Source organism: Arachis hypogaea, chromosome 1 (genome assembly GCF_003086295.3).
Source record: "Arachis hypogaea cultivar Tifrunner chromosome 1, arahy.Tifrunner.gnm2.J5K5, whole genome shotgun sequence".
In the NCBI taxonomy this organism is placed as follows: Eukaryota; Viridiplantae; Streptophyta; class Magnoliopsida; order Fabales; family Fabaceae; genus Arachis; species Arachis hypogaea.
The window spans coordinates 12,304,825-12,447,440 of record NC_092036.1 but is presented as its reverse complement, the minus strand read 5'-3'; the positions used below and the strand labels follow the sequence as shown (position 1 = coordinate 12,447,440).

At 32.7% G+C, this 142,616-nt stretch overlaps 13 protein-coding genes and 1 pseudogene across 26 annotated transcripts in view; 5 read left to right on the top strand and 9 right to left on the bottom strand.

Moving 5' to 3' along the window:
* LOC112797462 (uncharacterized) overlaps nt 1-3,598 on the bottom strand; it is a 4,568-nt gene extending 970 nt beyond the window's left edge. The window contains exons 1-7 of one of the 2 annotated variants that reach the window (XR_003199794.3): nt 3,395-3,566; nt 1,671-2,437; nt 1,366-1,607; nt 1,059-1,265; nt 886-978; nt 704-805; nt 1-85 (exon numbers count right to left, since the gene is read on the bottom strand). The exon at nt 1-85 is cut by the window's left edge and continues 333 nt beyond it. Coding sequence is in view for 1 of the 2 variants with exons in the window: in XM_025840418.3 (XP_025696203.1) it covers nt 1-15; nt 704-805; nt 886-978; nt 1,059-1,265; nt 1,366-1,607; nt 1,671-2,430 (1,419 nt within the window). In the remaining variant the exon portion in view is untranslated. Of the gene's footprint in view, nt 86-703; nt 806-885; nt 979-1,058; nt 1,266-1,365; nt 1,608-1,670; nt 2,438-3,394 lie in introns of both variants that reach the window. The other variant, XM_025840418.3, reaches the window with a different exon arrangement.
* A 1,272-nt stretch (nt 3,599-4,870) lies between these two features.
* Nucleotides 4,871-9,553, bottom strand: LOC112797439 (uncharacterized). 8 transcript variants are annotated; one of them, XM_025840397.3, is made up of 8 exons: nt 9,346-9,553; nt 7,646-8,552; nt 7,339-7,580; nt 7,038-7,244; nt 6,862-6,951; nt 6,684-6,785; nt 5,603-5,920; nt 4,871-5,206 (listed from the first exon to the last, which is right to left on the bottom strand). In XM_025840397.3, exons 2-8 carry the CDS (start codon nt 8,541-8,543, stop codon nt 5,156-5,158), a joined length of 1,908 nt encoding a protein of 635 aa, XP_025696182.1. In that variant the 5' UTR covers nt 8,544-8,552; nt 9,346-9,553; the 3' UTR covers nt 4,871-5,155. The 8 variants fall into 8 exon arrangements, with proteins under 8 accessions (XP_025696182.1, XP_025696166.1, XP_072089940.1 ...); XM_025840381.3 differs by having other exon boundaries at nt 5,603-5,923; nt 9,346-9,511; XM_072233839.1 differs by having other exon boundaries at nt 5,603-5,923; nt 7,646-8,544; nt 9,346-9,511.
* Nucleotides 9,554-10,643: 1,090 nt separating this feature from the next.
* LOC112797434 (uncharacterized) lies at nt 10,644-14,247 on the top strand. Its single transcript, XM_025840354.2, has 6 exons — nt 10,644-10,866; nt 11,596-11,656; nt 11,750-11,885; nt 12,308-12,635; nt 12,888-13,016; nt 13,132-14,247. Exons 1-6 carry the CDS (start codon nt 10,779-10,781, stop codon nt 13,569-13,571), a joined length of 1,182 nt encoding a protein of 393 aa, XP_025696139.1. The 5' UTR covers nt 10,644-10,778; the 3' UTR covers nt 13,572-14,247.
* A 2,305-nt stretch (nt 14,248-16,552) lies between these two features.
* On the bottom strand, nt 16,553-17,709 carry LOC112797425 (RING-H2 finger protein ATL8). Its single transcript, XM_025840342.3, has one exon. The coding sequence runs from the start codon at nt 17,594-17,596 to the stop codon at nt 16,928-16,930; it is 669 nt and encodes a 222-aa protein (XP_025696127.1). The 5' UTR covers nt 17,597-17,709; the 3' UTR covers nt 16,553-16,927.
* A 13,596-nt stretch (nt 17,710-31,305) lies between these two features.
* On the bottom strand, nt 31,306-37,382 carry LOC112797415 (MLO-like protein 10). The gene is made up of 15 exons (XM_025840333.3): nt 36,713-37,382; nt 36,319-36,376; nt 35,949-36,142; nt 35,435-35,551; nt 35,156-35,216; nt 34,924-35,012; nt 34,574-34,648; nt 34,121-34,209; nt 33,983-34,032; nt 33,844-33,884; nt 33,587-33,760; nt 33,184-33,219; nt 33,018-33,085; nt 32,706-32,766; nt 31,306-32,041 (listed from the first exon to the last, which is right to left on the bottom strand). Exons 1-15 carry the CDS (start codon nt 36,914-36,916, stop codon nt 31,649-31,651), a joined length of 1,710 nt encoding a protein of 569 aa, XP_025696118.1. The 5' UTR covers nt 36,917-37,382; the 3' UTR covers nt 31,306-31,648.
* A 13,352-nt stretch (nt 37,383-50,734) lies between these two features.
* Nucleotides 50,735-55,797, top strand: LOC112730661 (protein PIN-LIKES 7-like). Its single transcript, XM_025780834.1, has 10 exons — nt 50,735-50,872; nt 51,535-51,614; nt 52,321-52,445; nt 52,797-52,918; nt 53,333-53,521; nt 53,725-53,820; nt 54,409-54,509; nt 54,634-54,686; nt 55,181-55,366; nt 55,673-55,797. The coding sequence occupies exons 1-10, from the start codon at nt 50,735-50,737 to the stop codon at nt 55,795-55,797; spliced, it is 1,215 nt and encodes a 404-aa protein (XP_025636619.1).
* Nucleotides 55,798-56,200: 403 nt separating this feature from the next.
* Nucleotides 56,201-64,676, bottom strand: LOC112797407 (exosome complex exonuclease RRP44 homolog A). Its single transcript, XM_025840323.2, has 24 exons — nt 64,385-64,676; nt 64,144-64,281; nt 63,630-63,787; nt 63,383-63,438; nt 63,116-63,238; nt 62,814-62,944; nt 62,482-62,722; nt 61,969-62,125; nt 61,497-61,737; nt 60,831-60,987; nt 60,533-60,601; nt 59,831-59,956; nt 59,667-59,719; nt 59,154-59,260; nt 58,764-58,818; nt 58,559-58,658; nt 58,106-58,217; nt 57,782-57,902; nt 57,536-57,595; nt 57,355-57,460; nt 57,178-57,273; nt 56,995-57,076; nt 56,837-56,902; nt 56,201-56,687 (listed from the first exon to the last, which is right to left on the bottom strand). The coding sequence occupies exons 1-24, from the start codon at nt 64,436-64,438 to the stop codon at nt 56,489-56,491; spliced, it is 2,808 nt and encodes a 935-aa protein (XP_025696108.1). The 5' UTR covers nt 64,439-64,676; the 3' UTR covers nt 56,201-56,488.
* Nucleotides 64,677-66,152: 1,476 nt separating this feature from the next.
* LOC112797394 (serine/threonine-protein kinase/endoribonuclease IRE1a) lies at nt 66,153-71,614 on the top strand. Of its 2 annotated transcripts, none has more exons than XM_025840316.3 (7): nt 66,153-66,706; nt 67,494-67,729; nt 67,976-69,372; nt 69,788-69,960; nt 70,279-70,525; nt 70,614-70,917; nt 71,209-71,614. In XM_025840316.3, exons 2-7 carry the CDS (start codon nt 67,694-67,696, stop codon nt 71,350-71,352), a joined length of 2,301 nt encoding a protein of 766 aa, XP_025696101.1. In that variant the 5' UTR covers nt 66,153-66,706; nt 67,494-67,693; the 3' UTR covers nt 71,353-71,614. The 2 variants fall into 2 exon arrangements, with proteins under 2 accessions (XP_025696101.1, XP_025696093.1); XM_025840308.3 differs by having other exon boundaries at nt 67,494-67,737.
* Nucleotides 71,615-71,639: 25 nt separating this feature from the next.
* Nucleotides 71,640-77,000, bottom strand: LOC112797377 (glutamate receptor 3.6). 2 transcript variants are annotated; one of them, XM_025840284.3, is made up of 9 exons: nt 76,692-77,000; nt 76,423-76,475; nt 76,267-76,306; nt 75,356-75,699; nt 73,788-75,124; nt 73,425-73,702; nt 73,160-73,191; nt 72,662-73,068; nt 71,640-72,551 (listed from the first exon to the last, which is right to left on the bottom strand). In XM_025840284.3, the coding sequence occupies exons 4-9, from the start codon at nt 75,657-75,659 to the stop codon at nt 72,075-72,077; spliced, it is 2,835 nt and encodes a 944-aa protein (XP_025696069.1). In that variant the 5' UTR covers nt 75,660-75,699; nt 76,267-76,306; nt 76,423-76,475; nt 76,692-77,000; the 3' UTR covers nt 71,640-72,074. The 2 variants fall into 2 exon arrangements, with proteins under 2 accessions (XP_025696069.1, XP_025696077.1); XM_025840292.3 differs by having other exon boundaries at nt 76,697-76,896.
* A 2,753-nt stretch (nt 77,001-79,753) lies between these two features.
* LOC112797360 (kinetochore protein NDC80 homolog) lies at nt 79,754-89,906 on the top strand. 4 transcript variants are annotated; one of them, XR_003199740.3, is made up of 5 exons: nt 79,788-80,559; nt 80,638-80,999; nt 81,159-81,404; nt 82,101-82,293; nt 82,381-82,823. XR_003199740.3 is itself a non-coding variant. In XM_072235134.1 (5 exons), exons 3-5 carry the CDS (start codon nt 81,330-81,332, stop codon nt 89,764-89,766), a joined length of 486 nt encoding a protein of 161 aa, XP_072091235.1. In that variant the 5' UTR covers nt 79,815-80,559; nt 80,638-80,999; nt 81,159-81,329; the 3' UTR covers nt 89,767-89,906. The 4 variants fall into 4 exon arrangements, 1 of the variants encoding a protein (XP_072091235.1); XM_072235134.1 differs by lacking the exons at nt 82,101-82,293; nt 82,381-82,823 and adding exons at nt 88,840-88,986; nt 89,503-89,906 and having other exon boundaries at nt 79,815-80,559; XR_011881009.1 differs by having other exon boundaries at nt 79,754-80,559; nt 81,159-82,293.
* LOC112797354 (ferredoxin--NADP reductase, root isozyme, chloroplastic-like) lies at nt 87,739-88,461 on the bottom strand. Its single transcript, XM_072235032.1, has one exon. It carries the CDS (start codon nt 88,459-88,461, stop codon nt 87,802-87,804), a length of 660 nt encoding a protein of 219 aa, XP_072091133.1. The 3' UTR covers nt 87,739-87,801.
* A 2,127-nt stretch (nt 89,907-92,033) lies between the features above and the next one.
* On the top strand, nt 92,034-93,498 carry LOC112797345 (6-phosphogluconate dehydrogenase, decarboxylating 2-like; annotated as a pseudogene).
* A 6,518-nt stretch (nt 93,499-100,016) lies between these two features.
* Nucleotides 100,017-109,745, bottom strand: LOC112797337 (glutamate receptor 3.6-like). Its single transcript, XM_029288840.2, has 7 exons — nt 109,366-109,745; nt 106,043-107,427; nt 105,084-105,361; nt 104,947-104,978; nt 104,303-104,709; nt 102,750-103,688; nt 100,017-102,594 (listed from the first exon to the last, which is right to left on the bottom strand). The coding sequence occupies exons 1-6, from the start codon at nt 109,634-109,636 to the stop codon at nt 103,341-103,343; spliced, it is 2,721 nt and encodes a 906-aa protein (XP_029144673.2). The 5' UTR covers nt 109,637-109,745; the 3' UTR covers nt 100,017-102,594; nt 102,750-103,340.
* A 1,089-nt stretch (nt 109,746-110,834) lies between these two features.
* Nucleotides 110,835-116,162, bottom strand: LOC114927434 (glutamate receptor 3.3-like). Its single transcript, XM_072235058.1, has 4 exons — nt 116,038-116,162; nt 115,664-115,944; nt 114,658-114,945; nt 110,835-111,001 (listed from the first exon to the last, which is right to left on the bottom strand). Exons 2-4 carry the CDS (start codon nt 115,935-115,937, stop codon nt 110,970-110,972), a joined length of 594 nt encoding a protein of 197 aa, XP_072091159.1. The 5' UTR covers nt 115,938-115,944; nt 116,038-116,162; the 3' UTR covers nt 110,835-110,969.
* Between the last annotated feature and the right edge of the window lie 26,454 nt (nt 116,163-142,616).

Genomic DNA, 142,616 nt, shown 5'->3' with positions numbered 1-142,616 from the left:
ACGAGTAATTTCGTCCTATTGTCAACATCCCAGCATTAGTGTTGGGGAAGAGACTGACCAAAAGAATGGAAATGAAATGCGCAAACTGTAAACAGTGGACATTGTTCAACAGGTTAACGTTGCACTGTAATTCTTACAATTTGTAAAAAGTGTTAAAGCTTAGCAAAGAAGCACGCAAACCCAATTTTCTCATTCCAACAATTATTATTGGGCAGAGACAGTAATAGAACGCTGATGCTATGACTATCAAATCCCATATGCACTCCAAATATTTAAAGGCTATAATTAATCATATGATTAACTAAACTACATAGTTTGTAATAATAATAATAATAATAATAATAATAATAATAATAATAATAATAAACTAAAAAAAATTAAACCCAAACTAAAGAGGTGCTTTCAAAATTATAATTTCCTTTATACAAAGCTCCAATTGTTCATTTAGAAGAGAGATTAATCAACAGTTAGAGGACAATTACGAACACCGACCGAGATTATCCCCCATTGCCTCACAAAAACTCAACTAAACTGTAGTCAATTTTTTCCTCAATATTCCCTCCCACTTTAGAAGTAACTTTACTCAAGCATACCTTTTGGGCCAATGCTAAAGAGAGTGGAAAGATATCAAAGTCTAAAATTAAAACCGTGTCTCCTAGAAAAAATGATAAAACAAATTTAAAATTTCTGCAAGAAATCTTACACAGATAGCTCGGATTGCATCATTTGGATATGATCCATCAGGTCTAGTATGCATGGCAATAAAAACTTTCCCCCTACTAACCGGTTCTCCATTCTCAACTTCCTACACATTTTCAAAACATTCATTAGAACTAATAAGCATTGGAACAACGAAAAATAAATATCGGCCAGTCATACAATCACCATCTCATGCCGTTTCCTTGCTAAGCTCTTGGACCCTAAACGATGCACAACTGATAGTTTCTCCCGACTTTCAGCATTTTTTCTGCACATCTCCTGCAATGTACGTACATTAGAGAGGGGGGGATCAATGTGAAATAACTGTATCGTAAAAATCATATACTTGATCTACTGACCACAGTGTTTGGATCCAAACGATAATCAATAAATTCAATCCAGTGATCTCGATTTATCTCAGGAGGGTGATTAGCATAGTTCTCTTCTTTACTGAGTTCTGGATCATAATATTTATGAAAAACTTCAGATCGATTCTCCTTCCACTTTTCCCCAATCCTTTGGATTATAATCTTCTTCACTAGATCATCATTTATAATGAACTTATCCTTTCAATGCAAAGAAAAACGATCAATAAATTAGTTACAAGTTGTATGAAGTTTAAAATAAGAAACCTTTGAGATAATTGTTACTTAAACTAAGTTTTACCTTTATCTTGCTATCAAAAATCTCCTCCTTAAGATTTTTAGGAACTTTAGGCCAAGACTTATAGCAAATAGGAAGAGCAGCAAAATTGGCACCCAATTGTCCAAGAGCTTGTCCTAAGAGGCCAGCTGCCTCACCAACTGGTTGTTTCCAATCATTAAGTGGCAACACCACTTTGGTGCCACTGGGAAGGTTCCAAAGATCCTTCAATTTCAAATATGCTACTTTTGTAACTCCAGAAGCATCTGTGAGTTACATTTGTCAGAAAATCAAATTAGGAAAGAACACAAGACATACCCACAAATTACCTTTTACATCAACAGTCCAAAATTTGCGGTTTTCACGGGTCCGACGTTGAGTTTGGTCGGCAGATGGATCCTGTGAAGGAACTTCTGAGGATGGTGAGACATCAATTGATGCTAGTGTGGCATGAGAAGTTGGTGGTGGAGCATCAAATGAAGGTATTAGGGCCTCGGGAAATGATGGGGCCTCAGAAGATGATGAGGCCTCGGAGGATGATGGAGCATCAGCTGAAGATGCCGGTACTTGAGTAGATAGCGCAGCATGAATTGATGGTTGTTGAGCTTGTGAAGGAGCTTCCTCCCATGGGTAGTGCCTTAGTTGAGTTTGGGTGGCAAGTGGGGCTTGTGAAGGAGCCACTGTGGATGGTGTTGATGAGGCTTGTGCTGATGGTGGAGCATTAATCAATGGTTTCTGGGCTTGAAAAGTTGGTGGTGGAGTTTGAGTAGATGGTGGAGCATTAACTGAAAGTGGTAGGGCTTGCAAAGGAGCTTTTGTGCGTTGCCGACGCCTAGGCCAAGATTGGGTGGCTGATAGGGGTTGAGGAGGTTCTTCAGATAGTGTGGCATCAATCCACACTAATGGGGTTTGATTAGGTAGTGGAGCATCATTCAATGGTGGTGGAACTTGAGCAACTGGTGTAGCAGTAGTTGATGGTGGTGGGGCATTAGCAGTTGCTGGATTGTTAGTTGATAGTGGAGGGGATTGAGTTGGAGCTTTATTTCCTCCTTTTCTAGGTGGAACACCGAAACGTGAAACCCTAGGCATAGTACAACTTTGTAAAGAAATTAGTCATGTTGTTTAATCACAATAACTTATGAGAATGAGAAAATAATTACTAATCTAGTTAATAGTTATTCTGATATAACATACACATAACAACTAGAAAGAAACAAGTTTATCATTCTTGACTAAAGTACAACTGAAGCAGCAGCAGCAACAATAATAACAACAAAGCCTTGTACCATTAGGTTGGGTTAGCTATATGGATCAGTTAAGGTTAAAGTAACTTGCTATAAACTTGTCCAAAAAAAAAAAAAAAAAAACTTGCTATGCAGCATATCTGTTCTAGACTCCAGAGACAATAATCAAACCTTGTAACACTGGTTTTTCTTATTTTCTTTTTCCCTACTAGCCATTGTATTATTACAGTTCCATCTACTTTCTTTTTTGCAGCTTGTATAGGTCTTCTTCAATCTGCACGGATAACTAAATCGTCTAAAGTAGAAACCCTCCACAAAACTTCCTACCTTATTTTCTCCTTAATGCATCCATTCCTAACCATATTTTTTCGAAATTATTCACCCATGAAAATCCACATTCAACAGCTACCACATTAAGTTAAAATATATTCTTAAAAAATAAACTTAAGCAAGATGAGGAAAACCTGAATTCTCCAATAGTATAATACAGAAATAACCCTTTCTAACAATGCAATATAATAGTACTATCTAGTTCTACATATACACATTAATTGCACCTGAGAACGAGAAATAATCAGTTTTATACCTCCGAAGCACAATATCACATTGATCAAGAGCTTCAAAGATCTACAAATTAACTTAATTTCACACTTTTTACCCGAATGCGAAAATTTGAAAGCTTTGAAATCTATTAATCTGAAATTCTGAATATAAACACTATGATATATCTATGAACCCTAAATCCACATTCAAAACGTGTAGAAGCAAAGAAAACAACAAAATTTACAAAACAAAGAATGGAATCTCACAGTGTGGAGCTACAATTGACGAACAACAGCAGAACAGAGATCGAAGCGTAGCGTATCAGTGGAGTTACGAGCTCCACAGTGTGGCAGCTTCGCAGCTTTCAGCGTTTGCTTTTGCTTTTGCCAACGCTTGTGTTCCGTGTGATTAAATTGGAAATGAGGTGTTGTAAATTACCACTTTGTTATGTGGTGAGTTTGCAAATCCATAACAAAGCAAGCCTCATTCTGCTATTTTTAGTAAGTTTCTTATTTTATTAATAGGTTTAATTACTCTGATGATACTTATAGTTTTATCAAATTTGCAATTAGATTTTTATATTTTTTTTTTAATTGAGTCTCTACACTACTTTTAATTTTGTAATTAGGTCATTTTTAGTGCAAAAAATATTAGAATTAACTAAATATTTATCCTCAAATTGAAGATATACACAATTAATAACTTAATTAGATATGAGAAAGACTAGGAGGCCAGCAGATTTTATGGTTTTTAGCCATCAATTAGCCATGTTTTTAATGGCGTGAGATTGTATTTAATGGTGTAGAATCATTCAATTTCCTTTTGATGGTTAAGTACTGGCCAAAATTCAACAAAAATGCTGTCCTGGCATTCCTCATTAGATATTTGACTATATATTTTTTGAGAAAAATATTTCGTTAATTTTAACGTTTTTGACATAAAAATGACCTAATTATAAAATTAAAAATAGTATAAAAGCTTAATTACAAATTTGATAAAATTATAAGAACTAACAGAATAATTAAACCTTATTAATATTAAAGAAGCTAAATAAAAACAAGAAAATATTTTTTTTAAACCAATTCCAATTTTTATTGAAGGTGGGCGGTAGCATAAAGTAGGATTTTTCATAAATATAAACATTTCAAAATATAAATTATTAGTGAAAATAAGTATCATGGAGGAGGCAATTTACGTGTAGAATAGTTTTATTTTGTTTCATTTATTTTAGGTATTCTTTTCCTTTCTTTTTATTACCTATTAATTTACTTTTTTATAAATTAAATGTGAATAATAGTAATGAATTTTATTTTAACTAAGATAGTAACTATATAATATACTAAAACTAAAAGATTATGAATTTAACAAGTTAACAAATTTTCTTTTATAAATTATATATAATATAGCCAACATTTTAGAAAGAAAATTTGTACACCAACTTTTCTTTCTATATATCCATTATATATATAGTAGGGAAGAATCGAAGATACATAAAACCAAGTGGAGGTTTGTTAAAAATTGTAAACAACGGGTATATGATTGTAAACAAACAATGGGGTCTTACATATAGGAAAAATCTCTTCACTTACATAAAAATGATTAAAAACAATTAACACAATCATAATTATTCTTCTAATTTTCCAATTCTACTCGATCGTTTAGAAACTTTATATTCCAGTAACAGTGCAATCTGAGTCTTCATTCGTAGTTACTTCATACTTTAGCTTTATACAACAATACAATTCACCAAGTAAATTCTTTCAAAGTAAATCATCAATTTTCTTGGTCATATGATAAGAGGCCATAATATTGTTTTCAAGTTCTTTTTCCCCCTTCACATTTTACACTTAGCTTCTCATCATGAAAATTGAACATGCACAAATTGTTTTGCAGTTGGTTTCTCTTACACACTAGCTTCATTTCTCATATTTTACATTAACAAACAGCTTTCCAATTGGTCCAGTTCTGCCCTTCACCTACCATAAATAATCATACAAATCAAGTTCCATGAGAAGAACTTCCATTGCTTAGCCAACATTCCCAGCATTATCACATGTAGCTTGAAGAGCACGTGTAAGCTGAAAAAGATACTATCATGTAAGAAAATAGGAGAAAAAGACGTAAACAATAAAAATAGCAAATTAGCAACCACATAGATGCTACAGTACTATATCAAATTAAAACAAATTTGACTTTCTATTGCTAATTTGCATTTATCCAATTGCAAACATGATTCTTATAATATGTGGATCATACATAATAATAGCTTCAAAGCAGCATTTGCAATGTTGCTAAATATCTTAGCACGACTAAAATGCAAAATCTGGGGATTTTAGTTTTGGTTGATTAGGCAAATCTTACATATGTAATTTTTCTACAGTGCAAAATCTGTGGATTTTAGTTTGGTTGATTAGGCAAATCTGTGGATCATAGATTTACAAAAAATCTTAGTGAGGAAGAGGGAAGAGGATTACCAATGGCGTAAGGAGTGCAGCAAGCTCTGGAGTCATGACTGGGGTGGCAACATTTTGGAGGATTAGAGCCACAGTTTTCTGAAATTCAATTCTACCTTTAATCTCTTTTTCCAATTGTGCTCGCAGATCTAGAATTTCCTGCTGCATCTTAGCAAAGACGTCACTGTTTAAGCAACAACCCTCTTTGGTTCTAACTACTTGGGTTGGGCAGGGTCCAAAACCCAAACCTTCGACTCTTCCTAGAGGCTCCTTTCCGAGGGAATCATCCAGAGGAATTGCTCGTGGACAGCTCCCTTCATTCTCAATATGAAGAACTTTCTCCTATTGTCAACATTAGTGTGTTAGTGCTTGATATCAAGCAAAGCGAGATATTAATAATTAATAATAAAAAATAAAACCAACTCCAACTCAAATGGGAAAAAAAAGTACATGATTCAACGTGTTAAAATTACACAATAATCCCACATGTAAAAGCAATAAAAATTAATATAAAAGCACAAAGACCCAACAGCATGTGTTGGCTGCAAAATCTTGTATAAAACTAAAAGTATTTAAATCTTTCTTATAACTCAAAACAGTATAAAACCAGTCAGTATATAAGCTAAAAGCAAATAGGAGAAATCAAGCCAAGTTAAACAGAGACTACTCGATGACCATGTTTCCTTTTATGTACAAGTTTCAATTTCTCCATCTAGATAAGAGAGGAATCAATTTTCGAACAAAATTATAAACAAAGAAATGATTTCCCATGCTACCCAGAAAAACTCAACAACTGATCCGTTGTCAAGCTTTTCCTCAGTACAGTCTCTTGTCCACATAGGTTGAAATGATGTGTACAAAAGCACACTATGGCATTGGGTAATCCCTGAGGCCGACTCCTCCTAGTGAGATAGTTTGTTGTTGTTAAATTGTCACTTTTCATTTCGACAAGTAGAATTACTTGGTATTCACTTCAGAAACTTTGCTTATGCTATTACCAGTGCGAGAGAGTCTGAAGACATTCTCATAATAGTAAAATACAAACTATATCTCCTAGAGAAACAGATATTGCCAGTTTATAAACTTCTGCAAGAAATCTTACATGAATAAATTTTGCGGCGTCATCTGCATATGATCCATCACCATTAGCATGCGTGGCAACAAAAACTTTTTCCCTACCAACAGGCTCTTCACTCTCAACTTCCTGCACATTTTCAACATGCTCATTATAGCTAATGGAATTTAAAATGACTGAAAAAATAAACCAATTAAACTACCACCATCTCAGATCGTTTCCTAGCTAACGTCTTATGTCCTCCAGGCACTATTGATGATCTTCCTCGAATTTCTGCATTTCGTTTGCACATTTTCTGCAATGTGATAAACAAAAATGAAAACTCAATGAGATTAGTGTGAAATAATTGTACTGCATAAATCATATGATTGATTTACTTACATCAGTATTCGGATCCAAACGATAATCAATAAACCAAATCCATTGAGCCCGGGTTATATTCGGAGGATGATTAAGGTAGTTTTGTTCTCTGCTGAGTTTTGGATCATAATACCTACGAAAAACTTTAGTTCGATTGGCCCTCCACTTGTCCCCAATCCTGCTTATGATTATCTTCTTTGCTATGTTGCTATTTATAATGAACTTTTCCTTCAAATGCACAAGAAAAAAATTGTGAAATAGTTGCATATTGCAAATCTCATTGAAAAGCTTAGAGAAAAATCTCATTGAAACTTGGTTGAACCTTTATTTTGCTATTGTAAATCTCCTCTTTGTAATGTTTAGGAACTTTTATCCAAGACTTGTAACAAATAGGAAGAGCAGTAAAATCTGCTCCCAATTTTGCAATAGCAAATGCTAAGAGGCCACCCGTCTCACCAACTGGTTGTTTACAATCATCAAGTGGTACAACCACTTTGGTTCCATCAGGAAGATCCCAAAGATCCTTCAATTTCAAATGTACAACTTTTGTAGCTCCTGAAGCATCTGTGATTAACATTTGTTAGAACATCAAATATGGAAAGAAAAAAGATTATATGCACCCAAATTACCTCTTACATCAACTGTCCAGCGTCTATTGCTTTCACGGCGCCGAGGCTGAATTCGGGTGGCTAGGGGAGCATGTGCTGGACTTTCCGGGGATGATGTGGCATCAACCGATGCTGATGAGGCAGGAGTAAGTGGTGATGCATCAAATGATGGTGGTGGAACTTGAGAAGATGATGGAGCATCAAGTGGGGATTGAATAGGTTGCATAATATTAGTTGATGGTGGTGGGGCTTGAATAGATGGTGGAGCATCAGTTGATGGTGTCGGGGCTTGAATAGATGGTGGAGCTTCAGTTGACGGTGGTAGGGTCTGGGAAGAAATTTCCATATATTGGCGGCGTTGTAGCCGAGTTCTAAAGGGTAGTTGAAATTGAGAAGGCGTTTCCAAGGATGGTGTAGCATCAGTTGATGGTGGTGAGGCCTGTGTCGATGGTGGAGCATTAGTTGAATGTGGTCGGGCCTGTGAAGGAGCTTCCTTGTATTGGCGGCTCCGAACCCGTGCTTGGGTGGCAGGTGGGCCATTTGAAGGCGCTTCCATTGGTGTTGTCAAGTCATTCAATGTTGATGTGGTTTGAGTAAATGTTCTAGCATTATTCGATGGTGGTGGGACCTGAGAAGAAGATGGAGCTCTGAACGATGATGGTGGGACTTCAGAAAAAGCGTCTAAGTATTGGCGGAGCCGGAGCCATGAATGGGTGGCCGGTGGGGCTTGTAGAAGAGCCTCTGCAGATGATGTGGCATCAAGCCATGTAGATGGAGGCAAAGAGGAAGATGAGGCATCGATAGTTGGTGGTGGGTCTTGAGTAGATGGTGGAGAATCAATCAACGGTGAAGGTTCTTGCATAGAAGATTTATTTCCACCTCTTTTTCTTGGACGACCAAAGCGTGCAACTCGAGGCATGCTGCAAATCTGGGCAGAAATTAATCGTGAAGTTTTCTCACAAAAGCTTGAGAATGATACAATAACTACTAGTCCAATTGTTTAGCTATAACATATAGTAAATACAGTACCTATGAAGGAAAACTTTTCATTCTTAAGTAGTGTACACTAACGCAACCAATGAATCAATGAACAGCATCCCTTTCTAGTAAACCATGTCTATATACAAATCATTAGAATTCAAATATTTTGGAATGGTTTTATCAGCAAATGGTTGACTCCCTTAACATGTTGCATTGCCATTTTGCTTTCCACTAGGGGAAAATGAATTTATCAAAATCCTAAATAGAATGCTATTCTCAATCCAGCTCCTATTTGTCATCCAAAATATGCAAAAATGCAAACCATCATTCCCAACATTTGAATGAATAAATAGACCACATGCTCTTCAAGGAACCATTACTAGGCTCATTGAATGGATAAATTTCAGTAATTGGCTTTTAGTAACAACTAACATGTTTTTCAAAGCGACGGATTGTAATGTAACTTTCAGTTGTGCCCTAATTTAATGTATAACTAGCATCGCAATTCAAGCTTTCAGAAACACATTTCTCTTCTAGAAATGCTTCTGACCCTACCTAACAGCAAATTAAAATTTTTGATAAGTAGCTTGAACTTTATTCTCACTGCATGCACTATCACAAATCACAGTGATTCATATACACAGCTGAAAACACAAATCAACAAAGTAAAAGAACGAAATTTCCCACAATCAGAACCTAAAGAAAGAGAAAGAACACGACAATGGTAGATCAAAACTCACGTGACGGAAAATCGACGAGCAGATAGCTGGTGAAAGCGTTGCGAGCTCTGCGAAAAAAGTGAGATTTGCGAAGCTTTCACTTACCTACGCTTTTTAGGGTTCCGCTAACGTTACCTGTGTGTGTGGGGTTTAAAAAAACTAAAAAGTGTTGTCGTAATTTTCCAACGTTTTAGGGGTCAGTTTGCAAATCCTTAACAAAGGAAACCTCACTAATAATCTCATTTTAGTCTTTCAAATTTGAGTTAAATCTCAATTTAGTCCCTAAAATTTAGTTTGATATTTAAAATGACCTCCACAATTTTGTTGTCTCAGTTAAAACCCCCAAATTTGTAATTGTGGCTTTAACTTGCCCTTGTGATCATTTCCGTCACGAAAACGATGTGCCGTCGTTTAAGTAGTGTTTACCATATCATGCGATTGCGCTATATCAACATTCTGATGACAGAGATGATCGCAGGGATAAGATGGAGCCACAATTGTAAATTTTAAAATTTTAATTGGGGTTAACGAAATTATGGGAGTCATTCTGAATATCAGGCCAAATTAAAATTTAACTCCTCAAATTTAATTGATTAATCAATTTAATCTGAGTTTTTAACATTACTAACTTAATGAGTCCGTCACTTATGAAAACACAAACTTCCTAATCTATCAATGTTAATGCAATACTAATATAAATGGTTAAATATCATTAATTAATATGATATACGAAATTACTTCATATAATTTAATTAATCTATACTAATGTTAAGATAATTCAATTCTATAAATTACTTTTGAATATTATTGATCACAATTCAAAAATATCAACTTGAAGTTGTTGTTATAGTACCACAATAGTACTTATAGTATTCAAAAATATAATATTTAGTTGTAAAATGAAATTAACTATTGCAATTATGTCTTTTGAAGTTGTCTAAATTATACTCTATGGTTAACTTAATCTATTTTTATTTTGATTAAACGATTTTTTTTAATATGTAATTACTCTATTAATTTTTATAATTTTATTAAATTTGTAATTATATATATTTTTAATTGAATTTTTATATTATTTTTAGTTTTATAATTAATTTTTATTAATATAAAAAATATTAAAATTAATAAAATATTTTTTTGTAAATTAAAGATACTAATAATTAAAAAATTAATTAAATTTGATCATATGTTTTTTAAAAAAATTAATTTTAGTGTTTTTAATATAAAATAATTTAATTATAAAATAAAAAATCGTATAAAAACCTAATTAAAAGAAAATATACATAAATTTAGTTATAAATTTAGTGAATAGTGAACTAGGATAGGATTAGGATAATTATTTTTTTTTAATTAAACCTTAGCTGCTTTACAGGTTCATTTTCTTCTTAGTTCTTAGTCTTACCCATCTCTGCGAGAGTGAGAGCAGCCAAATCGAAGTTTCGGAGCTCAAAAAAATGGAATCGCCGATTGCTTCTCTGGAGAACCGACCCGCCATATTCGTCATTGGATCCTCCAACGTCGGCAAACGAACCATCCTTTCACGTATCTTTCTCTTTCCCTTTCTTCTTCTCGTTTGTTTTTAATTAAAAAAAAAAATATCTTTGGTTTACCAATTTTATTTGTAATTGGATTATTAACTTTGGTTTGCTCTAATTTTAGTGCTTGATATTCATATAGATATTGTTTTGAAGTAACACTTTTTAGCATAATTCTTGCTTAGATACTATCGTTCGTTTTTTACTTAAAAGTGATTGGATCAAACCTAGATGCTGTAGTAGTAGTAGTAGTTATGACTTATGAAGTTCAATTGGTGTGCAAATGCAATAAGGTTTAATGATTAATTTTGAATGCTGTATGTATACTCTTAAGTATTACACTTAATGTGATTTATTTAAGCTAATTAGAGATATTAGTTAGCTAATTAGAGATATTACTTTACTTGTAAGCAAATACCAGTAATGGATTCACAATTCTTCCCCACTTTACACCCCAATATTAAGTATTAATGTAAAGTTTATTATGCTGTCATTAGATTATATTGTATCAAATGTGTGTGTGATTGCCGAGTCATGGATTCTAATAGTAGAACCTTCTTGATGAGTTATGCTTAATTTAGTTGGATAGTAACTACATCAAAATATTTTCTTAATCAGTTGGAAAACATATCATTGGTACGCTATGTCCACACTGCAGTTATTTCTTAATTTAGTTGTTCTAATATATTTTTACATGAAGTAATGTGGATTTGGTTGTATTTGATTTCAATTTTAGGGTTGCTCTCTGTTGATAGTGAAGATGCTTTTGATTCAGCTTCTGAAGTAAATGTACATGGGTACGTTGACTTTGAGTAGCTTTTATTTTATCGAACTTATTCGAAGCATAATTTTAAATGTTATTGGGTGTGTGTTTGACTGGGATTGAACAGATGGACTATCAACACTAAGTACTATACTGCTGATGTTTCTGTGTGGATGGCTCATCTTCGTGATGATTTTTCTGTCCGGAACCTGCCCGTGTTTCAACAGGCAGCAGCACTGGTGATGGTTTTTGACATGAATAATGTTAGTTCCTTCACTTGACTACTCTTCAATTTGTTCTTTTGGTCAACGATCATTTATTCCATGAAAAAATCTTGGTTACTTTCATTGTTTTAGTGTGTCTTGTTTTTGGTCATGAGGAATCTCAAACAATGGTTTGAAGCAAGCAGACCAAGTTTCAACTAATTTCGGCCTGTTTAACATTATGTTTGAGCTATATTTTAACATGGTTTTTAACCATGTGCTATAGTTTGGACAGAAGTATAAAAAGTTTATTTTTTTTTGTTAGACTGAACCTTGGTTTGCAAACTATAAACAAAACACATCAATATTCATGTGAACTATTCTTCGGTTACTTTTTTTTATTCTGCCTGCCTTAAGCTTGCATTTACAGTGACATATTCATATAATGTAAACTTAATTTTCATTTTTCTTGTTATATGCAGCCATCTTCTCTAACTGCTCTCCAAGATTGGGTATCTGGCACTGATATTCAAAACTTTGAGATATTATTATGCATTGGAAACAAAGTGGACCTCCTTCCAGGTCATCCAGTTCATGCTGAATACAGAAGACGGTTACTGAAACTTGAAGACTCTGCTATTGATCCTTATTCGGAGCTCCCTAGATATGGAATATCTGAATCTGAAGGAACTAGTTTACTGGGAGATGAAGAACCATCATGGGATATCAGAAGGTCCTGCTTGGAATGGTGCACCGAACACAATATTGAATTCATTGAGGCTTGTGCTTCTAATGCTGATTTTGACAAATGTAAAATTCTCCTCCCTGTTTTAAAGCCAACACAATCCATTGAACAGTAGTCTGCTTTTTGCTATGGCAGATGCTGATTGATGGGTCATTTAAGATTGATGATTAATAGATCATGTTCATGTAGGAATGCCATTATTCATGACCAAACTTTCCTGCCGAATAACATTGACTTATGTTGGAATTTTTTTTTCCAAATTATATGATTTACATACATTTATTCCATTTCTGAGAGAAAAGAACTGCTGTTTACAGGTTTGTCTATAGATGGTGATTTACAAGGAGTTGAACGTCTCTATGGTGCTCTTTCTGCTCATATGTGGCCTGGAATGGTATTGAAATCTGGTGATAGGATAAGTCAACCATCATTTCCTACAAAAGAGGGTATTTTTCTTCTCTCACATTTCTTAAAGTGTGATGTATGGCACTTTTATTGATGTCGAATATATGCCAGGCAGTGCAATACAAGCACTAATTTTGGTTCTCTGTTTTTCTTCAGAGTTATCATCAGAAGAATCTGATTATGAACAAGAATATGAAGTTCTGTCGGCTGGTTCAGCTGATCCTTGGGATGGAATTGAACAAGCATGGGTATCCGCGACTTCTTTGGATGCTGGGGGATTGGTTCCTCAAAACAATACAAATACAGATTGTGAATACAAGAATGAAATTAAATCTGATAAAGATGTCCCACCCACAACATCAAGTACTGGGTCTGAAGGCGAGGATAACAAGAACTTCTCACACAATATCATGCATTCTGAAGATGAGAATAAATGTCTTGAGTTAGACGATTTGGAACAGTTGATGTCCGAGATTGGGAACATGCGTGCAGGTTTAAGGTTGATGCCTGATTTCCAAAGGAGAGACATGGCTGCCAAGCTTGCTATGAAAATGGCTTCCTTATTCGGGGGTGAGAGTGATGAAGAGGAAACTTAGTTCATATTAGATGTTGACTCTACATAATTCAGTTATAAGTTTAACAGAACCATCAATGCATGTCTTTCATGGTACTTATTTTGAGCATTACTCGGAAGATATGCTACCTCTCAAACCTCTTCCACAAGGATTGGGTCCTTCTTCATGCTACTCTTGGTAGCTCCTGCACATGGTTAAAATATTATGATGTGGCCATGTTCATGGTACTTAACATGAATATAGTGTTGTGTGGATAGCTTGAGCACATTCTGCAGTTCTGTAAGCTGAAGAGTTGATTGAAAAATACTCACTAGTCAAAATGCTTTCACCTTAGAAGGACCGAAAAATTGACATAGTCAAACGAGGTGATTAGTTGTTTTTCAAAAACTAGAATGAGTTTCTTTACCTCTCTTTATGACTCTTTCTTTTTTTAACATATGAACTGTGCTGCATTACTGCATAGATTACCTCATTTCTTTCAGAAACAATTGTCACATAGATGGCAGCATATTTTAGTGGTTGGAAGAAGTTATGGTGGTTAAAAAGAAAAAATTGCTCCTATCATAATTGGTCACATATTCTAGTATTTTTTTTTTTTTTTGTAGTGAAGTATTTTTCTTATATTAAACAAAGTATTTGATGTATATAAAACAGAACCCCAGTTAGAGGGTAGAAGTAAAAGAATAAGTTACTATCATTTCATGTGCTTTGTGTGTGTTTCTTAATTTGCTAACAAAGCCTTACCTGTAAGCAGTGGTAGGTATGATAAAACAGCTATTATTAATTTAGGTAACAATCAAGTTTCGATACAATGGATGATGGCCAAAGCATAAGGTATCTCAAAAATTTGACCAGCACTTATTTGAGGAGTCACAAGAGGGGGGAAAAAGAGTAGGTAGTATGCAAAGCTAACAACTTGCCTACGGAGTTGTCATCATCTGATAAGTCAGATACTAAGGAAAAGGTAAGGAAAAAAGTATGAAGAAAAAGAAAGTAGGCAAAGTAGCAATAGATTGATGACTCCCCCAACTCAACTAGGATAAAAACAAAAAAGTAAAGAAAAAATGGTGTGAAAATAAATCTAATTAAACATGGGTGTTCCATGATTCGATTAACGAAGTATGATTTGGAGTTTAGAATTTAAAACTAAGATACTCTTAAAATCGAATTAGTAGAACTTTTATAACAGTAGTTAGTTACATATGACAAGAAAAAAAGGAAAGGAAAAAAAAAGGGGAAAATGGATGTAATATTTTGGCAATCATGGTGCTTCCTAATAATGTATCTAGAGAATCTGAGGGAAATATGGATATTGCTTTTTCGAGTCTCAACTTTCAACTTTGCTAGTGAGTTGTTCTCACTAAAGCTTCACATGAGAGGGGGGAATAGAAGATAACCTAGGAAGATAAATGGTGGGTGGGGCCACACAAAAACATACATTATATTATTATTATTCTACTAAACAACAGTGTAGAAAGATGCCATCAAAGTATTACTTTTTCTACACAATTAGGCATCAACGGTGTTGAAACTCTTATTTATAGACCTCCCATTAAGAAAGATAGTTAATGGGAATTTGGATAGATGCAAGAAGAGGACCATCACCATATTGTAGGTACCCAAAAGGCATCACCACCTTTATTTAATAACTCTCTATTATTGTTATTATTTCTTTAACTCCATAAAATAAACACTTGCACTACCTTTATGTTCCCTCTTTTGTCTTATCTTCACTTTAACCTTTATTTTAATTTGTCTTGGTCCCTATTTCTGGGTATTTCTTTTTTCAAAATAGATTAGTTAAATACTAAAAAAAGAAATAAAAGGATCAACACTACACCTAGTGGAAATCAAGCTTCTAGTAGAAGCTTAGGTTACTTATATTCTAACTAGTGATGGTTTAGCATTGAGCATTAACATTATGAAAATTTCTTGATACCCTTTTACTCAAAATAATACTTCTTCTCATTAGTATGACTGACCTAATTGATGCACAAATATGCACAATTATGACTACATGCTTGGTAATAATTGGTACAAACTACAAAGTGCTTGGTAATGGTAGTTCCCCTTTTTTCTTGGTCAGAGAATGCTTGGTAATAATTGGTACCCAACAAAAGTGCATTTAGAAAAAGAAAAGAAAAGCTGAAACCAGTTTTTCATGCTGCATAAACTCAAAACAAAAAGTAGAACATAAACTGAGTATAGACACACAGGAAGTTTCAAAACCACAGCGCTTCTTGTTTGGACTATATAACATTTCAAGACCTTACATATTATGTAAACAATTTATCATTAAATAAAATATGAATTTTATTTAGACTATAGGAGTTGGTAACTAATACGATTTTTGATCTATTTACATATTACATTCTTCTATGCAGATTGCAGAGTATATATATCATGCATGCCATACCATGCCATGCCATAACATGTTTTTTTTTAATTATTATTATTATTTTTAATCCATAATCTATAATAATCCAACTTTCCAACTAGCTAGATGATCACGCATGCAGTTTTAGTTACATGTCATTGCTTTAATGTCTACTATAAGTGAGACATAGCATGTCTATTGCTATAACAAAATGCTAATGCATGATTTTGATGTTAAAAAAATACAAACAAAAGAAAATAAAGAGGAAAATACAGTAACATTTTCCATACTAGAGGCATTATTATTGGGTTGTCCTTTTCCAAAAACTACTTCTGTACTTGGCTTGAAAACTTAATTTAAGAGTTCCATAATTAACTTTTTATTTCTTATAACTAGAATTATATATTCTCCCCCTCAATTCACTGCTACACTAATTTTATATATTAAAAAAATCCAAATCTTTTATTACAGCATGTTAGTTTCTACAGAGAAATGAAAATAATTGCAAATTTTACTCATCCTCGTTGATCATCTTGTGCTATTCTAAAACAATGGAGACCATGTCCCTTGAGACAAAAAAGTAAAAGAGAAAAATTGTAGCACAGTAAAATTATGACTAAGATTATTGAATAATAAAGTTATATATACAATTAGATTATAGAGTACATACACTTCCTTTGTAAAAGAAAAAAAAAAGATTAAACAAAACAAATTAAAGAGGGTAATAACTACTTCAAGTAGGGAAGGGTGTTAACAAGAGAAAAATCGCCCAAATAATCAATCTCTTCAGATCAACTTAAAGGACTAAAACAAAAACTAGCAATAAAAAAATAACAAAAATTAAGAAGAAGCCTCTAAAAATATACATAGAAATACATCTTTGGTTTTTAATTATGATCCGCAACCGTGCCTGTGGCAGCAATAATACTCTTATCTGGTATAATTGCAACTAATTACACCTTTGTGGTAATTTTTCGAATTTTCTTTAGAAATATAACTTTTAAGGCAAGAAATCATTGCTAGCATGCCGGCTATTACTTCCGGCGTTACCATTGCTGTTGCCGACGACAGATTTTAATTCTGTTTCGCCGGCAATTGCTACTACGGTAGCACCGTTTGGAACGGCCGGAAACTGGCCGCATTTTTGGCATCTCCCAACGGCCAGGACGGCGCGGCAGGACGGGCAGGAGGAGTGTGATCCCAGCCACGTGTCAATACATGCCACGTGGAAGCCATGGCCACACTGCGGAAGCACCCTGACCTCGTCGCCGGCGGCGAATTCCGCCAGACAAATTGAGCATTCCGATGAGGCTGTCCACTTCCTCCGGACGCCGGCGTCAGCACCGTTACCGGCACCGGCGCCGTCGCCGTCGACGTAGGTGAATTTTGGTAACGAGTTGAGTACCTTCTTCTTGAGTCCACGGTTGGCGAGTGCCTGATGTGGAGATGCTCCGGTGCCTGCGACGGGGACGCGGCGGAGCCAGGCGCATCGTGCGACGGCGATGAGGCCGACGACGCAGATGAGTGCGCAGAGCAGCGCAGCGAGGATGACGACGAAGTCGGACTCGACTGAGGCTGCCTCGGCCGGTGGCACGGCAGCAGCTATGGCGGTGGTAGTGGTGGCGTTGTTGGCGGTGGTGGATTGGAGGATTCTTAGCATGCGAGTCATGTTTAGTGAATTGAAGTTAAGAAACTGGAAAAGTGTTTGTTTTTTTAAGAGAGAAAGAGAGTGAGAAGAGAAGTGTTTGCGGTTTGTGTTATGGTTATGGAAAGGTGAATGGTTGTGGTAGCTACTTATATAGTTGAGGGAGAGGATTTATCTTTAGCCGTAATCTTTTCGGTTTTAAATATTTTTTCAGCTAATCTTAAGTTTAGTAATGGTTAAGCAATGCTTCGTTTTTTAAAGGAAAAGTATTGGTAGATAATAAAAATATTAAATAATATGAATAACAGATATATCTGATATTTAATTTATTATTTTAATATTAAAATTTAGTTTATTTGAATAATTTAGAATATAGTGTATTTTTATTTTATTGGACTAATTTTAAAATTTATTATTCACATTATTCATAAAAGTCATTAGTCTATCGAATTAAAAAATATTATAAAAAAGATTACTTATAATCTTTGAATATAGAGACGATTTTGTTTGAATTAATAAATTATTATAGAATTAATTACCAATACTATATTGAATTATTATATTTTCAAGATGGATATTTTAAACATGATATATATGTCATTTGTGTTCAACTATATTTTAGTAGAAAGATGTGCTTAATTTTATTTTTGCCTTATATTCTTGAACTGGATTAAAATATAGTATCTATTAGTAGTTATTAATATAAAAAATTATCTAAAATTATTTAATATGAACAAAAATTAGAAAAATAATTTGTTATTTAATATTAATAAAATATTAAAATATTATAATTTATCTATATATTATTATAATTTATAAAATTCTCTATATTTTATAAATATATTGTATTCCAAATTCTAACAAAAACTTTTAAAAAATTAGTATGTTTCACTTATCAGTTATCATGTCAACGTGTGTGGCCAGTAGAGTTAAGTTTGCAAGGTAAAATTTAAGAATTAACAAAAAAAACAGTGATTTAAAGAAAGAGTAGAATGATAAATAATTTTTTAAAAATTTATATTTCGAACATATTAATTTTTTTAAAAAAATACTAACAAATTTTTTATGATAATAAATATAGTGAACATATTATCTTCAGATTAATCTTATAATTAGAGTATAAAATCTTAATTTAAATATATTTGTCTACATTTATTATTATAAAAAATTTTATAAATATATTTTTTTAAAATTAATCTATTTAAAATATAAATCTTAAATAGTTTATTTGTCACTTTATTCGTACAGAAATTTTAGTTTGTGGAAAATTAGGGTTCACTTTCAATAGGGGTATTATTTGCTTAACGAAGATACGGATCAATGTGAGAAGAGAAGACATTGACCAAAGGAGAGTATTGAGAGGGATAGAGATATTGAAGGGAGGAAAAGTAGCTTGAAATAGTTCTCTATTAATAACATAACACACTCTCATTTTCACTGTGTCTGGTAGGTTAAAAGAGTGTGGGGAGCACTTGCTATTAATAAGGGAAATTGTAGGTAGAGGAAAGGGACACTGATTAATACCCCATTCTTACTACTTAAGCTATTCTATTCCATTCATGTTTTATCATATTAATACCCCATTTTTATTAATTAATTTTATGTGAAATTAATAATTAAAAATTATTAGATAATAAATTAATTAAATTATTAAATTATTTAAAAAATTTTAATTATTAACTTTACATTAAGTGAAGTTAAGTGCATCTGAGTTTTCTATCATGCACATATTAACATAATATATTAATATGTATGTATGTTAAATATTTTGACATCAATGTATTGTTGATTGATTATTTTCTTTCTTATAACTAATATTCTAAAATTATATACATGAACAATTTTTTACTAAATAAATAAAGAATATTTAGTAGTTGTTTGTGTACAAAAAGGAAATAGTTTATATATATCCAATAGTTGTTTCATTTATAAATTGTAAATATAAATAATACCTAATTAAGATGAAATATGAAAAAAATAGCCAAATACAGTTAAATAATAATGATACATAAATTTAACATAATACTAATAGATGCACCTTTTAAGTACTATACATATATCATAACTAAAATATAAATTAATACACACCCCCCTCATATAATTTAGTATTTTCTGTGTGTCCTTAATTTAAGCTCTGGTTTTTTTATTTATTTTTAAATAAAAGTATATATATATATATAGTTAACTACTTGAAAGAGAAAAATTATTAGTAGTCAGAGAACATTTTAGTGGATAGTCAAGAATACTAGAAAGCATATAGGAGTTGTTGGAAGAGTAGTAGAATATTGACTACGGTTTTTTCTTTTTATCTTTATTATTGTTGTTAAGATTAGAAGGAAAAAAAAAAGAAAAAAAAGAAAAAAAAGTAGGTTTATATAGTTAAGAATATGGAGTGAAGAAACGTATCATGCATGTTGAAAGGCTGGCATAAATTCCTACGGTTTTTTTTTCTTTCTCTTTCTCTTTTAATCCGTTCAATACAATAAATAATTGCATTGTGTATAATATAATATATATCACTAAATTAAATAAACTATATACAAGTACACCGTTAAAAGCCAAAAAATAATGCGTTTTTCAAAACCCACACACTTCACTAAATCGAATGTGAATCTAAACTTTTCGGCTGGTAAATAATTTTAAATTTCTTTAGAGAAAAGAGACAAGGACAAGAACTATATTTATTATTTAACATCAGTTTAATATAGTACCTGGCACCTGCCACTAATGTTAAAGTTTAGTGTTTAATTTGTTTTAGTATCTTACCAATCTTAATTATATTATAATAAAGTTTTTCAGGCGTTCTAAATCTACACTTATCTAATTATCTTTGTTGATAATATAAAAGAATAGCAAGTGGTGGCCTTATTTTTTCGGTTTCTTGGATGAAAACAAAATGTAACTGAATTCTTTTTTTCAATTTCACTCGAGTGATAAATGTTATTTGAAATCTACTATAGGATATGATAAAATCGTGATCGGATCTAATTTTATTGAAGAAATTAAGATTGAGATAGAAGAATACTTAAAAAAAGTAAATTTGTTATATGAACAAATACAAAATTTAAAATTGAAAAAAAAATTACAGAGTATATATTGATATTCAATATTTATAGCTATTAAAAAATTAACCTTACCAATACCTAATTCAATATGGTAAATAAATTAACGATAGTTATGAGGTAATTATTATTGCTAACTTTAACTTCTAATCAAAATAAATTTTTTTATCATTTTAACTAAAGTTACAAAAATAAATACTATCAAAAAATTATTCAATCATAATCAATTACAGTTTGTTTTTGTGAGCCATTAGATACCAGCTTAATATCATCTCCAATATCCTCCCTCAACTTGAAATGGATTGAATTAGTTGCAAGTTCAGCAACATTATTATCATCCTTCCTTGAATTAAGACTTGTTGAAACCTTTAACCTTTTATCATCCATAGAATATCCTCCTTCAAGTGGGGGCATGTAAGTCAAGCGTGCCCAACTTGAAAAGTAAAGGTTCAAAAACAGCCGGTGATAACGCTTTAGTAACTAAATCAGCCGTTTGATGAGCTGATTTAATAGGTAGCAATTTCAGCACCCTTATTTAAGACTTTTCACGAACAATGTGACAATCTACTTCAATGTGATTAGTTCTTTTGTAAAAGACCGGATTAGTTGCAATATACAGTGCAAATTGATTGTCACAATAGAGATTGATTGGCTAAGGATGAGATACATAGCAGTCATTAAGAAGATAAAGAAGTCATTGACCTTCCCGAGTTACTTCTGCCATGGCACGATATTCAGCTTTTGAGGAAGAACATGCTACAGTTGTTTGCTTCTTACTCTTCCAAGACACTAATGAAGAACCTAGGAAAAAATAATACCCAGTTATTGATCAACGAGTATCGGAACAAGTTGCCAATCCGAATCAACATAATCAGTCAATTTGAGATCATTATTTGAAGAGAAGAAAAGACCCTTAAAAGGAGATTTCTTGCTGTATCAAAGAACATGTAGTGCTGCCTTGTAATGGTAATCAGTTGCACAATCTAAAAATTGGCTGAGCTTCCCAACTGCAAAAACAATGTCCGAACTAGTATTGGTGAGATATAGGAGTCGTTCGAGCAGTCTTCTATATTGTAATGGATCTGGTAATCTTGTGCCACTCTCCTTAGGAAGTTTCTCATTATACAGCATAGGAACTGAAGCAGGTTTAGCTTCCAACATACTATATTCCTCAAGCAAATCAAGAGTGTACTTACGTTGATACAAAGTAATTCCTTTGGAACTATGAGAAACTTCCATTTCAAGAAAGTATTTCAACCGACTTAAGTTCTTAATACTAAATTCAGCATCAAGAGCCCTTTAATAGCTTCGATTTCAAATAGATTATCTCCGGATAAAACAAGATCATCAACATAAATAATAATAATAGCCAAGTCAAGTTTAGTGTGCTTGATGAACAAAGAATGATCATGAAGAGAATTGATAAAATCATGTTGTTGAAGAAAATCACTTAATCTTAAATTCCAATGACGACTTGCCTGTTTCAATCCATATAAAGAACGATTCAACTTATAAACAACATCATTTGGAACATTGAGACCTTGGAAATGTTTCATATAAATCTCTTCTTGCAACTCACCATACAAGAATGTTGTATTAACGTCTAATTGGTGAAGTTTCCAGCCATGGACAGTAGCAAGAGTAAGAATCAGTCGTAAAGTGGTGATTTTTACAACTGGATTGAATGTATCAAAGTAATTATAACCAACTCATTGACGAAAACCTTGAGCCACCAAACGTGCTTTGTGGCGTTCAACACTACCATCTGGATCAAACTTCACTTTAAAAATTCACTTGCATCCAATGATGCGCTTTCCAATAGGCAAAGAAGTAATAGACCAAGTCTTATTCTTCTCGAGAGCGAGCAATTCCGCACTAATTGTATTTCTCCAGCATTCGTGCCGCACAACTTGTTCATAAGTCTTTGGCTCAACTGTTGTGGTTATTGCTAGGGAAAAGGCTCTATGGATAGAGGATGGCTTCCCATAATCCACCATATGAGAAAGACCGTATCGCTTGGAACACGAGTGGTTACTAGAGCTTCCTATTCTAAGTAACATAAAATGATAATCTTGAAGATAAGAAGGTGGTTTATCTGTACGAGTTGATCGTCTAAAATCGTGATTATGCATGTTATCATTTGAATGAGAATTAGATGATACACTATTTGGTAGACTAGTAGAAGTTACATGTGAATCAGTAAGTGATATATGGTCACTAGACTCATGAAAAGAATCAATAGTTGCATGAGATGGATGAAATGCATTTAAGAAATCATAAGTAAAAAGATCAAATCCATTAAAATTAGAATCAGCAATAAGTAGAGAAGAGGCATTTATGGATTTTGTGAGCATGTCATCATGAAAAGATTTATAAAGAAAATAATGTTCATAAAAATTCACATTTTGAGACAAAAATAATTTTCTAGTGTGAATATCAAACAAAATATATTTTTTTGTGTCAGCTGGGTAGCCAAGAAAAATACTCTTTCTTACTCTTATATTAAATTTTTTTCTTCTATGAGCAAACATTGAAGCAAAAGCCAAGCATCCAAACACTTTAAGGTAACTAATGTCCGCATCCTTACCAAATAAGATAGTATAAGGAGTTTTATTTTTTAAAACTGGAGTTGGAAGTCTATTAATTAAATGAACAGCTAAACCAATAAAAAAATTCCAAAAAAATTTTTGCAAGGACGATTGAAACATTAATGCTCTTGCAATGTTAAGAATATATTGGTGTTTCCACTCAACAATACCATTTTGTTGAGGTGTTTCAACACATGATGTTTGATGCATTATACTCTGTGAATTATAAAAAAATCAAGTTTAAATTCAAGACCATTGTCAGTTCGATTAATCTTTACTTGAGAATTAAAATGTGTTTTTACATAGACAATAAAATTCTGGACCACTGCTGACTTCTGACTTTAATTTCATGAAATAAACCATACAAATATGGTTTTATCATCTACTACAGTTAAAAAATATTTATAACCTTATAGAAAAATAAATGACATTGACCCCAGATATCAATATGTATTAAATCAAAATTGTATAAACTTGTTGTTTCACTAAGGGTATATGGTAACTATTTTTGCTTCGCATTAATGGAAAAAATCACATGGTTTAGAGCAAGTAGATACAGAAAACTGCACACAAGGATATATTTGTTTAATAATGTCAAATTTACATTGGGGTACATGACCCGATCTAAAATGCCATAAATTCTTAATAGAAAAATTTGAAGTTTGTGTAACTAAATTTGCTGTCCTAAGATTAGAAGAAAGTAAAATCTTGTCACTATGACTTTGCATCTCTATAATCCTAGTACTCCTATTATATGTTGTATTTTCTGTACTGCCTTTACGTGCTAACTCTAATGCAGTTTGTATAATTCATGTTTTGCTCTAGTTGTGTCAATCATCTTTAAAGAGGTCTGATTCTGTATCTCACAAAGTTTGTTCAGTAAAAACACATTTGCAATGCATGCCTTCTGTAAGTTTGGAAATAGATAAAAGATTGAAGTTAAAACTTGATATGTACAGCACATCTGTGAGATAGAATGTAGATGAAAATACCACAGTTCCACTTATAGTTGCACCTGTGTATGTTCCATTTGGTAATTTTACCAGAATTGGTATAATATGTCTAAACTTTGTAAAAAAGTGCAATTAGTGTGATACATGATCAGTAACTCCTGTATCAAGCACCCAAGACTTTGAGAAAAAACTTTTTACTGACAAATATCATGCAATATGAGAGCTCATGCAAAGGTTATAAGTCTCTAAAGGTATACCTCAACTCCCTGCATTTGATTGACTGACATCTCTCATATTTGCTCCTTGAAAAAGCTCAAACTCTGATTGAATTGGGATTGACCATCAGCTTCTTTGTCCTGCTTGATATTGTGGGTGTTGTTCTCTTCAATTTCAGTAATATGATTAGCCATAACTCCGTTGCTAGTCTCTCGTGGTCATTTTGTAGATGAGGTGAAAATTCATGTTTGTGGTAATAAGTATCCACAAGATGCCCTGCCTTGTGACAATAAGAACAGGTCTAGGTGTTGAATTCCTTCCACCTCTACTTCCACAAGTTTCTCGTCCTCTTTTTCTAGAAATACGACTTGAATTATTGTTGAGATTATGAACTTAATTGCCCAAAGTTGGGTGTAGGAAGTAAACATTTGTTGGATCTGCAAGTAAATTGCTAATTGATTGTAGTTGCAAACTCGATAGTTGGCTTATAATGCGAGATAGATTTCGAAGCTGAAAGCTCTCATGTGAACCGTCTCTCGACACTAGGTGAGAAGGAATGTTGGCCATTGATGCTAATTCAATGCTCTATTTGAATCCAAAATCTTCGCCTCTTTTACGATTCTCCATGTTCACCGCACCACGATAAAATCGTGATTTGGATATAATTTTATTGAAGAAAATAAGATTGAAGGTGGAAGAAGAAGACTCAGAGAAAGTGAATTTGTCATATGAACAAATACAAAACCTAAAATTGAAAGAAAAAATCAAAGAGTACATCAGAGTACATATTGTTATCCACTATTTGTAGCTATTAGAAAATTAACCTTACTAAAACCTAACTCAATATGGTAAATAAATTAACTATGATTATGAGGTAATTACTGTTGCAAGCTTTAACCTCTAATCAAAACAAACTTTTTTATCATCATTCTAACTAAAGTTACAAAAACAAATATTATCAAAAAATTATTCAACTATAATTAGTTACAACTTATTTCTGTAAGTCATTAGATACCAGCTTAATATCATCTCTAACAGAATATAATATATATGTGTTACATATATACTAAAAATAACCAATATATATACGTATTTGATATTTCATAAAAAATTATTATACTATTATTGTAAATAAATTAAGTTTGATCGTTATTTATTCATTACAAATTTAATTATTTAACATATAATAATAGTTTTGATTATTTTTAATGATTAATTATTTAATTAAACTATTTATAAATTAACATGTATATAAATATTAACATATATATTACTTAAGTTTGTGGTTGCTTTTTAGTATATATGAAAATTTTTTATATGCATATATATGTTTGTTGGCTTTTAATTTTTTGTGTCAATATGTTTGTTGGTTTAATTAAGGTAAACATAGGGTTCGGTGCGCGTTTGATAATTAATTATTTTTTATAATATATGAATTGATATGTAATTTCTTTTTAGTTTGTTTTACCCTTTTATTTTGAACAAATATACAGCTAAACATGTGTTAATACTTTAATATGACATCTAACGATATTTAATTAATAGTAAAAAATAAATTAAATATTAAAAGATAACCACTCATATCAAAATTTAAGGATGATGGAATCCATACAAATTAAAGTACAAGCAAGACGTGCTTTAATTTAAGTATTCCCAAAAAAAAATTACTTGGATAGTTGGATTATATTTAATTGATTCATGTATAAATGGACAACAGTACGTCAAATGTTGTACGTGCAAATTAAATTAAAAAGAAAAAGTTATCTTTCTCATATATTTATAAGGTTTGGTTAATTAGGGTTATAGTCTTGTCCATTTTCAGATATCTCACTATTCTAATTTTTTTTTTTTAATTGGAACAGACATACATATGATGCTGAAAATGAACCAATGGAACAAAATAGTAATTTAGTTTTCTTTTTTAGAGAGAATCATATGGATATTTTATTTTATTTTATTTATTATTTTAATTCAGCTTGGTAGATAGTGTTAGTTGCTATACTTTATGAAAAAGCTTAATTATGTAATGTGTAATAATAATCCTCATCACTTTAAACAACAGTTTCTTCTTTGAGCCACTAGATGTCAACATCTTAAGAGTCTTGCACTTGCTCAATTTTTTGTGCTAAATTCGATCTTCTAATCCAAATTAAAGTATGCTCTTTTTTATTTTAATTTTATTAATTTTTTTTCTCTTCTTGTTGTGCAAGAAAAGCAAAGCAAAACATTGATGTTTGATGATGGTGGGAATTAATTGATGAAAAGGCTAATCTTTGCGCAATAGTAGTTAGGATTCTGTTTGCATAAAACAATCTCTTTTTTTATTCGTGAAAATGAAATTTCATGTATCGGAAAAGATTGATCACTTTAATTTAATTAATTAATTTGTTAGGTTAAATAATAATTAAAGAAGATATATAGTAACTCTCTTATAATTAAAAGTAACTGTTTATTTTGTTTTACTTGCGCACATAAACTAGAGAAAATGAAAAAAAAAAATAGAGCAACTTATTAGCTATATTTGTGTATGTGATTATATATGAAAATATTTAATGAATATATATTATCTAATTTTTTCCCTCCTTGAATAATTACTTGTGAAAAAAATTCTCCAAATTAATTTAAACAACTATTTTCAACTAGAAATAATAATATGCTTTAAGAATGAAAATTAAACTATATAGTTTACATAAATTAAAAACAAAAATATTGAGAACTAATCTAACTTGGGAAAAATCCATGTATGCGAATGAATAAAAGCTTCATATAAATTTAAAAAAAAAATAATAATACGTCAACTCATATCTAGAATTAGATAAGTGTGTAATAATTAGTTGGATACAGGAGGATAAAGTTTGAAACATGCATAGCTGCACTAAGTATGAGAACCATGGATTATATATATATAGAAGCTACCATGGTATTGTATGTGAAAGCATTAGGTTTTTCCCACTTTTGATGTGTGAGGCACACATATACACACTGATGAGCTTTATTGAACATGTTGTTTGAAAATAAAACTTTTATATGCTTTTCCCACTTTCATATGGAAGAACCACTACTTAGCCTCATATTCAACATGTGCTATTGTCTAGCATTGTAGGGTCCTTCATTTCTTTTCACTTATTGTTATCAAGCAAATAAACAATAGGATAAACTATAAGAAAGTTTTTAAGTATATAGGTAATTTTTAATTATTAATTTTAATTATATATATTATATATATTTTTTATAATTAAAATTAACGGTTAAAAATTATTAAAACATCGATATATTAATATACTTAAAAGTTTTTTATATAAGTATATTTTTTTATATCTTTTGTTTTTAAATTTTATTTTGTTTTAATTTTATTTTTAAAATTATTTATTTACATTAAATATAGCTTTGATAGCTAAATTTTTAAAAATTTTAGGATTAATCCAATAATAATACGTAACAATTATATCTGATTTACTTGTATTGAAAGTTGTTCTTGTGAAATTGTAAATGAATTGATTCTAATTTTTTTAAAAAAATTAGCTGTCAAAGATATATTTATATTTGATGTAAATCGAAAACTTTAAGACAAAATTAAAACAAAATAAAATTTTAAGATTACTTTTAAAACTTTTAACAAATTTTAAAAACAAAAAATTTATACTTTACCCTAAACAATATTATTATTGTTAATTGTATTATTATGTTCCCATCTCAAAATTAATGAGTGACAGAGATTAAAGCCAAACCTTCCAAATCAATACTTAAATATGTCTGGTGAACGTGGTTACATATATATGGTTGCCATTATTATAGGGTTTTGATTAATTAGTTATATTATTATTAATTATGTCTCAATAATATAATTTTTTGTTTTTAATTAGTAAAAATTAATAATAATTAAATACGTTGCATGATTGATTGAGAGAGAATTTTCTTGTACTAAAATTTTTCATTCTTTTTCATGCCTAGAAATATCAACAGAATGTATCTTATAAGTGTTTTAAGATAAAATAAAGATGAGACAAAAATATTATTGGATTTCTGTTCCTGATGCATTTGTTCTTTAATTTGGTTTTTAGAGTAGTGTTTTTAAGTTGTCCTGATGGGACACAAATATAGTTAGTTAATTAGAATGGGACAATTTTTACTCATTTTTAAAAAGTAAAAAATATATATATATAGATTTTTTGTTTTTATCATCATGATACAAAAACTTTTTGGCTTCTCTATGTAATTATGTATATCACGGGTAAACAAACAAGTTTATCTATTATTACCTTCCTTTTTATTTAATTTATACATTAAAACTTAAAACCAACTTCCAAACACTCCATTTAAAAGAAAACGAAGAAATATTATTTTAAGATAGAATATTATATATTTTTGTTTCTATTCATCTCTCTATATATATATATTTTTGAAGTAAATTACATATTTATATCCTAAAATAATTTTCAAATGTCACATAAATAATCATATCCTCCTTCTAGCAAGCATTAGAAAGTGATACTAATTAATAGGGTGTTTGCATACTACATAGCATGTATCCCTTTCAAGCCAAATAGCACCAAAAAAAAAAAAAACCCTCTCTCTATATATGCTCTTTTATTATTAGAGAAAATAACACATTAAATAGTTCCTACACTTTTTATCTAACTAATTAAAATATAAAAATATTTTTTATTTTTGAAAACACGACATTTAAATCTCTTCAGAGGACCTATTTATTCTTATATATTTTGGACGAAAATTAAAGACTTAGATGTCTTGTATTTTAAAAAATAAAAAATATTTTTGTATTTTTAATTAGTCAATAACTTATATATCTTCGAATTATAAAATTCAAGATTTATTTATTTTTTTATTATTATTAAAAGATAATATAGCTTCCTTCTTGTTCATATATATAGTAGTGTGCATTTATATTTGCTTTCTGTTATTTCTTTGTTTGTTTGTGTTATTCAATCAAATTATTATTGCAAACTAATAAATTCAAGGGAACTTGCATAAAATCAGACTAGAATATATGTATCCTTTTCAGCTGAGTCAAAAGGATGCAAAACCTATAACATCTTGAGATGTAAATAACTAAATATACGTGTTATGATTTAAGGTGGTCCTTCTTAATTCATACGTAAAAAGAAAAAGAAACAATAAAACAAATTAAAGAATTCAAAAGGGAAAAAATGGTCCTGCTTGCAAAGTGATAATAAGTTTTGGTACATTAACAATAGAAAAATTTGATCTTAAATTTCATATATTTGACCTAGTTTTATACGCTGAGTAATACTTAGGAGTATTAATTATTCACCCTCTTAATTACTTTTTAAATATTTAAGTGAGTAAAAGTTTATATATATATGTCATGGTTCTGAAAACCGGACCGGACCGGCCGGTTCAACCGGAAAAACCGGGAACCGGTCAGTTAACCGGTCCGGGTAAGCACAAAAACCGGCTAGCAAAAAACCGGTAAAAAACCGGTCGAATCGGCTGGTTAACCGGTAAACCAGTCAAACCGGCCGGTTTTTTAACGGTTTTTTATTAAATTAATATATTTAAAATTATTTTTAGGTTTTTTAATAATTTTATTTAATATTTAATTAAACCGGTTGAATCTCAGTTGAATCCCGGTCGAACCATTAAACCATTAAACCAGTAACCTCACCGGTTCATTGACCGGTCCGGTTCTCGCAACCTTGATATATGTTACTTTTAAAAATATTAAAAAGATAAAAAATTAAAAGAATAATTAAGAAAATGATATATATATATATATATATATATATATATATATTCAAAGTTATATGTATTTTCCTTGTCTTTTGTTTTGTATTCTACAAGTAGTTTTATATGAAATTTTTGTTCAATTCAATCGCTAAGTATATTTAATGTGTGTGTTGTTTATCCATAAATGTAATAATGTAGACATCTTGGTATTTATTTATAAAAGTAACCATAGGAATAATTTTAAGAAATTGAGAGTTCAAATTTCATTTTAAGCTTAAAAAGAAAAAAAAACACTTATTTAAAGATTTTGGAATTTAAGTATTGAAATTAAAATAACTTTTTTCTTAAAAATTTTTTACTCCTTTATTGAGATTTCACTTCTTCGGTTGAGGAGAATCTTTTAGATTTCAGATAATGAGAGTTGAGATTTAGATGGCAGTAATTTAATATAAAAATAATAAAAAATTTGCAAAAGCATTATTCCTAGGTACTTTGAACACTAAAAGTTTCTTACGTGTCATGGTTTTGATTTTTATTTTTATATTTTTAAGGATGATTAGTTCATTTTAATCAAACCCAACGTCATTATCTTCAAACACAAATATCTCATGTCCTCTTAACAACAAAAACAAATATCTAATGTCACCAATCCTCCAAAAAAAAAAAAGAAGAAAAGAATATAAAAAGAAAATATCTCATGTCAATTCACCTTTTAATTCTAACATATATAGACCTAGGTGATATTTTCATCATGAAAAGTTCCCTCCTTGTTCACTTTTCATTACTGTTTCATTGGAACAGATTCATAAGATATCCATAGATGAGCACAAGAGCATTATTATTATTATTATTTGTTTATAATATTATATAACAATTTATGAATATTATAATAAAAATTTATTTGACTGACAAAAAGATGAAAATTCATGTACAGTTATTTTCATATAAAATCGCTAGTTAAAAATTGTTAAATGATTTGATATGTTTGACTAAATTATTATCTTACCATTCTCAAGTAGCAACTTCACAAAAAGTCAACTACACGTGAATTTTCACGGACAAAAAATCAAACGCTACTTTAATGTGATGACCAAAGATACATAACAGCAAAGGTTAACATACATTGATGCCTAAGTGGATGTGTATTTAAGATAGTAACTGGGATTTTAATAAATCATTTATAGAAGATAATTATAATAGTTGGATATGTAAATGACTGGTTCTTTGATTTTTAACTATTTCACTGTGAAGGATAGATTATTTCACATTTTGATGTTCTATCCACAAATTCAAAAGACTAATATATATTACAATATACAAAAGTGAATTATATATTCCTATCTACAAAGAGATATATAAGGTGAAGACTCACGTATAGTTGTTTTCACGTGAAGTTGATAGTTGAGAGTGGTTAAATAATAATTTAGTCAAACATGTCAAATCATCTAACAGTTCTCAACTAACTTCGCATCAAGACAACTGTACAGAGTTTTCGCCGATGTATAAATACGTTTAAAAAAATTAAAGGAGGGATGGGAGATTAATAGATTAACCTCCAAAACCATTATTGGTTTGTTCTCCAACAGTGGGGTGCCTATTTTCTCTTGCTATTTCTTCTTGCTGGTCACCATTATCCACTCTCACTATCAAGCTTGATCTTGGAGTAATGGGAGACAATTCAGTCTCAGATTGATAATCTTCGTCATCATCATGGTCCTCATAGGATGAAGTGTGCCGTGTCGAGTGGCCGGTGGTTTTGAAGCGGTGTAGCATTGGTCCTGAAGAATGCACCGTCGAACCAATGGTGCTTCCTTCGTCCAAGGTTCGTGCCTTGGACTTCCCTAGCCTCTCTCCATGCTTCTTTTTCACAGCCATGTGCCATTTCTTCAGCGCCTTAGATGTTTGTTCATCAAATATTGATCTTTTCATTGTTGAGCCCATCTACAAGTGGCAGTGACAAATAAAACGAAACAAATGAAATAGAAATCTAAATAGTAGTATGAATTTGATTTTGATGCACGCCTAGTGTAAAGTAGTTTTACACGTGCATCCAATTACATAATGTCACATCAGAAAAAATAGGTGGAAACTCAGGTGTAGTCAACTTCACATGAAGTTGATAACTGAGACCCGTTAGATGAAGTCAAATCAGTCAAATCATTTAACGGTTCTCAACTATCAACTTCACGGAAGTTGACTGCACCTGAGTTTTCACCGTAAAGATAACTACCTTTCACATTGACCACGTGAATGTCATCCAAACGAATGGATGTGATTGCACGACTGTGTAAAGCGCTTTACACCTTTACACTGTCAGTGCATTAAAATTAAACTCTAATAGTATTGACTCATTCTAAATTGAAAAATCTAAATAGTAACTTACAAAGAATAAAAAACAACTAGTGTTTATCATGATTATGGCATTAGGAATCAAATTGGAACTAAGTCATTTTATCAATAAGAAATTTTCCCATCCACACCCATATAAGTTTGTTTCGGACAAACAAAATGTATGCATCGTCGATCTTGACCCCGGAAAATCTTGCATGAGTGTGTTTCTATTAGATAAAACAGTAGAAAATCATCAAGCAGAAGCATGTAATACCTGAGTAACGAGAGCGTATAATGGAAGCGTGATATAACTGCATAGGCATAGCACTCCAAGCCTTCAAGCCACACAAGAATTCATGGAATTAGTTAATGTTATGAAATGCAACTTTGATGCATATGATGCATTTTTTTATGTCAATATCTTAGATGCACAAGGTTCAACTTTGGGAGCCAAGGTAATTCATTAGTAGACTTGAATTATACACCAAATTTGAACCATTGCAATTCTTTGATACATGATACATAGCATAATCATGTTGATTTGCTACTTTACTGCGAAAAGAGAAATTTAGGTGTTAACACTTACCCTAAAACTACTTTAAGTATTGCAAGCTTGAAGTCAGCATGAAAACAGTTTCTAAACCCAAAAGTGTACTGCAAACAAAGCAAGAATCATCGATTACTCGACCGTTTTAACATAATATTGAAGAATTATTATTCAAGGTTAAGGCGTAAGGAGGTAGGTTCAATACCCATATCCACAAGAAATATGTTATTTGGAATGCATTCTGCAAGTGAAGTGAAATAAAATCAGTTAGTTATTGATAAACAGATTGAAAATTCCAAAGCATCCTAAAACAAATATCTATATTGTTCTTGCTAGTATAAATGGTAATATCTTAATCCATTCAATAAGTTAAACAGCATGAAAACTCGAATTCGAAGTTACAACGGAAATTATTTGTTCTGCAGGTGTATATCAAGATTCAAAAGAACAAAATCTGCATGCTTACACTCAAGATTTTTCAAGGTAACACACATAATCTTCCTTATCTTTGAAACTTCCAACTTCAAGTCTTAATAATTTATACATGACTTTTTTGGATATGCAAAATATTAGTTCTGGATTGTACAAAAAGGGAACCAATGAAATACCTGGAACAAAGCAAAGTGAATAAGATGAAGAACTAACTGAGGCCGACCGAACCAAAAATATTGGTCAGAGCCCTGAACAAGAGGAATCCCTTGGACAACAGCATGCTTTTCTGTGATTTCTATAGCCATATTTGCTAATGTGGCTTGAAGTTTTGTTCCAACAGCCAAAATTATCTGCAACAAATTAAATATTTATTTGTATATCTCAACAAAACTATGATTGTGCATACTATATATATAAAAAACAAAATACTCACGACGACAGGAATTAAGGATGCCCAAAACATAGCATGCCATCCTGCAAATAATATAAAAATTACCTTTAGTTTGTCAGTCGAATTATCGACAGCAAAACTGTAGATACTAAAAGACTCCAATAAGAAAATAACTTCTCACCATTAATATTTAGTAGTAGAAAAATGACAAACGACGCCCAGAGGACAGGACTGTCATTAATAAAATAAACAAGTTATGATGGTTTAAAAACCGTACAGAATATACTCGCATGAATGCTTTTGTAAGAGAATATATTACCTGACTCCAACAACTATCTTGAAGTCATCCTCCAAGGATCTTTTGATATACTTTTGGAAGTCAAATTTACTTCCAGGAGCCATATGGACCTACACATAATGCACAGTCAAACAGCGAAGGTGAATTCGATATTAAGGTTGTGATGCTAGTTGGGATCTTAGAGGGAAAGGGAATGAATGAGTAAAGTGGAATCTAATTTACTTTCCAAGAGTAATATATTATCTCTCTCTCTCTTTCTTCTAGTTACTCTATTATTTCCACGAATAACCATGAATCTTAACATCTTGTGAGGAGGAAAATGGTATCCACGAATGGATAGGAATCGATGCAGTGTGAACCGTGTATTCTAACTCAGTTGTGATCTTTGTAATTTGCTTACCCATCTTGGGTTTAAGCCAGTTTTAATTGGGGAAAAATAATATCATAAAAGAGCATATCTTATCAAGGACTCACACTGATAAAACCATTGCGAAGAGCTAGGTAGTCAGCTTTACCCACAGACCTATAAAACTGCCGAAAGAAGCAACCCTGAAATTGGCAAAACAAAAGAAACGGTACACAACATCAATTTAAAAAGAGCACAAGAAAATGAAGCAATGAAATAATTAATATTCAAGTCATTTGAGCTATGACTCAAGTATGCCCTCGTTTACTTCTAATAATTTGCATAGGATGGGTCCAACAAGTACCGGGTGTTGACATGCCTCTATCTTGTTCATAAAATCATATCCTCTATCTCAAGAAGAGAAAAAAAGAAAAAGAAACCAGAAAATGTGGAAGATTAGCTAAAGAAAAGATCTTACAATATAGAAGAAGATGGGATTTCTAGTCCAAAAAGTTGCATGGGCTTTCACAAATGATGTTTCATGAGTTAGCCGGAATCTCGAAGCATCTAGACACAAATGTGCAACATATGAATGAGATTGCATGCAGCACAATTTCAAAGTAAAATTCATAAACTTAGAAGCCTAAGAATTTGTCACTTTTTGCAATGCAAAAAAAGATAAATACTTAGTGCATCATTATCCACCATACCAGTAGCAAACTCATAGCCATGAGATGAAGTCTCTGCCTCCCATGCCTTCCACCCGCGTATCTGCAGAAAAGAAATTTTTTACTACTTGCAACTGACATCTTAGGATAGGGATTTAGGACAAAATATCTAAGAGTTAAACTAGATCTACTAATTTCCTCCTATTCTTTCAAAGCACAACGAAAATTTTATACTTACGAGCATCGATTTAATATGCTTAGAATGGATATATATGGAAAAATAACTTTTTTAAGTATTCAATGAAAAAGGGAAATGCAGACCTTCAGTCTCCCAAGAAGCATTGTGACAGCACTGTAAAGCACATGAAGAACTGCCAAGAAGAATATGAGGATGTGTAACTGGTGCAACCCATTGCTTGATATAAGCGGCGCGTATCCCTATAATTAGCAATTAGTAGATAATGTTAAAATTACTATAGGTAAGTAAGTAACAGCAACCTTTGACCGTGTTTCCGAAAACAGTAAGAGGTTGATAGCAAAGAGTTGTTTTGATGAAAGCATATCAACCAAAAATCAAAACTTGAAACCCCCCATAATAGAGGGAAAAATCGCTTTGGCAAATGGCAATCAACAGATAAAGATGGCACTTTGAAAGAGTAAATATCCAAGTATGTCACACACTGTGCCATCATTTTATTTTTCTCTTTTCAAATACAAAATTGCAAAAGGTTTGGAAATTATCATGGTCAAAAGATATAACTTTAGCTGCAAGAAAAACCTTTAAGATCCTCTTGACAAAAGAACATGGAAATTTAAGCATAGAAACATTAGTTACCTCCTTGCATTTATAAACTCCATCTTCTGATAGAAGTTTCCTATGAATTTGATCTTTGCCGCTACTCTCATCGCCGCTACCTGCATATTTACATGGCAACAGTTTGTCCGCGGCACTGCCAGGAATACAAATTCTAACAATGTAACTCTGCCCGAATGTCAAAAGCAGAGAAATGAAGCCTAGAACCATCAACTCTGCAAAAAAACAGAGATTTAAAACAGAAGAAAACATGTGGTAATTATTTATTAAACATTAATATCAACATGTACTAAAAGTAAGTCAAGAATATTCAAACTGATTTTCCAAGTTACAGTGATAAGTATCATAATTCAGAAGTTCATAAGAAATCATTGCTTGGAAAAATTCTTACCAGCTTTGACTTTCTCAAGAGCTTCAAGCAGAGCCCTCTTGTGCCTATCATTTAGCCACTGGAAAATTTCAGCCAGTTAGGGACACAGTACACAAGAAAATCACAAATATCTTTTACAAAATTTGGAAGAAACAAAAATGAAAATTACACTAATGACACATTGTCCTTGGTCAAACAGTCTCACATTGAAACTAACAACCAGAAAATTAAGATCAACTAACACAATTCTTCATTTTCCTCAGCAACAAAATTGAAAGTACAAACAATGTTACATTATCATGACAAAATTTTCCAGCTACAAAAACATAATAATTGATCATATTTCAAAATTTTGAGAAATTAAATCAAATTAAAGAAATAAAAAGGTTTGAATTTGATGGTGAGAAATTAGTACCGTTCCAACTTTGTGAAGACCCTTCTCAAGAACAATGGAAATTAAGATGAAGACAGTGCAGACACCAGCCACAGCCCAAGTTGGTGTTTGATCAAGTTCACTCCCAGTCCCACTGCTATCACTTGACGCCATTACACCATTCCATAACAAGCTACACGCTATGCTGATCATAAAAAACTGCATTTTGCACTTTGAGGCATGCATTTATGACAAATTACAGAAGCAGTTACAATTCTCCCGGAAAGAAAGGAGCACTGAGAAAAGAAGAATAACAGGTTGACCAAGGTTGAGAAAAATTATGTTGGGGTTTTGTGGAAAAGGAAAAAGATTGCAACTTTAATAAATAGTGTGATTGGTTTCTTCAGAAATGGAAGGTGAAGAAAGATTACAAGAAGCACCAATGTTCAGACTTCAGAATCAAAAGCGCGTTCATTTACTGGTAGCTGGAGAGAGAGAGAGAGAGAGAGAGAGAGAGAGAGAGAGAGAGAAGCAATGTGTAACTATGGCTTCTGATTGTGCCCAGCAAGTTGCTGGCATTGAAAGGAGCTCATGGATTGAATTGAAGCACCATTTTTTTTGTTAAGAGTTGAAAAAAAAATTATTTTATATATTTTCTGAAGTTCTATTCTGCCTCTTGTCATGGTTTATGACATTCATTATCTTATATATTAATATTTTTAATCCATTTAGGTTGACTAATAAGTGCTCACGTTTTAAATTTTATTTTGGGTAGATAATAATTTATTGACCAATAAATTTTTATATAAAGTTTGAATGTATATTTAGTAAATTTTTTATTTTTAAAAATAATTTAAGAAAAGTTATTTTTTAAAAGAATTTTTTAAAAATTATTGTAGTATCTGTATTTAATAAAATTAAATTAAAAATAATTTTTAATAAGTATAATTATTATAATTGTATTTAAAAAAATAATTTTTTAAATTAAAAAAATCATAATAAACATAAATATAAAAATTAAATTTAAAATTTAATTGATATATGAATTATATTATACTTTTTAAAATTTTAATAAGTACAAATTAATTTTAAAAAATTTTATTTTATATAATTTCAAAAAATTCTTCTGTTGTAAAATTTATAAGTATAAGCGCGTAATTTTTTTGATCAAATACAAAATAAAAAATTTATACTTTAAAACAATACAAATATTTTTTCAAAAATTTTATCGAATCAAGTGAAAATAATCTACTGAATAGGAAAATCCTATTGAAAAGAATATAATCAATGTATTAACATTTATATCATTAATATTATTATATTATAACGTAATGTTTTTTCTCCTTATTTATTTATGCCTATGGAGTTATTTATTCATTGAGCTAGATTCTCTCTGATTCACTGGCATGGTTGTAACAGAAGAATTTGGTTGCCATTTCTTTAAGAGAATGCCAATTAAGAGATTAAATTAATCACTTGTTCTCTTTTTTATTCAATTACTTATTTCATAAAAAAATACAACATGAATAATCAGTAATATTGAGAAAATAAAAAAATTAGAACTTGTCTTATTTAATATTTATTAGTTACTATAATAATTAATATAAATACTAAATAAAATAAATTTTGACAGATTTTAACTAATTTTTTTATTATTAAATATTTTCGATAAATAATCTCTATTTGCAATAGATAGTAGATACTCTAGATAAAAATAATAGGTTATTGTGATTATATTTGCATTTTGCAATTAAGGAAAGTAATAATTACCTAAGATTATGCTAGCTTTTGTTCACATTAGATACTTCATTAAAAAACATAAGTTCTGAGATTGCAGTCCAATGTGGTCACTATCAGACTTAAATTCAAAGAATTCATGATCAAATGCAAATTTATACGGTTACATTCTCTTTTTGCTACTTGTTTAGGTGCACTTAATTTTGTTCCCAATTTATAGTATTAACTATTAACATACACTTTTGGCACTTTATTTGTCACTTTTTGCTATCATCAATTGTATTTCTAAAATTATACGAGTGAATTTGAATTACTTTGGCCATTAAATTCAAATTGATGAGTATATTAGTTGTTATTTATCAAATAATATGATATGGTAACAAATATATCTTATATATGCGCAATCATATTATAAAAATTATTTAAGTTATTATATTTATAATCACCTTATATTAAAAGTTAATGCCATTAATCCTAAAATAAAATATTAAATTAGTAGAAATTAGAACTAATTACTAATTAGTAGTAAGTAGTAGCTAGAAACTAATATTTTCTGATTGTAGCAATTTGACCTCAAATTTGTGCGCAAAGGAAGCAATAATATTCAATCAATCTCTTTTTTTCTGTCTCTGGTTTTATTATTATTTATTTATTTTAATAATGATTGATAATTCAGGCTTGATTCCCGGTTAGTGGTTGGTTTCCTACTTCCTTAATTCTTTCCCATTTCCCATTAATTGGACCCACCTTCCTTTTTCTTTTTTTCTCTCAATGTATCCTCAATCTGCCATAACAAATATTAATTCCTCGCAGATTTAATTTTTATTTAAAAATTTATTTTTAGTTAATGAATTATTATATACATAAAAATGTAAAATTCAATGTTGAGTTGAGTGTTGACATTTGACCATACACTTGGGTTAATAAAATTATAAATATGTTTTATTTCCACAAAACATCACCCTCAATAGCCATTTTAAATTTTAGGTCATAAATAAATTAATCATTTAAGTGGTGTACTTTGCTTTCAGTCCAAAAATCTTAATCCAATTCAACTTATATAATCTAATTGCAATTCAATATTTTATAAACCATTAAATCTAAAACACCAAAACATAGGCTAAAAATCTAAATTTAATCCAAACACACATCCAAAATACAAAATGTAATAAGTTTTAAATATATTGCATTTGTTTAGTATATAACTATATATACTCTAGAGAAAAAATAACTAAGACAATGAAAAAGAAAAAAAAAATCGAAACGACCCACCTCTAAATGAAAATGAACCATGACTCTGTTGACTATAAAAGTCAAACAAGTGGAGCTAAAATCAATCTAATAATGCATCAAGACATGTTCAAACACAATAAAAATCCACGTCTAAAGGAGAAAAAAAAAAACAAAAAGACACAAAAATTCCTACACATAATGCTACAAACAATTTAATAGGTGGAATCACTCAAACACAATGATCATATTATCATAATTTGAAATCAAGTTGGGTTGGTCGAGTGGTCAGCTCACTCGTCCACTTAAGTAAGTGTTGGAAGTTCGAATTCCGTCTTGTGTATGCAGCAACTCATTGGCCAGCGACAAACTCTTAAATGGAGCTCACATCCACGACAAATTAGTCCTTGACCTCTCGAATTAGAGAATACCGTGGAAAAAAAATATTATCATAATTCAAGTTTTATTAAAAAAGTAAGAAAAAATCATTTTTATTGATAAGTATTCAAATTACTAATAAAATTATTCACGAAAAAATAAAACTAAACTATAATAAAATATATATATTTAACAAAAATATCTAAATCTTATATTTTAATTAATTCTATTAAAAAATAATCCAAAATTCTTATACTATTATCATCGTCTCTCACTACTATCTTCATCACACTTTCTTTTCTCCCCCAACCATTCATTTTACCATCTCCATCGTCAAGGTCGTTATCTTCATTATCAAATATTATCCCTAACCAAGAAATCAAATTCCTTTAATTTGGAGAAAGGACTCCTTAATTAAAATTTTGATCTAATTATAAAATTTGTATATTAATTAAATATTTTATTGAATCCTTTTGCAAAGTGGGATACCACAAGGAGCAAGAGTAAAATTTAAGAAAACAATCAATTATTTTTAAATAGATATAATTATAGAGGCCTCTTTCTCTCTAGCTAACACACACAAACAAGTTCTTTTCTCTTTTTCACTTGTGATTTGATTTGCATGTCACATCGTTTTTCATGTATGTTCTAATCTTTGATTATATATATATATATTTCATTTATGTTCTAATCTTTTTAGATAATTTTGATATAATTAGTCATTTTAATAATATTAATTAGCTCCTATTCCTGTTCTTTAGGATTAATTTTCCCTCAATAATACATATGTAATATTAGAAAAATAAAGTAATTATAAAAAAAATTATGTATGCATAAAAAAATCATATAAAAAAGTTAACATGTAAATTTGGGTAATTTACTTAAAAAAAATCAAATAAAAATAAAAACTATCAGATTATTCTAAATAAGAAAATATAACATTTTATTCTTGTTTTTATATTAATTTAAAAAAAAAACATAAAACCTGAATAGAAACAATGATTCATAGTTAAATTCTAAATCGTAGTAAAAAAAGCGAAAAGAAATCTTGTCGACAAAATGAATATAAATCGTGAATAGAAAATGGTTTTAAGCATAAAAAAATAAAACAATATGATAGTTTTTACTTTTATTCTGCTTTTTTAAGTAAAAATAATCTTGGAAATTCCATATAGAAAAAAAAGGAAGAAAAAGAGGGTAAAGACAAATTAAAGAACGCGCAGGACATAGAAGTTGGAACCAATTAATTATGTATCACCGACTTGTAGGTCCAAAGTGTTGTCGATATCTTTGAAGCATTCTTATTATAATTATTAATCAATAAGACAAATTTTCTTCTAGGACCATCATAGATATTCATATTCACAATCTCAGGTTGTGTTCACTTTCATATAATAGAGTTTGTATTGAATACGTAAACAATACTAATAACCATGCATGCTAATTAAACGGGAGCTGAGGCCATGTGATTATGTGAATCCAATTTTTTACATTTGATAAATTTGAAAAAATTAAAGCCAATAAATTTGAGAAAGCGTATATATATATATATATATATATATATATATATATATATCTTTTATTTGGTTTAAGTTTTTAGAATAAGAATTTTTATATATATAATATTAAAATTTTTATGATTAAAAAATTTGTGTGATTTTTGTTATTCTAAAAGAATTAAGTAAAAAGCACACTAAACAAGTAAAAAATACATAGTAGTAAAATCTTAGCTCGTTGGGATTATGATTCTCATCAACAACTTGCATGTTTGCATAATGAGTTATCATGACTTGGGACCCACCCATGCATGTATGTGGTCACCTAATAAATGATGGTACCTTATATTTTTGATACAAATAGTATTTTTATTATAAAAATAAATTATAATTCAAATAACATAATTTTTTATTTTTATTGTATCCTATATTATTGTTGTACATAGACAAAAAAAATTTCAACCCTATCTATCTATAACGTGTAAATTCAACAACAACATATATAGTATGTTAATTAAGGGCCATCTAGTGTACAGATGTGCCTGTACAGATTTTTGTTCTTTTGTGGCTGAAAAAACGTGTCATTAAAAATGTTATTTAAAGAGAAAGTGTTACCCTTAATCATTAACTTGGCTCTGATACCAAATTTTAACCAACTCTTCATATTTTTGTTTCGAATTTGTATAAATTTGGTTGGTGGTACTTTATAATTTGTAATTTCATAATCAAAAGTATTGAGCATTTCTACTATTACTAATTCTGATTTCATTTTTATAGTTTTTCAATCTTGTTTTAGTTTATAATATTGATTATTATATATAAAATCTTTTATCTGTTTGTTTTTTTCTTTAATATAATTTTTCAATTCCTCCAAAACTTCTTTTATTTCTACACTTTCTGTTGTTTCTAGATGTCTTTTTAATTTTTCAACTTCATTCTCCATTTTTTCTCTCAACAGCTTTAATTCTTTTAAGTCATAATATGGTGTTCCGGACATTTATAAATTTTTTAAGTTTAACTCCAACTTGTTTATATTTGCTCTTATTTCTATCCTTTTTATTATAAGGTCATTAATTTCGAACTGAAGATTATTTAATTCTCTTTTATACTCCTTTATTTTACTTTTTAATTTTTTCGCCCTTTTTTTTATTTTGTTTTCTGGTCTTTCAATCTTTGTATACTTCATTATTTATCTTAGAATTTCTGCAAATTCTATCATCGATTCATCACTATTTTCTAGAGATTTTATTAATTTTTCTAACTCTTTTACTTCTCCTTTCAATTTGTCATAGATTATTTTTAGAGCTTCAAATGCTCTTTGATTTATTTCAGAAAACTGTAAATAATTCAACCGATTTTCTCTTTCAAAGAGCTCTTGTTTCTTGTCTTGATAGGTTACATATATTTTTTCTTTATTTATTGTCATAACTTAGTGTTTAGGGTTTCATTTAATTTTTCGACCTTTTTTGTTAATTCTTTTATTTCAGAATTTTCTTCTTTAATCTTTAACTTAGATAAACTTAAAGGGCTATTAATTTTGGATTCTCTTATTTGAAAATTTGATGAAACTAATTTTCCTGATGGTTCTTTTAGTAAAAGAACTGGGTTTTCAATAGCTTTATATTTTGGTATTTCTGTTTTTACAATTTTCTGAAATAATTCATCGACATAAATTCTTTCTCTGTTTTTAAATATTATACTATGATGGCTATTTGTTAAAGCATAATTTATTGCATATGTAATTGAAAATGGTTCATCGTCTTGTTCCATTAGATTCTTTCTGTGAAATTTATAAGCCAAACTTATAGATCTTCCAAGATTTTCAGTTGATAAAGGTATAGCATATCCAAGATGGGCATTGAATTTAACATTTACGTTTGCCAAGTTTCCATGAACAATTCCAATTATTTGATCTATTGGGTCATCAGTAATTCTTTTGTCACAGATTGCTAAGCTTATTGGTGAATTAATTCCTTTCATATATGTAGATTTGATTAAGACTTGTATAGTACTAATATGAATCCATCCAATTTTAGATCTTTTTGTTGATCCTTAATTTTCTCAATCTGTTTACTCAATTCTTCATTATTTATCAAAGCTATTTCAAGTTCTCCATTAGCAGATTTTATCTTTATAGGGGCTTCAAGTTGAATTTTTCCATAGTATATTATATTTTTTCTATTAAAAACTTCTTTTAAAAGATTTTGTTTATTAAAGTTTTCGTTTGATTTGAGATTTAATTCTGTTTTTAGAACAGCCTATTTTTCATTATCTAATAAGGCAGATAATCTATAATAATCAGATTCTTTCGTTAATTCTAAACTTTCTAAATAATTCATAACTATGAGATTAAGATAAAGGCGTACCTTTCTGGAGAAAAACTTCCTTTATTTAGAATATTTTACATAAGATGTTTTTATCTCCAGAGGGGAGATTGTAGATACTAACTCCAAAAGGGAGTTTAGAATTGGTTTTTCCTAAGGGAATTCTTCTTCAAACTATAGAATCGCCTCGGCAGCTTCCTCCTTGCTCTCCTAGCATATGAGTACTCTTAGCCTCCTGCTTTCTATGGTTTGATGCCTTCTACAATTGCCTAAGCAATCTATTTATAATGGTTGGGTTTGATGGACAATTCCCATCCTTACCCTTCTTATGACGTCATTGCTTACGTCATTGTTTATTATCTTGCACCAGCTACATTGTTGGTGCTCTATGACCTAAGCGCTTACGTCATTATGCAATAATGTCGAGAGATGCTTCGGATGCGCTGTCCTTTTCTTTTATGTGGGTGGATGAGCTGTCTTCTTTTATCATGTGGGTGGATCCCATTTCATTATTACTTTCTTCAGATATTTCTGAGACACACAGCTGGCACTTGTGGTCTTCTCTGTCTTTTATCAAATAGCAGAGATTCCTTTTTATCCCTTCGGGGAGCTTTTCTAAGAGTCCGGATAAGTTGTAGAATGCTGATTCAAATTCTACTAAGAGTCTCATCTCTCTTTCTTCAATTTCATTTCTTTTACTGGACACAAGCAGAGTATTTCTGCTTTTATAATTGATTCTTGTGTGAGATTCTCTTGTTATCTTTTGAGTTCTTTCGAAGACCCTTGCTAGTGTGCTGGCTAGCCTACCTTCATGACTGTAGATTGTTAAATGTTGAACTTGATCAATTGGTTGAAAATTTCCTGGGAAAACGGACATGAATACTACTTAATGTGCTGGAACCAAGCATTCTTCTTCTTCATTAAAAATAGGTTGACTATTCGTAAATTTTAGGGATATATCCCTTGGATTTACATTGTCAATCATATTTTTAAATCTCTTTACTGCATCAACGAATCCTGCAGGAAACTCACTAATAATTTTTAGATCATTAAAAATTAAAATTGTATCAATTAATCCATACTGGAAAAACTGATAGGTGTCAGATGGGAAAGCTTCTGGAAATATAACCAGCTTTGTTAACTGTTCTTTGGTAATAGAATAATATCCCAAGATTGCCCTTTTTTCTTCGGTCCAATTCAGGACTATGTTAAGGGTTTCTCTGAGATTTGATCTACAGACCCTTTTCTTTTCCTTGATTTCAGCCCTTGTAGGAATGTTTCTTATTATCCCTGTTCTCTAGGTTTGAATTGGAGCTTTATCTGCTCTTTTTAGGGTTTGTTCTGGATGAAGAGCTTCATATTCCCTGAAGGATTCCTTTGCTTCTTCCAGTGTTAGAAACCCTCCTTTATGAATTATCTTTGATTGATGTGTGAATGGTGCTGCTTTCTCCCAGGCATCATATACTCCTTTCATGGGGCCAATATAGATTACATAATATTTTTTATCTTGGTTAGATTTTTTGATAATTTCAGCAATTGTTTTATTTTCTGGAATTTTTTCTTCACCTGATTTGTCCACCACGCTTAGCTGGCCGAACTCTGATGGTTTTGGTTGTTGTGTTGATTTCATTGCTTCGATGGCCTTCTTGAGGGATTGGATCTGTGTCCTTATTTGCTGACAATGCTTGCATTTTTCGTGTTCTTGTTCGTATTTCTGAATTTCTTGATCTAATGCGTTGTAGACGAACTCCATTCTCTTGTTAATGTATCTGCAATAACATTTTTGTCACCCTTAATATATTCAATTTTTATTGGATATTGTAACAAAAATAATTGCCATCTTACCAATCGTCCATGATTATAATCAACTTTTAAATTATATCGTATGAAACCTGTTAGATAAATTGAATCTGTCCTTAATGTAAATTCTCTGGGTAGTAAATCAATTTTCCATTTCTTAAGAGATTTAATTGCTGCTAGAGTTTCCTTTTCATGAGTGGTATATCTCCGTTCTGTTGGAGTAAAAGTCCCTGAAATATACCTGCAAAGTAATTCCTTTGGGGAATGTTTAGAATCTAGTGATTCTTTTTCTTGTTCTAAACTTTTTATAGTTTTCTTAGCTTTTAGACATCCTGACCAGGTTATGTCTGAAGCATCTGTTTCTACTATTAAGTAGTCATTTTCTTCTGGAATATAAAGTTCTGGAAGTTTTTCACATAATTCTTTAATCCTTTGAATTTGCATACTGTCTTTTTCATTCCATTTCCATTCTTTTTTAGTACTTATTTTTGGAAATAAGCTTTTAGTGTATTCTGTTATATTCTTTAAAAATCCTTGATCAGAAATATAATTTATACATCCTAAAAATCTTTGTAATTGTTTTCTATCTTCTATTTTATTAGGAAATAAATTTACCTTTTCTAGGACATTTGGCTGAAGTTTTAGCTTTCCTTGAGTGGATAGAATTAATCCAAGAAACTCTATTTCTTGTTTTGCTATTTTTGCTTTCTTTTTGCTAAGAACTAAACCTTTTTCTTTACATCTTTCTAAAACTATTAATAATTTTTGAAGATGATCTCCTTTATCCTGTTTTGTAAAAATTAGTATATCATCAATGTACACTAAGACAAATTCATTTAACTCTTTTAGATTTTCTTCCATAAATCTTTGATAAATACCTGGAGCTTGTTTTAATCCGAATGGTAATACATTCCATTCATAGAGTAACACACTTGTTGATTCTTTTGTTGGGCAAGTAAAAGCAGTTAATTTCTTTGTTTCTTCGTTTAAACGAAGTTGCCAATATCCTGATTTTGCATCAAGAGATGAAAACCAAGTTGCTCCTTTTATTTTTTCTAAAATAGAATCTTTTCTTGGAAGTTTATGAGCATCACCAATAGTTGCTTCATTCATCTTCTTATAGTTAATAACCATTCTTCGTTTTCCCCTTTTAATTTCATTATTATTTTCAACATAAAAGGCTGGAGCCGCATGAGAACTTTTACTTAATCTTATAATTCCTTTTTCCAAAAGATCTCTACATTCTAAAGAGAACTCTTCTCTATCTCTTGCGGAATAAGGAATTTTATTTGGGACATTTATCTCTTTTGTAGGATCTTTTAATTTAATGCTTACTAATTCGTTATTTGTATTTTTAATATCTAAAGGATTTTCATCACAAATTTCATCCAAAAGTTCCTCTATCTTTATTTCAAGATTATTTTTTGGAATGTTTATCAGAAAGTATAAATTTAAATAACATGTTTCTAATATAGAAAATATTTTAAATTTTAAGATCTTATCTATAGTAGTAGTTGGTATTTTTATACGTTTTGATTTTTGATTTATTGAAGAATCATATGGAGCTTTTAAAACTATATATGTTAATTCTTGAATGAATGGATGATATAGTTTTAAAAAGTTATTTCCTATGATAAAATCCATTCCAGAATCTAACATATATATAGATGGAACAATGAACCTATAATTTTGAATAAAAATTTCAGTCATCTCTGTTTTTTGGTCAATTTTATGTATTGATTTGTCAGCTATTCTAACTCTTAATGGTTTCTTTAATTTTTTCCAATCAAATTTTATATTTGAACTAGCAAAGCATTGTGTTGCTCCAGAATCTATAAAAGCATTTATAAATTTTTCTGTTATTTTTATAGTAATAAATGTGGCATTATTACTCAGTCTCTGAGTCTGTTTCCGAGACATATTCAAAAATATAGTCTAGGTTATCATCAGATTCCTCTAAAGGTTCCATAAAACAAGACTTAGCAATTTCTATTTGTTTAGTAAGATCTTTTTTATCATTCTTTTTCGGACATTCATTTGCATAGTGTCCTTCTTCTTGACAATACCAACACTTACAGTTTTCTTTTTTATTTGGGCAATAGTCACTTTTTTGCCTTTTGTTTTTATTGTTATTTCTTGTTCTAAAATACCTCTTTTTTCTCCAGTTTGGATAGTATTTTCTTTTTCTAAATTGATATTTTCTTTTTCTCTGAAAATTTTTATTAAGCCCATATTTTTGGGGTATCTCTTCATTATCCTGACAGCAGATTCTAATTATATTTGCAAATCTTTTTTGAGTTGCTTCTTGCATACAACGTTCTTTTATTTCCTCTCTTATTGCAGCGGTTGCTCCACCAAAATTATTTTCAATTGTTCCTCTATTTATTTCTCTTATAAATCTTCCCATTATAAATTCGTTAGCAGGATATGGAAGTTTTGTTATATACATGGTAAGATAATGATTTTTATCTTCTTCTTTTAATTTGTAATAATGTATTCTATATTCACATATATAAGATTCCACATTACATAGATCATATATCTGGATATTAGCTAAATGGTTTTTTGCTTCTTGATATTCTTTATTATAGACTTCTTGTTTATGATCTATAATATTTTTTCCAAAAAATTCTTTATATAGAATCATCATTATATATAATATCTTATCATAAGCTGTTATTTTTGTTGCTAAATCTTCTATTATTTGGTTTTCTATTGATGTCATATAATCTCTTATAGTTCCTTTAGTATGAAATCCTATGTAATTCCAAATATCTCTTCCAGACAATTCACTAAGCTTTGGATTAGTAAAAGCTTCTAATAAAAAGGAATTCAACCAATTTTCGAAAATTTCTTTTTCATTCTTTTTACAGTCTAAATCAAGCATTCTTTCTCCTTCCATTTCCTGGATTTTAGGAACGTACTTTGATGGTATTTTTGTATATTTTGAATCTTTATTTATAAACCCTTTTTTAAAAGCATAATTATCAAAACTTGTTTCTCATTTATATTGAGATTGGTTATCTTTAGATGTTCCAGCTTCATTTTTTACTTGTATTGGAATTGCTGGTTCTTCGTCACTTGAATAATCTAGGATGTGTTCTTCATTTTCTATATTTTTAGAATTTACTAATTCTTCTTCTATCTGAAATCCTTGTTCCATAATATTATTTTCTTGAGCCATTTTTAATTATTTAAAAAGCATTGTAACTTCTTCTAATTTTTCTTCAATATTCATAATTTTAGTGGTGGTTTTACTTTTAGATCTGTTATGTTAATTATATTTTGAAATTTTTCTTCTTTGGGATTCTCTTTTTCTTTATTTCTTTGAAATTTTATGGATACTAATATTTCTTCAAGCATATCTACTATAGAATTTAATTGTGGGTTAAAAGTATGATAAAGATGTGGGGAATCATTTCCATGGTAACATTTCTTAGAAATTCCGTGTGAAAAATAAGTTTTTTCAGGTTTTTGAAGTCCTTCAATAAAACTTATAGTAAAATAAAGATTTTGAGAAAAATCATTTTGTATTGATTTTAAGAATTCGGTGTCATTACAGTTAACATTAGTTAAAATCATTAATTTTTGATCTATTAATTTTGATAACTTGATTATTTCTTCTCTTAAATCTTCTAATTTACTTTTTTCCATTAGGTGACGCTTTTCTTTATGAAGAGTTACAGTTTAAAGTATGACTTTAAAAAGTGTGGTGTAGACAAATCTTTAAATCTGTACCACTTTTGCTCTGTATACTAAAATTCTCCGTTAATTAATTGGGAGGATATAATACTTAAATAATTAGGATTGAAATTTTGAACACGGTTGTATTTTTTCTTTCAAATATTATTAAATTAATTAAAGAATAATTCTCTTTATTTTTACCTTCAAATTTTATTAAATTAAAGAACACCTCCTTCTCTCTCTCTCTCTCTATATATATATATAGGATTTTTTTTAAAACTTTTTAGAATATATATATATAATATAGGATTTTTTTTTTAAACGTTTTAGAACACTTGCATGCTTTCAAGCTCAACGAATTGTGTGTGTGTGTGTTTTTTTTTTGTATATCAATGAATAGTGTTTACTCTTTAAGAGTAGCATTTTGTCTCTCCAACATCATGAATGGTGTTTTGAGATCGACTAATTTAAAAAAAAAAAGAAAAAAAAAGAAGAGAGTACGTTAGCTACTATAAAAGATAAACTAATACTTTTTTTAATTTTAATTCTTTTTATAAATTCAAAACAAAATATTTACAAATAAAACACACAAATAAACAGTGCTGATAAGTGATATCTTCACTAAAAATATGAGCAATACATTAATTCCTTGATTTCTTACTAAAAAATTATAATATTAATTATTTGGGTACCTTTTTTGTTTACTAATCATATACAAATTAAATTAAAATATACTAATTTACTAAGCATCTTTTAAAAATCGTAGTTTTAAGTGAGTATAAGAAAACTATGCCATTTGAGTTATAATTTATTAGTCAATTATTAATATATATATATATATATATATATATATATATATATACTAAAAATAAATTAAATATTTAAATTATATATATAATTTTAATAATTAAGTTTAATGTATAAAAAATATTTTTATAAGTAAATTATAAAGAAAAGAAAAGAAAAGAAAAATATAGGCGTAAACTGAGTCCATGAGTTTAACGCGAAAATAGTGATGCATCTAACTACTCACCATTGTAAACAATTGAATTCGTTACATGAATCGTAAAACACTCTTCTCTCTTTCAACCTTGAATTTCAGGTTTCATACAATTATACACCCTTTTCTGAATTAATTTCTGATGGTTTTTCAAAAAAAAAAAAAAAAACCAGCAATCCTACTTTATTATTTTTTGTTGGCAATTTTTAATTGATTTTTTGAAATTTTTATCTTAGATTTATAATTTTCACATATCATCACTAACTCTCTTTTCACATTATTATTTTTCAGTGTGCATGAAGATCAGAAACTGCAACTGTGACATTATTATAATTGAAGGAGATCATTCTCATCATCATCAGCACAAAAAAGAAGAAGCAAATAAATAATTAATAATTTTTTTTATATATAGAAAATGGGTTTTTGGGAACTATTGGCGGTGGCATGTAATCCAATTATTCAAGTCCTACTTGTGAGTGCAGTGGGAGTTTATATGGCATCTGATAAATTTGATAATTTTCTCTCAGAAAATTTTCGAAGATCCTTGAACAAGGTACGAGAGAACATGCTATCTGGATTTAATTTTCAAAGCCATTAGGGTTTCAATTTTAAATTTAACTTAAGTTTAATTATTCTTTAGTCCTATAAAATTTTAATTAGATCTTTATATTTTTTAATAATTAAATCTGTACTTTTAATTTTATAATTAGATTATTTTTATGTTAAAAACGTTACAATTAATAGAATATTTCTTCTAAAATATATGTGGTCAAAAATCTAATTAGGTTTTTAATTATAAGTACTTTTAATTTGTAAAAAAATATTTAGTTAATTCTAATATTATTTATATTATTAAAAAACTAATTATAAAATTAAAAATAATATAAGAATCTAATTAAAAAAATTATAAAAAATAACAGAATAATTAAATTTTTAATTTATAATAAATGGTTTGATTTTAATGCACTTAAAATGCTAAAAAAAAACACTGAGATTCAATTTAACTATATTTTTTTTCCTGTTTGGATTATCCTTCAAATTAAAGAGACAAAATAGTAATGTATGTAACGCATGATCAAATAGATGTATCAATCATAGATAATAAATACTCGTTTAATTTATTGAATAATTTTTTATTATAAAGAAAAAGATGTATTTTTTTCTTCTTTTTATCATTGATTTTCGTTTACATTATTTTGCTTGACCCTTTTGCAGCTTGTGTTCATTGCATTCACTCCATCACTTATATTTGCAAGTTTTGCAAGGAGTGTTTCTCTTGATGATATGATATCATGGTATGCATTGATTGTTAGCTCTTAAGGATGAACATGAATATGAACATAAATGTAGTGTAATATAAATTTGTATGATTCAAATAAGTAACAAGAATAGGTGAATATATAAGTTGGAACCATATCTATTGTTAAAAATTTGATGAAATCTTATTTAAGTGGTTTAAATAAGCGAGAAGAAGATAGTTATTATCTAATCAAACGAGATATAGTTTAATATTTAGACATAGAGAAAAAGCTACATACTTTATATAAGGTAATAAGAAAAAATCTGAGTTAAATCGAACCAAGTTCAAATATGATTTATAACAGGATACAACGAGTTATTTAATTCATATAGTAGTTGATTTAATCAGAGAGACAAAGTTTTGTTGTTGTAAAATTCCAATCCCTAAAAAGAATTATATATTTTACCATTGATTAGAATTACTTAAAAAAATTTGTTGTATCAATTATTATTACGAGTTTAATTTTAATGTACTGACAGTGTAAAGTATTTTAGTGTTTTACACAATTGTGCAATTACATTTATTTTTTTAGATGACTATTTACGTGATCAATGTAAAAGGTAGTTATTTTTACTTATGTGTAGCGTTACATGAGTGTAAAACTATTTTATACTAATAGTGAATCAAAATTTAATTCTTATTATTATTATGGTAAAATTTATGTATGTAAAACTTATATTTGTTTATTGATGAAAATGCAGGTGGTTTATGCCGGTTAACATTGGATGTACCTTTGTAATTGGAGGGTTTCTTGGGTGGTTAATTGTAAAATTACTAAAGCCAAGCTTGAAAGTTGAAGGCCTTATTATTGCTGCTTGTTCAACAGGTAGCATTGCATCAAAGTTATATATTATGGTATGCTTTGGCATTTGTATTTTTTTTTTCATTTGTATTTGTATGTTTTCATTTTCATCACATACATACACTTCAATCTGAAAACCTTTCATTTATATATGTTCCTAAAGTATATTTTAAAAAATAAAGATCTATCTAATGTATACATACATTGATACACATATATATAATGAGTTTTATTTACTAAAGGCATGGATTAAAGAATAACAAATTGAAAATGTTTTATGAAAAACTAAAAGAATATAAAGTTTTAATGAATCAAATAATTAACAAAATAATTTAAATAATTAACAAAATATTGATATAATTCATGGTTCATCAGGTAATATGGGTAATCTTCCAGTTGTAATAATCCCAGCAATATGTTATGAAAAAGGAGGTCCATTTGGTGAAAGAGAAAAATGCAGAGTCAGAGCACTTGCATATGCTTCCTTCTCTTTGGCGGTAATTCCTTCATTTTTTAAACTAATTATTCATTTTTTTAAAATTATGTGAAAACTCAGATGAACAGTTAACTTCATGTAAAATTAATAATTAAGAGTCGATAAATAATTTAATAGATTTTGTTAAATTGTCATATAACGACTCTCAGTTATCAACTTCACATGAAGTAGTTAATTGGAATAAATATAACTAAAATAGAGAACGGATATAAAATGGATAATGTATTAAAAGGTAATAATAATAAATCGATAATAACTTTTTAACTTAATATTCATAACTTATACATGTAACATATATAATTATATATTTATTTATATTTAATATTATCTAATTATTTTAACAGTAATTAAGAAAAACAAAATAAAGTAACTTTAGATTTTTCTTTGTTCATGTATGTGTAATTATTATTTGTAGGTTGGTGGCATATTCATTTGGACCTTTACTTACCAATTAGTAAGAGACAGAGCCATGAAATATAAGGCATGGGAAGCTGCTCAAATCTTGAAGATTCCCAACAAAAACTATGATGATGCTAACACACAAACAAGCCTTCTCAAAGGGAATCAAAATCAAAACACAAACAGAGACACTGAGAACCAAATTGTAATAATGCATAGCTTATTAATTTTTTTATTTTATTTTATACTTACATGCATAATGCATAACTAGTAGTATATATATATATATATATATATATATATATATATATATATATATATATATATATATATATATATATATATATATATATTTCAAAAGCTTATTAATTTCTACATTATAAAATGAATCTAAATCTAAATGTGTAGATTCTAGACCAAGTTCCACAATCGTGTTGGCAAGGATTGGTTGAAACTGTGAGCCAAATAGTGTCAGAACTATTGTCACCCCCAACAATTGCTACAGTGAGTTCCTTCTTCTATTTTAATAATAATAGTCCTAGTATTTTAAAAATATAATTAAATACATGTGGAACTAGTTTAGTTTATAAAAGTTAAAGTTTGGCTAAAAGAAAATATAAAAATTCAAATGAAAGTTGTTAAAAATGTATGCTAGGAATTATTTTGATCAATATTTATAATTCACTAGTATACTAATTTAATTATTGAGTATATACTTAAATAAGTTTCTAATAAATTGTGTCCAACGTTTTTATCTTCAAGAAAATTTTATTACATTGAGATTTTTGAATTTTATAAAAATAAGATATATAAGTCTTTATTATAGTTGAGTTCATTTTTTTATTTGAATAAGTAGGTCTTCAAAAATAAGATAAAAGGACCGATATATCTTATTTTTATAAAATTTAGAGACTTTAACCTAATAACATTTTTTTGAAAACGAAAATGTTCGATGTGAAATTTTTTAGGACGAAGTTGGTATATACTCTTAATTATTTGAGGGTTTACTCTATTTTAATTGTGTAGTGATTAATGAATTAGATATGATCCTGAGATATTTTTTATTTTTTACCCTTTTAAATATATGATCAGTTTTTAGGTTTCATCTTTGGTGGGGTTGACTGGCTCAGGAGCCTAATAATTGGAGAAGATGCTCCATTGAGAGTGATCCAAGAGACCATTCAGTTGCTAGGGTTTGTATTTTGCATTATATTTTCTCATAAAATTAAACCAATTATTATTTCTCAATAATATTATTGTCTATTATTATTGCTTTTAATTTGTAGCATACACTTATATTATACCTATAATTCTCAGGGAAGGGACAATTCCTTGCATCACCATTTTGCTTGGTGGCAACCTTACTCAAGGTACTGGATATTATTCATCACCACAAGAAAAATGCTCAAAATAGGTTTCTATTAAAAAACAGAGAAAAAATAAATACGTCCTTAATTTTTTAATTCGAAAACACATAAATTTTTGACTAATTGAAAATAAGACATTTTAAATACAAAATATTTAAGTTTCTCCTTCTAAAATATGAAGACAAATCGATCACTGAAAAGACTTAAATATCTCGCGTTTTAGAAGGTGAGCGACGTTTTTGTTTTTTTAATTAGTCAATATCTTATTTGTCTTGAAAATAAAAAGTCAGATACCTATTTATTATTTTCTCTAAAAAATTATATATAACATCTAATAAGATATCCCATGCATAATGATTTATTAGGTGAATATATATTTGTAGTTTCTACTCTATTATTTACCTTATTATCAATCATGAAACTAAATTAATATATTCAACAAAATTAATATATTTCCTTTCTAATATTTTGGTATGTAACATAATTAATTATTGCAGGCATGAAATCATCCACTATAGAACCACTGACACTGATTAGTGTGGTCTTAGTTAGACTTTTCTTATTACCTTCAATTGGACTTTACATTGTGAGAGGAGCTGCAAGTTTAGGGTTTCTTCCATTAGATCCTTTGTTTCAGTATGTCCTTGTCATGCAGTATGCCATGCCACCCGCAATGAATATTTGTAAGTTTCTTCATGCATTCAGATATTCCTTTTCATATAACTTCCTATAAAATGTCAATTCTATTAATCTATATTATGATAGTATAAAGAGTTTTACACAATTATTTAATTAAATTTATAGTTTAAATAATTTTTGAAATAATAAATGTAAAAATTAGCTATTTTCAATGATATAACAATATACAATTGAATTATTCTTATAGTGTGAGATTATTAGAATTAAATTCATATATTATTGATGTTTAATTTTATAAAAAATAAGCAACATAAAAAATAACTATGGATGGTGGGTATAAAATTGTGCAGGTACCATGACTCAGCTATTTGATGCAGGCACTGAGGAGGCCTCAGTTATTACCTTGTGGACATATTGTGCTGCAACTATATCCCTCACACTCTGGTCAACCACCCTTTTATATGTATTAACTTAAGGAGGAGAAATTTTTGTATACTTTTTAAGCACACAAGCATTTGTTTTTATTTATAATTGTTAGAATGTATGTAGAAAAAAATTTAAGAATGAATAGTTATGATTGATCTTGAATCATGTATTTGATGTTATTAAGAGAAAACATCGAAATTTCAAGATATTTAGCATAGAAATATAATGAAAAATACGTTAAAAATGACATTGACATTTTGCACAATTATTTAAGATGACGTTTTGCTCAATTATTTAGGACAAATAACTCTTTAACCTAATAGATAACTTAAATGACACGTAGTTTAGTGTAACAAAATGAAAAGAAAGAGATGCTTACAGCTCAATTTCCTCTCTCTGAACAATTTGTAATGAAAAATATTAAAGAAAGGAATCATAAAAAATATACAAGGTTTGGAGCAAGGGTGTGACACATTTTGATCTTGAAATATATAACATGCACAAACTGATCACATACAATTTGCCACCACTATTCCTGAGAGATAATTCTAAAGATATGCATATAACATTCTGAGTTCAACCATTTTGTATAATTTTATAACCTCCTCTGGAATATATTGGATAAGTTACATGTTTCCTACGGATTGTAACAACACTAAAATTCTATCCCACACAAACATGGCACAAAAATTCATTTCCAATATGTTGCTCTGTTGATGTGTTCATCAAATAATGTATTTTCATAAAAGAGTAAGCTGAAGTTTTGGTCGATTAGGCTGCGGCTCCACGACCTCCATATGAATTTGGACGGTCTGCAAAATGCTGTATGAAATGCTACCATCCATCTTTTTTATTTTCTGTTGTTGCTCGTCGACATACCATTCTCCACTTCCCTTCTCACCTTTTTGCGTCAAATATATAGGCCCTTCTATGCCAAATCTGTGGATCGGAGGGGGAAAAGGCGAAACTTAAAATCATAAATGACTCGACTCACTGACAATACAACAAAATTAAATGCTGCTTTATAGCTTTAAAACCATTGTTTCATGGACTATGTATGAGAAAGCAAAAGAGATAAGAAACTTTACTTGGGAACAAACACAAAGAATCCATTTGATCTCATTTTCACCACCCTAGCTTCTGTATCAGTCGGTCTGCGTGAGCAAAGACAGGTAAAGTCAAGAATAAGTTGCAACTAGATAGTAACCGTAGCAGCCTAGCACGGAGGGAAAGCAATGTCACTTACCTATTCCGGAAGTAAATTAGGGTATGGAGCTCTACAGAGGCTCGCCCAGCCATCTGTGCATTCCTATGCCGATAATTTAAATCTAAACCAGACATTCATTAATATGTATCGAATATAGTTATGCTGACAAAAATTTCAATTAAGGTGCTGAAAGAAAAAAGACAATAAAAAGAGATTTCGTACTGTCTGAAATACTAGTGAGCTGAAGCCTGTCTTGAAATACAGGTGATAACTTGGATATTCCTAAAGATGCAGCAAGTAACCTGTGCACAATGACATCTGCAAGGAAAATTGTTCAATCTCATTATATTGCACAAGGCACATGCTTGACCGAATAAACGAATTACAAGAGACACTTGCCAGCATATCTTCTTATTGGTGATGTGAAATGAGTATATAAAGGCGCTGCAAGCCCATAATGATGATATTCTGGAGGGGTAAGATCCCCACTACTGAAATAAACAGCCTACAAAAGCAAAACAAGAATTCAATCTTATGTGATCAATCCCAAAATCTGAGATCTCATAAAAATTCAATTTACCTGAGTCATGCATCTAGTTGCTAGAATGCGGATTAACTTGTTGAAGTAAGGATCATCACCCTGAAAAAGTGTTTGGATAAGAGAGAGAACACCTTAAAGATCAAATATATCAAATGCTTGAGCTAACAAAGCCAAAAAGCAATACAACTAGACATCATCATCATATATAAAAAGTGCAAACCGAAGTGTCAATGGAAAAAAAAAATGGACAAGTAGAATAAAAAATATCAAGGAAAAGCCATTTACCACAGCATGGTCAAGAGAATCAGCCAATGCTTTTGAGGACGAGACGTCCAAGTGCAGGCCAACTGCAGCAGCAGTACGTAGCAAAGGTTCAAGCATCTCTCTAGTTGGTGTTGGATGGCGCCTGAACAAGAACCAACAAACAATTAGAAGATAGCAATTAACCTTTCTTTTCATATGTAAAGTCGGTTAGCATTTCTAACCAACAGCCTCACATGCTTGTGAAAGTGATGATTCTCAATATCACATACCATGTTCTAGAGAAAGATACCAAAAGAATATTGAGATACCAAAACTTAATTTAAAAAAATCAGATCAGGAAACAACCTTAATAATGAGCATAGAGGAAAACTTTTAAGAATTTGTTCTGCAACCGAAACATTAGCAGCAAGCATAAACTCCTCCACCATTTGGTTGGCTTCCCGAATCTGGTACATACCTGCAAATAACAAATATTATTCTATTAATATCAGAAATAAAAATAAGTATGTATAAAAATCGCCAAGACCAAATTATCCCCAACTTCTACCAATCTTTCAATATCCCTAAAAAGTAGTAATTAAATCCAATTAGGACTCCAAATGATATAGAGGCTTGAGACACAAGGACATATTGGCTCTCATGCCTGGAAAACATGACAGAACTCAATATGACAGGTGCACTCATTCTGAATGAGTAATCAAAGGGCACCAGCAGAACTTCTTAACCAATTGGAAGAATACGCGACTGGCTACCTTCCATGTCCCAACAAGAAATAATAAAAGAGGCAAGAACCAATACCAATATCAAGGGGGTCATGAGTTTCTGTATCAATTTGAAATTTGACTTCAGCAGATGCAAGAGTCAAAGCTCCTCTCTCAATACGCCTTAATCTCATTTTCTGAAAGAAAATAAATACTTCTCAGAAAATTTTTTTACAGAGCATGTAAATATCATACTTATAAGTTACAAGCAAATAGTAACCTTACATAAATAAATTCCATACCTTAGCTAAACTATTCATATTCCTCAAATTTGTAGTTATTGGATCCATCAGACGACTGCAGAAAGAGCAAATAAAATATAATAACCAAGTCATAAATCAGAAATTGCACAATGAAAAAACAAAAAACAAAAAGAAGGGCAACAAAAGCAATTGTCATGAATCATATAGCACATCCAAAATTGAAAGGGAGTCATTGAAAATTACATGGTACTTTTATTTAATTTTTTCAAAAAAAAAAGGTCTCCAACTCAACCCAATTTCATGTTATGAGAATCACAATCACTCAAGTCAGTACAGTTATTTCATTAGCAATTATAACAGGCCAGGCACATTCTCAGCAGTCAGCACGCAGCAGTCACCAAACCAAGAATGTAAGAAAGAAATTCATACCTATCATCCATCCTTGCTTGAGCTTCGACATAAGACAACGCCGCAGAAGATTTAATGACACTTTTTGTGAATCTGGTGGAAACAATGTCTGCTTCAGGTGTCATTTCCTGAACATATGCATATAGGTTAAGTGCAATTCTATTTAGGGTTTAGCTAGCATGTGCCTTTTACTAATAGTAATCTTAGGCACATGTTAGCTAAACCTTTCTATTTTCTGCAATAAATTATATTATACTATGATATAAAGTGCTTGAGTTGACATCCTTCTTTGAAAGATTTAAACTATTACCATTGAATGTTTATAGATAAGTTTGATGGTGGACATCAGTCAAAGGGTTTTAGGCTTTTACCAAAGAGGTTCCAAGGATTTTGGAGATTGTGCAATAATAATCAGAATATTCTGACCAAATTATTTATAATAACTTATGTTTGTTTCTGTGTTTTTTCTCTCTCCCCCCCTCCCCCCTCTTTTTTTTTTTTTGGGCAATGGTCAAATTATGGGATTTCACATACCCATATCACAGAGAATGCAAGCCTTTCCACATCAGATCGAAGAGAACATATATCTGCAAAATGAAGGCTCTATCAACATTAGGCATAAAAAATAATATAACCACAGCAACCATTTTATTTTCAGCACAAATCAGCCAACCATTTAAAAGGTCAAATAATATCACCTTCAGTGAGAGGCTTTGGAAGCATGTCTATCCGTCTCTCAACTAGGTAGACAGATGTTCCCCTTTGTGAAGCCTCTTCATCAAGTGGAGTACCAGGATGCACAAAATTTGTCACATCGGCAATATCTGAGAGACGATCGCTAAAGATGAACTACATAGATAGACTAAATAGCGATAAAAGACGAGGACAATAAGGAGAAGGAAGAGAGAGGAAAAACTAATTATGCTGTTTAGGAGGATAACCAAACCCACAGAGGGTGCATACATAGGTATCATTAAGTAAGAAGTTAGACATGCAAGCTCTTAGGCATTTTTTTCTAACTTCTTATTCCAGTTAGGACAGGGAGATTTTATTCTGGAAAGCAAGGCCTTATAAATAACTTCCAAATATTCCAAACTTTGGGACAGCAAAACAATGTAACAATGTTATACTTCATATATCAATATAGAATGCAAGTATGCTAAACAAGCATTTCATGTTACCAGAATTTGAAGGGAGAGAGAAACACAATACCCAATCAAATATGCTAATTATAATTGTCAGTATGAGCACCAAAATGTAAGCAAATCTCAAATATGTGTATATAAATTATGGAACCATAATATCCATCAACTATAGTAATCAACAAAAGCAAATTTTGAATACTTTTTTCTTAACTTATTACATGCACCATCAGTACAAATTCTAGAGACAAAGGATACGAACTCCAACTTCAAAATTTCCATTCGGAAGAGATGTACAGTGGAGTGCATCATCAATATCCTTGCAACCTGCATGCAAGAAGCAGAGTAACTACAATGTCCTTATGCCATCTCTTCCAAATCAAATTAAAACAGATAAATTTAAATGGTTATTGATCAAATGAAGTGAAGTACCAATGACAGAAGTTGGTAAATACAACAACCTTCTTTGGGAACACGAAACATATAACTCGGGTGATACAGTTATATTTCACTCTTTGCAGGCTAATAAAGAGGGAAAATAAATAAAAAACCATACCTGGAGGGTCTACACTGAAGACACACAGTCCACGCAAATCCTGCCTGATTGGATTGGACAGATCTTCAGCAGAGACTGACCATGGCAATGGTGGCAAACATGCTAGAACTTGTGAAGAGAATGGCCTTGAATTTATGTCATTTTCTATCAAAACAACCTGTATTGTACAAAAAGAAAAGAGATTGCATATTATTAATAATTTATGTCATGCTAGATGCTACATGACCAACATAAGGAAAAACAAGAAAAACAACTAAACAAGAATGCTCTCTCCTTTTTGCGAAAGAGGGTGAGTGAAAATGGGGTTGTTGACTACAAACTGGCTGGTCATCTAGACTTCCTTTAATAATTTTACTAAAGTAATTTACAGAGACCATAGGAAAGAAGCCAGGTGCTTGAGAAGATGCTCAAATAAAAAATGATTATATTTGATTTTATCTAACCACCCGAATGTTGAATTTCACGTTGTTATGAGAAAGACAGCTGGTGCCCCATGGGTGATCACAGAACTTTTTCCTTTTTGGGGGGTAAAATCTACCTATAAATAAATATAAGCAGTAGCTTCATTAAATACCATGACACATAAGTATATATTGCCGAAGAATCATTGACTTCCTAATCTCAATAAACAGATAAATAGAAGCATGGAAATCCAATATTGCATACCTCACTTTCAGTATCTCTATCACCTATCTCTCCTATAGTTCGTACATAATGGCCTGATGGATATCGAGATTGACGATCCCACGAATCAACAGCCACAATAATCCTCTTGTCAAGAAGGTTCTCAAGCTGGCGGGTTTGTATTCGAATCTTGGGAATTCTGCGATCTTTGGAGACAAATAAGGCATGAGCAACACCACCACTTCCTGCAGGCATAGGCATTGGGTCCAAAGATCCACAATACCTGCAAAGGCAATGAAATTTACTTGTATATTAAGTTCATATCTTTATCTTGACTATTTTGACACTTCATATAATTCACACAAATATGATAGATGACAATTATAATAGAACACTAAATAAGATAAATTAATATAGAAGGAAATGATATTAGTTCCCAATTCATGGAATGCCAATTGCGAATCACAAATAACACAGACATGCTCCTATAAATTAACAATGATAGTAAACTTACGAATGCCAGTTTCTCTTGATAATGCCAACAACACGACCAGAAGGGCGACTTGGTGCGGTATTTACTTCTCCAGTAGAACCTTGCTGGGGAACAGTTCTAGGTGCATCATCAGCACTATTTGGAGCTAGGTGAACACCATCATCCTCATCCTCATCCTCTGCAAGCAAATAATATTACTCTATGGTATCCTTAAACAGAAAGCATGTTCAGAAATGAAGATACACAAATAGACCAAGTATTGTCAATCTCAAGAAGTAAGTCCAAATTAAATGCAGTTTGGAATAGAACAAATCAAAGTTATTTGTTTCTATTCTTTACTAGGGGAACTGCAATTATTAAAATATGTGAATAAGGGGAGGTAATGTAAAGCATATGTCATTCTTTATTTAATTCACTTTTTTTTGGCCTAAGTAGGAAATGAAATGCTTAAGAACTTTGCCAAGAAAAAAATTATGTTGTATGCCTGCCAAAAGGTGGAATGCAAGTGCAGAAATAGGCTAACAATTAACATACCTTCACAAGCAATAGCTAGACTCTTCTCTTCTTGCCATTGGTCCTGAGGCAGGAGTTCAACTGCCACAATATCACCATCAAAAGCTCGGTTCATGTTTGAGCGCCCATAAATAATTATTTCATCACCAATGCTCTCACTTCCAACATATGCTTCAAATGGGTTGTAACGGTTCACACGAAGTTTCCCTTGATGATATATTCCTCGATGCAATCCAGAAGTAATTTCTGACATTGGCTTATGCTGATAGTTCCAAGTGTAAATAACCCATCATGTAAATTTGACCAAATATGCAGAGACGAATTACTAGAAAGAAATGATATCAACATGATACCTCTGTATAGATGATTTTCCTCTTCGATGGTCTGAGATCTTCAACCTCTTCCATGTTTACATCTTCTGATGAAGGCCGTACAAGCAGGTCAAGTAAATCTGGTCGATCCAAAGACTTGACATACGATTCAACTGAAAACAAAAGCCTTGACAATAAGTAGGTTTTTCGGAACAATCAATTAAAGAAACTGTTAGCTTTAAATGATGCTATCATGGACACAGCTGAAGTACATTGGTGAAATGAATTTTTAACACGTACAACTCGCAACTCAGTTGCCAAAAGATGAAAGTTAGTCCATTTACCTGTTTCTGCATGAATGCCCTCTTCAGTAGCCTTCCTTTTGTTCTCTTTATCATTGGTTATAAGCAAAACCTTTACCGCACCACCAAGATGTTTCTGATACCACTGAGCAGCCACTCGGATAGCTGCATTAATACTACTTAAGTTACAACTTCAAAGAAATTCTGTCCAATAGGCACTTCATGCGAGAAAAAATGCAACGGCAGCCAAAAGTCCAAAATGCATATAACAAACAAAGGATAAAATTAAAGCTCATCCAAAAAGCAAACCTCTATCATTCCTATCATTCTTGGTTTCTCCACTCATTTCCTTAATATATGTATCCCTGAAAACACGAGAAATAAAAGATCAAATATTGGTAGCATATTGCTATCATACGAAAGGTAAAAATGTTAGCAGCATCGAATAAAAAGACTCATTCCCTTGAGGAAAACATATTAATACTCTGCTTGGAGAATAATTTCATGATAGAATGCAATACAAAAAGAGAACAAGAAAGCCAAAGATAAAATTTACCTGTGGTATTCATTGGAGAAAACAAAGAACTTCCTCATTGAATTGCTACAGATAGCTCTAACTCGATTGTAAACAGACATATTCTTGTTCTTAACCTCTTCCAGCACAACCGACAGCACCACCACATTGTCGATAGCTGGATTCTCCAGCAAATCAATCTGTCAATGAATATTTCCAATTCAATAACTTCACTAAAAGTTACAAAAATCATACCACCAATTTGACCGGTTACGGCAATTGAGTCACAAAAGAAATTACGTTCTCTCAAGGCATCCCAACGATGAACACACTATCAAATTAGTCCTTAAAAGATCATCTTACTAACAAAGTAGCTCTTAAAATGTCTTATTGTTATCTTAATTCTAACAAAGCCTATCAGCAATCACATAATCCACTACTTGTATACCCTAAACTAATAATTAACTAATTTGTAGGCGCTTTGATCTTTAAGGAGCTGAATTGTAGTTAAACCAAAGTAGGAATAAACAAATTGAGAATAAAGGAATAGGAGGACCTGGTTGAGGACGACATTGGTGTCGACGACGAGGATAGTGGAGGCGGAGGGACCCAAGCGAGCGGCGGAGGTGTCGCAGGCGGTGCAGAAGGGGGCGCCGCAGTAGATATCGTCGCGGAGGTAGTGCTCCCTCACTTGCTGCAATCAAAGCAATCAATCGCAAAGAAGGCAAACTAGTTAGAGTTAGTTAGTTAGTTAGTTAGTTACAGTTGGTTAGAGCTAGCTGATTAGTTGGTTATACCTTCATGACCTTGCCAGCTTTGGTTTTCTTAACGAAAGACTTGTTGTGAAGCATCTTTGCTGAACGGTGAACGGAACGGAACAGAGAGAAGTCGGAACTATGAAGAGAATAGTGTTGGAACTCGAAGGACTTTTTCCTTCGCCGCCGGAGTTTTCAGGTTTGTGTTCTCGACGGACCCGTGCTTCACTGAATCACCTTCCTTGCTCTCTCTGCGCTTTTTTTTTTGAAGTAGTAGTAGGTGTAGAGTGGGCTTACCTACCAAAAACTGTGAACCCTCTTGGGCTTTAAGCCCAATCTATCGCGGATCGGAACTCAGGTTCTTTTATTGTTAAACTTTTAGTACTAAAATGACCTTTTAAAAACAATGTTACCAATATTTATAAATAAACGGAAGTTCGCTTGTTATATTTTAAAAGCTTGATCTATTTAAGAAATTTATATAAAAAGGATTGGTAATTTTTTGTTAATAATGTAATTTTCATGAGTAATTATGCTAAATAACATGTTAGAAACTTAGAATGGGTCACATTCACAATGACATATTATTGTCTTTTGAAATTTGATGTTGTCTATTAGAGGTGTGTGCATGACCCGGCCTGCTCCAAAGACCTGCTCCGGCTTCAAACATTTTAGAGGTTAATTTGGTGTGATTTTACCCGGTCTAGGATCGGGTAAGGGTCCCAAAAATAGATTTAAATCCTCTAAAATTTGAATTTCACTTTAGAGAGTAAAATGTAATCTCTCACTATTGATTTTATAGGTGGGGCCAAAAATAAATATAAAAGAGAAATTATTCAAGGGTAGAAGATCACACTTTACTCTCTAAAGTGAAATTCAAACTTTAAAGGATCCAAATCCCTCAAAAATAGATCCGGTCATTATTTCAGGTCGGGTCCGAGGCATGGCTCGGGTCACCTGAAATTGGCTCGGTGGCCCAGTCATCTTACACCATTAATATTTTGTGATATTAGTGATGGATGCTGGCTTTTCTTATGTGAAATTTAAGTATTGTAAACCTTAATATTTTGTGTTATTAGTTATTATAAAACTATAAGTTAATATTTTATGTTTAAAATGCATAAGATTTTAGACCAATTAATGCATAATATTGTGTTATTTGTATTGATTTAAATATTTGGTGTTATTAGACAATATTAGTATTGATTATGGTTATGCTTTAATTTTAGAGAATAGTTAGTTCTTGTTATATTTTTCTAAGTGAATTTTACCATGTCAAATAATGGCTAGAGTCTTAGAAATTTGAATATTTTCACATGCTAACTTATAAGAAGGTAGCAAGGTAATGTAATGTTAACGGCCCGGTTTTTACTTTATTTTTGTCTGGTATAATCGTGGCCCGAAAGTGTATAAGTTTCATCGGGTCTAGAGTCGGATTCGAGTCTAATAAATAGACCCAATATATATTTTAGGCCAGATCTAAATCACATCAAACCCATTTTCACCCGACTCATACACACCCCTATTGTCCATGGTCCATTGACAATCAATCAACACTATCTAAGATAACAATTTATGACCAAAATAAAAAAAGATATCAATTTATCTTCATTATGAGTATGAGCAAAATAATAATATTAATTGGCTAAATATTAATTACTTACGCGCTAAATTCACATTTTTAGATTTTTAAACAATCATATATTAAAGATCTAAAATAAATTAACCTTAATATTTTTTTTGACATTTTGAGATTAAATCTAATATCTAATATTATTATTATAAATATAATAATAATTCATTGAAAAGAAGGCGAAATTGTTGGAAAAGTAACCTCTGCTAATTAAGAGAAAACAGAAAAGTGAGTTAGAGAGAAGTCCAAGTTTGAAGTTTGGGGATTAATGGGTTATTGTGAGAGTTGGGGGATCCCAAAACACAAAACAATGCATTAAACAGTTGCAAGGATCATATTCATACGGAACAAGCTTCGAATCTTCCCCTTTGATTCGATGCACCATAAACCCCCCTTCTCGTCAATCATACCAACCCATTAACCCTTCTTCTTCAAAAACATCATCTTTCTTCTTTTTCTTTTCTTATTGTGAAGGAAGAAGCTGTAACTAATAACATTCTCCTCATGAAACCTCTTTATCGTCACATTCTTATCGTTCTCTCTGTTCTCTGTGCTGTCGTTTTGCAATTCTTCGTGACCCTCTTCAGCTCCAATGATGTATCATCACAGCCACTGCCACCGATCTCACGAATCCCTCTTCTCAAACTCCATCATCATCTACCTCAACAGCAGCAACAACTCAAGGCTCTCCCTTCACCATCATCTTCACGATCCCTTCTCTCTCTTTCTCCGTGAGTTCATTCCCACCACTGCATCACGTTTTTCTTTCGCAAGTTTACTTCTTTTTTCATCTGGGTATATTGTTTTGTATAGTTTCCTATGAAATTCGGTCTGTGATTGGTTGGTGTGATTAAGCTAGATGACAATTTTTGCTTTGGGCGCTGTGTGTTTTGTAGTATGATCTGATTATAACTTATAAGCTGCTTTATGGACTTATTTGAATAGATAGATGTATGTTAATAGCACTAATTTACTTATTTTGTCACCTGGGTATAGATAATTTTGTCTCCTATATGGGATTTAGCTGATGATTGGTGATTAAGCTAGTTGAGACTTCCTGATTGATGTGTTGTTTGATTGTTAATTCGTTTATGGGCTTATTTGGATAGATATTTATTATATTCTAATGACACTGCTTTACTTCATTTTCATTTGGGTATACATTATTCTCCTGTATGGAATTTAACTCATGAATGTTGATTAAGTTAGCTGAGACTTTCTGATTGGTATTTATTTTATCATATCTTTAATTGGTTTATAGGCTTATTTGAATAAACAAGTAGATGCTAATGACCCTGACTACAAATGTGTTTGGATTAGCTCTTCTTTTTTAAGACTCAAAAGTCAAAACTGTTTATAATTTCAAGCACCTGATACAGTTTGCTAAGGAACAATGATTCCTACTTCCTAGGTTTCTTGAACTAATTTATGGTGCTGTAGTGCTGTTTTTAAGTCTTAATAGCATTGTAAGACTAATTGGAGTATTATTATTCCTTTTCTGCCACTTTATTTTGGCAGCAAGCCAACTACAGCACTGGTTGCTGCTTTAGATGGGACTATGTATTTGGTGGACAAACAGGAGAATGGCCCCACAAGAGTGATATGGTCGTTCTCAACTGGATCTCCAATCTACCATTCATATCAAGCTCCTATTCACAAGGATAGCGGTAAAGAAAACAGATCTACAGCAAGAATCAGCGGGTCTGTGGAATGCGGGGATGACTGGTCACTGTACATGCATGATAAACACTTTGGTAAAATGGTATTTGGTTTAGTTGTACTCTATAATAGTTGAGTCAGTAATTTTTCAAAAGTAAAACTATTTATTTTGTGCTGATTTATGACTCATATCCTGAATTTGACTATTTCTTGAAATTCACCCTATTTATAGAATTATTGTTATGGCAAAATTATGTTTTTCGAGGCCATGTTTATCTATGTCTCTTTCCCTGATGAATAGTGCGCGCAACGGTCCCTTGATTAGTTGATCATGTTTGCAGAAAATCTCAGAATCAATTGCAGAATATGTTGCTCGTACACCTACCTTTTCAGATGATGGAGCAGTTACACTTGGATCCAAGAGAAGCACTTTGTTTGAAGTTGATGCTAAAACCGGAAGGATCGTTCAAACCCATAGTATGTCTGATTCTGATAATTCTTCTACATCTTGGAGTGATGACAAGAAGAGTGATACAGATATCCTTATAACAAAGAAAAAGGATCTTGCTAATCCTACGGAGCTGAATTCGCCGGAGTTGCTACTCAAGATATTTAGGACAGATTATTCTCTTCGATCTGTTGGTCCTAGTTCAGGAGTAGTTTTGTGGACTATGACTGTATCCGAATTCGAGGCTGTATTATTATGCCAACATACTTCATTTGATGCCGATGATGAGTATGTTTCTGTCGGTGAGCTTGGTTTTGCGATGCCATATCCATGTCAAGAGATCCAACCAGTCTTTCGCTTGCGTAAGAATTTTATACTAGAACCCTCAATCACTGAAAGGTTACCTGGTTCTGATCATGAAAACAATATGCTTTTGATGCCTGCGTCGGATTTGATGCTTCCTTCACAAGCAAATTTTGAAAAATTAAATATCGATGATGGTAATATGATGCTTCCTTTGCCAATACCAAATTCTTTGCCTTCCCCGAAACCAAAAATTGTCTATCCAAGCCGAATGCATGAATGGTCAACACCATTACGTTTTATGATGCTTATGGTTTTGGGCTTTGTCCTCTATACTCTAGTGGTTAAAAGTAAAGATACGCCAAAGGATCAAAACCAGTCTGAATCGAAAATTTTGCCTGCTAAGAAAAAGAAGACACGAAAGTCAGGAAAGAACAATGTAGCAGTTGACAAAAAGGAAAAACATCTGTCCTCCGAAGATGAGGATGTGCTGATGCAAAAGGATCTCGACATAGAAGCAGGCAGGTGGATGCAATTTAACCAAATTGACCAAGGTGTTGACGGACGCAGGGTTGGTAAACTGCTTGTGTCAAATAAAGAAATTGCTAAGGGAAGCAATGGCACCATTGTCTTTGAGGGAATATATGAAGGTCGGGCAGTTGCTGTCAAGCGTTTGGTCAAGACTCATCATGATGTAGCATACAAAGAAATCCAAAATCTGATTGTATCTGATCATCACCCAAACATTGTTCGATGGCATGGGGTAGAATATGATCAAGATTTTGTTTACCTTGCTCTGGAACGATGTACATGCAGCTTGGATGATTTTATTCAAATTTATTCGGATATATCAGATAACCCTCTGTTTAGGAAGAACCAAGCTTTCAAGTCTTCTATTGAGGCCCAAATTGATATGGGGAAGGATAATATGCATGGTCTGTGGAAAGCCAATGGCTATCCATCACCTCTATTACTGAAATTGATGAGGTCAGTATTATGCCATATGAATTTTGCATGTGTTATTACATGGTTTATCCTTATAGAACTTATTTTTTCTTTTTAATCCTTATGAGGATCCTCTTATTTAATTTCTTTTATACAAAAAAATAATAGTAGGTGTTACTTGAAATTACAAGTTATATTTCATCCAACATGGAAAAGAACTTGTCAAATTGTTCCTAGGCAATGTGCAACATTATATAGCAGTGAATAAGATTATATAGATTACTAAATTTGAGGGTCCAATTTAGTTTTAATTGTGGATAATTGTAGTCGATCTGTTTCATTCAAGGTTTAGATAGGTCTTCATTTCTAATTAGAGACAAATGCTTGTGCATTTTCTATGTAGAGTATATTATATATATTATTATTAACAGTCTTTCAATTCTTTATTGCAACACAGAGATGTCGTTTCTGGGATTGTTCATTTGCATGAACTAGGAATAATACATCGTGATTTGAAACCCCAAAATGTTTTGATAATCAAGGAAAGATCCTTGTGTGCAAAGCTTTCTGATATGGGCATTAGCAAACGCCTCCCTGAAGATATGTCTGCTTTGGGTCATAATGCTACTGGTGAGTACTCGAAAAACAATGAATATTTTCCAATATTTGCCAGTTGAACATCAAATTATGTCTTAGCATAGTTGGAGCTTATCTTAGTTGACGTAGCAATTAGCAATCTTAGGAGTTGCTAATTATTTTGGTCTTAGCCATATATTTTTTATCTACATAAGGATGTCTCAATAAGTTTCCTTTCCTTATTCCCAAAAAGAAATAAAAAGTGGTCTAGAATACTATTCATTCACTTCTTACGTTTTCAGCTAGTGCTACGTGATTTTGTCTATATGATTGAGTTAACAAGTTAATCATTCTTCTTTTGACTTAATTTAGGAGCTGGCAGTTCAGGTTGGCAAGCACCAGAACAACTTGGTCAAGGACGCCAAACACGGGCCGTAGATTTATTTAGCTTAGGTTGTGTCCTCTTTTTCTGCATGACTGGGGGGAGACATCCATTTGGAGAACGGCTTGAACGCGATGTTAATATTGTGAAAAACAGAATGGATCTTTTCTTAGTGGAGTTCATTCCAGAAGCAGAAGATCTAGTTTCTAGTTTATTGAACCCTAACCCTGATATAAGGTTGATCCTTCTCATTCATTGGATTTCACTTGTATGTTGTGCTTGTTGCTTCAATTTCATTTTACGAAAGTATTTCCCTTATTTTCAGGCCAAAGGCAATTGAAGTATTGCACCATCCATTTTTTTGGAGTCCAGAAATGAGACTGTCATTTTTACGCGATGCCAGTGATAGAGTGGAACTAGAAGATAGGGAGACTAATTCTGTTCTTCTGAACGCATTAGAAAGCATTGCTACAGTCGCATTAGGTGCGAAATGGGACGAAAAGTTGGAACCAGCCTTTCTTACTAACATTGGTCGATATCGACGGTACAAGTATGATAGTGTTCGAGACTTGTTGCGCGTCATGAGGAACAAGCTAAATCATTATAGAGAGTTGCCTCAAGAAATCCAGGTTCTTTCTTGGATTTGCATTTCCTAGACTAAAGCATTATCTTCATTTTAAAATTTGGTTGTGTTTGGTTGGTAACATTCATTCAGCTTAGGTATGCTTGGCTTTTACTATGTATTGTTGAAACCATCCTTGTTAACATATACATACTCTTTTTGTTTGATTTTGTCTATCACTGAAAATATTGTATCAATATATTTGGATTCAAATTGTATACAGATATATAAGTCTCGACATAGGATTCGAAATAGTTAAATAGTTCTAAGAACTCATCTATTTTTATTTGCATTTCAGGAACTTGTGGGAACTGTTCCGGAAGGATTCAATGAATACTTTGCAAGCCGATTCCCAAGGCTATTAATCGAAGTGTATAAAGTTATATCCAAGTATTGCAAAGAAGAACAATGTTTTGAGAGGTATTTCAAGAACCTTAATTAGTGGCTTCATCTATTCATTTGCCCCTGGTACCTAAAGAATATATGAATTATCAACTAGGCAAAGAATGCTGTTGTACTCTTAAAATTACATGTAACATAATGTATTTATGTTCACAATGGTTAATGTAAATCTAATCCAAAGTTACAGCTTCATAATTGTTATTTCTTTTCAACACCTTGTACAGTTTCATGTTCATGCTGACAAAAGCTATAACATTTTATCTGATTTCATTATGATTTATGAATTATGTATTCTACATGAACTATAATCTGGAACAAAAATGGTAGTTTGGCATAAGAAGGTATCACATTACTATTTCTGTCCACTAATAACTCACTTTGAAAAATGGTACATTAAAAAGTTTACCTAACTAAATACAATGATTCAACATACCAAATACATTAAATTTTTTAAGAGTAAAGTTACAAATAAACTTGCGGATTTACATTTCGGACAGATTAGTTCTTAAAAGAAAAAAAGTACCAATAAAGTCCTTTAGGATAACAGATGTAGACACACTACATTTAAATTAGCCCCTGTAATTAGGATAGAAGGTCTTAATTTGAACTAACTTGTCCACATTTTGTTATTCTGGAGGATTTTATTGGTACTCTTTTTTTCTTTAAGGATTAATCTGTTCGAAATGTAAATCTTTAGGAATTTATTTGTCACTTTACTCTTTTTTTAATGTACCAGTTCTGTGACCAAAGAAAACAAGTTTGTCATGTCTCATTATTAGTACACTCAATTCTCTGAGAAGATGATTCTGAATATCCATTATTGGATGATCCAACCTCACTTGTACTTTTGAATGATGCCATCTCCGTTTTCCTTCTCTTGGAGCGGCTCTTAACTGTGTCTTCCTTTTCATCTACAAATGTAAGGAAAGTCCTTAGTCGCGACGGCGTGGACTTTAGACCGGACGACGACTTGTCGTCTTCGGTGTAGTGCTTCTTGTATTGCTTCATGGTTTGAAATAGATATACGAAGAGAGCAATCAAACATGCCAAGCCACAGAGTAGGTAGAGACCCCAGAAGCTCCTCAGCTTGAGTCTGTCCACTTCGAGCTTCGCACCTTGCGACAGGCAAGCACTGCGCAAAAGCCATTTGTCGTGGATCCGTTGAAGGTCGCCGTTCTCAGCCAACTCCAAAATGGCTGTTGACAGGTCAACCGCTAATGGCGAGTCTCGTGGAAAGGCCTGACAAAATATCAATGGAAGTTAGACAAGAAATAGTGAAATATTAATATCAGTTGATAACTTAATGATTGAACCAACAATCAAACATTACTAAGAAGAGAGATACTTACAAATCCCCAACCATTTCTGGTGAACTCTTGACCAACAATGCTGAAATCGCAGCGGCTTGAAAGGAACAGCTCTATGTATGCACGTTCGTCGACATATGCAGCGATGCCACCTTTATGGGGACCTTTGTCCAGAGCAGTGGCAGATTCTTCTGGTGTTGTTAGAGCTACAAGTCTCGACGCATCGATGCCAATTTCGTTGACTAAATAACCTTTAGTGAAAGAACCCTGCAAGTAGCCAATAGGCTCATTGTTGTTTATCAAACTTTCAATGCCCTTTATTGGTGAAGAAAGTTGTTGCACTGTGAGGATTGAAGTCAAGCTTGCTGTATAACTCGAGTTGATTATGAGAACTACGAATAACCATATAAGCAGCACGAATCGACCGAGAGTGCTCACTGTGTTTTCCCCTACAAAACAATGAACAGTAATTTGATTTGTTCAGAGAAGTAATAGTTAAACTAGTTGCAATGGAAGCAAGACAAAAGAACTTGCACTTACTATGGGCAAAAAACATGGTTGAGAAACTGAACCTGCCAGATACAAGAAAATTACAAGTTACAAAACTATAGCATTGATATCATTATTTCATGCATAGATTGCATATGATGAAATTGTAAAATAAAAGTCAATTACTATGGAGGTTCTTATAATTTCTTCTCTGTTAGTCCATATAGTTTAAGAGTATGAAACTAATTCTAAAAAGCTTCATTAGTAAGATGAACAATGAAACGAAGGGTGTGAGAAAAGGGTCACACTTACTTACCACAAAATTGTGGCTACTTGTTTTTTGGGAGGTCCCCTAAAATCATCATTGAGCCTATGCTCTAAAATCCAGACAACAGCACCAACAACTAGGAAGAAGATAGCTGTGACAGTCCACATCATTGGAGTAAATGGCATCAAGAATGCCCAAGCATTTGAGTCTGTCTTCTTCACTGATGCTACTACCACTAGACCGGACTCGATGAATGGCTGCGTAAAATCCACCATCTTTGTTCTTTCTGTGGTAATTGTAATATCACCTACAGCAGCATCAAACACCTGTATAGAAAGAAGGAAACTAGGATCAAATTGGTACCAGAAGAATGTCAAAAACACTAGAGAACTTATTTGGAATGATACTCACACCGGTGGTGATCAGACGGACAAGTTCAGTGTTACTAGGATTGCTGTGACCGTCTCCGTACGAAATAAACTTATAGGGGACAGCATAAGGCAACAAGTTCACTGCAGAAAGAAAGACATCAATGCAGAACCCCTTGAACATATCAGTGCCTTTTACTTGTGAGACGAATTCGCGGTAACTGATCCTTTTTGGAACTCCAATTTTTAGCATCCTTCCATTGTTTGGAAAAACCCAACCACGAGGTTTCTGTGTTGTGTCCCCTGGCCAAATCACAGATAGTAGCTTTTGACTTGAACTTGAATGACTAGCCGGCTTTGAATGAAGTTCTTCAGGACTTACAGATGATAGTCCAGAGTGATTAGACCAATAACCAATCCTCTTAGTCCCTGTTCCAACCACATTGATGATTTCATATGCCGGATTTGCAAGGTTTCCATCAGATGTATACTTGAAGTGACCTGTTACACCGGTCATGTTAACCTCGTAGATACTTTTTCGCAGCAGTTTTCCTTCGTTGAATATCTTGACAGCATCAAGATGCATGTTGTCACCATGTATTAGAGATGTCTTTGAATCAGATGAAAAGGTGATTCGGTTCCCTTGTTTAAAAAATGCAGCAAGCGCATGAGCAAGAACATAGACAGTATCATATGCAAAGATAGCATAAGTACTCAATCCAAGGGAGCCATTAGTCCAGTTTTTCCACCTCGAAATGAAAGATCTCTTAAGCTTTGAATCCGGCACATACATTCGTAGCGCAATAACTCCTTGAATGTCATCCATTACACTCAAAGAAAGTGGAGAACTTATATCTATCCCGGTAGACAGAAAAGTTGTGGCTATCCAGACATAACCATTTTCCATCATTCCAAGAGATTTCGCCACATTTAGCACTTTTGGCCCCCAAGTAGTACTTGTGTGAAGGACTATAACCCGCGATTCAGCCAGAGCTACCTGAACAAGCACATCAGTGATCTCCTCCCTGGTTGCCTCAGGACTCATAGGAGCTTTAAACGAGATCTTGCAGCGCCTCTCAGCTAGCTTGTCCCCTAAGGCACCAATTCCATTCCTCCCATGATCATCATCACCATAGACTGCAATAACCTCCCTCCAACCATAGTAGTTAACAAGATCTGCTATTGCAGTCATCTGATACATATCATTAAAAGATGTCCGAATGAAGAATGGGAACTGAAGCGAAGAAAGGGTGGGGTCAGTGGCTGTAAACGACAGCAGGGGAACTCGAAGCTCGTTCGCAATGTGAGATATGACATGAGCTGTTGTGGAGGTCTGTGGGCCAATTATGGCCACAGTGTGTGTTGCCATGAGCTGCAATGCTGTTACACATTGGTATTTTATTTAAAAAGTGAATCATAATGTGCAAGAACTGATGAACTTTGTACAATGCCATTCTGAAATATCTATCACTTTAGAAATTTGGTACATTCATGAGTTAATCTATCTGTGTCTAGATACATTAACTCATGAATGTACTAAATTTTTGAAGCTACAGATATTACGGAATGAAGAGAGGAACTTTATATTTGGAATGTCATGAAAGGGCCTACCCTCAGCAATGCTCAAGAATCCTCTATATTTGGAATCTTCTTGAAGTGAGAGCTTGAGCTGAGTTTTGCCAAGAATTGATGGATCAGAATTTACATCTTTAACTGCGGCTTCTACGGCGATTTTCACAATTTTGCCAACACTTGTATTGAAAGAGAAAAGAACCCCAATATTTACAACATCAGGAATTGTGGTATTATTACTATTATTATTATCAATATCAATATCATCCAAGTCAACCCCATTTGAACAGAAACCATTGGAGAGAAGAACAATCAACACCACAACGCCCCAATTTCTAATCATTCTTGGAGTTGCCTATTGGAAATGCCAAATAATGATCACTCTGCTCAACAAACAAGTAAAGAATCATCCCTCAAATAAAATTAGATACTAAGAAAATTTGAAGCTAAAACATTCATTCTAGAACAAGTGAATTTTGTAATAAGCATAAATTGCAGCTTTCAGTTAAAACAACAACAATGTCAAGAAGAACTAAGCCTTATCTTATTAGATAGACTCAGTTATATGAATCAAACGACATAATAGTTTCTTGTCATAAATCACATCTACAATTAAACCACTAAGTTCTAGATTTATGTTAATAGTTTAAGCTATTGGATTACCCTCCATTCATTTTTCTATTTATGTTAATAGTCTTCTTCAGAAACTCAAAACAAAAAGGGGTAGATAGATATACAACAAAAATTTCAATACACACATAGCTCATAAACTGAAGCATAAAAGGGAAATGGAAAGAGGCACAAAGCACATCCACAAGAAAGATGAAAAATAAATCAAGCATTAAAGTGCCTCCTATTATCAACAAAAAGCATCAGATTGTAAAGTGAAAACAATATTAATGGAATAAGGCTTTAGCCAAAAAAAAAAAGGTTAAAAAGAATATATGTACCTGAAGTTTGGTTCAATAAACAGAAGCTGACATATATGTGCTGCAAAATGGTGTAGGAAATTCTTTTGCTTAGCTCAATTTGAGGACAAAGTTATCAACTTTACATAATTACATATACCCCAAAAGAGAGAAAGTGATAAAAATAACAATTTTTACCTGAGAGCATGAGTCTTTCCACTTGAAGTGTAGGAAATTACAAAATCTGGGCACTGAAGAAAAGCGGAAGAAATTCAGAAAAATAGAAAAAGGACAGATCTTGAAGTTGAAAGAGAATGATAATGGTGGCGGTGGTGATGAGAATTATTGATGCTACCAAGCAACCAAAAAAAAAACAGAGTTTATAGTAATAGTTGTAGTTGTCTTTGCCTTTGGCTTTTCATAACATAAGGACATCATTATTATTATTATTAACTCAAAAAGTGTACCTTACTGGCATCAACAGCTTTGTGATTGTGTTATGAAGGGTTGATGTTTGAATACTAAATTCCACATTCACTTTGTGAAGATTATTGATATGTCACTATACCCACAACAATGAACAAAGGAAGCAACCAAGTTTGAGTTTGATGTGATGTTTCTGAACCCTCTACTTCTTACATAGGACATGACAATAATAATCAACAACAACACAGGAGAGAGAGAGAGAGAGGGAGGTTGATATTCCATGACATGGATGCAATTAGTGTGCACTGTTCACAAGTCTGATGCATTGTTTGATATTATAAAATTGCACATTAAAATAAATATCATAGACATGAAATTAATAAAATACTCAAAAGTATGATACTTTACATTTTTGGCATCTGCTTTTGATATAATATTGGAAGAATTTTGAGTCTACTGAATACGAACTTTTTTTTATATTGTATTATTAATATTAAGTGTAAAATTTTTTATGATTGACTAAACTATGTGTTAAACACTGTTATGGTTATTTATAAAACATCAATCACGTTTATAATTAAAATAAACTTTTTTTTTATCAAAATGTGGATAACTATTTGTGTTTTAATAATTAAAATAATATTTTTTATTACAAAGTCAGTCACATTTTATTCTTTTATAATTAATTTTTTTTTTATTATAAAACGTCAATGACATTTTGTGCTATTATCACAATTGTATAAAATATTAAAATAATTAAATATTTTTATATTTTACATTAAAATTAATTATATATAAAAATTTTAGCTTACTAAATATACCGATGTTTTAATAATTTTAATTGCTAATATCAATTATAAAATATATATAATATATATTAATTAAAATTAATTATTATGATTACTGGAACACGAATATTCTGAGTACATTTAAAAACTTTACTATAATATAACATTGACAATTTGACATTGCTTTTGCTTTTGCTTTTGCCATTTAGTGCAAAAGGAAAGGTGAAATCGATGTCATGGTAGAGAAATTCTCAGATGTTACAATTTTCTTTTTCTTACCTTTTTGGAAAGAAAAATGTGCACCCTACTCATTATTAATTTCTGTTTGAGATTATAGTATTATTATATGCACTTGAGTGTTCTTTTCGTGCAATTATATTTTGTCAAGTATTTTTTCTTCTAAATTCCCCTTAAAAATGACTTTCTCTCCTGACTAGTAGATTCATTTCAGTTAGTTGAATTATTAAGAAAAATCCTTAAGTCATAATGTGTTGTTTGAACTTCTAATTTTTTTAAGGAAAAAAAAAATAAAAAAGGCATGCATTATAAAGTGGAGTTCTTTCCATCTTTTCCCTCAAAATGTCTAACGTGCACATACATTTATTTCAACCACACTTCAAATCTTCAACTAAAGAGAGATTAAATAGTTAAATATTTTTTTATTAAGATGTTAATAATATTATTATGTTGATAATTATTTATATGATGATACATCACTACTTGAAATGAAATGAATGATTTAAACATTCGACAAAAGATAAAGGCATTAAACATGTGATAAAAAGTGAATGGTTATGTGGCCCTGGCATCCTCTAATGGAAGCATTAGTGCGAGGTCTTACTCAGCTCCACCATGGAAAGAGACATTTTTCACCAAAAATTATATATATAACATTTTGTTCATTCAATATTAATTAATATTTTTTGTAAATAAAATTAGTTTTTTAGCTCTTATTCTTTTATTAGTTTAAAATTTGGTATTTAAAATGTAAAGTGATTATCAATGAAAAGTGAAATTGTAATAGTATTAAGACTGATATTGAAAGGAAGAAAAAGATATATACAAATAAATATTGTGAAAAATAAAAAATTGAAAAGAAATTTTAAAAATGATTATTACCAATATATTTTAATTTGATTAAATCTTCATTACACTTTAATCATTTTAAAATCTCTCAATTTTAGGAGTTTCATAGGGTCTAAGGAATTGAATCTTAATCTATTCAGATACTAGGGATCCTAGATGAGGAAAAAGAATGTACTAAAGTTAGCCTTATTAGCATAGTATAGTAATAAGATATAGATCCATATACTAATTAATTAAATCCAATAAACTAAATTCTGACACAAGTTGTTATGAACTCCACATACAATAATATTTAAACATTTTGTGCTTATCACAAACATAAATTTGGCATTATCACATAGTATACATTAAATTATAATAACTTACTCGTCTATAGTTTAGATTTAATTATACATGTCAATTGTTAGGGGAGAGTCTCTTGAAAAACCCTACATCATTCCTCAAATCATTCTTAATGTTGTATATATTGATAAATCATTAATGTGTTCTTAAAGAGAATTATATCTTTTATTTAGAATTTTTCATGTTTTAATGATTATAAATTGTTATATTTTTAATACGTTGTTATTTTTTTTATAAATAATAAAAATTAAATTAAATTTTTTTAATTATAAAATTTTGATACTATATATAATATTATTTTGTCTAAAAAATTTAAATTAATAAAAGACATATAAATAATTATATTTTTAATAATTTTATAAAATTATTTATATAAAAAATTTAAACCGTTAAGTAAACTATAATTATACGAATTATTGTATATCTAACAAAATTATATAAAATAAAGTGATAATTCACACTCTCACAAAAAGATGATTAGAATAATTTTTCTATAAAAATAATAACTAAAATATGAATATATATTATATTGAGAGATTTAGTTAAAGATGTCAAACAATTTAATCATATTTCAATTATGTCTTTGTATAAAAATATTTTAATAATTCTAGTTGTTATCTAACAAAAGAAATCAGTATATTTAAAATTGATAATCATTTTAGATAAATGAACCATATAATTTTTATTATATTTATGTCATAATTGATAATATCAAAATTTTGAAATAAACAGTATTATAATATAGTATTAAGAGTTTTTTTTATTTTATAATATGATATTAAAATGTTAATTTTTTTTATTTTAATATAAACTGAGTGGCCCATGTACACCCTCCTCTCCAGGAAACATAATATGAGCGTCACTTTGAGCGGGAATCTCAAAAAATTGAGAAAAGTAACACTCTCACACGGATTTCTTTTCAAAATTGAAGTGTCTCCGATTCGAACCACCTTTAACAGCGCAGATATGAGATCCGGCGCCGGAACCCGCCGACCAACCAAGGACTCATTCATTCCGCCGGATTCCCATCAGAGGCATCAGTTCCCCCCCGCGACTCCGGCGCCAGTTTGGCAAGCAGCCGCCGCTCTTCCTCCGGCGGCGCGGGGTGCACGAGGATCGAGGACTACAAGGAGCGCCGCTTGCAGCAATCGGTGATTTCCGCCCTCAACGAGTTCCTCTGGACGCGGAATTATCCCATCACCTTCAAATCCATCAAAACCCCACCTTCCGCGAAGGACATCCTCGAAACCCTAAAAATCCTTCTGAGAGAGATCGAGTACCCTGTGTCGAAGCTCGAAGAGGATCTGCCCCCTCTCCTGAAGCGCCTCAATTACCCTTCATGATCCACAAATCCATCCTTAAATCCCCCGACCCTCACCACTGGCATCACTTGCTCGCACTCATTCACTGGCTCGTTCGGATCATCTCCGAATCCATCTCCAATACAGTCTTGTCCCTCGTCCAGGTCAGCCTTGTCCACCAGTACACCCTCAATTCCTATGTTAACTACATTAAGGGCCATGATGATGTGGTTGAAGAACTCGAACTCAACATCATGGACAAGCTCAACCACCAGAAGGCCCTCGCCGAGGAGAAGCTCGAGGCTGCCAACTATGAGCTCAAGAGTTTGAGGGATGACTTGGAGAAGCTGAGGTTGCATCCCGAAAAGAAGGACGAGCTGGAGAAGACTAAGGTAGTTAGATGACTTTGACTTCATCTTTTTTAATTCAGTTTGGTTTGATTGCTCAATTCTTATTTGTTTTTCTTACAGGGGCATGCTAGAGGACGATGTGAAGAAGTTTAATCTTCTGATTGAGGATGTTGGGCGGAAGATTGAGGAGATGGTGAAGTGCTGGCAGAGAAGGAGAAGGTTCTGGAGGCGAAGGAGAGGGAGAACCATAGGGTTTGCGAGGAGAACAGGGAACTAAGGAGGATGGTGGAGGCGCAGCCTGTTAATGCGAGGGATGTGGAGAGGATGAAGAGGGAGTTGCAGGCTTTGGAGAGGGAGATCGAGGTGGGCGAGCTTGCCAGGAATGTTTGGGAGGACAAGTCCCAGGAACTGGAGAATAGTCTTTCTCACGAGTTCAAGGACCTTGAGGCGCTTGCTTTGGATTGCAACCAAGAGCTGAGGAGGTTGAATTGTGCTCCATTATTAATATCCATAGATTATTGACTGTTTGGTTAAAATGAAGCAAATTCTATTGATCTTCTTTGTATTAGATAGATGGTTTGTTTGTTGTCTGTCTTTACAGTTAAGTCTGTGCATCTAATCCTTATTGCTGGTGTTTCTAGGTTGAAGATCGGTGATGATATTCAGTATCAGTTGAATGCCAAGGGAACTAGGCTGCTGAGATTATGGGTTTTGACCGTAAATTGAGTCTGAAGCCTGCACTTAACTCGTACACTGAGGACATTAAGAAGATTTCTATGAGGAGATGGTAAGAGTTAATTTCCTATCAGCAAATGTCCAATGAAAATGCTTCTGGGCTTGAGGAAAAAAGAAATAATGTTGCAACAGTGCAGTCACAGATTGATAAAGTAAGTGCATCATCATGCTCAGAATTTTATTAATGTTGATTCTATACTTTTAGCCTGTCACAGATACCAGTGTCTACTATGCTGTCACTTTAAGTTTCAACCTTCTAGAGGGAGATTTTGATTTTCATCTGCGTAGATTAACCAAAGATAATTGTGAACTTGATGTTCTTCTACTGGAATTTTTACTATTAACAAAATGCAATGCTGAATGGGTGTAACTTTAATTTAAGTGATGGTGGCAGCATGCTGCACTGCTTTTGGAATGTAGGAGTTGGTCCAGGGTCTTTACTGTAGCTTATACATTTTACCTATGTTTCCACAGCAATGACTTATCATACTTGAGTTGTCTTTATGGTTTGTTGTTTTTCTGTTTTTTTTTTTAATATGCTTGAACATCATATTAATTAGGAAAAACTACCATTTGTATCCATGAACTTTACGAACGCTGACAAAAGTACCCATGGAAGAAGAAAAGTGACTTTTTACCCATGAAAAGCTGGACCCATCTGTCGATAGTACCCGAACATCATTAAAACGTTAGCTCCATTAAGTTAAAAGCCAACATGGCACATTAACTGCTTACCTGGCTTTGAATCAGCAGTCTAACGTGTCCAAGCATAAATATACCGTTATAACATCACCCATTTTCCTAATTTATCCTCAACTGTTTCCCCAATTTCAATTTCAAAACCCTAGAATGTCTAGGAGAAGCAGAGGTAACCAATGTTCTTCGAATGGAAGCATCAGCGAAGAAGGGACTTCGTCTTCCAAGAGGGGTGAAGAGAATACTTTGTCTGGGAGATACTTTTGTGGACAGGGTGTGGTGTTGCTACAATCTGGAACCTTAACAAATCCTGAGAGATAGTTCGTAAGGTGTCCTCTATGGAAGGTAAGTCTTTTTGTTTTTGTGCTTCGGATCAGATTAACTTATTGTGAATGATTCCTTATTCCTTCGCGGATCCCTTTCACACTACAGACGATGGATTGCAAGTATTTTGTATGGGTGGATGAGATTGACGGAGGATGGGAAGGACTGGCAAGAGCCCTTGTTAGAAAAAATCAAGATAGCTCTTGTAGTAGCCATGAGGTCAATCTCACTGGGCAAAGAAGAGAGATTCAAGAGAATAGTGTGAAGATCTTGTTAAAGATAGGGAAGCTCCATGGTGAAATTAGAACTATTAGGTCATGGATTATAACTATTTTTTTGAGTTTACTAATTTGTGTAGGGCTGAATCTACTCCAATTAATCAATATGTAACTGTGCTTATGGTGTATGTTGTCCTGGGATCTTTTTGTGCAGTTTTTTGGTTTCAATGATGATGAACTTAGAAGCTGGTTGGTTTCGATGATGATGAACTTCGAAACTCTGTTACTATCTTCACTTGTTGTGGAAAAAGTCAAGTTGTGTTATGACATTAATGTCTATGATTGTTAATGTATTTGATATCTGTTAAATTGAAGTTAACTCAATTTTGACAAAAAAAAAAGAAATATAAATGTCGTGATTTGTCTTAATCTAGCCAGAAACATGGTATTGTAAAATAAATAGCAAAGTTGTAACCTGGAAATGGAACTAGTAATTCATTCCATAAGCTATAATAAACCTTGAAGTAATTTACTCATATGCAGTTATCAACAAAAGCCTCAAAACGAGGGTATGAGTTTAATGTAGCTGTAGCAAATCAAATGTACCTAATAGAACCAATACAAACTATGAACATGAAAGCATCAAGTTGTATGCTGTTTTTACTAGGCATAAGTTACAAAAAAACATAATATAAGAGTTCATGGAGCTCTCATTACAGCAAGTACTTCATCAAAAAACAAATTCAGACTAGAAAATCCTATTTGTTGGGTGTGGAGTTGCTATTGCCACTAGAAACCCTGTTGTTGTTGCCACTTGAAGATGCTATTGTTGGTGGACGGAACCCAAGTACTGGCCATCTGCCTGGTGTTTGAATTGTGGATGGTGGAGTTGGCATGAATCGCATAAATCATGTAGTGGTCCCTCGACTTGCACCATGTATTGTTTGTCTGGTAACTCTTGGAGGCGGTTGGTTAGTTGGTAATGTAGGCCTAACAACAGAAGGTTGTGGTGTGGTAGGCGTTATGGGAGTAGGTTGTGGTGGGGCAGGTCTGAGGGGAGAAGGTTGTGACGGTAGTGGCCTCTTAATATTTCTCCTCCTAATTGGTCTCTTGGACATGGTTGGCTTTATGATAGGTCTAGGTGGCACATATGTAGTAGAGGAGTTAGAAGGTGAAGGTCTTACTACCATAGGTTCTTTAGAAGGATTCACACAGTTCAGATCATCAACATTCATCTATAAATATTGATAATTGCATTAGCTCAAATTTTTAATGCAAGATAAAATTATCTTTATGCCAATAAGTAGAAGAAAAGAGTGGATATAAATAACTTACATTGGGTGAATCTGAAGTTGATGCTTCAGCATCTGCTGCCTCCAAAGTCTCTTCCCAATACATCTCTTGCTCTCTGGCAGCATCCTCATCAAGATCATCAACACCCATACCTTCAGTTGTTGCTGCTGCACCCTGATGCTGACTACCACTACCTGATGCAGCTCCTCCACTAGCCATAGCTTCTTTCTTCTTGTCACATCCTTTGTTGTTCTGACCAGTATGAGAAAACAGTAGCAATAATTACAATTTTAATTTCTTTACAATACAACCAATATGCAAAAGTAAACAAATGAGACATGGAATGTTAGGTTATACCTTCAGACAATATGTACATTTAATGGGGCCAGGTCTTACAAGCACATCAAACTCAGTTCTAAAGTAGTTCTCAACATCCTTTACTATCATATCAGGTTGATTCCTTATTCTCTCTTCCAACTCATCAACTACCCATTTTTCATTGGCAGAGTTACAATGCAAGTTCTATAGGCAAGTATGCTCATTGACAAAAGTTTTGACTTGATAACTCACCGGACATGACCTCTTGGCACAGTAAATTTGCCACAGACAGTTTTCATCATAGCATATAGCTTTGCATCTTGTTGAATCAATCCTTGAAAAAAAAATACTCCTTCCAAGGTTAATATTGAACTTTCTTACAGCTTTTTTGAACTGTTGCAGAGTCTCGAACTCCATTTCAAGCTCCAGCCTCACCTCCTTAACAGGTGCATCGGCATTGCCCTGTGGAAATGACCTTTCCTAGTCATCCTCATCACTTCCAATGCTGTAGAGGCCCTCTGACTCATAGCAATGAAGACCAGGTTTATCATCTGAATATTCTCCCCCTTCCACCGGAATAAATACTGATGAAGGTTGATTCGGATCTGTATTAGGGATAAATGTTTGTCCAGTTGAAAGGGGTCTCTTAGTAGATCTCCTTATCTGTTTTCTCCTACTACCTCCAATACCCTCCTCTGTGTTGTTATTTTGTGTTTTTGGAGCATTTACTGTGGCAGATGGATTGGTAGAAGGGGTGTTGGGTGGTGGGGTTGGATGTGGTTCAGGCATGGCTCGGAAGGAGGGTTGATTTTGTGGTAAAGGAACATATTGGGTGAGCAATTCATCTTGTGGATCATCAGAGGTAGAGGGTGGCTTTGTGTATGTTGGTGACTTTGGCTGGGCATTGTTGTCAAGCGGAATAGATGGTGCTGAAACTATGTTTGGTGTAGCAGATTCTTCAGATACATGAACTGTGTTTAGTGTAGTTGGAACTGATGGATTTGGGCTGGCATCTAGTTGGGCCTTTTCTGTGCCATGGGTCTCCTCTGTAATTTGGGCTTCAGTATGTACCCTTTCCAGGTGAAGAATTCTTCTAGGACCTATTGCTTTCTTTGGAGTTGGAGTCCTCCTGACATAAACTTTCCTCCTCCTTGATGGAGTTACATTAACCTGATCAGGTGCTTCTACACCAGCTTCTTCATTCGTATCTACAACATCTGCTTGGCTGATTGGGTGCTCTGTGTTTAATTCAATCTTATGCCCATTCTCCACAGCAGTTTCATACATCTTAACGACTTCCATGTCAAGTCGTAGAAGCCTCAAACCACCCTCAATTTCCATTCCAGGCTGTCGCCAGTAGAAATCGGAGATGATTGGATACCCAATGTCTTTCAGTAGGTCACTAATGAAGAAGCCATTCAGAGTATCTACGTTAACTCTCTCCACCTCAGTAATTTCACTTTCTGCGTAACACAACTTGTCATCTAATCCCCTTTCAAGTCTACCTCTATGGTGTATTATTAATGTGATATGCATCGTGGTAGCCATTTCTGTCAGTAAAAAAAGGATGAACAGTCCATATCAATATACCTACTATTTCAACAAGGACATTCAACTAGCGCATAACTAAAGTTTAATAACAATCATCATCAAAAAGTTCAGAAAACAGTTGCACTTTATTTGAGACAAACAATAAGAGAAGTTAAACTGCAATAGATAAAAATATTTAAGATAAAATAGATAAAAATATTTTAGTTAGCCAATAGATAAAAATTTAAAATAAAAAATATTTAAGATAAAGAAAGGAAATGAAAACGAACTTTTGATAAACAACGACTTACGGCTCAAACATTAACATGATAATTAGTTTCTTAAAATATTATTATTCATGTAAATCTTATTAATTATGTAGGTATGTCTATTACCACTAAATGAACAAATCCTGGTTCATGGGAAACTTAATTGTCTATTTTCACTAAAATTGACTCACGAAAAAATTTGGACAATGTTTATGACTTTTCTAATTATTAAATTATAAAATATGATTCATTCAATAATTAAATGACTATTGTTTCTATAAATTTATTACACAATAAAAAAATATATGATTTAAATTTATTAGAATAATTAAGAATTAGTAAAATTTTAGTTATATATTATTTGAAATTTTAGCTAAACTGCATTCATCAGCCTAATACATCCCTTAATCCTTTCCATTATTTTTTACATGAAAAATGGGGTTTCAATTATTGATTTATAGAATAATGATTTGAGATATACATGTTATGATGTTTGGTGAGGAATATGTAATAGGTTATGCTTGCTGCCAACCCGTGTAAAATAGTGAATGTTTTCAAAAAAATGTCCTCTGAAAACTATAATTATCTTATGATGGTGGTGGTATTGTTTTCAACTGTGTAAAATATGAAGAATTTACCAAATTACATTTTGTTAGGTAGGTATCTCTTCATTGAGTGACAACAAAATATACATAACTTGGTGTTCAACAAGGACATTCAACTAGCGCATAACCAAAGTTTAATCACAATCATCATCACGAAGTTCAGAAAACTGCATATTTGTGAATTAAAATGCATAATGAAAACAAAACTTAAGCCCTATTCTGATCAGATATAAGGTTTAAATAAAAACTTCATTCAGGCGATATATCGAGTATGTGGTGTGCAGCAAATTCAGACAGCGTGTTTATTAGTTCTATGTTGGCATCAAACAACCCACAAAATTCAGCCACAACAAACACATTCACTCCAAAACACAGAAATCATGTAACTTAACCTACCCAGATCACTAAAACAGAATGAAAAAGTAATAAAAATAAAAAGAAGAAAGACAGGGAAGCGGGAAAAGGGAATTGAATCTGCGCTGATGATAGAGAAGGACGAAAAAATTGGGAAAGGCGGAGGAGCGGCGGTCGCATCGGCACAAAAGTTCGCCGCCCTTGGTTCCTCATCGGACTGGAAGATGCGAAGCAAGGGCTGTTCGCGCTGAGACAGAGTGACTACGCGCAAAGGAGGGAAGAAATAGGGAAATGGAGAAGAAAATGGAAGAAGGATCAGGCGATGCTGGTCGCCGGTGGTGTTTTGGGCGGACGGAGGCGGTTGGGCAGATTGGTTGGTGGCGTCGGGTTCAGTACGTGGTTCACGTCTCTCTCTGCTAAGGCATGCATAAGGGTGGTGAGGAAGAAGATGGAATGGTGCGAAGTGACTCTAACGTTTCTCTCTCTTTCTCTCTCTCTCTCTCTTTTATATCCACCTGGAAGGTTACTAAAAAAATTCAAAATAAAAATCAAAAGCCAGGTAAGCAGTTAACGTGCCATGTTGGCTTTTAACTTAATGGAGCTAACGTTTTAATGACGTTCGGGTACTATCGACAGACGGATCCAGCCTTTCATGGGTAAAAAGTCACTTTTCTTCTTCCATTGGTACTTTTGTCAGCGTTCGTAAAGTTCATGGGTACAAATGGTAGTTTTTCCTATTAATTAACTATGATGCATCTTGATTGCAAAATGGTCAAAATATGTCTCTACCACCACCTTTACTTGGTTCTTCAATTTTGTATTCATCAAGTAAACAATGTACAGCTTACTCAAGCCGTCTAATGAAGATTATTAATTAAAACACCTAACTCAGACTTAAGGTAAATAAATGCAAGCATGTGTTTATTCTGCAATGCAGAATTATCAGTAGACTTCGACATGCCATTGTTTGTTCTTCTTAAGTTGTGAAAGCTTATCTTCCCAATTTTCTCCTCTTTGCTCTGCAACCTTCTTCAGGGTATCTTGGATTCCAGGCATCATCCCCTTTAGACCACAGAAGTAAATGTGAGCCCCGTTGTCGAGAAGTTTGAAGATCTCATCGCGATATTCCTCAGTCTTATCCTGAACATACATCTTGCTTCCGCTCCTGTTCTTCTGCTCTCTGTTGAGAGCCTTTTCATAGCGGAAGTTGTCTGGATAGTCCTTATGGTATTTGGTGAATTCGTCATCATACAGAAGACTATCGGTATTGGCAACACCGAGGAAGAGCCAGGCTAGTCCACCAAACTTAAATTTAGGAACTGACTCCATAAACATTCGACGTAGATAGCCCCTAAATGGAGCTACACCAGTGCCGGTGGCAATCATTATATGTGTCGCATTTGGATCATCCTCAGGCAAAAGCATGATCTTCCCAGAAGGCCCTGTGATCTTAATTTTGTCTCCAGGCTTGGAGTTGCACAAAAAGTTGCTGCAAACACCTTGCTTAGAAGGATCTTCCTTTGCAGTGTCAGGATCATAATAAACAGCACAGCGCACACACAAGCTGGTGGTTTTGCCATCAAAATTGTCTCCATACCTCATCAAAGCAATTGAATATAGCCGAACATTATGGGGACTTCCAGGTTTCTTTGGATTTTCTCCAGGTGGAATGACATCAATCAATCGTACTTGCATTATAATCATGTCTGCAGTAATTGCAGATGATGATTCAGCTGTTCAAAATATTTGTTTTTTTTAATCCATCTTTTAGCTGCCATATTTACTCTTAACTTCACTGTATTAATCACAAACTAAATTTATGCTTTGCATCTACTGTTGATTTGGTTTCTCTATATTTTCTGGCAATCTTTTCGCACTTTGTCAGAATCATTTAGATGCGTATTGGAAGCAGAAATCATCTACCTGTGAAAACTGTTGCCTGACTTTTGTTCTTCTGCTGTGTGTTACATTATCCACCAGATGGAAGCTGAACTAAACATGATAAAGAATGAAACACAAGATTATGTAAATAGATGTTCAGCTGAAGCAAAGCAAACGTTGGAGGATGTCCACGTAGCAAGTCATGACCTGGACATTATGGAAAGAGAGGCAGCTGAGCTTCTAAAGGTAATTCTATGGTTGTTAATTCTTTAGTGAGTAAATGTTATGTTTAGAAGAGAGATTGAGACTGAGACCAAGAGACAGAAATTGGGAGACTGAGACTAAATTAAGTCTCTGAATTATATTTGGTATAAAATATGCAAGATTGAGTTATGTCTCAGTGTCTTGTTGGAAAAGGAAAAGTGGGGTTAGTTTTGGAATTTAAAAAGTTGAATGAAGGTTATTTTAAAAATAAATGTTATTAAAGTTTCAGTCTCTATTAAAAAAAGTTTCAGTCTCCTATGTCCCATTTTCTAAAAGTACCAACGGGATTGAAATTTTATGTCCCAAAACTAACATCTTAGTCTCAATCTCAGTCCTTGCTTTCAAACGCTACCTAATTGAATTTGTGAAGACTTGAACATGTCTCAGGCGTCATTCTCTTCATTGTATTTTGGACTCTATCAATCTTGAGAGATAAGCTATGTTTCTGGCGTAGTTTCATGTGTAACATGATTGCATTGGTACTGATTTCTTTTTCAGGCTACCCAATTGAATTTGCAGGGAGCAATTAAGCAAAGTGAAGAAAAAATACAAATGCGTGCTCGCGAGCTCCTGAAGTTGGTTGATTCAATCTCAAAGTATAAAGAATACGTGGAGTCTAAAATTTCAGAGATGAATAGGGATCTATCAGAAACTGCAACTGCTGTCTCTGAGGCATACAGGGATTCATTTCCAGCCCAATTCATTAATATATTGAATTCCAAGAAGATTGCACATTGTACTCTTTCATTAATATCACAGTAGTTCTGTCATGATAATAACGGAAAGCTAAACACCCTCCAAGTACCATGAGATTGCCAAAAAAAACCCTTTCCGTCATAGAAATCTCGAAAAATCTCTTCTTTTCGCTAGTATCAAAGACAAGAATAGTAGCTTCATCACTACCATAATAAATCAACCAGTGAATAGTCCCATTAAAGAACAATGAAGGTGTCCAGAGTTCACTCTTCTTTAGTTGGTCAGAATAACATCCTCCTTAAAACTAGTCCATGAATTGGACTTCAAGGAGAGGAAACCAAAGTCGCCTTTCTCCTCTCCAACCTTTCAATTCTTCTGTCCATCCTTCTAAAGTTCCTTTTCATCATTTTAAGTTTAAACTACTAAGTAGTCATCTCTCCTTGCGTCGTACCCAAACCCAAAGAAAAGCTTTTCTTTGGGTTTGGGTACGACGCAACGAGAGATGACTACTTGGTAGTTTTAGCTTGGAATGATGGACAGGAAGAATTAGAAGGATGGAGAGAATAATTGGAATGATGGAGAGGAGAAAGACGTTTTTGGTTTCCTTTCCTTGAGGTCCAACTCGTGGACTAGTTTCAAGGAGGATGTTATTCCTGACCAACTAAAGAGGAGAGAGTGGGCAACGTTCATTGGTCTGTAATCTGGTTGATTTATTATGGTAATGATGAAGCTACTATTCTTGTCTTTGATACCAGCAAAAGGAAGAGATTTTTCGAGATTCATGTGCCGAAACAGGTAGGAGAGGGTTGGTTTGGCCATCTCGTGGTACTTGGAGGTTGTTTAGCTTTACGTTATTATCATGACGTGGATAGTTTTAGGATATGTGTGATGAAAGAGTACAATGAGCAATTTTCTTGGGATTCCTAGCTGGAGCTTCGAGCATGTATTGCTTGTCTCAAAAGATGGTGATTTGATAGGATTTGAGTTTTTAGGAGGCAACGCATCCTATCTAAATATAAGGTTATGGGAGAGCTGCTGCTCCTTTTGGTGCCACGGGGTATTTTTCTCGTACTAATTATACAGAGTCTCCTAATACTCCCTGGAGGCCCTAAGGAAACAAAAGGGTTTTTGTAACATTATTCTTTCATCTTAACCAGAAAAAAAACATTGTTCTTTCATGCTTTGCTGACCTTCCCATAAATTAATGCTTTGCTGACCTAGATGTCTGAGTTTTTGGTGTTCATATTCATTGAGAATAACTATAGTTGTTCATATTGGAATTTCTGGTTATGTTGTAGTTAGGTGATTTTGTGGTGTTGTTAGATGTGACTGTTCTCTTCCTTTTGCTGCAAGTTTTTTCTCTTCCTTTTGCTGCATCGAGTAAAGTATTAAATGGCCATCTCAGGCAAAGGGTCCTCTCCGGCAGCTTTACGACCCATGTTCTGGGTTTTGATCTTAGTGTTGATGATAATTTAGTACTGTGTGCTGTGCTGTGCTATATTTTCTTACCGATTGACTTAGTTGTGGGGTGAAGATGATTTTATTGAACCTTGATCTTGCTGATACTGCTTTGCATGTAATAGTAAATACAGTTGATAGTAGCTTCGGTTCACAATAACTGTCATTTTAACCTTCTTTGGTACATTCATAAATCTAATCAATGTTTTTAGATACAAATTCAATCCATATATATTGATGTATGAATGTACAAAGTCAAAATGCAATTAATTTGAGCTAGAGGGAGTATGGTTTTGGGGCTATGCTGTTTTGTGTTGTAAGATATTTGGAAAAATAAAACAACTGGAATATGAGATCTTGTAAAAGTTGTATGCCTGTGGATTTTGAAGCAGAAACTGCAAATCTAGGAAAGTTTAAAGCTTGTTTGTTAGTTGGGATCCTAATTTTACTATTGATCGTCATTCGACCGGGAAACCTAAGAACCCAATCTGTTGGGTAACATTACTCCAATGTTTAGATAGTGTGATGATCAAGTTTATTGGTCTTCCTTGTTTGATTAGTGATCACATTTCTACAGTATCATAGTCTTCATTCTTGGAACATGTTCAAGTTCATTATACTTCCTATTGAACTTGGTAGAAGTTTTACTTATTGATGGCATCTTGAGTCCCGCATTCGTAAATCTGAGTTTTTTATGTGCTTGCAGTATTCTGTGATTGTAGTTTACAGATTTTTGTTTTCCTCCAGAACCTTCCTACTTTAATTCTCATATGCATGATCATTATCAACCATTGAACAGGAAGACAAGAATAGGTCTTGCGGGACTGGCTGTCATGGGCCAGAATCTTGCTCTCAATATTGCCGAGAAAGGCTTTCCCATCTCTGTTTACAACTGAACCACATCGAAGGTAGATGAGACCGTTGAACGAGAAAAACATGAAGGAAATCTTCCGGTTTATGGATACCATGACTCTGATGCTTTTGTTAATTCCATTCAAAAACCAAGGGTGATAATAATGCTTGTTAAGGCCGGCGAACCTGTTGACCAGACCATTAAGACTCTATCTACCTATCTGGATGGTGGTAATGAGTGGTATGAGAACACTGAAAGGAGAGAGAAAGCAGTGGCTGAATTAGGTCTTCTTTATCTTGGGATGGGAGTTTCAGGCGGTGAGGAGGGTTCTCACAATGGTCCATCTTTGATGCCTGGTGGTTCGTTTGAGGCTTTCAAATACATAGAAGACATTCTTCTCAAGGTGGCAGCTCAAGTCCCTGACAGTGGACCTTGTGTTACGTATGTTGGCAAAGGTGGATCCGGTAATTTCGTGAAGATGATCCATAATGGAATTGCATATGGTGACATGCAGCTGATTGCAGAGGCTTATGATGTACTGAAGTTGGTTGGAAAGTTGTCAAATGAGGATCTACACAATGCCTTCGCAGAATGGAACAAGGGTGAACTTCGGAGTTTCCTTATCGAAATCACTGCTGATATATTCGGAATTAAGGATGGTAAAGGAGATGGATATCTTGTTCACAAGGTTCTTGACAAAACCGGCATGAAGGGTACCTGTAAGTGGACTGTTCAGCAAGCTGCCGAGTTATCAGTAGCTGCTCCCACTATTGAATCTTCTTTGGATGCTAGGTTCCTTAGCGGGTTGAAGGAAGAGAGAGTTGAGGCTGCTAAGGTCTTCAAATCAGCTGGTTTTGGCGATATTTTGGCTGATCAACATGTAGACAAGCAGCAGTTGATCCACGATGTTAGGAAAGCACTTTATGCTGTCAAAATCCGTAGCTATGCTCAGGGAATGAATTTGATACGTGCAAAGAGTATGGAAAAAGGATGGGATTTGAAGTTGGGTGAACTGGCCCGGATTTGGAAAGGAGGTTGCATCATTAGAGCAATATTCCTTGACAGGATCAAGAAGGCATATGACAGGAACCCCAATCTGGCAAACCTTCTTGTCGATCCTGAGTTTGCAAAGGAAATAATTGATCGCCAATCCGCCTGGAGGAGAATTGTTTGCCTTGCCATCAATTCTGGTATCAGCACCTCAGGTATGTCTCTTAGTCTTGCTTACTTTGACACTTTACAGAAGGGAAAGATTACCGGCTAATTTGGTGCAAGCCCAACGTGACTACTTTGGTGCTCATACGTACGAAAGGATCGATATAGAGGGATCGTACCATACCGAATGGTTCAAGCCAAGCAGTTAAAAATTTAGATTACTGTATTCGAACCTATCTGAATTTCTAATAAATGTAATGTTTTGTGCTCTGAACTTCGTGCTGAGCTGAGCATAAAATAAATTATACTTTAATCATTTTAAAATCTCTCAATTTCAGGAGTTTCATAGGGTCTAAGGAATTGAATCTTAATCTATCGAGATACCAAGGATCCTAGATAAGGAAAAAGAATGTACAAAAGTTCTTAGCCTTATTAGCACTTGAAATACATGAATGAAGTGAGACAAGGATTGTGTTTTGAATGAATTCCTTGAGAGAATCATCTCTCAGCATCTATATATATATATATATATATATATATATATATATATATATATATATATATATATATATATATATATATATATATATATATATATATATATATATATATATATATATATATATAGGTACAGAAATAAAATCCCTTAATACTAGGAGATACAACAGAATTAGATATTTAAAAACAGAAACTATATCAAAACAGAATAACTTATATAAAGCCTATATCTCTCAATAACTTATATATAACCTATATCTCTAATCTGATATTCAACACTCCCCCTCAAGCTGGAGCATATAAATCATATGCACCAAGCTTGTTACATATGTATTGTATCCGAGGACTCCGGAGAGCTTTGGTGAAAATATCTGCAAGTTGATCGTTGGAGTTGACAAAGGCTGTTACTATTTTCCCACTTTGCAACTTCTCCCTTATGAAATGGCAATCAATCTCTATGTGCTTGGTCCGTTCATGAAACACAGGGTTGGAAGCAATATGTAAAAGCAGCTTGATTATCGCACACCAGTTCCATCTTACTCGGCTCACAAAACTTAAGTTCCTTAACTAATTGCTTCAACCATATAAGTTCACATGTGGCAAGTGCCATAGCTCTATATTAAGCTTTCACACTAGATCTTGCTACAACATTTTACTTCTTACTCTTCCAAGATATCAAGTTTCCACCAATAAAAACACAATAACCAGATATAGAACGTCTATCAGATGGAGATCCTGCCCAATCTGCATCAGTATACCCAACAATCTGGTTATGTCCTTTATCTTCATACAACAAACTTTTTCTTGGAGTACCTTTGATCTATCTAAGGACTCTAACAGATGCGTCCCAATGACTCGCATGGGGAGTCAAGAAACTGACTTAGGATACTTGTGGCAAATGAAATGTCTGGCCGAGTGACTATCAAATAATTCAATCGGCCAATTAATCTGCGATATCTACCAGGATCTGCAAGAGGGTCTCCTTGATATGGACTAAGTTTTTTGTTGGGATCCATTGGTGTATCTACAGGTCTAGAAATCCAGTTTCTTCAAGAATATCCAGCGCATATTTTCTCTGTGAGATACATATCCCAGCATTAGATTGTGCCACTTCAATTTCTAGAAAATATTTTAACTTCCTCATATCCTTAGTCTGAAAGTGATCAAACAAGTGCTGTTTTAACTGAGTGATTCCCTCATGATCATCTCCAGTAATGACAATATCATCCACATAAACAACAAGATATATGGAGGTCGTGGAGGAAGAATGACGGGAGAAAACTGAATGATCTGCTTCACTCTGAATCATGCCAAATTGAGAAATAACAGCACTAAAGCGACTAAACCAAGCTCGAGGGGATTGTTTCAATCCATATAAAGATCGGCGTAAATGACATGCTAAACCGGAAGACTCCCCCTGAGCAACAAACCCGGGAGGTTGCTCCATGTATACTTCCTCCTCAAGATCACCATGTAAGAAAGCATTTTTAATATCAAGTTGATGAAGAGGCCAATGGCGAATGGCAGCCATAGAAAGAAAAAGACGAACAGAGGCCATCTTCGCAACAGGAGAGAAGGTATCACCATAGTCCAAACCAAAGATTTGAGTGTAGCCTTTAGCCACAAGGCGGGCTTTTAATCGATCAATGGTTCCGTCTGAGCCGACCTTAATAGTATAGATCCAACGACAACCCACAGTAGATTTGTCTGGTGGCAATGGAACAAGATCCCAAGTACCAGTAGAATGTAAGGCAGACATCTCCTCAATCATAGCCTGGCGCCACCCTGGATGTGAAAGAGCTTCTGCTGTTGTTTTGGGTATAGAAACAGAAGACAAAGAGGAGGTAAAAGCATAGTGCGAAGATGATAAACAATGGTAACTAAGAAAATTATAAATAGGATTATGATTACGGGTGGAACGAGTGCCTTGTCTGAGAGCAATAGGAGGACTACTGCTAACTCCCGAAGAATGATCCAAGGACGGTTAAACCACGGGTTCAGGAGATGAGTTATCTTGGACTGCAGGCCGTGGGCGGCATGATAAACCTGGAGAGGTTTTGTGGGAATAGGAGGCCCATCTAAGTAAGGAACAGGAAGCACCTCCGTAATGGAAGGTGAAGTGATGTCGAGTGCGGAGAAAAAAAGGGGTATTCTCAAGAAAAGTGATATCGGCAGACACGAAGAAACGATTAAGAGTTGGAGAATAACAACGATAACCCTTTTGAAATCGAGTGTACCCTAAGAAAATACATTTGATAGAGCGAGCAGTTAACTTGTCTTTGCCTGGGGTAAGATCATGGATGAAACAAGTACAACCGAAGACTCGTAGTGGAAGAGAAAAAATGTGCTCATGAGGAAATAAAATGGAATGAGGAACTTGATTTTGCAAAACAGAAGAAGGCATACATTAATTAAATAACATGCAGTCAGAACAGCCTCACCCCAAAACTTAAGGGGAACGTGAGTATGGAGAAGAAGAGTGCGAGCAGTTTCAATCAAGTGACGATGTTTATGCTCAGCCACACCATTCTGTTGAGGGGTATGGGGACAAGACGTTTGATGTAGAATGCCTTGGGAGGACAAGTAAGACGAAAAGGGTGCTGAAAAATACTCACAAGAATTATCACTTCGTAAAATTTTAATTGAAGTTTTGAATTGGTTTCGAATTTCAGAACAGAAAGACTTGAAATGTGCAAATAATTCAGATCTGTCCTTCATTAAATATAACCAAGTGCAACGAGAAAAGTCATCAATAAAGGTGACAAAATAACGAAAACCAGAATGAGAAGTAACACGACTAGGTCCCCATACATCAGAATGAATAACAGAAAAGGGAGACGCAGCTAGTGTATTGACACGACTTGAAAAAGAACTACAAACATGTTTACCTAAATGACAAGTTTGACACTCTAAGATAGTAAGACGAGATAAACTCGGGACCATAGCTTGTAACTTCGAGAGGCTGGGATGTCTCAGGCGACAATGGACCACGTCCGGAGACTCAACAGCAGCAACAAAATACACAGTAGTAGTGGGTAGGGCAAGCCGATACAGTCCTTGAGACTCACATCCTGTACTAATCGTCTGTCTCGTCCCTCGATCCTGCACAATGACAGAGTCAGCAAAAAAGGTAACAGAACAATTAAGAGAACGAGTAAGTTGGCTAATAGAAATCAAATTGAAAGGACAATTGGGCATGTAAAGAACAGATTTCAAAGGTAATGTAGGAAGAGGAGTAGCTTGACCTATTTCCTTAGCACCAATTTTAGAACCATCAGCCAAAGTGATAGAAGGAAGAAATGTAGGGTGTTCAAGTTTAGAGAGGACAGAAGAAGTACCAGAGATGTGATCAGAAGCACCTGAGTCAAGGACCCATGGTCCAAGAGAAGAGGAATGAGAGATACAAGCAACAGAATTACCAGAGTGGGCCACTAAAGCAACGAGAGTAGATGCCTGCTTTGAAGCTTGGTACTTGAGAAACTCATCATAATCATTGCCAGAGACAAATATCCCTTGTGGTTGTGCGGCAGAGTGAACGTCAGATGGCTCATTAGTTTGGAAACCATTAGCTACCTTGGTAGGACGACCATGGAGAGCATAACATTTATCCTGAGTACGACCAATCCTATGGCAATAGGTACAACTAAGGCGAGTACGATTACCACGACCCCCACGGCCGCCGCGAGTGGGCACTTGAAAGGACACTTGAGAAGAAGATTGGGATGCCAATGCAGTTTGGTCGAAAGTATGGGTCTCAAGAGAGGGGCCAGATTGCAAGAGTTGTGCAAATACATCCTCAAGGGAAGGAACGGGTGAGGTGCCCAATATTTGTTGCCGAAGAGATTCAAGTTCAGCTGGCAACCCAAGTAACGTAAGTACCAAAAACAGCTTTTCCTGTTGAGCATGATGGTCATTAGCATTAGACACATAGGGAAGGAGAGTCGAAAACTTTTCCTTGACAGCTTCCACAGTCCCAACATAAGATTCCATATCAGTTCCTTGAAGTTGTAAACTACACAGCTTCTTAGCAACATGGTAAAGTCTTGCAATGTCATTAGTGTATAAAGCTTTAGCACGGTCCCACTCCTTTTTACAAGTTTTGTAAGCTCGAAACATAGTCAGCTTTGGTGGATCAATGGTCTGCCACATAAGGTTACATAGCTGGGCATCAATCTTCTTCCAAGTGGTTTTGTCAGCGGCACGAACATAATCAACAGATTTAGTAAGGTGGTCTTCATAGCCTTGGCCCATGAACCAAAGTTCTACAGAATCAGCCCAAGAAAGGTAATTTTTGGCACCCATCAAATTTTCAGAGGTCATTGTAGTGGTTCTAGAAACAACAGATGTTAGAACAGCCGGTTTGCCACCATTGGAGTTGGTGTCGGGGGTTACCTCAGAAGACATGATGGCAGACACTCAGAAATGGCTGGAAAACACTTGCAGAAGGGAAACAAGGGCCGGAAAAAGCCTGGGCAGTGGAGCGTGACGTTCACGTGCATCTGGAGCGGAGGCGCATGAGGACCACGCGCAGGAAAAGGGGTGGCGCGTGTCGGCGCGTGCGGCGGTTGACGGCGGTGAAATTTTGGGGACAGGCTGAACTTGGCTTTCCGGTTCTGATTCTGCGGTTGCTTCGGAATGGGTCTGATGTTTGACAAGGTTTTGGCCAGAAAATGGTTTCTGACGAAGAGACACAGCTGATAGTGTCAGCTGGTGGAAAAAGGGAACACGACTAAGAGATGGCAGCCGAAAAAAAAGAAAAACAAATAGAAACCAGAGCCGGGTCGGAACCCGCTCTGATACCAACTTCAAATACACGAATGAAGTGAGACAAGGATTGTGTTTTGGATATATATATATATATATATATATATATATACAGAAATAAAATTCCTTAATACTAGGAGATACAACAGAATCAGATATCTAAAAACAGAAACTATATCAAAACAGAATAACTTATATAAAGCCTATATCTCAGAATAACTTATATACAGCCTATATCTCTAATCTGATATTCAACATTAGCATAGTATAATAATAAGATATAGATCTGTATAATAATTAATTAAATCCAATAAACTAAATTCTAACACAAGTTGTTATGAACTCCACATGCAATAATATTTAAACATTTTGTGCTTATCACAAAATATAAATTTGGAATTATTACATAATATACATTAAATTATAATAACGGACTCGTCTATGGTTTAGATTTAGATTTGGATAGTTTACATAAAAAAACAATATTGGTACCAAGGTAACAAAATTACAAAAATAGTATATGTTAGTGCACGTTGACTTAGAGTAGGGTTAAGTATGATTTGGTCCTTAATGTAGGGGTCAAAAATCAATTTCGTTCTTGGCCTTTTTTTCGCAACAAAATGATTCTAAAGATTCCAGTTTGTTTTAAAATCGTTTCTCAGACGATTTTACCCCTGCGGTCGTTAACTTCCGTTACGACCGTTTTATCAGAAAATGATAATATTAATTAATATAAATAATAATAAAAGCAATAAAGAAAATAATAAATATGTAAATATTGAAAGTGAATGAAGATGAAGTGCCTAAGCTGTTCAACGGCAGCGTCTTCTGCTGAAGGTCGATGGGGAGTAGCAGCGCTAGGGTTCGGTAGACAGTGTCCATGGCTTCCCAGAATTCAAGAGCTTCACAATTTCGTTCACCTGCAAAGGAGTTGCTCTGCGGGCATGGTTAGAGGTCTATTTTTCGAACTTCATCCACGAAGGATAACCCGGGACGAAGATTTTGGGGTTGCGTATACTATGAGGTACGGTATTGTTCCTATTTTGCGATTGTGAGTCTGAGAATTTGGGATTTGTTGATATGTCTCTGTGGCTTCTATCAGGTTCAGGATGGCTGTAATTTCTTCAAATGGGCAGATCCAGAACCTGGAGGTGCTCAGCAAGAGGTTGAAATTGCAAGAACTATGAGGAAGATAACGAAATTAAAGACAAGATTGAAGGAGGTGGAAACGAAACTTTGGGTTGTAGCTGCTCTATGTATTGCTAGCTGGGTGGGGTTTTTGTTCTTATTGCTGCAGAATCAATATAACTTAAAGCACCCAAATGGAATGCACCTAAGTTATAGATGATTAGGTAGGGAATGTTATGAGATTTGTTGTGATGTAGAGGTAGAGTTTGAGGGTATTTTGTGATGTTACAATGGTTTAGGGGTGTAACATATTTGAATCTGTTTGAATTAATGAAGGAAAGTGCTATTTGATGTTGCCCAAAATGTGACCTTGGTTAATGGTGAAGTTGTGTTCATTTGTAATTTAAATGTAGTTCCTGAGTAAAGCACAAAAGCATTGAATACAGTACCTAAAAATTCAGTAATTAACTAATGGCATATTTCATTTGATGAGAAGTTAAAATAAACACAAATTAACTGTTTGCCTCCACAGGCCTAATACCAAAATATAGTGGATGTCCTGACAGTGTAACGAAGTACAGAGAAGCAACACTCAACAACAGTGTCCTGAGACACTTAATACCAAAATACAGTAATGAAACCATTGTAACTAAAGTAATGTTCTGAAACTAAATAGACAATACTAAAATACAAACATTGTTTGCAAAGTACTAAGACATAATTAACAAAAACTTGACATGCAAATCTTAAAGATTTTCCTACTGAGATGGAGGTAATTTGGCCATCAACTTCAGCTTCTGCAGAGGGACATGAGGTGCACTGCTTTGAATGACAGAAAAAATGTCTCTTCCTCTCAGATAGCTAGCTCAGGGGTTGTTTGTTGCTGGTAGAGGTTGCAGCAGCTGCAGCCTTGTTCTTGTGGTGGACTTGGATATTGGGCTGAGTGAAAGCTTTCTTGGGCTGAGGTGTTGGTGTGGTGGGCCGGCCTGCACTTTTCTTGGGCCTTAGGTTTGATTTTCTGGGCTGAGCTGCTAGCAGGTTGGTTGGTGATGGTGTAGTCTTCCTCTTTCTCCCTCCCCAAACTGTTTGACCAGGTGCCAGCTTAGGTGTATCCCTCTTCCCTCTTTTGGTTGAAGATTGGGCCTATAAATAAAATAAAAATCACAGAGACAGTTACATACATATCAAAGTAGTTAAATTTATAGCAAGCATCATAGTAAGTAAACCCTAGAACAGGATGTCATAAACCCTCTTCTTAAGTTTGGTGCAGCCATTCTTCTTGTGTCCCATTGCACCACAGTTGGAGCACCTTTGGACTTGACCCCTCCGTGACAGATGAGTCTGGCTTCTGTTGTCTTCATCTACAGACCCTCGCTTCCTCTTCTTCACAGGTCTGTGGCTTGGCCTCCTGTATGGAGGTGGGATGACATCATCATATTGAGTCCTCTCCCATAGGTCCGGGCCTTTAACAGGATGTATGACCTCCCAATAGCACCTTAGGTAGGCTTCCTTCTTGTAGCAATCGTCCACATAGGATTCCAAATCAAGGCCCTTGAAGGTGATACAGCTGATGGCATGAGGACAAGGAATCCCACTCATTTGCCATTTCCTGCAAGAACAGTCACCAGCAGCCAAATCCACAATGTATTTATCTAGACCATACATAACTTCGTACTTACTAGTAGCTGACCAGTATGACCTCCAGTCCCTAGCTAAGCTTGCCCATTTCTCTAATTTTTTCCTAATCATTGGCATAATGTTTCCTTGATAATTCAGAACCCTTTCCCTATTTGCAGCCCATCTAGTCATCATATACACCCTAATATCCTCTAACATGGTCATAATAGGTTTCTCTCTTTCCTCTACTAGGACAGCATTTAAACTGGGTACCCAACCACTTGCTATGCATAATTCCAACATGATGTGTCTGCATGCAAGTATGTTAGAGATTCATGCTTCTTAGTTGCCAAGTGGATTCCTCATCGACCCTGTGTGCATATAACCAAAAGGGGCAGCCTTTCTGACAAACAGCCCGGACCCTCACCAAGTCACACTTCTTGAATTTAATGTTCCTAGCTATCTGGACTGCATAGGCCGCCACTGTGTCCTTAAACTCTTGTCGAGATTCATACAATGTGCCCATCATCTATTGGTACTTTCCCATATCCTTTTGAGATTTATGCACTGAAAACCTCTGCCCCTCAGTCTCGGCAGCCTCCTTTGCATCATCAGCCCCCGACTTTTTTCCTCCAATGATATGGTCCTGCTCTAATTCATCACTGTCGACTGCTTCCTCATCATCCAAATCACTTGTCACAACCCTTTTGCCCTTCTCCACATTAGAGTCCTTCAGCACAGAATTATCTTCACCAAATCCACTTTCATAGTCATAAACCTCCTCACTGTCAGTGAAGTGGATGTCTTCGACACTATTTTCCTCTTTATTAGATGGCAAGTATGTTGGGTCATCACTGTCACCACTATTATCATGGTCACTATCCCCCTGTCCCTCTTGGCCTAATTCCATTCCACCGTCCTTATTCTGGCATTCGACTTCAGCCACAACCCCAACTCCACCAGTCTTTTGTTCGTTCCCTTCAAACACCACTACCTCCAGACCACCACCTATAGGTTCCTCACTGTCAACGCCTCCAGTTTCTCCCCCACGTCCAGATAACCGACTTTCGAAAATTCCTCGGCATCCCCAACCTCATGCACCACAAACAGATCAACAAAGGCTCTCTTTCCTGCTATGGTACACATTTCAATTGCCTCTGTGTCACCTTTCAATAGCTTTAAGTGACTCTCATAATCATCCACAGTTGGGTCTTTGTACCATAATGCGGCGATAGTGGACTTCAAGTATCCAAGCTACTTCAGCTCCTCGTATGCCTCAAACACACTCCACCGATCGCCGTCAATGTCTTCCACGACTGTAGCTTGACCCTTCAAGTACTTGAGCACACCGTTCTCATATCCGAATGCACCCCCATGGTGCACCCTCATGTTAAACAGAATCATCTCCTTCCCGAACAACCCTATTAATCAAGACAGGGCGTTAGTAAACCAACTAACAAAAAAAAAACAATCAGTGCAAACCCTAGTCTTACACACAGGTTTGCACAACCTAGATTAAACCCTACACCCGTTACGTCCATCAACAAAGGAGAAATTGCATTCAAAAAATGCTTACCTCGCTAAGGGCTATTTGTAGAAACGAAGCCAAGTCAACAATGCAGGAAATTTTCCGGCACCCTTGCTCGAGCTACCAACACCGGACAGTCCTCGCAGGAAGGCCTTCGAAGGGTTTCACACACACACGTTACACTCTACAATCCTTTTCTCAAACAATGGCTTGCTTGGGGAAGGCGAAATGATTTCACGGGAATGCTATGAAGGAATAGCAACCAGCAGGGGTACTTTTGTCTTAAAAATTTATTTTTTAGTGCAAGGGACGATTTTAAAATAAACTGGAACCTTTGAAATCATTTTGTTGCGAAAAAAAGGCCAGGAATGACATTAATTTTTAACCCCTACGTTAGAAATCAAAATCATACTTAATCCCTTAGAGTATGTTTTGGTACATACACTAAACATTTTGGTCTTATCACAAACATATATTTAGATCATGCATTCTTTAATCATTATTTTTTGAGATGATGGTATCATTTCAATTCTAACATGCACACTAACATACACTAGAGCCACTCAATGATGTTCTATGCTTATATGTTCATGCACAACCATTTGACAAGAGTAGTACTTGTCCTTTTATATTATTTTCTTACTTTTCCTTTTCATTGACAAAAGAAAAGAATGATTTAAGACAAGAAGAACATGACGATGATGATGGGACTTCAAGGTTGGTACTATTGGAGTAGTGCCTCCTAAAACGGTAGGTCATTCTAATAAGATAGCAAAGGAGGGCAATCAAGCATGCAATGCCAATAAGAAGGAAGAGGCCCCAAAAGCTCTTAGTCTCAAGCCTATCAATGCCTTGTTTTGCACCTTCTGAGCTACAAGCACTTCTTGTTAGCCATTTGTCATGAATCCTTTGAAGATCACCATTCTCTGATAGTTTTAGAATAGCTGTTGACATGTCAATTGCTAAGGGAGAGTCCCTTGGAAAGGCCTACAAAATTCAAATAATGCATCGAGGTTATATAAAGTAATTTTAAAAATCGGTTGATATTGGTTGAAAAAAGTCGACCCCTAAGTTGAACATAGTGAAAATTCAGGTACAGTTAACTTCATGTGAAATTGATAGTTGAAATTCGTTAAATAATTTGACAAATTTAACTAAATTATCATATAACGATTCTCAACTTTCAGCTTAACTTAAAGTTAACTACACTGAATTCCTACCATATCATTTTACCTCAAAAAAGTTGAGTATATTTTAATCGTATTATAAAATTATTTTTTTAAAAAACTTAATTTAATAAGAGAAGATATATTAATGATTATATTTCTAAAATTCTAATAGCAAAAATCTCTTTTGAACTTGCATGAATTTTGTATAGGTTTTCTTTTTTTCTTTTTTTATATATTATGCTTTTTTTTCTTTTAGGAGATAACAAAGATCGAATTCTAAATCTTTCGATCATAGAGATTCTAATACCATATCATGTAACTACTTTTCTAAAAGTCTAAACTGATAAGAAAAAACATGTAAATAATTCTATCTCTAATAACCTAATTATTAAAGTTGATTTTAGCATAAGAGAAAAAGATGGAAACACTTACAAAGCCCCATCCCATTTTGGTGAATTCTTGGCCAACAATACCAAATTGACATCTAGTTGATAGGAACAACTCCATGTATGCACGCTCAGCTATGATAGCAGCAACACCACCATTGTCTTGTCCATCCTTCAAAGCCTTCTCAAATTCAGATAGAGAATTGAAAGGAACAAGCCTTGATCTATGTATGTTAAACACCTCACTAAGATAATTTTCAGCATATGTGCCACTCATGATACCAATTCGGTCATTGTTGACCACTAAGCTTTCAATTCCTTTCACTGGGGAAGAGAGTTTTTCCACTGTGAGAATTGATGTTAGGCTTGCAGTGTAGCTAGAGCTTAGTATTAGAACCACAAACAACCATATGATTAGGACTAAGCGACCAAGGGTGCTAACGGTTTTCTCTTCTGCATGCAAAAGAAGATGTTTTAGTTTAACATTAGGTGAAAATTCAGGTGCAGTTGACTTCACGTGAAGTTGATAATTGAAAATCGTTAGATGAAAATTTAGTCAAATCAGTCAAATCATCTAGTGACTCTCAGTTATCAATTTCACGTGAAGTCGACTGTACCTGAGTTTCCACCTAAACATTATTGTGTGAAACATCTTTCAATGCTAGATAAAGGAAACTTTTGACAACTTACTATGTGCGAAAACTAGAGTTGAAAAGCTAAACCTGCAAAGAAAAAGAATATACAAATGTTAGCAATTATTTTTGTTCCTTAATATTTTAACCTCCAATTTCTTGAATAAAATTTCAAAATGGCAGTTATTTAATTACCAAATAATAGTGACTAATTGTCTTCTAATTGGTCCTCTAAAGTCATCATTAAAGGGCCGCTCTAAAATCCACACAACAACTCCAACAATTAGAAAAAGCATTCCTGTGACAAACCACATCATTGGAGTAAATGGTATAAGAAAGGCCCAAGCACTTGATTTCAATTCCTTGATAGGTGCCACAACCACTAACCCTGACTCTATATATGGCTGAGTGAAATCCACTATCTTACTTCTGTTTGTAGTAATAGTAATATCCCCAATAACGGCATCAAAGGCCTACATCCATACAAAGGAAGAATTTTCAATTCAGGAAGAATAACATTCATGTCCAAAAAAATAATTTAAATTGATCTATAATAAATTTTAGATAAAACACTTTAATTTTACTATGCAATTTACAATACATAATGATGGTTAATATTTTGAAATTACCTATAATTTTAGTTCTGTCTATTTAGGATTTTTTTATGTAAGTATCAAATTTAATCAATCATGATGTAAAAGAAATAGGTTACATTAAAAAATTGACAAAAATTATTGTAGTTTATCAACTTTTTTTTCGTTAATGTCATGAATATAATTGCAGCAGTTTGTATTTTTTTTTAAATTCATTAAAATTGCAGTAGTTTTAAAATTGCCACAATTTTATTTTTTAAACCCACTATTGAAATAGCGACAGTTTTAAATCGACGCAAATAAAATTATCTATTTTGCGACAGTTATACCAACAGTTATTGGAAACCACCGCAAAAATTAAACCACCGTAATTTTTAAAATTAACTGTCGTTATTCGACGCTTATGTTATAGTGTTATGTATGTGAAGCTAGTAATTAAAAATTCTTAGATAATAATTTAGTGGAACATATAAAATTATCTAATTATTTTTAATTATTAACATAAAGACATCTACACGTAAATTTTCATTTTCTTACAATACTAGAAAAAATAATACTTACACCAATTGTGATCTGATGGAGAAGTTCTGAATTCAAGGGATTGGTTCTCCCATTACCAAAAGAAACAAATTTGTATGGAATCGTATAAGGCAACACATTTAGTGCTGCAAAAAACACATCAATGCAATAACCACCAAACATGTCAGTGCCTTCAATTCTTGACACAAACTCATGGTAGCTAACCCTAAGTGGCACTCCAATTCTCAAATGTCTTCCATTGCTAGCAAAAACCCAACCTCTAGGTGTTTGTGTTGTTTGGCCAGGCCATATCACACCATAAAGCCCTTCACTTGAATTTCCATCATTTGGAACTTCTTCACCAGTGTGAAGACCATATGATTCTGACCAATATCCAATCCTCCTAACCCCAGTTCCAATCACATTAATGATCTCATATGATGGGTTCAACAAGTTTCCATCTAAATCAAACATCATCCGCCCGGTTAAACCGGTTTGATTAACTTCTAGAATCTTCTGAAGCAATGTGCTACCATTTATAAACACCCCCATAGTATCAAGATGAAGTGAGTCACCCCTTAACAAGTTTAGACTTGAATCATTTGAGAATAAAATATTATGATTGTTGTTATTATTATTATTATTATTATTTCCCCCAGAAAACAAAGCATCAAGAGCATAAGCTATGACCCAAACAGTGTCATAAGCATATAAACCAAAGGTGTTCAATCCAAAAGGACCCTCTTGATGATTCATTTTTAGGGTTAGGTTATTATTCCACCTAGACACAAATTTTCTCTTCAATTCTGAATCAGGTGTATACATGCGCAAGGTAATAACACCTTGGATGTCATTCATGGCTGAACTTGTGGACAATGAAGGGTTTGAATCTAACACAGTGGAAAGCCAATCAGTGGCTATCCACACATAACCACTCCCCATCATGCTAAGTGATTGAGCAACCTTAAGAACTTTTAACCCTAAATCTGCTACTATATGAACAACTATTACCCTTGATTCCATCAAAGCTATCTTGAATAATGCATTGTTTATTTCTTCTTCACTAATGTTGTTATTATTATTAGGCCTAAAGGGTACTTTATATGATATCTTGCAACGTTTTTCGGCAAGCTTATCACCTAATGCAGCAACCCCATTTCTTCCATGATCATCATCAATGAAGATTGCAATCACATCTCTCCATTGGAAGTGATCAACAATATCTGCCACTGCAGACATTTGATAAAGATCACTCTGTGTTGTTCTAACAAAATATGGGAATTGGAGAGAAGTGAGTGTAGGATCTGTTGCTGCAAATGATAAGAGAGGTACTTGCATCTCATTTGCAATGTGTGAGATTACATGTGCCATTTCTGAGTACTGTGGACCAATTATTGCCACAGTGCCTTTCTCCATCAATATTAATGCTGCAATGTATATGTTTAAAAAAAAATGGTATAACTAGTGAATGATCCTACAAGAAATGAGAGCTATTTTAACATGATTTTTTTTAACAGTCATAGTTAAGTATAAAAATTAATATATATTTTTGACAAATATCACAAATGTCAAATTTTCTATGTTTTTTTTATTTATAATTTAATTGTAGAAAATTATTCTTCAATTTTGACACTCATTTGTTTTCAACATACTCTATTATTCCTTTTTTTTTCGTTGAGCTCCGTCAATTTTGGCATCACACTGTTCTCAGTTTGGGATCATACTACTTATTTTTCATCTTCAAAATCTCAGTTTATTCTTCAGTTTCAAGATCTCATATCATTCTTTGTTAAAAACTTTTTGTTGAGAATTTTTTATAGTCAATAAGTGTCAAAATAAATAGTATTTTTGACGGTTAATAAGTATCACAAAAAATATATTCTCAAATTTTTCTAACAGATTATTTTTAATGGCCAATATTTATCAAAATAAAATTTAAACTTTTTTTTACAATTACTTATATGTTAAAAATACTATTTTTGACAAAACTTTTATCAACATATTTTCATAGTTAAAATAGTATCAAAATTTATTTTTTTTTTTGACAAATTTTAATTTTTTTTGACACATAATAATCCTTAAAAATAGTCATATTGTTGTAGTGATGAGAAGATATGGTTCATGAGAGAAAATATGTAGAATTGTGAAAAGTACAACAATTCTAGAGACCAATTTGGTTCTAGGATATGTTTTAGATTTATTTCTTATTTTACAAATTAGTACAAAAAAAAGTTTCAAATAATTATACAATTTCTAAAAAAATTTTAATTTTTATGTTCTAATAATCACTGTAAATTGGTTTTTATGTGGACAAAAAATTTAAAATGCTAATTTTAGTTTTTACTGAGTTTATTTAGAGAAAATATTGAGAGCCAATCTTACATAACTAATGTCATGGCTAACATTTAGAAAAGAAAAAAAACTTTTAAATAAAAAAAAACATCTAAAACTCAATTAAAAAAAAAGTATTGATAACCAATTATATTTAGCCAACAATTTACAATAAAGGGAAACATTTAAAATTAGAAATAATAGAAACATCTAAAACTGAAATAAAAAATATAAGAATTAATGTTTATAATTTAGAATTTATAGTTTAAAATTTAAGATTCGTTATATTTAGTATTTAGGGTTTATAGTTTAGTATTTAATATTGAGAGTTTAGGATTTAAAGTTTAAATTTATGATAACCGGTGGTGGGTGATCAGAGATGGTCGCAAGAGGGTCGCTGGCAGCCAACGATGGTCAGTGGTGGTGGCCGACGGCAACAAGATGGCTGGTGTGGTAGGTGAAATTGAGGTGTTGGAACCAAGAAAGAAGAAGAAAAAAAGAATAAAAGAATAATTTTTAAAAAAAATTATGAATTTGTATTGGATGTTTTTGAATTATTAGTTGATGTTGGCTAATTTTTTATTGGTTATCTAGTTGATTTTTTTTTTCGAAATCCAAACTCAATAAAAAACTCATTTTTAGTTGGTTTTTATATTTAGTTTGTTTGATAACATCATGTAATATTAGTTAAAATTAACTATTATGGTGTTAGTTTTCTAATTTTACTCACTTATTTATATTAAATACTGATATCATAGATCAAAATGGGAATGCCGCCATATCATATTTTTATTTTTCAAGTCAGCAGGCATTTAATAGTATCAAATAAACAGAAATTAAGGGGAAAAAAGGACTAATAAAAAAATCCACAAATTTTATAGAATCAATGACTTATTTTTGCAAAAAGAAAAAAAAAATCAAAACTTGATAATAAGATAAATTTTTTTGGTAATGATCAATAATATTTTAAACGAGTGATGAAATCAAAAGTCATGGAGATAAACATGCTTGAGTAGATTTTAACAAGAACTTACAGTCAATAATTCCTAGAAATCCGGGGGAGAATTTTGTGTCCTGCATTGAGATATTAAACTTAGTTCCATTGAGAATGGTTGCATTGGAATTTATATCATCTACTGCTGCTTGTATTGCAATTTTAGCCACTCCTCCAATGGTTGAATTAAAAGATAAAATTGCTCCAACATTAACTGTACTTGGCCTTGTAACATTATTACAATTGCTTGTCCCTTTTGATGGAAAACCATTATAGAACATCACAATGACAAGAACCCAAACTTTGATCATCTTGTATTTGTACTAAAAGCATATATAACAAGTGATTTTAAGGGAAAAATGAGGACAATAATTATTTCTATAACTTGAAAAACAAAAGATGAAATAATACATACTTCCATAATCTTCTCTTATAAATAAATATTTGCACCTTAAAAGCACTACTTTAGGCCAATAATTAGATTTTTATCCAATAAGATTTATATACGTGCTGAATAATTGAATGAATCCTTTTTATATCTAGTGGAGTAGGCACTTTGTTTATCTTTTGAAAAGAATGATTTTACATGCTTGTGTTTTTCCATTTTGATGGGCCGAAAAAAATCAACGAACGTTTTCAAAAAAAGAAAAGGGTGAATGAAAAGTAAAAAAATAATTAAAGTGATGATATAAAATACATGTGTAACATATTCTTTACCACTAATATATTTGTGTATAAATATATATTATTTAATTTATTTTTAATACATATTTATATTTTAACATGTATTTTATATTAATAATTAATTTTTATGGTTGATTTTATTATACACTTAATATAGTTGATATTTTATCTATTCAGCTTATTTAGTCTTTAACAATTTAAAATTTTAGGATAAGTAGTGTTTGTATCATTTACACACTTAAAGTATTTTGTAAACATTTTGGACTTATCACAAACATATAGGTACTATTGTATGAGAAAGTTTAAGGGTTAACATTTTTATTAAAATTTGGTCAGCACTTAATCAGCATAAAAAAATGTGAGTAATTTTATACTATTAGATAAAATCTCACACCATTAAAAATATCAATAATAACTAATTGATGGTTATAAATCACAAAATTTGCTGATTTTTTAACACTCTTATTGTATATTATTTATTACACATACATTTAATTCAGAAAAGTGCATGCATATGCTTTAACAATTACTAGTGGTGATGATGTTGTCATTTCCAACATGCACACTACTACCATTTTAAAAGAGCACTTTTTCCTTGTCTTTTCTTACTTTGGGCAGTAATAATCTTCTCTCTCATTGACAAATGAAAAGAATGATTTAAGACAAGAAGAGAGCATGATGATGATGATGATGATGGTGAGACTTCAAGGTTGGTACTATTGGAGTAGTGCCTCCTAAAACGGTAGGTCATTGTAGTACGATAGCAAAAGAGAGCAATGAAACATGCAATGCCAATAAGAAGGAGAGAGATCCCAAAAGCTCTTAGTCTCAACTCTCAGGCCTATCTATGCCTTGCTTTGCATCTTCCGAGCTACAAGCTAAGCACTTCTTGTTAGCCATTTGTCATGAATCCTTTGAAGATCACCATTCTCTGATAGTTTTAGAATAGCTGTTGACACGTCAATTGCTAAGGGAGAGTCCCTTAGAAAGCCCTACATCATTCATCAAATCATCCTCAATGTTTTATATATTGATAAAGAGTAAAGTATCGTTTTTTGTCCCCAACGTTTTAAAGTTATTCCTAACGTTTCAATCGTCCTATTTAAGTCTTTAACGTTTTAAAATTGATTCAATGTTGTCCTGTCGTTAGGGATCAGTTAACAGAATTGACGACAAGACAAAATTGAAACGATTTTGAAACGTTAGGGACTTAAATAGAACGAAAACCTTAGGGACAAAAACGATACATAGAAATAAATTTTAATTTTATCCTTTAATAATATCAATTTTTTACTATACACAGTATTCAATTATTTTTTAATCACATCTAAGTAAATTACACTTAATCATATTACTTTCATTCTAAATAAATTAACTTTTTTATAATTTTACTCTTAAAGATTTTTAGTTATCATGAAATATTTGTAGAATGATTAGTATATAAACTTGCGGAAAAGAAAAAATAATATATATATATATATATATATATATATATATATATATACAATAAAATATAAATTATATCTTTTGTCTTTAATGTATCAAAATTCTTTAAAATTATAAAAAAATAATTTTATTTAAAATAAAAAAATGTGATTAAGTGTAATTTACTTAGATGTAATTAAAAAATAATTGAATACTATGTACAGTAAAAAATTGATATTATTGAAAGACAAAATTGAATTAAAAATTATTTTTATGTATCATTTTTGTCCCCAACGTTTTCGTTCTATTTAAGTCCCTAACGTTTCAAAATTGTTTCAATTTTGTCCCGCAGTTAATTCTGTTAACGGATCTCTAATGGCAGGACAACATTGAGTCAATTTTGAAACGTTAGAGACAACTTTAAGACTTATCCAAAACATTAGGGACAAAAATGATACTTTACTCTATTGATAAAGTCTTCTTAAAAGAGGACTATCTCTTTTTTTTTATTTAGAATTTTTCATAAATTTAAATAACAAGAAGAAAGATCGTATGAATTATTATATTTTTAATACGTTGTTATTTTTTTTAATAAAAAATAAGAATTAAATTATTAACCTTTTAATTATAAAAATTTAAGTTAATAAGATACTTATACATGAATAATTATATTTTTAATATTTTTATAAAATTATTTATATCAAAAATTTAAACTACTAGATAGATTATAATTATATGAATTGTTGTATATCCAACAAAAATTATATAAAAATAAATAAAGTGATAACTCACACTGTCACAAAAAGATGATTAAAATAATGTTTATATAAAAATAATAGCTAAAATATTATTACATATTATATTCGGAGATTTAGTTAAAGAAGTTAAACAATTTAACCATGTTTCAACTATATCTTTGTATAAAAATATTCTAATAATCTTAATAATTATCTAATAAAAGAAATCAGTGCGTTTGAAATTGATGATATTTTAAATTAATAAAAGATATAATTTTTATTATATTTATGTCATAATTAAAAATGTTAAATTTTTGAAATAAACAGGAGTAAATAACCATTTCTGACCATGAAAGATTTGAATGATGACAAAACTGACCATGAAAAATTAAAACTAAAGTTATACCCATATAAGATAAGTTTTGTTCGACAAAAATACCCAATTATTAAATTTGTGTTCATAATTCCATAAATACCCTAACTTTTTATCTTTTTTTATCTCTGCACCCAATCTCTAACCCTAACAATTTAATCCAACTCCCTCCTCCTCCCTCTTCTGTCTCTACCCTCCAACTTTCTCCGTCCTCACAATCCCATTCCATCACCACCGTTCCCTCCATTCTCCTCACCTCATTTTTCCTTCAACCATCACCAACTTCAACACCACCACCACTCTATTTCCTTCTTCATCCCTCCTCTTCAACCACTTCCTCTACACTATTGAAGACCTTCCTCAGTCCTCACAAACTAAATTGGAAAAGTTTCAAAATCCAAACACAAGCTATATTGAAAAAAAAAATCCTTTTTTGTAAAAATCTAAAAGGAGGCGAAAACATATATACTCAAAATTCAAAGAGGAATAAGCGAATAACAGATGGATATAAAAAAGGGAGGAAGTAAACATACCAAAAAACAGAAAAGATTGATCCTTTAATGGTAAATTGGGGGTTTGAATTATGAGATATATGAAAATTGTGAGAAGAGAAGGGTATGTGAAGTGGAGCATTAATTTTTGAGAGCTCCACAACCCAGAACACTGAAGAAGAAGAAAATGTGGCATATTTTATTGGAGAGAATATTACTAGAGAGAAAAAGGAAGTGACTTTGCATACCATGTATGTGATTTGTATGTGAGATTTTTGTGTGGAGAGACAGAGAGGGAAGAGGGTTCTGTGTTTCTGTATTATAGTTGTTGATCCCCTTCAAGATAGAGAGAGTGTTGTCCGAGACAGAGAGAGAAAGAACAAGATGGTGAGAGAAAGGGGGCTGGAGGCGATAGTGGTGGTGGAAGGAGATTGTGACGGCAGAGAAGGTTGGAGGGTAGAGGCAGAGGAGAAGAGAGCGGAATTAAATTGTTAGGGTTAAAAATTGGGTGTAGAGATAAAAGAAGATAAAAAGTTAGGGGTATTTACAGAATTATGAACAAAAATTTAATAATTGGTTAATTTTGTCGAACAAAACTTATCTTATATGGGTATAACTTTAGTTTCAATTTTTCATGGTCAGTTTTGTTAGCGTCCAAATCTTTCATGGTCAGAAATGGTTATTTACTCAATAAACAGTTTATAACAGTGTTGTAAAAACCGTACCGGATCCTAAACCGGTCCGGTCCGCTAATTAGACCGCACAAGGATGAGAACCGGTGTAAATCGGTCAAACCCATAGTGAACCGATAAAAACCGGTCAAACTCGGTAAACTGGTCCAACCGAACCGCTGGTAATTAAAATTTTGCAAAATGAGTGAAGTGGGGTTCGAACCCTGTTCTCAAAAAAAAAAAAAGCATGTCACAACCACCAGGCTATCACAATTCTAGTTATTATGTTTACAAATTAATATATATATATATATAGATATCTTTTATCAAATATATTTACTTCTATTTAATTTATTTTAATTTTAGTTATAAACTCAATTATTTTTAAATTAATTATATTTTTATTTAATAATAATTATAAATTCACTAATTTTTTCTTTTTATAATTATATAATATCTATTAATATTATTTTTTAATAACTACTTGTAGTATATAATAATATAATAGATATAAATTTATTAATAAATTATTAAATTTTGAAAATAATTATTATTTTAATATAAAAACAAAATAAAATATTTATGATAGATTAAAATTAATAAAATGTTTATTATTTCTGTTTCATATTATTTTAGAATAGTTGAATATTCTTAAAATGTTAGTAAAAATATATATTTTAAATTTTAACTTTAAATTTTTTACTATTTTTTATTTTTTATTTACATAGGACCGGGTTAATCGGTTCAACCAGTGACCCACCGATTGAACCAATGACCCAGTAACCCAGTAGCTTAATCGGTTTGATTACCGGTTCGGTTCTGACAACTATGGTTTATAATATGGTAGAGTTTTGAATTTTTTTTTTTTTTCATTTTGAAATAAACTGAGTGGCCCATGTACACTTTCCTCTCCAGGAAACATAATATGAGGTTTTTCGGCAAGCTTATCACCTAATGCAGCAACCCCATTTCTTCCATGATCATCATCAATGAAGATTGCAATCACATCTCTCCATTGGAATTGATCAATAATATCTGCCACTGCAGACATTTGATAAAGATCACTCTGTGTTGTTCTAACAAAATATGGGAATTGGAGAGAAGTGAGTGTAGGATCTGTTGCTGCAAATGATAAGAGAGGAACTTGCATCTCATTTGCAATGTGTGAGATTACATGTGCCATTACTGAGTATTGTGGACCAATTATGGCTGCGGTGTCTTTCTCCATCAATAGTAATGCTGTAATATATAAAAAAGAAAAAAAAACACATTAAAATATTTAATATTCAAAAGATTATGCAGTAGAAGAATCTTTTGGATTATTTAATTATTTCAGATAAATAATATTTTCAAATAATTTTAATTTTTAAAATAAGTTGTAAATGGGGCTAATTTTATTATTTGTTATATAGAATTTAATTTTGATGCCTATAAAGTAATTTTATACGTGCATCCAATTACACAACATCACATTGATAAAAATAATTACCTTTTTATATTGACTACATAAATGGTCATAAAAAATTGGATGTAGTTGTAGGACTATATAAAATGCTTTACACTGTTAGTCCATCAAAATTAAACTCATATATTTATAGTAAAAAGTTGTATAAATATCAACAAAAATTTGTGTCAAAAAATACATCTGATAAATATTAAAAAAAAAACTATGAGTTTATGACTGATAATTATAAAAAAAAAATATCATTTTTAGTACATTGAGAATAAATTTAATTTTTCAATCAAAAGTTGATTTGTTTTATGAAGACCTTAATTGAGGTTTTGCAAGGCTTATTGGCTCATAGTTATAGTTAACAAAACCCTAAAAAATGTAAAGAGAAATGAAGGGGTGTTTTTTTTTAAAATTAATAGTTTTAATATCAAGAAGAAATAAAAAAAACACCAAACATTTTCTAATAAAGCTAACCATGCATTAATGAATTTTTCAAAAACTTACAATCAATAATTCCTAGAAATCCACTAGAGAATTTTGTGTCCTGCATTGAGATATTAAGTTTAGTGCCATTGAGAATGGTTGCATTGGAATTTATATCATCCACTGCTGCTTGTATGGCAACTTTAGCCACTCTTCCAATGGTTGAATTGAAAGATAAAATTGCCCCAATATTAATAGTTATTGGTCTTGTGGGAACATTATTATTGCTAATTGTTCCTTTTGAAGTGAAGCCATTGCAAAAGATCACAAGGACAAGGAGCCATATTTTGATCATGTTGTATCTGTATTCATATCAAATCAATCTAAATAGAACAAAGAAAGTAAAATAAAGAAAGTATAAGAGGTTAATATAGAAATCAAATAAATATATGCACCTTAGTAATGTACTCTTACTTAAACCAAAGTGGAGGAAATCAAAATATTAGAGTGAAATTGATACTTTAATTTCAATAATGAAAACTTTTAATTATGTGTGAAATGTTTTGTAATTTTTGAGCTTAGATATGGCTATATGAAGTATTGCATGACTCTATTATATAGCAAGTTGGTCATGAATAGTTATTGGATTTTTTTTCAAAAGCACTCTATTAATCTTTGAAAAGAGTAATAATGTTACATTATTATTTTTCTTACTGTAGTCATAAAAAATAAAAGGAAAATGAAAAAGAATATCCATGTCTTACCCAAAATTCTTATACAATCAAATCATACTAGGATAAAGAAGAGTAGTATATCAAAGATATAATTGTACATGCACAAATTAAAGTTTATTAAAAATGATATATAAGAGTGAACATATAATTTCATTTTAATTGTTATATTTATATATAAATTTAATTATGTAAAACTATATGTCGATGTTCTAAATTTTTTAATTATGTAATTTCATAATTAGAAGTATGACACTACATATATAAGTAGATTATATAATAAAGTGATGTAAGATTAAGAATGAAGATAAAAAATATTTTTAAATCCATTAATATTTAATTATATATAATTAAATATCACTTTAATATATTATATATATAGATAGTTATATACTTATTAACTTAAAAATATACTAAATAATAACATAAACTTATTTAGCTATATAAGTTAATCAAAATTAATTTTAGGGTATAAAACTGTAGTTTAATTTACATCATCACCATTATATCATCACAACTAGTCAGCTACATTGTATATATTATTATTGAGGGATAGTTCTTTATTTATTATTGACATGATAGTCATCCAAGTGGCATATGGTGAAAACCCACCATATAGAGAACACTACACCACAATTAACATCAATTTGGAAAAAAATAATGGTTACACTATGTAGTATTATGCTAGTGGTTTGGATAAATTTGTGGAATACATCCTCTCAATTTTTTTTTTTAATAATTGAAGGAGTAAAGTATAACTAATATATAAAAAAAAGTCTTATTATTATATAAGATTTTAGACTCTTCTACTATAATAATTAATTTCTGTAGTGATGATTTTCCTAAAATTATTTAAATATTTTTGTCTTATTATTATTATTATTATAAAACACTATGTTATTTTATGTTGTATTTGTTAATTGTTGATAACTGTATTGAAATATAAATGAACCCATTTGGTTCAAAATGGAACGAACATTGGCTATAACTAATAAAGGTATATATATGTTCCATTATCATGAATTATTATTGTGTTTCAAAACTTTCTATCAAAGGAATGATGGTATTTAGGAAGTTAAGTGAAGGAGAGCAATGAAAGTAGTTGACTTTAATTTGCTGTGTGAACAAGTTAAAGAGAAGAAGAAAGTGATGATGCAACAAAATAATAAATTAAAAAAGGATTTTAAGGAAAACAATATTCTTTGGTATATATTGAAGGATAAGAAAAAATATTAAAGATGTTGTGACACTAGAAATTAGAATAATCCTAACAAATTAAAAACTTATGGGTAAAAAATGTCACACATTATTTATAAACTCTCTAACGACTTTATCTTTGATAGATGTATATATGCATGACTTATAATAGCGTAGTTAATTAACAAATTAAGGGCTTGTTTGGGTGAGCTTTTAAGAAAAGATCTTTTTTTGAGTTATCTTTTTTTAAAAGATCTTATAGAGAAGTAAAAGTAATTTTATATTTGGATATCTCATGTAAAAATGTCTTTTTATTTATCAATTATGTTTGGGTATAACAGTATAAAAGTACTTTTTTGTTTATTTATTACATAAAAAAATCTTTTTTTAAGAAAAAAAGATCTTTTAAAAAAGGATGTAAATTATAACTTCTCAAAAAAGATTTTTTTTTATTTTATTAGTGTTTTTACTTTTACTACTAAAAATTTGTCAAACACGTTAAAAAATAAAAAATGATCTTTTTTCATTAAAAAATATTTTTTTAATAAAATAATAACGCCTAAACATGCACTAAATCTATTAATTAATGACTTTTAAAATTTAGTCATTGAAAGAAGGAGCAAATTAGAATGCATCATCATCGTGTTTCAACAATCCATTCAACAATGCAATAGCACAACATATGCGTGCAATTCCATTGGAAACTCTAGTTAGAAGAAGAGAAAGCAATTCGTGTATATCTTTTAACCAATCAAGTTTGGTGATTTTATTAGTGATCCATTTTTAAATGTTAATTGGCTGCATTATTCAACATGTAAGATACACATATGGTGATATGATGGAAGAAGGAATTGAATATAAGGTAAAATTTGATCCTCGAAAATATTTGATAATCAAAATAAATTAGTTAGAAACCGTTAAAATTCATCTTATTTAATATTTATTAATTATTATAATAATTAATAATTGAATTAAATAAATTGATCATCAATATTATCATAATACATATTTTGTAAAATAGATATCGAAATGCATTTTTTTTATAAACTATGTAAATCGCGACAAGAGTATCGCAGTTTACAAATGCACGTAATTCACTATAGGGGTATCGTAAATTACGATGGAAGAAAAACATCACATAAACCACGGTAGGGATGTCGCGGTTTATGCTTTAGTGTGGACTTAGTATATTTTTCATGGAGGATGAGTTTTTGGAAGAAAGTTTGGTTTGCAATTTTTATATATGGCGCAACATAGGTTCTGCTTTGGTTTAATTGAAATTAGTCTCTTGTACTCATAGAATTACCAACAAAATTAGAACACCTTAACTCAAGAGAATCACAACTACATAGAGAATCGCTAATAATAACAATGTCACCGTAAAACGAACAACAAGTACAACTTTACTTAACAGTAAGTAGTACAACTAAAACAGAACAAGAACACAAATAAGGAAAGAAAAATGTAAGCTAATCATGACAACCTAATGACACCTATGCCTTGACACTGGGGGCGGATCCTCGCTGAGGGTAAGTCCTGTGAGTGTATCCTGTCTGTCTGCATAGCCCACATCGCTTCGGCCGACTAGTATCGGCCTCATCCATGGTGTTACGAATTCTTGTTGACCTCGGTCGTCCTTCTCTTGCACGTCTCATGTTAGGATCAGGAACAATAGTAGGACCAGCGTACGGTGGCCACAGACCCTCTGAAATAGGGGGCAAAAACCCCATCCGATATATGCTGAACATCTTACTCATGGTATAAACCTTATGGACGTACGTAGCCTAATCTAATTGGAACTGAGCACAACATGCAATCGCATGGCAGCACGAGTAATGGTGAGCTTGAAAGTACTCGCAATCACAAGTGTGATATCTGAGGAAAATCCGATACGTCCCAAGGGAGAAGTTATCGGTAGGAGTCATCTCAGCTACGGTATACTCAGACTAATGTCTGTCGAACAGAATAACCGTGAAGCACCTCGCATCTTTTAGGTTGTGCTCTATCTCCTTGACCAGCGCCTGGCAAAACCGTTGGCCTGATCCCAACTGCGCCTCTGCTGTCTGTCCTTGGACGACAAAAAATTCTGCTAACCTCCCATATGTGGACTTGACAAGTGCAGTAACCGGTAGATTCCGTGTCCCCTTCAGTACAGAGTTAACACACTCGGATATGTTCGTCGTCATGTGGCCGAACCGTCTGCCTCCATCCTGGTGTTGGGTCCACTTATCGTACTCCAGTCGGTTGGCCCAATCACACATAGCCGGATTCTCAGTCCTCATAATATCAAATCAGTAGTCAAACTCGGCCTCAGTCTTGGCATACGCCGCATTCACGAGCATCCGCCTTGCATCCTGACCCTTGAAGCTGAGAGCAAAATTAGTTGCAACATGTCGAATGCAATACGCTCGATACAGCCATTGACAGAATACATTTATTAGTCCATTAACTAACAAATATATAGTTAATTACTAGATGAAAATTGAAACAAAATGAATAGACTTACATCTCGATCACCTAAGCGACAACGCTAGGCGACACTGGACGACTCTCTCCTCCTTGAAGTCGAATGTCGGCAAGTAGGTAGCCCACCTGAACGAATACAATGTTATACAATGTTAACAGGTAGAACCATAGTAAAAAAAAGTTTAACTGTACAGATATGTATACTTGAAAGCCAATGGGAAGGAATGTGTGTCGAATCTACGCGGCCTGAGGCTAAGAAATCGCCAGAAAATCCATGATTGCAGTAGCTGCAGGGGGCCTGCCAAGTTTGTCACGTTTCTGTTGGGCACCCGACACATGCAACGATATAGCCAGGCCAACGCTGCCGATCCCCAGCTATAACTGCCCATATCATCAAGTCTCGCCACAAAGGGCAACCACCATATATGCACCCAATTTCCACTCTTGTCACCGAACAATTAAGTGGAAAGCAGCATCATAATATAAGCCCGTGCATATATATATATATATATACACGTATGGTCTCCTCCGTAGCATCATCTGGCAGCACCTTGAACCTCTCATGAAACCAGGTGAAGTGGATTGTATACTGCTTCACCTTATTCTATGGTGGAAGCTCGTCAAACAGTTCCTGAAACCACTCCCATGCCGGTTTGCCTTCTTCCATAAGCTTCTCAAAATCTATAAGGCACTTGGATACAGGTAAACCATTCACGGGCAGCCGCAGCTGGTATGCTACATCCTGTAGCGTGATAGTGTACTCTCCAAAGGGCATATGAAAGGTATGCATCTCATGACGCCACTTCTCAATAAAAGCGTTGACTAAGGGCTCGTCCAGCTAGAACCACCTGGCGTTGAGCCTTGCCAGGTGATACAAACCAGCCCTCTCCAGATGGGGTACGATCCTGTACATGCAGAGGCATGTTTTGCTGCCTTCGGACACTATAAATATACCTAGTCGGCTGGAGTATGTGACAGAAGAAACCAAACATATAAAAATTCCAACACTAATTTAAAGTAATCTAACACAAAAAAATATAATATTAAAGTTTAAACAGGTAACATACAGTTCCTATTTCCTAATCACAAAATTCAATGAAAGGCATAAACGATTCAATACCTTAATCTAAATTAATTAAATACTAAATTTTATGATTTAAAATAATAATTTAAATCTAAATTTAAATACCTAAATCACAGTCATAGGAAAAATATTATACGAAATACATTAACTAAAAATAACTAACTAACCTCTTCGTTTATGCTGCCAGCAATATATGCAACGCCGTTGAGCATGTAAAGACTGCGTGCCTCCGCTATAGTCCTGGTTCCAATATCAAATCAACCACCCACACTTTTTTTCTCTTTTCCTCTCTCTAGAAAACCTCTCTTTCTCTCTCTAAAAACTTTACAACCACCACAAATGAAATCCGTGAGACCCCTAAAGCGTATTTATACTAACGCATAAACTGCTAGACTCCTATTGCAGTTTATGCACAATAATAGTTATTCACACGTAAACCGCAACACTCCTATCGTGGTTTATGCTTATTTCTCCTAGTACGTAATCCGTGACACCCTATAGCGGATTACGTGTATTCGTAAACCGCAAAATCTCTATCACGATTTACATAAATTATGAAAAAAATACATTTTAGTTTTATTTTTTATTTTATACATTCTAATAATAAAAAATCTCACATTATTTATTATAATAAATTACCTAACTATTTTTTTTGTCCTTCTAGCATTTCTAAATTTAATTTCATTGCAGTTAGTCTACCAATTTAATGATGATGTCTTTCTTAAAGCAATTCATAATTAATCCAAAGTAAAATCTATAGCTTTCCAAGAGGGGATATACTTTTGTAATTTTGCTTCAACGATTGGGTGCAAAATGTTTGTTAATTATTAAAATAAATTTTATAGTGTAGTGCTTAGGGCAACATGCCTAATAAATGGTAAAGATCTAGCTTAGTGCTTAGGCAACATGCCTAATTAAATAGCTACTATATATATATCATAGCTAGTGCTTAATTCATCATTATTTAATATGCTTATGTAATTAGTGTGTGGATAATCTTGGACTAATTTTAATCACATCCAAGTAATATGACTTTCATTTTAAGTGTTTGTTTGATCACCATTAAATTGATAAAAATAAATTTTTTAATAAAAAAGATTTTTTTTATTTTTTAATATGTTTGACAAATTTTTAATAATAAAAATAAAAATACTAAAAAAACATTTTTTTAAAATTATAATTTATATTTTTTTAAAATATTTTTTTTAAAAAAATATTTTTTATATAATAATTAAATAAAAAACATTTTTATCTTATTTTAATTTATTTAAACATAATTAATAAATAAAAAAATTTTACACAAAATATTTAAATATAAAATTATTTTTATATTTATAAAAGATCTTTTAAAAAATATTATTTTAAAAAAAATTTTAAAATAACGTACAAACAAATCCTAAACATAATGGCATAGCTAATGGAGAGTAGAATTTTAAGGTATATTATTGTTGGTGATCAGAATACATACGATATTGAAATTTCGTTACACACGTTTTTGTTTATTAATAGAGAACAACAAGTTGAAACATATAATAATTCAAGTATGAGTCATCAGAATCACACTTACCGATTGAAGTTGGCCAGAATTTATTATACAACAAGTCTTATGTTACATGTTATCATACTTAGTCTTATGTTCTTTTGATGAAATTGTTTCTTTTGAGATTCATAAAAATTAAATTCTAAATTTTTAATTTAAAAAAGTTTTAATATTATGCTATGAACTTATGATATTATTTTTAAAAAACTTTTAAATTAATAAAAAAATATACAAATAATTATATGTCTAACAATAACCGTATATAATTATTATTATGTATAACATCTATATTAATTCTCTTCTTTCTTTTTCACCTTTAATAAAAGAGAATATATAAAATAAAATTATACTATATAACAAACAAGAAATTTTTGGAAGATAATAATTTTTAGTAATTTTGACTATTATTTGATTAATATTAAATATTAAATTGTTTTTAATAAATATATTTTATTAGTTTATGTACGTAAAATTTTAAAAATATAGATATAAACTATAATAACTTATATGTATAAATTCGGATAAACATAAGTATAAATTATATATTTTTTTTGTGTATAATTAAATCTTAAATATTAATAAATAATAATATTTATTAATCATAAGCATTAATAATAAAAAATAATATATACACACACCACGATTTCCTAGTCAATAGTACATAACCTAAACTATAATAATATGAAAGAGGAATGTTAGGCGGTTAGCAAATTTTATGATTTGCAGTCATTAATTAGTTATCATTAATATTTTTAATAATGTAAAATTATATTTAATGGTATAGAATAATTCACATTTTTTTGCTAATTAAGTGCTAACCAAATTTCAATAAAACTACTAACTCCCTACACTTTTTCTAACATGAAATCCACCATCAAAGTCGAAGCAAACTACGCTGTGTGTTAGTTGCATCTTTCATTTTGAATATGTAATTGAATTTGGTTAATTAGCCGTGGATCGTTTTACTTTGTTTTCATATCATTGTATAAATTAATCATCTACTTTATTTTTTTTAAGTAAAAGAACTCAACACAATAAAATATAGAACAATAGAACTAATAACAACGAAATAAATAATAAATCAACCGACCAAGTATTCTAAATATGTCAACTGATTAAGCATGTAGTAAAATACTAAAGCACTCTAACTATACCCTTCCACTTTTACTTCGCTCATTCTAATCTCATCTCTATACACTATTATGAAACAAATTCAAGAAGTTACTTCTATTAGATTTAAGGGCATCTTCAACATCAACCAAATTATCAAAAGTCAATAAAGTCTTGTACGCTCTCATCTTTTGAATTTGGACTCCATACGGCCATTTCTTCTTTGTTATTTCAGTCAACATGTTAAAATCAATGGGAATCGTAGTCCCTCCAACAATACTTCGCTGCGTCCAGTTTAAATTTTTTTTTGCAACTGAAACTTTAATCTTTTTTAATTTGTCCATCTATTTCTGTGTGGATCTTACAATTTCTCTACCTTCTTTGTATTGTCTATGCTACCTGCTCTCATCATCTACGTGAACGATTCACTATTTAATAATTGGTACTCTTCTCGATTTTAAATTTTCAAATCATTTTTATAATGTTATAGTTGTTTGGTTCTACCCACACTGTATTTTTTCACTCCTCTCATTCTCTCACTCTCATGCTAAAAATATTTCACTATTTATATTATTTTTTAAGTGTATCACAAATATCAGAGATTAATGTGAGTAAAGCCTATATCCCTTTATCTTGGACAAGATATTGATGTGAACCCTACATTTTAATAGTGGTATCATTTGGACTGTGGAGATAATCCATATGAGAATGTACATGGACGATAAAATTTCTACTCCCCCTTATTTTATCTAGTGATAATGATGTGCGGCTCGAATTATTATAAATAATATTAAAAAGCAGCACATAATCAACTAATAATATGTATTTTGAAGGTGTAATTTTTAAATTTTCATATATATATTTTGCTTATCATGGACTAGATTTTTGTGTTAGGAAATTATTTAATTTTTTAATTAATTTATTTATAGATAATACATATATTAATTATAATCATAAATTATGTTATTTTAAATTAAAGATCTGTTAGTCACCAAAAAAAATTAAAGATCTGTTATGCATACAAGTCTTATGATATATAAGTCTATACAAGTTAGCTCAAGTTTAACAAAAATAACACTCAATATAGAGAACACGAAAACACGTAGCGAAATGAGAAACGGTTCTTTTCTAATATTTGTATTTCACATTCTTCCTCCTCCTCCTTTTCTTTCTTCTTCTTTTTCTCCTTCTTCTTTGCATTCCTCCTCCTCCTCCTCTTTCTATTGATTTTGCAGCATTACGTATTTTTTTCTTTTTTGTTTGATTTTTTCTCTCAAGAAGAATCATAAGAAACGAAATAAGAAGAAGAAGAAGAAGAAGAAGTACCAGAAGATGAGGAGGAGGAAGAGGAAGATTTTTTAATTATGCAGAACTTATCAGAATAAAAATACACCGAAATTTCTTAACAATACATAGAAATTTCTTAGTTTTTACACCGAAATTTTGCTACAAATACACAGAAATATTTTTTTTAGTGTTGCATTTTTTCTTATTCTTTTTTCTTATTCTTTTTTCTTATTTCTTTCTTATTTCATCCTCTTCCAAGTAATGTTGCAGCATTATGTATTTTTTCTTCTTCTTTGTTTGATTTTTTTTGTTTTTATTCTTGTTAAGAGAGTAAAACAAGAAGAAAATTTGAGAAGGTAAAACAAGAAGGAAAAGATGAATAAAAAAAGGATGATGATGATGAAAAAAAGAAGAAGAAACAGCAGAAGATGAGGAGGAGGAAGAGGAAAAGTTCTGAATTATATATGTAGAATTTATTAGAATAAAAATACACCAAAAATTTTTTAAAATATACCGAAAGATTTCTAAACTACACCTAAGTTATGGAAACAATTCAATAGGCAAGAATTGAATACGAAAGGAACACAAAAGAGATAAGAAGAATCCTACCAATCCGTTAAAAGCAAAGACAATTTTCAGAGTCTTCAAAAAATCTTACGGAAATGCAGACAAAAAATAGCCTGCCTAGCAAAAAGATTTTTTCACAAAAACAAAGAGGTTTCCTAAAAACCTTACACAAAACACAACAAAGTATGCACAAGCAAGACAGTTCATAAAAAAATCCTTATCCAAAAAAAGGTCAAACAAACAACTTTTTTGTTAATGGCCAAAAAGTAAAAAAAGTCAAGAACTACCACCACAAACAACAAAAAGATAAATTGTTCAAAAGGGCTCGTAAGCCGGGCCTCAAATAGCTGAAATTAATTAGAAGAATGATTGGAATCACCAATAGGATGGGAGCTCGGATCTGCAGCAAGAGTTGGAAGGGTCGGAGCGGTCTCTTTGGCAGCGGAAGTCAGAGCTTCTGAAGAACTCGGCAGGTATCCCTCCTGTTGCTCCTCATAAGGAGGAGACTCAATAAGCCTTTGCCCGCGAGTCTTCAACTCGGAATCTGTCTCGGGACGAGGAGGGGAGACAATAGCTCCATCAATAACGATCTTGTCGGGATGGATGGGAGAAAGGTCCAAGTCAGGAGCAATAACTCTGACCTGTTCCTTAAATATTCTCCAAGCCTCCTCCGAGCTCTTCGCTACGGAATCCTCCAAGTCTTGATAGGCCTCCTGGTTCAACTCCAGCTGCTTCTAACAGTCAATATTCTCATTGAAGAGCCTGACGTAATTCTACTCTGCCTTCTCCTTCAGGCCCATCGCCATGGCACACTGACCCATAAGGTTCTTCTCCCTCTCCTGAAGCTGGGTCAACTCCTCCTTCATCCAAGCAACCTCCCCCTGAAGCTGCTTCTCCTCTTCTTGATAAAGAACAACCCTCCCTTAAAGTTCTTCTACAGTTTTTTGGGAAGAGCCCAAAGAACTCAAAGGAGTTTTGTCCAGAATATCAAGAAGAGCGGTGCAGATCCCAGCAGTCCAAACCCCCCCTCCGCGTGAATCATAATTTGAAGATGATTTCAAAGGGAGGCATCATCCATACCGATTTGGCTATGAGAAAAGATGTTCTTTCGAATGAATTTAGGACCATCAAAGTTGGCCTCCTCAGAAGGAGAAGAGCTAGACTTCGAGGTCTTGCGTTTCTTTTTTTCAAGTTCGGAAGGAGGTCGGACTGGGGGGATAGGAGGAGGAAGAGAAAAAGCAGAGGTAGAGATTACCAAGATCGGATGAGAGGTGGTCCCCGAGTCATGAGGAGGAGGAGGAGCACCTGTAGTCTCGACTTTGGCAGCGTCAGCTCGGGCCCGAGCCTTCCTCTTGGTTTCCTGAACCTTCTGATAAGCAGCACTAGATCCACTCTTCACCATTTCTGAAAGAAATAAATAAAAAGCAATCAGTTCACAAATTAGAAAACATCACAAGTCAGAATCTTCAGAAGAAACTACAAAAAAAGCTACCTAGTTGGGTCCGTACAAAACTCGGAGAACCCAGAAGAAACTTCTTAGTATCCAGGTTAGGGGCTATCCCCCAGGCTTCTCAGAAAAACCCCACTATGGCCTCCTCAACCTCATCCAAGTCATCCAGGCCATACTTCTCAACAGGGGAGGCCTCCACCCAATAAAGAGGAAATTGGAGATGATCGTTCTCATCAAGGAAAAAGGGATGGTGATCCTCTATAGCTTTTGAAGAAAAAGTTTTTAAAATCATGGAAGGATTCGTCAAAAATAGAAAATACTTTCTGACCCTAAATGGCCGGAAAGATACCCACTGTTGTTTATTATTTTGAGCACTAAATGGATTGATCAGATGAAAAAGATAGAAAAAGATCTTTAAAGAAGTCGGAAATTCTAGCTCTCAGCTGACAAGTTGGTAAATTTTCATAAAACCCCAAGAGTTGGGGTGGAGTTGGGTAGGAGTAACTCGGCAATGAGTGACGATTGGATTTTTGACGGTTTAGAATTTCACTAATGAAATCTCGTTGTAAAGTATAGTTTCTAAACCAAACAATAATCCTTTCATACAAAAAGTTGTTTGTCACTAGTACAAACCCCTAGAATTTATAAACCGAAGTATTGGACCTCGGGTCGTCTCTCAAAGGACTTGCAGGGTAGTGTTCTTGTTATTGGTTATGGATTTATTTATTTTGGGGTTTTAGATGAGAAAAATGAATAGTAAATGGTAAGAAAACTTTATTAACAAAATGGTCTTGGCAAGATTTGGTTGTCAAGGGTCTTCATCATTATCACTAGCCACAAGTATGGTAGTTGCAAGGATTAATCCCACTTAGTCATCCTTAAATCAATTAACAAAGGAAAGTCAAGTGAGTTATATCAATCCTAGTCCATAAGTCCTAGCTTTCCACTAATTGGATTAATGAAGGCTAGAGTTAATGGCTATCAACTAGCAATCAATTGGACACTAGTGACTCAAGAAATCCTAAGTTACCTTCTCAAGCCAAGAACATAAAATCCTACTCTAACATCCTCTCAAGCATTTCATCAAAACACTTGGAGGGTAATGAAAGAAAGCATTTTTATTTGTAAGAATAAAAGGAATCAACAACCAACAATTACAAAGAATTAACAAAACAACAATCAACAACATCACAATCACATGAATTATCTCAAATTGCATTATTAAAAGGAAACAAAAGAACAAGAATATCTCAATTACAAAACCTAGAGACAAAATAAGAGAAATTACAACAAGAGGATAGGGATAGAAAGAAGAACCAAAGTGTAGCAATCACCACTTGAAGGTAGAAGTAGAAGGAGACTTGAATTAAACCTAGAACTATGAGATCCTAATCTAACCCTAATTCCTAATCCTAGAGAGAAGTGAGAGCTTCTCTCTCTAAAACTAACTCTAACTCCTAAAACTAAGCTAATGATCAAAAGTACCTCAAGTATATTGATTCCCCTTCAATACTTGACTTAAATAGCATCAGAAATGAGTTGGATTGGGCCCACATGGCTCCTAAAACCGCTGGGGACGATTTCATAATAGTGGGCCACGGACAGAATCGGCGCGCGCGCGCAAAGTGCGCGTGCGCGCCCCTGAACGCGAAGCAACATATGGCAAAATTTATATCATTTCGAAGCCCCGGATGTTAGCTTTCCAACCCAACTGGAACCGCATCATTTGGACCTCTGTAGCTCAAGTTATGGTCAATTAAGTGCGAAGAGGTCGGCTTGACAGCTTTCCGGTTCTTTCATTTCTTCATGAGTTCTCCAACTTTACATGCTTTTTCTTCATTCCCTTGATCCAATCTTTGCCTCCTAAATCTGAAATCACTTAACAAACATATCAAGGCATCTAATGGAATCAAGGTAAATTATATTTATCTATTTTAAGACCTAAAAAGCATGTTTTCACTCTTAAGCACAATTAAAGGAGAATATACAAAACCATGCTATTTTATTGAATAAATGTGGGTGAAAGGTGATAAAATCCCTTAAAGTTAATACAAGATAAACCCTACAAATGGGGTTTGTCAATGAGACAACACCCTCATCTCAAAATCAGAAAAAGGCAGAGAAACCCCAGACGGGTGAAGAGGCAATCATACAGAAAGAAAAAGCGAGGGTCAGAATCAGCAACCCTTCCGAATCAAACCCGATCTTCAGGACCTGGGGCTACCAACTCGTATTTTGGTTCATCAACCTCATTGCTACAAATATATGGTGTGTGCGAAGGGCGAAAATATAATCAATATGTACTAAAGGATTTTCCTCCAGTACCATATCATCTACACATCTCGAAAGGGAATCAGGGATATGGGAAGACATTTTTTCCAACAAAAATAAGTATGTATAAAGGTGATAAGACCTACAAAGAAAAATAAAAATAGCTTAAAAAACAAGGCCCCTAAAGACAAAGCAGACCTTCTATACAAAAGCAAAATAAACAAACCATCAGAATGACAAACAGACTTGTGAAGATACTAGCATCTCACATTACGAACGAGGGAATAGTAAAAGCATAAAAACCTCCTCGAACATGCAAAACACACAGAGACAAAGCATAACAAGAAGATAAAGAAAAGACCAATCTTTTTCCGTAGACTTAAGGAGGAGTAGTCACTGCAACGACGAAGCACCCCGAGAAGGAAGACTAAAGGATCTCCTTTTAAAGTGTAAAAGAACAAGAAGAGCAGGCAAGAAAGCTTCGAAGACGAAAGAAAATAGAGAAAAGAGAGAGAAAAGTATTTATAACATGCCAAGGGCACAAGGGTAAACTGACACGATCATTAAAGAAACGCGCCGTTACCAATGTAACTACTCCCACGTGTAAATGTGAAACCCCAACAAGCGTGACGTTTCACTAGACACGGCAGTTAAAATCACGTCGGTTCCAAGCCAAGATCACGTCGGTTCTCTACTTGAACAAACCCGAGTTCAATCAATACTCGGATCCAACTCGTACGCAAAGAGATCGGACTCGAGTAAGGGCACTGTTCATACCCTGGCCCAACACAATGACCTAGGCCCAAGTAAGACAAAAAGGCCCAATCCAAAGGTTGACCTTAACACCCAACCAACCTCTCCAGAAAGAAGTCAGTTTCGACATAGACTCCTCCCCAAAGAGGTCAGGCTCGATAGATAGCTGGCGGGTAACACTTATTCAAATAAGTAACTGTCCCTAAAGTCTCTCTACCCACTTCTAGAAGTAATATCTCAACAACACTAAATTAAAGGGATGGTTATCCACCGTCAGAAGTGGAACTACTCCAATGGTGGTTATTGGATCACCACTATATATACCCTGATACCCCTCAAGTATCTCTAAGTTCCAATATTCTCTAAACCTGCTGAACCCCTTGCTGACTTAGCATCGAAGTGTCTTTGCAGGTACCACCCCCATTCTCCAAACACATAACTCAGACGGCGACTCCCGAACGTGAGCAAATAGAAGACCGCCTTCCATTAACGCTTGGGCCTATCCTTCAAGCCCAATCCACCCATCCCAGGTTACTTAAGTAACAAGATGATTTTTACATTTCTTTCCACTCTAAATCCAAGAAATAAAACGAATAGAAAAAAATATCTAATTTACTAAGATATTAAAATAATGATAGAAGAAGTGAGAAAATTCTGAAATAGGATACCCAAATGGAATTGAGCAATATCAACTTTGGAAGAGAATTTTTGAGCCCAAAACTTTTTAAGTTTAGTAATTCAAATTCATTTGGGATCATTCACTTAATACTCAAATATCTTTGCAAAAGATAAGATTCACCACAGAATTTCTTCTTTAAAAAGAAGGCAATTCAGGAATCAATACAGATAGTAAGAACGAAAATAAAAAATCCAATTTATTAAAAAAAATGCAGCAAAAATAGTAGCACCATTTGTGATTCTTTAAATCAAGTTGTTGTCTAACCACACCAACTGCATGGAATCTATAATCTCGTGTGAAGATTAGGTCATATAATAAGATAAATAGATTTTAGAAGAATTTTGTAATAAACTTATAAGTTTCTAAAGAGGGAGGAAAAGTATCAAATAAGTTGCTGAGAAAATTTTGTGATGAATTCATAATAATAATTAACACTTGACAGAGTTAGAGTTATATACAAAATTATTAAAAATTTTCACATGAGAGAATTTGATATAACCCAACAAAGAAACAACTTCACATTAATGAACAAAATATTTATGGTAAAAATGGAAGTCTTACAATAATGATAATTTCATGGAAAAATTGCATGAAAGGTTGAATACCTAATAGTCTCTAAGAGCTACTTGAGCTATTATAGCTGCATTTGTAAAGCTGATTTTCTCAACATGATCCTCAGTGTAATGACCTTTTCACAACCCTACCATCAATATTATGAAAAAGTTCTAATGCTTCCTACCTACAAATACATAAAAAAATCACTAATTCAATTCAATCAATCCATTAAAAATTTGGATACAATTCAGCTACAAAATTTGTAATATAAATGCAGATAAGATTCACAGAGATAGAGAAGACAAACCACGCACCAACCTTGCAAATAGAATTATAGTCATTGTAGTGCCAAGTGTGACTCCAAGACAACTACATCTTCCAGTGTTGAATGTGATTAAACTTAAACTTGGTTCAGATAAATTCAAATTAGAACTATCCTTCTCTTATACATGCTTTATCATATTAAAAAGATTGAATATGATCCAAAAAGAAGAGGCAGAAAAAGAAGAAAATCCACTGGTAAAACTGAAAAACAAAAGCTACACTTAGATTTCTCACATGCTTGCTAGAATTTTATATGAAATAAGTAATCTTTATGAGTTTCATTCCACAAAACAAAGCATTCATGTTTTTTGTCAAAATTTTGATATCAAATTTCTGACTTAGTAGATAAATAATAATACACATACTGTCAAGCCCCTTCTGACAAGCCCCTAAAAGGTGGAATAGTTTGTAGTAATTACTAATAACCAATTAACACATTATATATTGTGCAGAGCATAATTTTGGGGATCAAAAGGTTACCACTAAAATTATTGCCATAAAACTGTGTCCCAAACAGTTAAAAGAAAAAGAAAACAAAGAATCATTCAATTCAGGTGGTGAACAATATTATGTTCACAAGTTACAACAGCATAGTCTTTCAATACAAACTAAATCAGGTTACTAAGTTACAATATATATCATTATAATGAGAAAAGAAATCAATAAAACTAAATTTGATTCTCAATTCCTTTTTGAAGAAACTTTAGAAGAGGAAAAATGTTCATGACACTCATCACATTCACATGGACTTGACATATATAAGAAATTCTAATGTGCAGGCTGTCTTTACTGTTTGTTTCTTCGTAACACAAAAAAAACACACACACGCCATTATTGGAATAGGAGACAGAGACTCAGTATTATGTTTGTTGAGTTAGAGACTGATGCTTAAATTTCTGTCTCCGTCTTTAAAATTTCAGTATTTCAGTACCTCTAAAAAGTAGGGACACTAAAGACAAAAAATTTTAAAGACGGAGACAGAAATTTTAATTATAATTTGTACCTAAATTATCCCATTCTAATTCAATAATTCCAACATTAACCCTATTGTAAATCAGGGCTTCATTGCTAACCCTCGTAACTCCATCTTCTCATTCTTCTTCAAGGTAATCACTGCAGCTTCTGAAGCACCATTTCAAGAACAGCCACCTCGTCGTCGCTAGCCTAGCCACCGCTAGGTAAGTGATTTGCCATTTTCAAGTTCATCTTCATAGCCCACATGTTCTCATCTCCTCGTTTTCCCCTTCACAGGACAATCGAAGAATAAAGTTGCCGCCTCTTGTAAGAACCGGAATAACCGTTTTAATAAAATAATTTTATACTGTTCGGAAAAGATTTGAAAATATAGAAATGATATTTTGAAAATAAAAAGGTAACTTTTAAATTCAATGGATTTTTCTGAGTGGAAAAATGTATCTTTTGCGAAAATTTTTTATAAAAATGCATACCAGTGCTTAAGCTGGCAGTACTGGCTCTAGTTTATCCAGTACCGCGTATTTTGGAAATAAAGATTTTGAAAAAATTGAATTTATTGTTTTGAAAGGACAAAAATTATTTAAAATCGAAAACCGGGTGCTAATCTTAAAGATTTTGGCTCAAAGTGGGCCAAACAGACCTAAAACGCTAATGGATTGGATCAGACTCAAGTTGGGCCCAAGTCCAACATATATAAGTGCTAATTAATGAGCATTCAGCTTATTTTCACCAAGAAAACAAGAAAGGGGCATTGGTAAGGGAAGAGAGGAGAAGAGGGATTGCTACTATTCATCTCCTCCTTCTTTTGGCCATAACTTTTTATTCAGAGTTTCGATTGACGAGCCGTTTACGCCCACGTGTCGTTCCCACTGAGTCCGTCATTTCTAACTAAGTTTTGTTGGTAGAAAAATCTTTATCTAACTCCAGTGTTCTGCCCTAGTCCAACACTCAAAAATGGCTTTGAATTTTTTAGTTTCTTTGTGTTTTTGGTTGTTTTGGGGTGATCTAGTATTGAAGTATTATTGGATTTTGTCCATAATGCTGATGGGTAAGGCAAGGTTTTACTAAACTCTTGTGTTTAGTTATTTTGTGAACCCTAGGTTTGATGTTGGTATGTTATATGATATTAGATTGAGGTTTGGCGTTTGTTGGAGTGAGCTTGATGGTTTTGGAGCTTTGAGTTTAAGCTTGGTACTTTAAGTTGCGTGGAAATTGGTCAAGGTATGGTTTCGGTTTCCTTTATGTAATATGTAATGTTTTGTGAACCTTAGGCTAGTTGACTTTAAGATAGGATTGAAGGTTTGGGTGTATGTTTAATTGTATGTAATTTTGATGTTTGAAGATAAGTTGTATGGTGGTAATGATGATATGGAGTTTTGGGATGTGGGATATATGACATTATTGATGTTGATTGTTGGTATTTAATGACTATGGAGGTTGATGATAAATGTTGTGATTTATTGTTGTTGATGAGGATTTGTTGATATTGTTGAATATGATTATGATGAGTGGTAATAAATTTTGATGATGATAAATTGATGCTTGGATTGATAAGTGTTGAAGAAGTTGATAAATTGGGATATTAAAGGTTGGATGTTGTATGGTTGAATAATGATGGAATTTATAAGTTTTTCTGTGAATTAGGTTGAATTTAGAGTTGGATGAGGTGAGTATTAAATGGTTTAGATGATTGAATGATTGATATGGTTAAGGAATGTTTGGAATGGATTCTTGAGTGATTTTGGTATTATTGGGTTGTGAATAATTGGTTTTGAATTGAGAGTGTTGGAAAGATTTAGTTTTTAAGATTTTTGAAAAAAATGGATTTTAGGCCAACTTTGGCAGATCATATCTTGAGGTACAGTTTTTGAAATTGATTGAATTTTGTATCAAATTAAAGATAATTCAAAGAGCTTTAAAACGGTATAGATTTCATGGAAATCAAAATTTTGTAGAAAAAGATATGATCATTGGAAATTAGTGCCTAAAATTTGATTTCTATGATGTTACAGAAATTATGAGTTCTGGTTTGTGTCTGCACGCACATTGTTGTGCGCATGCTCTGAATAGGGGTCATGTTTTCACTTATGCGCACGCATATCCTGTGATTTTCAGAAAAACGTGCGTATGCACACTTTGGTGCGCACGCACACACAGCGATATGCATACTGTTGGGAGCGTTCGCACACTCTGGTGTGCACACACCCCCTGTAAAATTTGCAAGTTGTGCGATGCACAGCTAGGGAATGCATTCTGGGGGCGTTCGCACGTATCCGTGCGTGCACACAAAATGAAAAATTTTGCCCTGTGTGCGTACGCACACTTTGAGAAAACTCTTCTGGGAGTGCATACCCCATGCATACACACACTGCCCTGTTTTTCAATAAAACCTTATTTTTAACCGTTTTACCTTCTCGGCGAGCTTGTAAACTTTCATAATGCTTGTTTAAGATCCCTTAGCTTGTTTTTAGGCTTTGAAAGATAGAAAATACCATAAGTGAGTTTAACTGGATATTTTTTTATAATAAGTTAGAAAACGGAGACATAGGTTTCTGGTGTACGGGAGGATGGACTAGTTGGGTATCTGACGGTATACTATATTGATGATGAACTTGTGATATTAAGGATGGGTGATGAGTTTAAGACTTGGAAATGAATGATTATGGTTAATGGAATGGGTATGAATGAAAGTATGCTATGAACAGTGGCCTCTGAGATGGATTATGTGATTGTGATATGCTTTGTTTTTCGTCGTAGGGGATGTGGTAGTCTCCTGCCCACGTTCGGATGTGAGGGTTGAAGTTGGGCTTCCCACTCACACTTTTCACTCATGGAGAAGGTGGTAGGGCACTCATCCCTCGAAATTATTCCTCTCTTGAGTATGCGTTTTCTCTCTGGTTGCAAGGTGGTAGGGCACTATCCCTCGGAATCATGCGGCATCCAGAAGAAAGTGGTAGGGCACTCTCCCTCGGAACATTTTCCTCTGAAAGGAGAAGGTGGTGAGGTACTCATCTCTCAGAATTATTCCTCCCGAGTATGCGCAACAGAGAGACTAATTCGGAAATTGCCGACTGGATTTTGTGTCGGATTTGGCACTATAACCGGCATGTGATGTCACAGTCAATAGGACAAGCATTCATCATATGTATCTCTTATGTGCTTGTTTGCTTTGATTACTTGTAGTTTGCATAAATGTATAATATGCCTACTTGCTTCTTGACTTACTTGTTATACATGAATATTACTTGTGTATTACTTGCTTGTATATACTTGTGATTGTTTGGTGCTGTGGAGGTCAGGTAGGCGGCGGTGATGGGATCACATGGAGGGTAGGTTGGTGAAGGCTGTGGGATACAACAGTATGACTAGTTTCAGTTAGAAATCCCCTAAGTTTAGATAACCCTGTTTATGGTTTATGGTTTAATTTTTTTATTTTGTTAAGCTTGAATATCGTATCAATGTGAAGTTCTAGGATTGCCTTTGGCATCCCAGAACCTTACATCTTATATATTGGGCACTGTTATCATACTGAGAACCTCCGGTTCTCATATCATATTCTGGTGTTATTTTTTAGATGCAGGTCGTAACCCACCTCGATCAGTTGCGAGATGGTAACGAAGCGAAAGATCTCTTATCACCTTTTGTTTTTTGATTATTTCGATGTAGTTACTCTCTCATCCTTTGTATTTATATAACTTTGTTGCCTTAAAGGCTTTATTTCTTAAAACTTTGAGAGATAGGTTGTTGCTGTTTTAAACTTCAAAACTCTGTTGTATTCAAAACTCTTGTTTAAATTAATTATTACCTTGTGTATCCTGTTGCTATCTACAAGATTTTTGTATATATTATGTCATGTTTTGTCCGTGCCTACGCGTTTAGTCATCGTGTGTGAATGCTTCGTGTTTTGTAATTCTGCTTTATGCGACTTTGAGCTTTATTCCTTCATTGGGCTTCTAGTTATATAAATTCTTGGATATATATTATGTATTATAAGCTTTAGAACTGTCGTGGCACTTTGTTATCCTTTACTTTACGGCTAGAGGTAAGACTTAGAGTAACGGGGTGTTACACCTCTCCCCTGTTGCTGTTGACGTCAACCACTAACTCGTCGTCCTAGTTGTTGTAACCTAGGTTAGTTCTATCCAAATGTTGTTTAATTTTCCGATTCTTTTCATTTTTTTGGTTGTACTTTAATCTGTGGATTTGTTTGTGACATAGCAATAAGACTTTTCTCTTCTTCTGATATTCAATTTGATATGTGGATTTAACCATTACTGTTGTGTAATGCTTAAATCAAAATTGTTTGTGTTTGAAAAGTGTATTTGTACTTAGAACCTCTTAAACTTTTGTTTTGTTTAGTTACTTTGATTTGGAGAAATTAAAATTTGAAACGAGACAAGTTACTATTTTACTTGATTTGTCATTATTTTGTTAATGATGTGAAGTAGTTGCACTGAAGTTAAAGAAATTCTTTGCCTAGTGTTGTAATGTAGTTTAGATTTTGTTTCTTTGTTAAAAAAATAGAATAGAATGTCTGATTTATATAATGTTAAAAATGTTGTAATGTAGTTCAGGTAGCTGCTTGATTTATATCAATTTACCTATTTTTTGATGTTATATCTCCTTTCAATTTCTCATGTAAATATGCTTGATATGACTTAGGTGATAATGACGACACAATTGTTTGTCTCAAGTCTCAACCACTTCATATTTTAATTTTTAATGCAACGATAGAAGTACTAATTTTCTATCATTATTCATTAGCTTCTATTCTTTTTTGCCTTTTGGAAGACTTTGATTTGCTTAAAGGAACTAAAAAATTTACGTTCAGTTTATGAAATGAGAGAGATAAATTGATATTATCATTTCTATTGTGTTTCTATTGTATTTCCTGTTTTGATTTCCAATTGAAACTAAAATAAAATTGAGAAGTAAATAAAGTTACATGTGTTTTGATTCCAATTTCTTATTCTTCTTTTTGGTTCTAAGAAGATATAGAGAGTTTGCATGAAGAAGTGCTAGATTAAGTTGAATGTTTATGCATTTTTTAATGTAATGACTTTGCTAGGAGGAAATGGAGCGGTCAGAAATTATTAAGCGATTCGTGTGTTTTTATGAAGAGTTGAGATCCAACCATGAAGATTTGATATTGTTCTTTGTTCTTACGTTATTTGTTTACTTTATGGATACAAGTATTGGCCAACTATCGTTAGACAGAAGAATGAATAGTAGAATTAGATGTGAGGCTTTGGAGCGTATTGTTGGCGAGGGTGATAGGAATTGTATTTGGGAGTTGAGAATGAATACAAATGCATTTGCTAATTTGTGTGAGTTGCTCCAAGTTCAAAGAGGACTTAAAGAGGATAGTCATGTAAGCTTGTCGGAGCAAGTTGCAACTTTCTTAATTATCTTAGCGCATAAAAAATCATAGTCTGCAGGTTAGATTTTGTAGATCCGGAGAAACAGTTAGTAAGTATTTCAATAAGATTTTAAAGGCTGTTATGCATATTCAAAGCATTTTATTTGTCAAGGCTACACCAGTTGAAGAGGATTGTGTTGACCATGGAGAAGGTTTAAGGTAGAGCTTACTCGATTATGTGTATGATTTGTTTTTCAGCCTGAAGGATTTTATATCTAAGTATCATAACTTTCTATGGATTATAGGGTTGCTTGGGAGCATTAGATGGCTTTTATATAGAGGTGAAAATCCCCGAATCTGAAAAGATAAGATATTGAACAAGAAAGGGTAAAATCTGCACCAATGTCTTAGGAGTGTGTAACCGGAAGATGGGATTTGTTTATGTACTCAATGGATGGGAGGGATCGACATCTGACTCACAGATACTTCAAGATGTAATAACTCATCGCAATAGTCTTAAGATACCCCACTGTAATTATGCCATCTTTGGATTTAAGCCTATAAATAGAGCTTGAGTTCATGATAGTTAAGCTTACGTTGTTTGTGTTACTTGTCTATAGGTAATTACTATTTAGTTGATGCTGGTTACACAAATGGTCCGAAGTTTCTAGCACCGTATAAAGGCACTCAATATCATGTTAGAGAGTGGGCCCAAGGAGCACGTGCACTTCGCAATTACCAAGAATATTTTAATAGGGTTCATTCTTCTGCTAGGAATATTATTGAGCGATGCTTCGGTTTGCTCAAGAAGAGATGGACAATCTTAAAAAGCCCTAGCTCTTATCCTCTAAAGACACGAAGTCAAATAAATATTGCTTGTTATTTGCTACAAAACTTTATTCGAAAGAATATGGATATAGATCCGGAGGAGCAAGGTAGCATGTTGGAGGAATTTTCGCCTGATGGAGATGAGGCACAGGACGAAATGATTGATGTGGTTTGAAACACGAACGAGTGGACACACTGGCGTGACAATATAGCAACTAAGATGTATGAAGAGTGGCGAACAATTCGTATGGAGTAGTAATAGCTTAATTTATGTTGTAGCAGAGTAATGAACATTGTAATCGATTAAGCAGTGTTGTAATAGCTGCATTTTAATTGTAAGACTTGTTATGAAAGGAAACATTATAATAGTAACTTTTTATTTGTAATAGCAACTAATTGTTTGTGGTTTAGTATAAAATATTTGTATTTGCTTTATGGAGTGATTTATGGTTTGTGGTTTATTTATGGTTATTTATGTTAATTTTGTTAATTTTGCTTTTAGGGTAAAATGTTTGTGGTTTGTGGTTTATTTATGGTTATTTATGTTAATTTTGTGGTTTAGGATTTATTTATGTTAATTACGAATTCTTGCTTATGGTTATTTATGTTAATTTTATTAGGTGATAATGGACAACAAATGCATATGGAGTGATGAAGAGACTAATGCTTTTGTTGGCTTCATGGAGGAGTTTGTGGTAGATGGTCAGAGGGATGACTATGGTCAATTTAAACCCGGAACATTTGAGAAACTAGCTTTGAAGATGCTGGAGGCCTTCCCTAGGTGTACCCTAACTGCAAAACACTACAAGAATAAGCATAAGCGATTGAAGGAGAAGTATTAGTATGCCGCTGACATGCTTGGATACAGTGGATTTGGCTGAAATCATGAAAAATAATGTGTCGAAGTTGACAGCAAAGATGTCTTTGATACATAGTTGAATGTCAGTGTGATTCCTACTTTTTATTATAGCATATAAGCATTTGGCGCCCTTTAATTATCTTTCTTTTTGTAATTCAGTTATAATTTTCTCAAGACCTGAGGCCGCTTAATTATTTCAAACATTGCAACTAGAGATATAATAATAAAATGCCATAAAAGAAAAGAAAAGAAAAAGAGAATTCAAAGGCAAATGGGGCAAAGACAGTAGTATTTAATTTTCACACAACATCAACACTAGAACCAAGTCAACTTGAGCAGTTTCCTAGCAACCCCGATTCCCCAATTTTATTGTATTAAGGACTACAAAAGGTCACAGGTTCATGTGAAGATGCAAACAAATTAGCAGACAAAGGCAAATTTCAAAACATGATCTTATTTATCACAGGTTTTTTGTTTCTTACAGGAGGATAGTCTAAAGGCATACTGGTAGCAGAGATAGTTTTAGGAAAATAACCATTTCACTTTTCTAAAATAATTTCAAAATTATAAGTAATTTTGAACTTGGAAAAACAGAAAAAGAGAATCAAACACACGATTACAGTAGGTTCCAAACACACTAGGCTTCGTTCCTTAGCTTCAATATGCAAATAAGCACATAAGAATCGTACCTTCGATAAGTGGACTCCTAGGCTTCTATGTATGCCAGAACATTGGATGCAAATAAATACTCCAAGACTTGAAGACATGATATTCAACCAACCCAGTAGAAGTTTACATTTTTACTCTTTCTGCAGTTGAGAAGAGGCACTAGAAAAGAGCAGAAAGAAAATACAGTAGTGATATCAGATTAAGTTTTCAAGATATGCCAAACCAGATATCAACATTGAACTTCACGAACTTACTGGGTCCATCGAGGGACAAACACCCGAGACAAAAGACATAGCTTCGAGACGGTGGCGATGGTGGCGGCACAAACCCAAAAGCACGCAATCCGCAGCAATGAGATGACCGTCAGAGGCTTCAAGATGCGATTGTGAACCGTTAGAGACAGACGCACCGTCATCGGTCGGCGTTTCTGCCGGCGACGGGGAAGACCGGAAGATTTGGGGAGAGGAGACGAGAAGAGGTATGGAGTGGGTTATGGTTGGAGTGGGTTAGGGCGACATTTCTGAAAAACTTAATTTGGATTTGGGATTAGGGTTGCATACAAAATTTAAGGGTATTTTTGTAAATTTAACAATTTCAGTATCTAGTTTTGATTCAAACCAAACAGCATACTGAGAAATAATCCAATCCTGTACACTTCTACGGCAAACATAATACTAAGACTTTTTTAAGTTTTCATCTCTCAGTCACTGTCTTTCAATCACTATCTCTCAGTCTCTATCTCGCAAACAAACGCTACCTTAGAGTTATTGCTTTCTTCTTTTTATCATAGGTTCTTGTGAAGGCATGTTCTTTATGAATTGTTGAGTTGTATGCACTTTCTATTGTGTTGTTTGATCCATCTTTTTATGTATGTTCTTCGTTTAAAGATGTGTCTTGAATTTGTTTAATTTTCTTTCTCCTTAATCTCTTGATGGGTATGTGGTCTTTGTCTGATGATATTAGTGTTGACGAAATTGGTTCCTATAATCAAAGAATATTTTAAATTAGAAATAAAAATGATATTTTGAATAAGTGCTTTTTTTGGAGTATTACCTATTCTATTTATTATAATGGGTAGTGAGGTTCAGTGTTTTTGGTTGGAACTAATAGTGTATTGTTAAGAACCTTCTTTGAGATTAAAATCATTTACTTTAACTTCAAATATAAGTGTGAGGTTGCACAAATTTTTTAATTGGGGTGGTGCTTCAATGTCATTATTTTTCTGGAATGTCATTAGATTTCAAGCAGTTGTGCCCAACAATTTTTTTGCTTCGCCATCAAATAGTATAAAAGTTATTGTAGCACTTTGATATGAAACCTTTAATTGAATTATAAACCTAAAATAAGTATTGGATTAGTAACTAATAATTTGATAGATGGAATTATGAAAAGTATATAGAGATACCTTATTGTTGGATATTGTGGTGTTTGATTACATGTGCCACAAATATAGTTGTCTCCTATTTTATATTCTTTCTTCTAACACTTTTCACATTCAACATAGTTCCATCCAAATTTGTCATCAATTTCGTTTATAGTTGCTAAAATTGTGAAGATATTTTCCTATTCCAATATTCATTTTATGTTATCATTAGGTATATAATATTTGAGTAAGTATAAATGTATGATGCATAATGTGAGTTTTTTTTTGTCTTACATGATCATCAGATTCCAATTGCATAGCCATTAGATCTTGGATAATTATTCGATTTCTAATCATTCTGCTTTGAAGATTTGTGTTGGCATTGTCTTGGTTTGGTATCTCCATTACTTCTTTATGTTGATCAGTTCTATTTAGGATTTTTTTATACTTTTTAAACTGAATAATTAAATAAATGAATTAATTTTTGAGAGACTTATTAGTTATGAAATACCCATAAGTCAGTTGTGCGAATTCTTCAATTTATGGATTGATGTAGATTTTTGTACTCGAAATTGTGCTAATCGAATAATCACCTAAAATATTATAATATAAAGGTTATATAAAATAAAATTGTGTTGTATTTGTCTCATTTAATGCATTATATAAAATATAATTATTTGAGCTAAGAAAAACAATAGATTTAAAATTTTTTGAAAAAGATCGTACCTTTATATTCATTAACCAATGTTGATGTGATGCAATAATTTTTTGACTCTTTATTTGTATTGTAATTTCTTTATTTATCTGACTTGATAGATTTCTTAACAACGTGACTTTCAACACGATGTTCCTAAAATTATTAGTAACTTTTTGTAACGATATATATAAATGAAAAATGAATTGCTTTAATATTTTTTTACTCTTTTAGTATTAATTTTATTTTTCGTATTTTTGTGGGTTTTCTTTA

Excerpts from the sequence above, each read along its gene's own strand:
- LOC112797439 (XM_025840362.3), bottom strand. The coding sequence starts at position 8,543 with ATGCCTCGAGTTGCACGCTTTGGTCGTCCAAGAAAAAGAGGTGGAAAT. Across the intron at positions 7,581-7,645 it reads CTGGACAGTTGATGTAAGAG|ATGCTTCAGGAGCTACAAAA; the intron begins GTAATTTGGGTG and ends TGTTAATCACAG. Across the intron at positions 5,207-5,602 it reads CTGCACTCCTTACGCCATTG|CTTACACGTGCTCTTCAAGC; the intron begins GTAATCCTCTTC and ends TATCTTTTTCAG.
- LOC112797434 (XM_025840354.2), top strand. The coding sequence starts at position 10,779 with ATGGAATCGCCGATTGCTTCTCTGGAGAACCGACCCGCCATATTCGTC. Across the intron at positions 12,636-12,887 it reads TAATGCTGATTTTGACAAAT|GTTTGTCTATAGATGGTGAT; the intron begins GTAAAATTCTCC and ends TGCTGTTTACAG. Across the intron at positions 13,017-13,131 it reads ATCATTTCCTACAAAAGAGG|AGTTATCATCAGAAGAATCT; the intron begins GTATTTTTCTTC and ends GTTTTTCTTCAG.
- LOC112797425 (XM_025840342.3), bottom strand. The coding sequence starts at position 17,596 with ATGACTCGCATGCTAAGAATCCTCCAATCCACCACCGCCAACAACGCC.
- LOC112797415 (XM_025840333.3), bottom strand. The coding sequence starts at position 36,916 with ATGCATGCCTCAAAGTGCAAAATGCAGTTTTTTATGATCAGCATAGCG. Across the intron at positions 34,033-34,120 it reads AAGATAGTTGTTGGAGTCAG|TCCTGTCCTCTGGGCGTCGT; the intron begins GTAATATATTCT and ends TATTAATGACAG. Across the intron at positions 33,086-33,183 it reads CATATTTCTTGTGGATATGG|TACACTTTTGGGTTTAGAAA; the intron begins GTATTGAACCTA and ends CTTTGTTTGCAG.
- LOC112730661 (XM_025780834.1), top strand. The coding sequence starts at position 50,735 with ATGGGTTTTTGGGAACTATTGGCGGTGGCATGTAATCCAATTATTCAA. Across the intron at positions 53,821-54,408 it reads CACCCCCAACAATTGCTACA|TTTTTAGGTTTCATCTTTGG; the intron begins GTGAGTTCCTTC and ends ATATATGATCAG. Across the intron at positions 54,510-54,633 it reads GAGACCATTCAGTTGCTAGG|GGAAGGGACAATTCCTTGCA; the intron begins GTTTGTATTTTG and ends TATAATTCTCAG.
- LOC112797407 (XM_025840323.2), bottom strand. The coding sequence starts at position 64,438 with ATGCTTCACAACAAGTCTTTCGTTAAGAAAACCAAAGCTGGCAAGGTC. Across the intron at positions 63,788-64,143 it reads CCAATGTCGTCCTCAACCAG|ATTGATTTGCTGGAGAATCC; the intron begins GTCCTCCTATTC and ends ATTCATTGACAG. Across the intron at positions 60,602-60,830 it reads CTTCAGTGTAGACCCTCCAG|GTTGCAAGGATATTGATGAT; the intron begins GTATGGTTTTTT and ends TCTTGCATGCAG.
- LOC112797394 (XM_025840308.3), top strand. The coding sequence starts at position 66,480 with ATGAAACCTCTTTATCGTCACATTCTTATCGTTCTCTCTGTTCTCTGT. Across the intron at positions 69,373-69,787 it reads CTATTACTGAAATTGATGAG|AGATGTCGTTTCTGGGATTG; the intron begins GTCAGTATTATG and ends ATTGCAACACAG. Across the intron at positions 69,961-70,278 it reads TTTGGGTCATAATGCTACTG|GAGCTGGCAGTTCAGGTTGG; the intron begins GTGAGTACTCGA and ends GACTTAATTTAG.
- LOC112797377 (XM_025840284.3), bottom strand. The coding sequence starts at position 75,659 with ATGATTAGAAATTGGGGCGTTGTGGTGTTGATTGTTCTTCTCTCCAAT. Across the intron at positions 75,125-75,355 it reads ATTCTTGAGCATTGCTGAGG|CATTGCAGCTCATGGCAACA; the intron begins GTAGGCCCTTTC and ends AATGTGTAACAG. Across the intron at positions 72,552-72,661 it reads CCAGAAATGGTTGGGGATTT|GCCTTTCCACGAGACTCGCC; the intron begins GTAAGTATCTCT and ends ATATTTTGTCAG.
- LOC112797360 (XM_072235134.1), top strand. The coding sequence starts at position 81,330 with ATGTCCAATGAAAATGCTTCTGGGCTTGAGGAAAAAAGAAATAATGTT. Across the intron at positions 81,405-88,839 it reads TGCAGTCACAGATTGATAAA|ATGGAAGCTGAACTAAACAT; the intron begins GTAAGTGCATCA and ends ATTATCCACCAG. Across the intron at positions 88,987-89,502 it reads AGGCAGCTGAGCTTCTAAAG|GCTACCCAATTGAATTTGCA; the intron begins GTAATTCTATGG and ends TTTCTTTTTCAG.
- LOC112797354 (XM_072235032.1), bottom strand. The coding sequence starts at position 88,461 with ATGAGGTATGGAGACAATTTTGATGGCAAAACCACCAGCTTGTGTGTG.
- LOC112797337 (XM_029288840.2), bottom strand. The coding sequence starts at position 109,636 with ATGATCAAAGTTTGGGTTCTTGTCATTGTGATGTTCTATAATGGTTTT. Across the intron at positions 107,428-109,365 it reads ATTTCTAGGAATTATTGACT|CATTAATATTGATGGAGAAA; the intron begins GTAAGTTCTTGT and ends TATACATTGCAG. Across the intron at positions 104,979-105,083 it reads CAATTAGTCACTATTATTTG|GTTTAGCTTTTCAACTCTAG; the intron begins GTAATTAAATAA and ends TTTTCTTTGCAG.
- LOC114927434 (XM_072235058.1), bottom strand. The coding sequence starts at position 115,937 with ATGATCAAAATATGGCTCCTTGTCCTTGTGATCTTTTGCAATGGCTTC. Across the intron at positions 114,946-115,663 it reads ATTTCTAGGAATTATTGATT|CATTACTATTGATGGAGAAA; the intron begins GTAAGTTTTTGA and ends TATATATTACAG. Across the intron at positions 111,002-114,657 it reads AAATGGGGTTGCTGCATTAG|GGCTTTCTAAGGGACTCTCC; the intron begins GTGATAAGCTTG and ends TGAATGATGTAG.